Source organism: Rana temporaria, chromosome 4, assembly GCF_905171775.1.
Source record: "Rana temporaria chromosome 4, aRanTem1.1, whole genome shotgun sequence".
NCBI classification, from domain to species: Eukaryota; Metazoa; Chordata; class Amphibia; order Anura; family Ranidae; genus Rana; species Rana temporaria.
This window is the reverse complement of record NC_053492.1, coordinates 437,072,739-437,216,917: the sequence shown is the minus strand read 5'-3', so window position 1 is coordinate 437,216,917 and position 144,179 is coordinate 437,072,739. Positions and strand designations below refer to the sequence as shown.

The 144,179-nt window shown below is 44.8% G+C and overlaps 3 protein-coding genes across 6 annotated transcripts in view; 2 read left to right on the top strand and 1 right to left on the bottom strand.

Moving 5' to 3' along the window:
* Positions 1 to 4,059, top strand: part of PPP2R5A (protein phosphatase 2 regulatory subunit B'alpha) — a 141,148-nt gene extending 137,089 nt beyond the window's left edge. For 2 of the 3 annotated variants that reach the window (XM_040351476.1, XM_040351477.1), the window contains exon 13: positions 3,360 to 4,059. In XM_040351476.1, the coding sequence (XP_040207410.1) occupies positions 3,360 to 3,486 (127 nt within the window). In that variant the 3' untranslated portion in view covers positions 3,487 to 4,059. Of the gene's footprint in view, positions 1 to 1,884; positions 1,936 to 3,359 lie in introns of all 3 variants that reach the window. The other variant, XM_040351478.1, reaches the window with a different exon arrangement.
* A 39,315-nt stretch (positions 4,060 to 43,374) lies between these two features.
* On the bottom strand, positions 43,375 to 102,992 carry PACC1 (proton activated chloride channel 1). 2 transcript variants are annotated; one of them, XM_040351475.1, is made up of 8 exons: positions 102,771 to 102,991; positions 89,042 to 89,138; positions 84,963 to 85,166; positions 74,070 to 74,224; positions 70,414 to 70,556; positions 63,866 to 64,010; positions 61,629 to 61,736; positions 43,375 to 43,551 (listed from the first exon to the last, which is right to left on the bottom strand). In XM_040351475.1, the coding sequence occupies exons 1-8, from the start codon at positions 102,804 to 102,806 to the stop codon at positions 43,522 to 43,524; spliced, it is 918 nt and encodes a 305-aa protein (XP_040207409.1). In that variant the 5' UTR covers positions 102,807 to 102,991; the 3' UTR covers positions 43,375 to 43,521. The 2 variants fall into 2 exon arrangements, with proteins under 2 accessions (XP_040207409.1, XP_040207408.1); XM_040351474.1 differs by lacking the exon at positions 43,375 to 43,551 and adding an exon at positions 57,165 to 57,505 and having other exon boundaries at positions 102,771 to 102,992.
* Positions 102,993 to 105,916: 2,924 nt separating this feature from the next.
* Positions 105,917 to 124,003, top strand: NENF (neudesin neurotrophic factor). The gene is made up of 4 exons (XM_040351473.1): positions 105,917 to 106,106; positions 112,952 to 113,012; positions 120,472 to 120,575; positions 123,719 to 124,003. The coding sequence occupies exons 1-4, from the start codon at positions 105,954 to 105,956 to the stop codon at positions 123,893 to 123,895; spliced, it is 495 nt and encodes a 164-aa protein (XP_040207407.1). The 5' UTR covers positions 105,917 to 105,953; the 3' UTR covers positions 123,896 to 124,003.
* The last annotated feature ends 20,176 nt before the right edge of the window (positions 124,004 to 144,179 follow it).

Genomic DNA, 144,179 nt, shown 5'->3' with positions numbered 1-144,179 from the left:
TGAGCCTCATACACACTATCGGACTTCCATCCTTTTTTTCCATGAATTTTGCTCCGAAGGGTGTTGTCCGTGAACTTGTTCTGCATACACTGGCAGGACTTTTTTAGCCAACTTTTATCAAATCGCGTGTTTTTTTTCGGATCTTTACCTCCACCCTGTGGGCAACTTCTGCTATTGTCTGACCCTTTAGCATTGGTTCTGAGCATGCGTGTTTGTACTTTGGACTTGTGTACACACGATCGGATTAGCCGACGTAGGACATTTGCTGCCGGAAAGTTTGTTTGCATCGGTCGGATTGTCCAATCAAACAGGTCCGTCGGACATTTGTTGTCAAAGTCCGTTCATGTGTATGGGCCTTTAGAGTATTTTTCCAGCTGAAAAACTTCCCTTTTAAAACCCACTAGTTCTGTTATTTTTTTTTGTTTTTTTTTTCAGCCAGGAAACGCCCCTAACAAAAACACTAATAAGTCTGTGTGCATGAACACACAGGATAACTTGCTGAGTTTACTGGCTGCAGAAAAAAGCCTGAAGCCAAAAAGAGCAGCTGTAAAAACTATCAGTGTGTATGAGGCCTAGTGTCACTGGTGATGTCGGTGGCAGTTACTCGGCCCCTCCCCCTCCCCTGCATTCGTTGGTTTTAGATTGCTTGCCACACTGTCATAGTCCCATTATAAGTCGCTGATCACCACCATTAGTATGATTAAAAATTGTAGGCACTATAACTTTCACACAAACCTATCAATATACAGTTTTTAAAAAATTATTTAATCAAAGATCGGGAGCAGAATACATTTTGAACAAAATTTATGAAGAAATTTTGATTATTTAAAATGTTTGCATTCATCATTGCATGACCACGCAATTACCAGTTAAAGTAGCGCAGTGCCTAATTGAAAAAATGACCCGGTCATGAAGGGGGTAAAATCTTCTGGAGCTGATGTGGTTAAATCCTAACATTTTTAATGCAGAACTCAGACTGATTGCATAGTTGCTGCACACTTTTTTAAAGGGTAACGTTTGCTAAGAAACCTTAAAATAGTCTCTTTCTCCTTCTTGGTTTTCTACATATAATCAGTCATTTGCTGGACACCCCAATATACAATAATACACCCCTTGGTGCAGAACTGAATACAGAGACAATCAATATGTAGTATCTGATAAGAAATTGGGGGAGCTTTACTAAAACTGGGACACTCAGAATCTGGTGCAGCTGTGCAAACCAAAATCCGCTGTAGAAACAAATCCGCTTCCAGGTTTTTTTGTTTTTTTTTTTGCCAAAGCTTAATTGAACAAGCTGACGTTAGAAGCCGATTGGTTTCCACGCAGAGCTGCACCAGATTTTGCGCACTCCAGTTTTAGTAAAGCCAGCCATAGATGGAGCTATTTTTCTTCGCTGCAACCACGGATTAGTGATGATGGGGAAATCCTCCCTCCAATGGACCTATTGTGTTCTCCCAGTGGGAGGGTAGCTGTCCCGGCCGGAAGAACGAACAACTTGGTAATGGCTAGCTGCTGCAATAATCGCACACAAAATCTGACATGCTGGTTGATCGATCAACTTGGGTACAATCGGCCTTACCCATACATGGTTTCGAATCTCGGCCGGTCAGTGCTGAACCGGCCCGGATTCAAGCCGTCTAGGGTACGCTTTTAATATTCCCTGCTGAGCTCAACACTGCTTGCACACTACTCCAGTCCAGGGCAGCCTGAATGCTGAGAAGGTTTTCATCTCAGATCTATCATTATGGGGGTATTTATAGAGAAGAGCAGATGTACCCTATGCTTGCTATGCACTGCATTATTGTTCCACAACACCACTTGCATATTACAGACCATTCATAAAATGCAAGCCATTGTGTAACATGGCGTTTTCTCTGCTTAAAGGTGCAGAGAAGATTTGATTGAATGAGACGTTGGTCATGTGACTTTTAACAGGTAACGTGACCAGGATCTCTTTTCTACATTCCGCCATTCAATTTTTTTGTTTTTTTAATGTAAAGCAGCATTTTGACCACAACAAGGCTACACACAGCTGCTTTATGTATTGCCCCCAATGTTGAGAAAATGTGAGCAGAGTTTCACCCAGAAATGGAACTTCTGCTGATCTGGTTCCTCCCCCTCTCCAGTGTCACATTTGGCATCTTTCAGGGGGACGAACTACGTCACGTCCCGCTCCTCCCCCCCTGCTGTCTTCTGGGAGACTCGCAGGTTCTAGAAGACGGCAGGGACCATTCAGAACGCACAGCACGACTCGCGCATGCGCAGAAGGCTTCGCTTCCTGATTCCCATGAAGATGCCGGCACCTGGAGCTGAGGGATGGGTCGGGTGAGGACATCGTGGGTATCCTGGACAGGTGAGTGTGCTTATTTTAAAGGCAGCAGCTGCAGTATTTGTAGCTGCTGACTTTTTGTAGGCAGAACTCTGCTTTCATCTGAAGGTGAATTATTTGCTTTTTTTGGAAAAGTACAGTTTTTTTTATCCCATCTGTTTTTTGTTTTGTTTAATCTTGGTTTTGACAGCCAAGTAATGAAAACTTGGGTAGATTTCAATCTACAAGATATGCCTGGCTGCTATCATGTACCATGGGATGGCAAATATTGTGACGCTTTTTTTGTTGTGCAATTTTAAGAAATGAAAAAAATTATATAATTTTCAAAATCAAACATTTTAATTTTTTCATTTAAAATAAAAAATCATATTGAGCATCAAACTGCTATTTAGTTGCAGGATTCCTGACAATGGAAAATTAAAACTAGAGCTACTAGAATCTTTCTGTAGAACCAAGTCAGATTACCGTACCCAATAGATTGTCGGCTTGCCTTTTTTTTTTTTTTTTTTTTTTTTTTTTTTTTTACATGCCTGAAAATTGTTTTTCTTGCCAGCAAGTTCTTCTCCTAGCAAAGATATGCACAGCAGACTTGTATATCTGCCCTAAAACTTTTGCTCAAACCAATTCAATATATGCTTTTTTTTTTTTTTTTGTATTACTATTCTTCTTATAACCAAAAATATATAGAGAAAATTACATTTCTTTTGGCCTAAGATTTTTTTTTTTTTTACTTTTATTGAATGTTTTATAACAAAGTAAAAAATAGTTGTTTTTTTTTCTTTTCTTTTTTTTTTTTTTTTTTTTTTCTTTTATAGCGCAACAAAATAAACCAGTGTGGTGATCAAATATGACCAAAAGAAAGTTCTATTTGAAAATAAATTGCGTAAATTTACAGTATGTACAGCGTTGCATGACCATGCAATTGTCAGTTAAAGTAACGCAGTACCATGTAGAAAAATGGCCTGGTCACGAATAGGGTAAATCTTCTTAAGGTCAAGTGGATAATGATGTTTCATTGTTTGTTTATCAGAGAGAAGAAGAAAGAGCTGGAGCGTGAGGAGCTGTGGAGAAAGCTTGATGACTTACAAATGAATAAGGCCTTGGCCGATCAACAGAAGAGTGCTTTCAGTGTACAGAACAATACAAGTGCCAAATAACCCACATGACAACAACCTCTGCTTCATAGGCAAACTTTTGTACATTGTTTTTTTTTTTTTTTCTTCTTTTTTTGATTTTTTTTTTTTTTTTCTGAAAAATGTAAAATAAAACTGACATTGTCCATATAAAACAAGAAAACAGTTTTTACAGGGAATAGCATCCCTTTCTGAATAACTTCTGGTCTGTGAGAGGGGGCATTAATAAATTGCGGTGCAACTTATTGATGATTTTCCTAACAGCCAATTATTAAAGTGCACTTGTCATTTACAACACAGGAGACAGTCAATAAAGAGGCAATGCTTTTAAAATATCCATCATTTTGGTGAAGGGTAGGAAATGTTCTAATGTACTTTATTTCCCATTCATATCCATTTTCAGAGCCACCTCTTCCCAGCCTGCCTGTCAGCTGAGAGTTTAACCTCCTAGCGTTCACCGTCTTTTATTTTGTTTTACAGTATAGCAGAGCCACCTCCTCCCTACTACTAATCTTTGATCTCATCACTCCTTTCCTCACTGACATCGCCTAACTTATAAAATTACAATTGTGAAGAGCAATAATCGCAGAAATTACACGTTTGTTTGTTTTTTGTTTTTTTTAAAAGCACACTGAGCTTAAACCTTAGCTCTCAACAATTGGAAACCAAACTAAAGGTAGATCAATATATATAGGTGTATATAAAACATAAAGCTCTCAACGTGTGCATGCAGTGTTTTTAAGATTGTAGTAAAATAAAGTTCAGCTCTATCATAACAATACAGATATATCTGAAAATAAACAAGTCCTTCAAAATAGTCCTTGAAAGGTATCCAGTAAAAGAGCTCTTTGAAAGGGACACCTTGGATGTGCTCAAGAGACACAATATGGTGCTAGAAAGGAAAGTAATCCTCCACCTTCACAGATCCTCTTACCGCAAACTATTGACCACCTTTGGTACAAGCGGTCAAGCAGCGCTCATGTATCCAATAGGCATAGCCAGGCTTCACAGGATATAGATCCTCTAATGGTTGTTAGTTGGCTGTATTCTTTTCACACAAAGGATTTCTCCACCAAAGTAAAAAGCAAAGCCTCCAGGCCATAAAAATCAAAAGGTAAAACAGAGCCACCTCATAGTGTAGAAAAAAAGGAATTAAAAGATTATTAAAAACTCCATGCTCTCATATAGCTCACAGTGGATTAAGCAGGTCACAAAGCATAATTTTCCAACCAACAAGATGGCTGCAGCCCTCGTACGCAATGGTGTTCGTGCTATAGCTCCACCCAACATGTTTCGTCATCATAAGACTGTAAGATTGTCTGGAGTGGTGTGGAGCTCAAATGTCCACACTAAGGCCCCTTTCACATTGAGGAGTTTTTCAGGCGGTATAGCGCTAAAAATAGCGCTGCTATCGCGCCTGAAAAACTCCTTCACTGCAGACTCAATGTGAGGGCTTTCACACTGAGGCGATGCGCTGGCGGGAGACAAAAACTCCTGTCAGCAGCATCTTTGGAGCGGTGAGAGGAGCGGCATGTATACCGCTCCTTCACCGCTCCTTCCCATTGAAAACAATGGGAAACCGCGGCAATACCGCCCACAATGCGCCTCTATAGAGGCGCATTGCGGGCGGTATTAACTCTTTATCGGCCGCTAGCGGGGGTTAATACCGCACCACTAGCGGCTGATACCCGCGGCAATTCCGGCGGTATAGCGCTGCTATTTTTAGCGGCGTTATACCGCCACCGCAGCTCCCGCCCCAGTCTGAAAGGGGCCTTACTGAGCTGGAAGCTAGCTGCTGTGTATGACCGCAGAGACCATTTAAAATCAGATAACCTGTTTGTATATGTTTACATGCTCTTGTCTCCTTCACACCCCTCCTCAGTCCAATCTTCCCTTTCATCATGAGCATCACCTGCACCACATGGATAGCAAATGCTACTCTGCCCTCTGTTTCTGCTAAATATCACTTTAGACATGGTTTTGGCTAAAGAACAGGTTTATCTTATGTAGTCAGGATGTCTAAGAACCCATTCACACTTTTTTTTGGAGCAATTTGCACATCCTTAGTGGGTTTGTCATCTGAAAAGAAGTTCCTGCTCCTTTTTCAAGCGACAAGCTTTATGAAATTTTCAAAGGCGTGATTTGCTGTGATTGCCGTGCAACAGTCGCGGCAGTATCTCCTCGTGTTTGGGCTCCCATTAAGGGATAATGGCACCCAACAGTGCGTTGTGTGTTGTGCAGCAATCGCCATGCGATTCTGCCCACAGTCCCAACTCACGAGATGGGAACAGGGGGGGGCAAGTTGTGTCGGTAATTTTTATGGAGTGAGGCTGCTTTGAAAATGACTGTTTATGGCAAATGAAGCATTTTGCAGAAGTAACAAGTCTATATTATCTAGTTCAGTCTGCTTGACCTGCCACAGTGTCCTCACAAGTTTCCAGGGATTGGATAGGCTTCTATTTAAAATATATAAATATATATATATTTTGTTCACGACTTTACAGTACTGTCTTCTCTGTATTTCTGTGACAGGTACTCTTTAATAACCACCATGCAAAAGCATAAATGTGGTGTTTTGTGCCCTGCTGATTATTTTTGTCGGGGTAGGGGACACAGTACAATTATTATTTTTTAACCTGCAATATGAGTGAGATAATTCTGGGAGTGGTAAGGATTATGACTTGAATAATATTATATATATTTTTTTTATTGTGTTGCACATAGTTGTATTAGTCTGCTATGTACATTTTGTAATTGGCATTTTACATTGCATTGATCTGTTTGCAAATTTTCCGTTTTGGCTCTGGAGTGTGTCTGATTTTTAGTGGCAGCAGCCCTCTTGTCGGCATGCAGCCGGTCAGTTTCTAGGCATTGTCTTAGATTGTCTTGGATGACGGTCTGCATTTAGATGGTTGCTTTCATTGTGTATAGAACGGATGCATTTTTGAGGAAGGTGTGGCTCTGTGCACTGCTGTTGCTGTTTTTCCATAAATAGGTACTTTTTGTTTGCCCAAAAAAAAAAGTCCTCTGTAAAGTGACCCTGTCTCATCAATAAATATTGGCAATGTTTGTTAACCTGTAAAGAAAGGACATTGAAGTTGATTTACTAAAACTGGAGAGTGCAAAATCTGGTGCAGCTCTTCATAGAAACCAATCGGCTTCCAGCTTTATTGTCGAAGCTGATTGGCTCCCATGCACAGCTGCACCAGATTTTGCACTCCCCTGTTTTTTCCTAAATCAACCCTGCAATACTTGCCTGTCCCAGTGCCCACGCTACTGATCTTCACTCGCTGTAGTGCCAGGAGAATCCTCTTCATCCGACACCCTTCTATTGTGTTGTATTTCTGGTCCAGCTTCAGTGGGTTCTTCTTGCAGTTCTCATTTTCTTCAGAAAAACAAGGAGAGGGCACCCCTGAATAAATAATAAACACTTTCATTCAAAAAAAAAAAAAAAAAACAGTATCAACTCACATGAGATAGCAATGCTGCACATGGATGAACTGGATACTGTCCAAAAACGGGGTCAGGATACAATGGGATCTGCTTATCAGTTGACTTGAGTGCAGATTGGCAGCAGGACAGGCGACCAAAATAATATAATTTGTTGTCTTTGTCGGGTAGCATTCTTTGCTTTTTTTAAAAAAAAAAAAATTGCCACGGGGTGACTTTTTAGTGTGAATTCCTAGTACTAAGACCCCTTTCACACTGGAGCGGTGCGCTAGCAGGACCGCCCCAAAAGTCCTGCTAGCAGCATCTTTGGAGTGGTGTGTTTACCGCTCTTCCACCGCTCCTTCCCATTGAAAGCGCACCTCCTGCCCCAGTGTGAAAGGGGCCTTAGTCTTAAGCTGTCCAGATATGAGAGTGTTGCCTGATCCAGTCTTTTTTTTTTTTTCTTTTTTCCTGGTCGAGCTACACTCTCACGTCTTTTTTGGCACCAGCAGATATCCCCCAGCGAACTGATATCAATCAATAGGACTGAAAACCCTTATTTTCCTGATTATAAACTGTCAGTGGCTGACTGTGTACTTACTGTTCCCCAATCTCTAAACCAGTTTATGCAGATAACTTCAACTTGTAATTTCTGTATTGACTAGAGAAGGCAGGTCTGCCTGATCAGTCTCAAAGAATGGTTGAAAGGAGTATCTTCATCCCTGCAGTGGAAGGGTCTTGCAAAGTATCTCACCAGGAATGAAGCTTCTATTGCAGGGAATGCCTGCTTTTAACATTGTAGACTTCTGAGAAAAGCATAGAGCTAATCCCAGGAGAATGAAAATAAGATTTCTGGAGGAGTTGAGTATAGATAACGTCTCCAGGCTGCCATATAGTAAAGAAGGGACATTTTCACTTTTTGATTATTTTAGGGCTAGTGTACACAGGAGTATTTTTTTTTATATTTTTTTGAAAGACCTCCAAATGCAGTTTTTGAATTTTGACTCCAATCACACGCAACATCGTACACTTGATGTCAAATGCCTTGATGCAGCAACCTTGGAAAATCATGGCTGTAAACTAAAATGGAAATGGTAAATTTTAAAGCCCTATGGAAGTTTCCACTAAAAGCAAGTACAAGAACACAGGGTGTAGCCATACAGTAACATGTAAAGATATTACTGTTTATTTCACTGGCCCTGGAGTGTCTTTTAGAAGAAATCCTCCTGTCCCCCCAGGCATTCAGCTGCAAAAAAAGTAATTTTCTTTATTGACTTCCAGCCCCAACAGATTCTTCTTTAGGTCAAGCCTAAGTGGTAACTTGGAATAGGACTTACAGTGCAATTATGAAAACTTGTGATGCAATGCAAAACCAGATATCCAGATGCTTTAATTTTTTTATGCTTCACATGCATGTGTTTTTTTGTTTTTTTTAAAGTATATGTAAAGGCAAAACTTTAGTAACTTTATCTTCGTGGGGAGATTTCCTCTTTTCCTGCCGTGTTTTCAGGACTGGAAGTTGAATCTCTCCAGTAGCACAAATGCAACAAAAAGTAACCTGGTGGGGGTATTAACCTTTTACCTAAAACATCAGTAAAGAACAAGTTTGGCTCTACATAAACTTTACTATCGTGCTGCAAATATCATTGATATGCTGTAACTAATCAGAATTTGCCTACACATGGTATCCAATTCAAGCTGCTGAACTCTTCAGTATAAGCCATTGTTCCTCTAGGCCACGGCAGCTTTTTACTCTATTTATATTTCAAGCGGTTTTCCATTCATTTCCTTTATTTTTCAAACCTAATGGACTATTTGAACACCAGCTGTTGACACTTGTGTAGTAGTTGGGTATGATTTGAGGATTTAGAGATACTTAGAAATAACCATTAAAAATGATAAGTTGTATAAACTCTATGAATGAAGAAAAATTATTGCTTTAAATCTGCCGGCATTTTTTTAAATCTTGGTGATACTGGGATATTGCAGGCAGTCTTCACTTCATCATGGTAACTACACTTGTTTGCCTGTCCCCTCACGTCCCAATCATAAACCGGGAGCTGTGTCTGTGTGCTCTCAGTACTGAAACCTCAGTCGGCGTTAACGCACACTCCTTGGCATACATATGCGTTATGTAACCGGCAAGAGGTTAAATAAAACTTTCCTGTAGGTTTCTAATGGTTTAACTGTTTAGACCAACAAATAGAGCCTATTTATTGTATTATCTCCTTTTCAGAAGCTGGCAGGGCCTCTGTTGATGCAAATGAGTTGATCTTTGTTAATCCATAGGCATAGAGTTTCTATGCCTGCCTCGTTATACCATCATGACTGACCTGTAAAGAATCAAATGGTTTGTATTTCTCCATGTGTAAAACTGTGTTAGCGGCTCCAAACATCTTCAGTGTTTAACACGGGCATGGGGCCCCAAAAATATTCAGTGTTTTTTTCTTACACAGACATTAGGACCCTAAATGTTTTCAGTGTTTTCAAGCTACATTGGGGGTTATGAGGTGTGTGCAGTTGAGATGCAAATACTGATCGAAGATTTATTTTATATCTTGGATGCAGATAGTACTTTTATGTAGTTCTTCTCTAATATCTTACAGCACCAAGTGCTCAGCTTGTGACATCATCATCAGACCAACTGTTTGATATACAGTCAAACCTTTTTTATTCACACCCAATATCAAACCTTTTTTATTCACACCCAATCGGATAAGCCTGTAGCCAAGGTAGGGGTTGATTTGTAATTGTTGCCCATAATAAAAAATATGAAGCTTGGATTGCTGTTGCTACAGTTAAAACTTCCCCAATGCTCCTGTTTTACTTAACTGCCTTTTAGCTCATATAATAGAGTGTTGAGCTAGAGCCAGTCGGCACCCTAGCATAGCTGAAGTGCACAGCTGTTCTGTGACTGACTGCTTGTGCAAGTAATGTTTAAAGCCCAACTATGGGCATATATTTTTTTCACATGCCGTGGGGCTTGTGCACGCACTGTACTAGCGTTCTGCATGTTTTGGTCTAGGGGCGAGCAGAAAGCTTACATGCACCCGATCCTTCAATCCTCTAGAAAATGGTGCTCCCCCTTGGTCTAGCAATGGACTGTTGCTGGTCTATGGAGCCTACTCTGGGCAAGATGACATCAGGAATGGTCAACTATTTAAGACCACTGGAGCTCGGGGGGGTGCCGAACTGTTCTGGTGCTGGGAGGATTAGGTAAGAGTATATCCACTTTCCTCTCCCCTTGAAAAAAACAAGCAGTTAACCTGTGCAGTGTGGGCACAACACCCCTGCATGGGGGGGAAAAAAGCTTTAAAATCTTGTATTGAGTCCTGAAAATTTCGGAACTCTTCTGGATTGAATGCAAGTGGTAACATTCCAAAATCTGGATTAAAATGTGACAGTATATAAGCAGATCTTGATGTATTTGTTTTTCTTCCTATTTTCAAAGCTCGGGGCCATCAAAACTTTACTACCTACACAGCAAAGACGAGTTGTGCTAATGCCAGCATTGCCATGGCTGGTAGTGTTTGAAACTCTATGCCAAAGTTGAGCAATATTGGGTTCTCTGGCATGTGGGAGCATGAAGTTCCTCAAACATGGAGAACAGGATATATATATGCTTGCTTTCTGTGAACAAATGTATGCAGTGTTAGTCATCACAGGTCTGTGTCTTTATGAACAACATAATTGAAAGTCTCTATGGTTCGGAACACTTCACTTGCAAGTTTTAGTTTGAGAATCATGTTTAGCAAGTATTTACGAAAGTGTCTTGCAGGCACCCTTTAACTTCTATTTGGCTGCATTAAATACAAATCTCAAAGCATGGCTCCAATCAAAACATTTTGTTTGGGGTAGGGTTAAAAAACACTGTCAGTTTTAGTCGGTGGGGCTCAGACTAAACTGTAGTATGTGATGTATATTGTAATTCCTGTTCGCTTCCATATGTGGAGATATAGAATTCTTTGTGCTTCTACATTTCACCCCAAAGTTTTTTTGTTTTTTTTTATTGGTGTCTTTTGTTCTAGTCAGGGAGATTTTCCCTCGCTTCCTTTGCTAATGACTTTTGTCACTTGGACAGGAATTGAGGGAAGTCTCCCCATCAAAGAATGCTGGAAGAAATACAAACCTGACAAAGGTTTCGACTTTTCCCCATTCTGCTTGTGGGGTGGGGGGGAACGTTCTTGTTTTGTGTCCACATTTGACAAGACTTTTACCAAGTTCTTGTCTCATCTTCAGCCAAGATGAAAAAAAAAAATGCTCATCAGTACTTGGCCTAAAAGAGCCATATGTTTCCCATCGCTACAATTCAACACCCTTTTAATTTTCAGAAACGGACTAGAATTTAACGGGGTTGGATGCAGTTGTTTGTGGTGGCCAACACCTAGTGTTTAGGGCTTGTTCATTATTTAGCTTGTATAAGAGCAGTGTGTACGCCAAGCTTTGACAAAATTGCTGGAACGCTTTGCAAATGTTTGGTAAAAGCTTGCTGTACATACAGCTATTATACAAGCTGAAGCTCGTATGTACAAGACCTAAGGCTGCATTCACATCTAGACGGACGAAATCGCGGCGTTTTGTCGCCGCAAATCGCGGTAAAAATAGCGGCGTTTTGTACCGCGATTTGCGGCGACAAAACGCGGGTATTGTCCGCCTAGATGTGCCCCAAGATGACCCCCTCTATGGAGATGATTGCCATCTCCTAGCCGAACGCTCGAAGACGCCTGAAAAAAAGGTCCGGGACCTTTTTTCACGCCGCAGGCGACAGGCGTCCGGCGTTCGGCGTGGAGATGTGAACCATCTCCATAGAGGGACATGTATTTCCAGCCCTCTGGCGGCAGAGGCGTAGCGCTACAGGCGTAAAAACGCCTAGGTGTGAATGGGGTCTTAGACTCTTTCAGTTGTGAGGTCTTTTATAGGTAAGCCACTCATATTTCCCCTTTACCCTATTACAGGGACCTGCAATAATCTTTCTATAAATCAGGGATTTTTTTTTTCAGGGTAATTTCAACTTTAAATCCATCCAGCATCCTAAGAAGGCTCACACGATTTGCAATATTGAACGTGGAGGTCTTTGTATTAAATTTTAACACTCAGTTTTTTGTGTTCCTTTTAGAAAAAAAATAAACTTTCATTTTAAAGAATTCTATAGTACCAGAAATGAAGGATTTCATCCATTTGCCCGGGGTTCGTGTCTCAATGACTATTTTCGTAACAGAGTGCTATATTCAGTGACAAATATATATATTTTTTAAATTTCATGTAACATTTCCTTAAAGGCAGAGTTTATATTAGATAAGCTTTAGGATACTGCAGAGTCTATATTATTGTATAGTGTGAATTATTATATGATGGTGACATGCCCTTGTCGAGTTTCCTGTTTGCTTTAAGGATGGCCTGAAGTGCAAAGTATTTCACTCCAGTCATAAAGCAAAGAGCTTGATATACTGATGCAAAATAACTGTACTATTGGGGAATTGGAATGTGAATATGATGATTTATTCTGCTGTAAATTCATTACTGTCTTTTTCCATCTTGTAGACTTTAGTTGAGAAATGCCTTGTTTTATGTAACAGAAAATGCAGTATTTCTTGAATATAAAACACGTTAAATGAGAGTCTTGCATCTACTTGATGATTTTTTTTTTTTAAGTTTTTCTCCAGGCACACCATTCCAATCACTTGCAGTCTTGTGATACCCTGTTTTGTAATTAAAGGCAGTCAATGGGGGAACAGCATTTAATAAACTCTTATTGTTTGTATATTGTCCCGGTGTGTTCATGTGTTGTGTGTTATATGCATTACCTATCAGATTAACCATTGCATGTTAAAGTAGAACTTTGTTTAACTAAAGGATAAGTTCACCTTTGGGAACATGTTGCACCCGATTTTAGGGTGGAACATGTAACATGTTCCCAATGCTTCCCCCCCTCTCTGTGCAGAAGTACAGGGAGAAGTTCCCCATACTAGCTGCCACTGTTTTAAAAAAGCGTGGCCGTGCGGAGCTCCGCCCACACAGTTGCATCATTCATGCACACCCAGCTCTGTGTGTGTGTATGAATTAACTACAAGCCCTAAAATCCTTAGCAGCTGTCAGCTTGTAGTTTATCAATGAACTACCACGGTGCTGTGTTGCTTCAACTGATTCTTTCTGTCGGCAAGTATCTGCTTAGCCATATGGGATGTACGGATAAGCTGATACACGAACAGTGTGCAGGAGACCTGCATGGCGTCAGCGATCTGCTGGTGCAATGCTTTCTAGGCTCCTACTACTACAAAAAAATGTGCATTTATTTTTTTAAAGTGAACGTATCTTTTAAGTCAATTGGGTTGTGTCCACATGGAATTTGTTTCAGTTGTAACAGAAATATCTATTTATGTCTAACTCCAGAACCAGGCCTTCTAGTTTTTGCCCATGGAGGTCTCCCATGTGTCTTCACGCCAGGCACATGACTTGGAGGGACCTCTTCCTCTTTGCCTCTACTCCAATGTGGTTGCAATGATGCATATGTAATAATTTATATCCATGCAGCATTGTAATGTGATGTGCCTCCAGGGGATGTATCCATAATGCCTTGCACTCACAGAAAGTAGGTTGAATGCCACTGGGTGCTAAACCTCAGAGCGGTGCATCTTGGGGGTGGCACCTGAGGTTGGGTGAGACAGAGCTCCTTATCTTTAAAGCCCAGTTCCAATATTTTCTTTTCATAAATAGCCTGGCTTTTTTTTTTAAAGCTCATCTGTGGTTTGGCCAAGAAGGGAGTAATAAGTTGTATTTAATGCAGACAGCCACCTTACCAGCAGCACATTCTTCTCATCCCTGCATTCCCTGGTTTTGCCAGGTATGGAGGAGCAGTGCGCCGTCGTATCTTCTCTGTGAATCTACCCCCAGTGTATAATACAAATAGAGACCAGCAAAGATGACTGGCATGGGTGTGACAATATATAAACCATGCACAAAGATAACTAAAGTGCATCAATAAAGTGAATAATGTCAATCGACCTAATAAATCACCAAATAATATATATAAATAATAAAGGGATAAAGTGTCCAGTGCAACGATGGTGTGGAACACCAAAGAGATAAAGTGATAACTGTATGATATGCAGTCCAAATTAGAATCCAGTAAATAGACACTAAACAGGTAATTTTTTCTAAGTAGCTCTAGGTGACAGAGGTGCTCTTAGTTGGCAAAAGGTGACTTCTGTGACCCCTCTTGTATCCCCGCTTACCAGATCCTAAAACCCCTACAGGGGTATCAGGCACGTCGGGTATAGTTCTGGCTTATCCATCTGGGGGGGTCCTTGCATTCAAACTAAAGCGGTCACGCCCCCGCTTATAAAGATATTCAAAAACCGGGGATACAAGAGGGGTCACATAAGTCACCTTTTGCCAACTAAGAGCACCTCTGTCACCTGGAGCTACTGTGAAGAAATTACCTGTTTAGTGTCTGTTTACTGGATTCTAATTTGGACTGACTATCATACAGTTATCACTTTATCTCTTTGGTGTTCCACACCATTGTTGCACTGGACACTATCTCTTTATTATTTATATATTATTTGGCGATTTATTATGTCGATGGACATTATTCACTTTATTGATGCACTTCAATTATCTTTGTGCATGGTTTATATATTGTGTCACACACATATGCCAGTCATCTTTGCTGGTCTATATTTGTATTATACACATAGACTTTATCAAGGATCACATCATAATTAGCCCCGTATGAGGCTTCACTGCTTTGTTGGTAACCTATGAGGAGTCACATTTTTGTATTTGTGTTTAGACAACTTTATTTGATGGGCATTTATAGTAGGTAGCGCCATTACCCCTCCTTTCATACTTACCTCAAAGTCGCTCTAATTGGAGCTTGCACAGGGCTCAAGATCCTTTCTGGTCCTGTGTGACGGCACTGTGATCAGCACATGGCCAATCGGCACTGTCCAGACAGAGCGTTGGGAGTCCTGCAGCCTCATAGGACAATCGGGAGAGAATGAAAACTCCAAGTTTTAATCAGTGCTCTGCTGGACACTGATAGAAGTCACAAGACTGCCATATCCTGCTGATGAAAAAGGGTATTTAGCAGTTTATATTTACTAAAATGATTGCCTTTCCATCATCTGTGTACTATGGGAGACCAGATATAGTGATTTAAAGGGCCCTGGGTTTAGTAACACATAAAGTGTATGTAACCCAAAGAAAAAATTGATCCCGTTCCTTTAAAGCATGTTGTACAGCACTGCAATGGGGTGAATACAAAACGCATGCACTGGGGCAAATCATTTACTATAACAAAGGGGATGGTAGCATGAACACCAAGTGGCTTAACAACCACTTTAAGTTCTGATTTTTATATATATTTTTCTTCCAGAGACTCTGAAGAATAGCGGCTCTATAGATTAGTTGTATGGGGTAGCAGATAACCACTGCCATAACTTAATTCTGATAAGTCCAACATCTTCATTGCGTTGCAGAAATCTGCATTTTTACCACATATATTAATGCTGGATGGTAACACACTTGGATTATAGTGCAGCGTGTCTTAGATGAGAAGCATTTATGCATAATGGTGCGCTGCATTGAAGAAAAAAAATGGTACGGGGGTGCATGGGTGGAGCTTGACAGAGCAGGCATGCCAGCTTCGAGCTCTGCTCCGGAAGGGATGTTTATCGTATTTATACCCTGGTCCGGCTCAGCTTCACCCGGTAAATATTGTTACCCCAGAAACCCCTGTCACTTAATGTAATGGTTCTTGGGAGTTCTCGCCTGAAAATTAAGCCAAAAACAACAAAGAAGTGCTTCCTCAGGCTTCAGTCAGAATGGCACTAGCTGCATCCCGTCCCCCTGGTACCTCACACTCTGCAAAATCCTCAGTGCTCTAAAGTTTCTTTGGCAACACGGGAATATGATTCAGATTTGGATATATAAACTTCTCAAATTACATATTTTACAGACCATGCTCAGTCTTCTGTTCTAAAAACAATGCTTCACAAAGCCCTTAAACAAACCTCAGATCATATAGTCTGACTAGGGAATGCCGAGAACTGGGCCAACGCACTGCTAATCTTGAACTGTGGGTTGATGAAATTGAAAATGACACCTAGGCTTATGAAGTTGAATTTGAAAACCTCAAAGAGGAAAACTTAATCCTTCAATCTCGTTTAGAAGATTACAAAAATAGGGCCTGGCATTCCAATAGCTTTATATGTGGAATACCTGAGACTGTCGCTGATTTGCAAGCCACTATGCTATCCCTAGTTCAAGAACTACAGCCTTCCATACCAGTTGAACGAATGGAGATGGACAGTGTTTCATGGAGCTCTCGCACCTCGCAAAGCTGATGAACCACCGCGCAATATTTTTGTAAAATCTCACTATTTCCGTACTAAGGAACAACAACTAGCTGCAGCTAGAGCAAAATATTCAGATTTTTCCAGGGACATACCTATCTACTTTTTGCTGATCTATCTAAACTCACTATCTCTAAGCGCCGGGCTTTGAAGCCACTTTAAGTTTTACAGCGACATGAAATCACCTATCAATGGGGCTTTCAATTTTCAATTCGCTTCACTTACCAAGGATCGAAATATGTCTGCCGTTCTGCTGAAGAACTCCAATCTTTACAAAACATCCAGCTTCTAGAATGCCCTCTCAACCAAAGCAACACAAAATCGAATGGTTACCCTTTCCCTGCAAAAATCAGCTGGTACTGAAGGAATTAAAAGTCGCATGGGGCAAAAAAACATAGTCGTTTTTCTTCTCCTACGCCAACTCCTGAGGACTCTATGGACTGACCTTCTTTTTTTTTTTTTTTTTGTATGACTCGATGTTAAAGGGTCACTAAAGGAAAAAAAATGTTTGCTGAAATGACTGTTTACAGGGTATAGAGACATAAAAGTTAACTGGTTCCTTTTAAAAATGATTAAAAATAGATTAAATTCAATCATATAATGTGCCTGTAGTTTCACTTTTGTTTTTAAACTGGTTTCATGTTTCTGTGAAGTAAAGAGACCCACAGAACAAAAACAAACAAATCCAGGGCAGTGTTTTGTTTTTAAAATGAATCTGATTGGTTCTGAGGAGGTTTAGACACACAGCTTGGACCACAGTGAGAAGCTCCCATGAGATTTTTCTTAAGGAGCCAGACAAGCAGGAAGTGTGGAGATCAGAGCAGAATTACAGCAACTTCAAAGCAAAAACGAACAATGAGGACATGAAACCAGTACTGCAGTAAGGTAAAGGAATTTTTTTTTTTTTAGCTAAATAGCTTCTATTTAGCTAAAAAAAAAATCCTTTAGTGATCCTTTAAGTATTTTTAGTCTTTTACTTTCAACTAACTAGATGTTTTGGTTGACCCACTTTTTTTTTTTTTGTGTCTTACCAGTTTAGAACTCACTTTATGCAAACTTTTTTCTATTGTTTTAATGCCTTAATTTTCTGCTGTGTGTGTTTTTTTTTTTTGTTTTACACTTACAGCAGCAAGTTGTTCGATATTTTGTTACTTGCATACACCTTACCCCATCCCTTCCATCCTTCTTCATATGCTTTCTCATGACACATTGATGGGTATGGAACTTTTTGGGACAATGGTATAATTTTTTGTATGTTTTATTGCTGACAGTGTTCCCTTTTGGTGGTTTTGCGCCTCCAGTTTGCTACCCTCGCATCTCCATTATTGTGTGGGCTTCTGACGGCAGGTCTTTGGCCTCTGGTGGATCACTTGTCGCTTTCCCAGTATGCCATTCTGTTGTGCTATTGGCTCTTTTGATTATTAAACTAATGGCACAGTATTAATGTGTATATATACACAAGCCTCCTGCATGTATCCCTACATTGCAAATGTCACCCTCTTCAGCAGTAGGAGCCTTGCAAAACTAGGTCGGTGGGCAGGTCTCTTTGCCGGAGCTCGGTACCTTGATGTCACAAGACTCCTCGCCCACCTTTATAATCTCTTACTCTGCTATTCCTGAATTTTGAGGAACATCTAGTCAAAACTCGAGAAAGGCACCACGTGAATTCAGCATGCCCAATAATGCTTGGGTGTGGAGCAGCCAATCCTGAGAGAGCTGGAGAAGAAAGGAGGTGGATGTAAAGCTGGATCTCTCCCTCTCTTCCCCCTCTCCCTCTCTCCTTTCATGAGATGAAGAAATCAGATGTCACACTAGTGGGGACACAAACTTATCTGTGAGTCTTTTTTTTTATCTTGCTAAAATAAAGACCAAAGGATTGCTCAGAGCTGGATTAACTCTTCCTGTCAAGACTGGGCACAGACGACTTGACACCCTCTACTGTACCAGGTAGAAGTCCTCATTAAAAAAAAGAAATTAAGGTTTACATCCACTTTAATGTTTTTATTACGCAACTCCTTAGATTACCAATATGCCCCCTTTAAATATTTTGACCCAAAATGTCCAAGGTTTGAATATACCACAAAAATGCACTAAAGCATTCCATTTGCCGCAACTAAAATCCACATTCTTTGTCTACAGACCCATTTTACTGATCAAACTTTGCCTATGTTTTTCACCTCCTCTTATCCAAATGTATATACAGCCTCGGCAACTATTACGCAACGAGGTGTTCTTTGAGCTAAAGTATTCACAGTACAGCCCCATTTTTACTTTCATCTGAAATTAAAGATCATGAAGGCCGCTACCGCTTATTGGGCACATTTCTGATGCTGTAACCATTGTATCATATAATGCTCCTAATAAACATCCATTATCTTTTTAATGTAATTGATTCACACAAGTTGGGTACAGTGATATGTATAAAAATTAAATTCCGCGCCAAAAATACTATAAAACAATAAACAAGCTTAAATATGAATATACCATATAAGAATAAATATAATTAAGATGAGTCCATATCCAAATAGATCAACAAAGTGAACTGTGAAAACACAAAGTCCCAATAGATAATGTATATTCCAATAGATCCAATGACAGATTTTCTTGGTAACTGTAGTGAATTCTTGCTTAAGTTGATATAAATCCTTCACCATATATTGATTGATGCCGTCACCCAAAGTGCACAGATAATGAATGCGCTTACCAGATAAAACTGACCTCTTTGTTAACAAAGAAAGTCAGATAGAGCATTTGCAGGATTGTGCCTGCCCACACACACACACCAATAAGACAGGAAAAATTTGAAACCCTCTTCCTCAGAGTTACAGATAGGATATGCAAAAAGAAATAAGAAAATCCATTGCATAATACTGTTTATTTAGAAATTATAAGTGATATAAAAAAGCCAAATGGCCTTTTACATTAAGATGTGCCTACCCGGCACCGGGGCTGCAAGCTTCTCTGTGTACCGCTTCACTTCCACCTGCGTGGTGGCGTGCGTTCCACCCGGCGTCAACAGCAACCACAGCACCGGAAGTGGTGTCTGACAAACACGTGACCAGGTACCCCCGCCAACGTACGTTTTGTTAACGTCTTCAGGGGGCGTCTACCTGGTCTCGTTAACAACGAAACGTACGTCAGCGGCGGTACCTGGTCACGTGTTTGTCTGACGCCACTTCCGGTGCTGTGGTTGACGCTGGGTGGAATGCAAAATTCTCTCTCCCCTTTTACTAAAGCTAAGCTTAATAGAGCCCACTTAGAATTCGGACAGTTTCTCACTGACTCAGATAAATTAATACGTAAATCACAACACCTTTTATTACCTCAAAGCAAACAATCCAGATACCCTATTTAGCTCGAACCTTAGGCTCACTGCAAAAACCTTGTGCGACTCAACCTAAACTGATTCATACACAAGTAACCCTGTCAAATTTTACACACGCTCAAATCTTGCTAAATTATATTCACCCAATCATCATTTTGACCATGCTGCTGCCGATTCCTTTTTTTCACAAATTACCCTTCCAACACTCTCATAAACCTGTGAACGACTCGAGTGTCCAATCTCTGCAACAGGTCATTGCGGCTATTAAAGCGGATCTGCAGTAATTTTTTCAACTTGTATCTGTTAAACCTTTTGCCCTTGTTGTTTTAAGTTTTTGAATAGTAAAAAAAAAAAAAAATTCTGCCAGTAAATACCTTGTCTGGTAAAAAGCCTAGGCTTATGACTTCATGCACAGCTCTCTCTCTCTCTCTCTGGAGAGTTTGCCAGGAAGGGAGAGGGCCAATAAAAGCTGCAAAGCTGGAGGTGCGCCCCTGTGTGTCTGTGTAAATCCAGGAAGTGAACCACAAATACATTTTGACAAGAAAAAAATGGTACATGCCCGGTTTTAAGTGCGTTAACTACATTTTAAATGTGCATGCATTTTCTTAATGCACCGGTGTGAATGGGCTCTTGGGCATCCTTCAATTTGGAAGTTTTGCTTTAGACTTGAGCCTGGTACACACGATCTGATTTTCTGCGGAAAAGCGTAGGACTTTTGTCCGAAGGACGTTGGTCAGGAACTTGTCTTGCATACAAACGGCAAAGAATTGACGGCCAACAAACACAAAACTACGTGTTTTTTCAGCTCTTTAGCGCCACTCTTTGGGCAACTTCTGCTAATGTGTTATGGTGAGCATTGCTTCCGAGCATGTACTTTGGAGTTTTGCCTGATGAACTTGTGTACACACGCTCGGAAAATCTGACACACAATTGTTGGCGGAAAATTTTAAAGCATGCTATCCAACATTTGTTGGCGGAAAATCCGACAACAATTGTCCGATGGAGCATACAAACGGTTGGATTTTCCAACAACAGCCTGCCATCACACAATTCCCATGAGAAAATCTGACTGTGTACGAGGCTTTAGACTACACAGTCTGGGATAGCTTGTGTTGTGCTGAATGTGACACCCTTGTTTTTCAAATAGACCTTTGTAGTTCTAGGAAGCAACTTCTAATGTGAATGATGAGTCAAAAAAATACAAACACAGGTAAGCAAAAATTCTCTTTGGTTTCATTAATTTTGTGTTTGTAATTTTCTTTTACTGACCATTCCCTTATCCACCTGTAGGCAAGAAATAGGCTTTGCTGTGCTCACATTGTCTGGTATTACACACAGAATTTACCCAGGCAAGTAAATGGGCCTGAAAATTGGCACTCGCTGCAGAACAAGCCCACATGCCTTGTCAGCTCTGGTTAACGCTGCTCTGCCCTGAGGCAATCAAGTATTAAACTGGTCTCTCATTAATAAGCCTAATGGCATTTTTCCATCTGCCACTAATGTTTACAGCCTATAGAATAGAGGTTTGTCACTGGATTAGTTTATGTATCATGTTACAACAAACACTGACCTTCTGGAGGTGGAATATTCCCTGTTGGATCAGTGCTTGGCCAAGAGCTGGAAACAGTGTTTCAGGAGACGACAGCCCTAGTTTTTATTTATAAAGCATCAGCATTTACAGCAGGACTTTCAATGCACTACTGAACCCTTTTGTATTAGCTCTCCTAAGCTTAAAGTGGATGTAAACCCCCCATACACCCAGTGAAGTGAACAGCCTCAGATGATACACAGAGATTAACCAAATCTCCCTACATAAGTTTTATATGTATATCTGCTGTCTTCACATTTATATACCGCTTAGAAAGTTGAGATGGTGTTTGGAGATTTTCTCTTCCTGGCTAACACAGAGTGTGATGTCTGGGCATACAGCCAAGATAGCTAACATTGCTGATTGGAGGAAAGGCACACACCCCCTCTCCTCATAGGCAGAGACTCTCAGAGCTGTTTTGTAATAGGAGCTGCTCTCTGCTAATCTATTTTAGCAACCTCCTTTGAAAAAAGATTCTGGCTGCTTATGTCTAAAAAGTAAAAAAATATGTCCGGAGTTCTCAGGCTGATAACAGAGGAACCGTTCAGAAGAGAGCTATAAGACTTGGCTCATTGAAAAGAGATAAAAAAAATACTGCCGATATATGTGCCCAGCTCAAATTTCATGAATTGGGTTTACATCCACTTTAAAGCTGAACTGTAGGCAGATATTAAAGAACATATGCGGCTCTGTAATACTTAAAGTGGCGGTCCGCCCACCGCTGAAAGTTTTTAAAACCAGCAACTACACATACTGCAGCTGCTGTCTTTTAATAATCGGACACGTGCCTGTCCTGGAGTCCAGCGATGTCGGCACCACAGCGGAGGTTTCCATCGGCTGCCGGGTGCTGCCGCCGCCTTTGCGGGTAAGGGAACTCAGCAGAGTAGCCTTACAGCTTCAGGCTGGGAACCCTACTGCACATGTGCGAGGCTCCGGTCCCCTCCCCCTACTGGCCCAGCGACAGGGGAGAAGAGGGAGACAAGCCGTGACGTCAATATCCATGGCTGCTGCTCCTGGAAGTGGGAACAGGATACCTGACAGGTATCCTGTTGTGTTCACCCCTCCCCCAAAAGGTGCGCTGGGGGGGCGAAGGAAACAAATGAGCGGAAGTTCCACTTTTGGGTGGAACTCTGCTTTAATCCAAAATAAATTGTTTATTAAAGTGGTTGTAAACCCACTAACAAAAAAAAAAAACCTGCAAGACAAAGGCATTATGAGCTAGTATGCATAGCATACTAGCTCATTATGAATTGCTTACCTTGGATCAAAGCCTCCGCAGCGGTACTCGTACACCGCTCTGGCCGGTGCTATTGCTCCCGGAGTTATTTGCGGGTATCGTGGGCTCCGGCGCTGTGATTGGCCCGAGCCGGGATGAGTTTACTTCCACGCATGGGAGCCGCTGGTGACAGCACACTAGCTGAAGCAATGGCATGAACGTACCATTGCTTCATGGGTGCATGTGCCTATAACGTCGGCACATGCTGACACAGGGGATATCTCCTAAACCGTTTAGGTTTAGGAGATATCTGGGGTAGCTGCGGATGACTTTCATGCAACTTGAGGGCCATAGACTTCTATGTTAACCCCAAACGTTGCATGAAAGTTGTACCAGAATGTTATACAATGCAACAATTGTCCATTGTTACTGATCAAAGCCAAAATCTTATCCAAGTTGCCCCCATCCAAAGTTGCACTCCAAAGTCGGCGCAACTTTGGAGTCGTACAAGTCTGAATATAACCTTAAAAACCCAAAAGCAAAAATGATATTGCAGCTTACCAATTCATAGATGTAATTGCTATATTAGTTTCCTTTTTTTAGTATTTTGATCTGGTGATCCAGCCTGCAAGTCTGTTGTTTTTCACAGGCTCTCCAGCAGTATGTATCACTTTACACAGATGACACAAACCAATTTACACCCGATGCCCATCCGCTCTGCTATGGTCGGGAAACGGATCCTCATGCATCTGTTTTTAGCGGATTGATTTGGATGTCTGCGGGTGTCAATGGACTTGCCACCACCCCATAGTGGGCATAAAATAACTGACAGGTGGACCCGATCAGTCCTCCAATGTGAAAGGGGCCTTACTGTGTTACCATGCTTTGTCTGTGTGAAGGCTGTCTGTATTGCAGGTACTCAGGTACAGTTTTCTCTTCAGCAAGGAGAACAAGAATCGCTAAGGGCCAGTTCACACCATAGAAACACAGTCTGGATGCTTTTCTGCATGCACGTTTTTGATGCCTCCAGTGCATTTCCCCCCTCTTTTTTCTTAAACCTTAAATAAATAGATGTGTGTTCCGATGAGTTTTTGATGCGTTTTACAGCGTTCCAGTACAGGAAAACTGTAGCATGTTCTACTTTTTTTTTTACACTGCAAGCACTGGTGTGAACTATGCCATTGAAAACCATATAGCTTACTTTCCATGCATTTTTGATGCAGAAATAAAATGCACTAGACTGCATGTGGTGCGACTCTACCAAGTTGATCAACTTGAACAACCAGCCTGCCGTATTCACTTGCGATTATCGCTAGTGGCTGCTATAGCTTCTAGCAATAATGACCGTCTCCCGGCGGGGACTGCTTTCCCCCACCCTCTCCCACCAGCAGCAGACAATTGCTTGACAGGACTGATTTCCCCTGTCAGCACTGTCTGTGTTGATTGGGGAATCGTGCGACTTTCTATCCTGCAACCCATGGTTGCAAGAAAGAAATCTGCACAGTTTATGCTCTCTATGGCCTGCCTCTGGCACAATTAACGGCCCGGATTCAGAAAGGACTTACAACGGCGTATCTCCAGCTACGCCGTCGTAAGTCCGAATGTGTGCCGTCCTATCTCTGCGCCTGATTCAAAGAATCAGATACGCCGGAATTTGGCCAAGATCCAACCGACGTAAGTCTCTTACGCCGTCGTATCTTGGGTGCATATTTACGCTGGCCGCTAGGGGCGCTTCCATAGATTTACGAGTAGAATATGCAAATGAGCTAGATACGCCGATTCACGAACGTACTTGCGCCCGCCGCCTTGATATACGTCATTTACGTAAGGTGTTTTGAAGGCGTAAAGTTACCCCTGCTATATGAGGCGCAGACAATGTTAAGTATGGACGTCGGAACAGCATCGAATTTTACCTGGTTTACGTCGTTTGCGTAAGTCGTACGTCAATGGGGCTGGGCGTAGGTTACGTTCACGTCGAAAGCATTGAGTATTTGCGACGTGATTCTGAGCATGCGCACTGGGATACATCCACGGGCGGCGCATGCGCCGTTCGTTCGGCCCCTCATTTGCATGGGGTCACGGCTCATTTCAATACAACACGCCCACTGCCTTGTTCATTTGAATTACGCGGGCTTACGCCGGCCCATTTACGATACGCTGCCGTAAATTATGGCGCAAGTTCTTTCTGAATACAGTACTCGCCACTCTAAGTTACGGCAGCGTAGCGTATATGCGATGCGCTACGCCCGCCTAAAGATACGCGATTCTTTCTGAATCTGGGCCCCTATCTCTAGATGTTTCCTATAATTTAGCAAATCTTTACATGCGAGTGCAGGACCACTTAAAGCACTTTATATTTTGTTTCCACGAAACTTTTGCATCGTTCAGATTAGTCGGCTCATTTATTATTTAGAGTGCGTAAAAAGTACCTTAAACGCACAGCTTTACAAGGCATTTCTCAATGAGGCCTGAAATGCCTACTGAATTATGTATTATAATCGTGTGAGCAGCCAGCTGTGCAAAAACAAGTCTGTGATCTCCAGTAAAGTACAACTAAACTTGCAAGAGGACAATTAGCTGTTAAGCGGAGCATTCAGTTTTTTCATAATCTTATTCCCCGTTTTTCGATGCACTTTGACAAGCCGAAAACCAGAACGTTTAAGTTGCAGAGAAATTTTTTTTTTTTTACTTGCCTGACTTCGCTCTCTCTACTTGTATAAAGTATCTAGGAAAGGAAAAGCCAGCAACCTTCCGGATTAAGACTATCATTTAATGTAGGTTTAACCACTTGATTCCCAAGGCTTTTTTTGCATTTGTTTTTTATATTTTTTTTATGCTAGAAAATGACTTGGCATCCCCAAACATACTGTCTTTTCCGGTGTATAAGATTACCTTTTAAAGTAAAAAAAAAAGTCCAAAAAGCGGAGGTTGTCTTGTATGCCCGGTATGGTTCGTTCTTTTACCACGTTCGGTAAATAAAGCAGAGAAAAAGGAACGCAACGTGTGAGCATTTACTTTGTTTCGGCTCTCATCCAGTACCCTAGACGGCGGAGAAATAGAGGTAACATGCCACCCAAAACAAACCAGCAGCTCCTTCAGGGGTAGTGCTACACGTGTCTGAGGGTTCAGGACTGCCTGAATGTACTGGAAGTGGGCTGATTATCATACAATTAAGAGATGAGTGCCACTGTTATTCATTCACATGGGCATACTGTTCCCTAAACCAATGTCAAGGGCCGTCTTTACTCGCACAGATGTCCAATGCATCTAGCCTGTTGAAATCTACGACTCCCTGACAGCTACAGCAACCTGTACAGATCTCAGAGTGTACATCAGGGCAGGACTAATGCACAGATCAGAACTAGACATGTGCTGTTCGTTTCGTTACGAATAAATATTCAGACAAATTTTTCGTTATTCAGATATATCCGAATACCCGAATTAAAGTATAAACGAAATTTACAGAACGCTCCGAGTTCTAAATTTACATTGAACTCTAATCAGATTCTAACTGTAAACACATTTCTGAAATCAAACACTGTGGCCCGGATTCTCAGAGGACTTACGACGGCGCAGCGCCATGTACGCCGTCGTAAGTCCTAATCCGAGCCGTCGTATCTATGTGACTGATTCTTAGAATCAGTTACGCATAGATAACCATTAGATCCAACAGGCGTAAGGCTCTTACGCTGTCGGATCTAAACTGCATTTTTTTTTGTCCGCTAGGTGTCGCCGCTGTCGTTTTCCCCGTCGAGTATGCAAATTAGCTAGATACGCGAATTCCCGAACGTACGCGCGGCCGATGCAGTGAAGTTACGACGTTTACGTTAGGCTTGTCCCGGCGTTAAGTTGCCACTGCTATATGATGCGCAATCAATGTTAAGTATGGCCGTCGCTCCCGCGTCGAAATTTAAAAATTTACGTTGTTTGCGTAAGTCGTCCGTGAATGAGGCTGGACGCCATTTACGTTCACGTCGAAACCAATGACGTCATTTAGCGCGATGCACGTCAGGAAATTTTAGGGACGGCGCATGCGCATTACGTTCGGTGCGGGAACGCGCTTAATTTAAATGCTATACGCCACCTACCCGCCTAATTTGAATTAGGCGGGCTTGCGCCGGGTGATTTACGCTACGCCGCCGCAACTTTACAGGCAAGTGCTTTGTGAATAAAGCACTTGCCTGTAAAACTTGCAGAGATACGCCGCATCTACCAGAATCTGGCCCTGTGTGTGTTATTAGAGTAACATTTAAAAAAAAAGCTTAAGTTAAGCCAAAGGTGATTTAAAGAGTCATTGGGGTTGGTTTACTAACGGCAAATCCACTCTGCAATACAAGTGCACTTGGAAGTGCAGTCGCTGTAGATCTGAGGGGAAGCTCTGAAATGAGGGTAAGCTCTGTTGATTTTATCATCCAATCATGTGCAAGCAAAAATGCTGTTTTTTTTTTTTTTTTTTTCCTTGCATGTCCCCCTCAGATCTACAGCGACTGCACTTGCAGTGCAAAGTGGCGTTACCTTTAGGAAATAAACCCCATAGTAATCATTTGATGAACATTTTTGTCATGCACATGTCTAATCAGAATGCAGTCTGTCTGGACCACGTTTTTCTGTACATTGCAGGTCTCTGCCCCCTTATGCATTTAAAGCAGAATACCAAGAGGGAGGTGTAGTTGACTCTTGAGCAGTGCAGCCAGCCAGGGCTGGACTGGGACAAAAATTTGGCCCTAGACTTCATCCAGACCGGCCCACTTTGACAGGTCTCTCCCATGGCGGCCAAACAACTCCCGCACCCCCCCCCCCCCACCGGCCACTAGCCGTTCTACTTTATTAGAGTAGAACGGCTGGTACTGGTACTCTTATAGGCAGTACCAGTGGGGAAGCTAGACATTTTTTCACCCGGGGCAAAGAATCAGTTTGGTGCCCCCCTTATGGGACAAGATTAGGCAGAAGTGAGAAACTCCCAGGCCAACTGTCTGTCCCCTCCCCCATGCTCCTCTGTCGTCCCCCCTGCTCCTCTGGTCCTCCCCCTGCTTCTTTGTCCCCCCAGGTGAGCGCTGCAGGGAGGGAGAGGAAGTGAGCACTGCGGGAAGGGAGAGACAGAGGGGCGGAGGTCCGTTGTCACTGAAGCCGGCCCACTGAGCCATCGGCCCACCGGGAAACTCCCTGTAGTCCCAATGGCCAGTCCATCCCTGCAGCCAGCTGCAATGAATTCCGGGTCCTGCTGCTATACCTGCACAACCTTTTGAAAAAAAAACACAAGACGCATCATTTTGCAACCATGCATGCCCCATTTTTAACTTCGAGGTTCAGAATATTTGCATTACAAAACAAAAAACAAAGAAAAAACTTTAGTTCTGTTTTAGAGGAAGCCTATTCTGGTGAGAGACTGCAGCTGTCTTTTCCAGAAATTCTGGGTGTCTGATTCTCTCTGGCTTCATTCGTAATGTGGCTGAAGAAAGAACTCCTCATTTATATACTTGCTATAGGCCATTGACTCGAAAAGTAGAAAAAACACATTGGGTTACCATGACCGCCAGGCAAAAAGATGTTCAATGACAGCCCCTATCTTTTTTTAGTCCAGATTTCCAGTATTGCAATAGCTCATTATGTCTGATTTGTTTTAATTGAAAGTGCAGCAGACACAGGAGGAAATTGGCACAAGACCGTATACAAACCGGGAAGACTGGAACAAGTTCTCCTTTGTTTCAGTCAGTGAAATGTATTGTGTTTGGTATTACATTGTTCACATCACGTGGGTAGATTTGTACACACAGTTCTAATATGAGCTGACTGGGACAAGAATGTCAGTAAACAAATACAATGTAGTTATTTTTCTAAGTACTGGTACAATATTCATAATTTATTTATATCTGTCACCTGTGCATACAGCAATAAAAGGAATTGGTTTATATGCAGTTCCAGCATGGGTGCTAAGGAAACAAAAAAGGGAAGCGCCACCTAAGTGCAATATGTCAGATACTATGTTTAAAGCGGGGGTTCACCCTTAGAGGGCACTTTTTAGCCTTAGATTCCTGCTCGTTTTGTCTAGGGGAATCGGCTATTTGTTTTAAAATATGAGCTGTACTTACCCGTTTACGAGATGCACCATCTCCGCCCTTTTCCTGGTATGGGCTGCGGGACTGGGCGTTCCTTCTTGATTGACAGTCTTCCGACGGTCGCATCCATCGCGTCGCGATTTTCCCAAAGAAGCCGAACGTCGGTGCGCAGGCGCAGTATAGAGCCGCACCGACGTTCGGCTTCTTTCGGCTACGAGTGACGCGATGGATGCGACCGTCTGAAGCCTCTCGGAAGACTGTCAATCAAGAAGGAACGCCCAGTCCCGAAGACCCATACCCGGAAGCGACGGAAGAAGATGCATCTCGAAAACGGGTAAGTACGGATCATATTTTAAAACAAATAGCCGATTCCCCTAGACAAAACGAGCAGGAAGCTAAGGGGAAAGAAAGAAAAAAAGGAATTGGTTGAACTCCCGCTTTAACTCCTTCCATACAGGGCATTTTCACCCCCTTCCTGCCCAGACCAATTTTTAGTTTTCAGCGCTGTTGCACTTTGAATGACAATTGCGTGGTCATGCAACACTGTACCCAAACTAAATCTTTGTTTTTTTCCCCCCACAAATAGAGATTTCTTTTGGTGGTATTTGATCATCTCTGCGGTTTTTATTTTTTGCGCTATAAACAAAAGAAGAGCGACAATTTAAAAAAAAACCACTATTTTTTACTTTTTTATTTAATAAATATCACAATTTTTTAAAAAAATACATTTTTTTCCTCAGTTTAGGCCGTTAAGGATTCTTCTACATATTTTTGGTAAAAAAAATCGCAATAATCCTATATTGATTGGTTTGCGCAAAAGTTATAGCGTCTACAAAATAGGTGATAGATTTATGGCATTTTTATTTTATAAATTTTTTTACTAGTATTGGCGGCGATTTGCGTTTTTTTTTTATGTGACCGTGAAATTGCGGTGAACACATTGGACACTTTTCACACGTTTTTGGGACCATTCACATTTATACAGAGATTAATGCTATAAATATGCACTGATTACTGTGTAAATGGGACCGGCAGGGAAGGGGTTAACCACTAGGGGGCGCTGGAGGGGTTAATATGTTCCCTAAGGTGTGTTCTAACTGTAGAAGGGAGGGGACTCTCAAGGGGAGGAGACCGATGTGTGTTCCTCTGTACTGGGAACACACATTGGTCTCCTCCACCGCTGACAGGAGGTGGATCTGTGTGTTTACACACACAGATCCACACTCCTGCCGTGATTACCGACAATCGCGGGCACCCGGCGGCAATCGCGGCCGCCCGCGCCGGGTTACGGGCGCGGGCGCGCGACCGCCCTAGATCGCCGGGAATACAGGACGTCATATGACGTCCACCCTGGTCACAATGACGCGTTATGGAAGTGGTTAATCTCAAAAGAAATGCACTTACAATACACAATTACAAAACAGGCTCATCAGGGTCTCATTGCGCGGTGCGGTCCGGGCTCAGGTCCATCTTGATCCATGGATTTGCAGGCAGGGAGAGAGAAATCCATCCTGTGGGCACCAAGAAACAGCCAGGTGCAGCGTGGAGATACAGATGATGACGTTACCAGAGGGCGGGGCCAGGGAGAGCACCGGAAAGGAAGGTGAGACTAGAAAGAACAGGCTACGAAATCGGAGACAAGCTCCTTCTACAGGCCTGTAGAAGGAGCTTGTCTCCGAGCGCATGGCCTGTTGTTTCTAGTCTCACCTTCCTTCCGGTGCTCTCCCTGGCCCCGCCCTCTGGTAACGTCATCATCTGTATCTCCACGCTGAACCTGGCTGTTTCTTGGTGTCCACAGGATGGATTTCTCTCTCCCTGCCTGCAAATCCATGGATCAAGATGGACCTGAGCCCGGACCGCACCGCGCAATGAGACCCTGATGAGCCTGTTTTGTAATTGTGTATTGTAAGTGCATTTCTTTTGAGATTAAACATAGTATCTAACATATTGCACTTGGCGCTACCTTTTTTTGTTTCCTTGTCTTCCCCTAACAGAGTTGGCTTTTCTCTGAGGACAGCTGCCGCCCATCATCTTCCCATCTCCTTCATTTTTAGGACTGGTCATTTTGTACCACTATATGGACTATAAAACTGTGACTGTTTCCTAGACATATACATTGCCCGCTTTTTAAGTGTTCGGTAGTACCAGTGTTTGCGCTAACGGTTTATTCCAAATTTCTGTTCCAGCATGGGTGCTGTTCACTGGAAATTTTCTATATTCTCCTCTTATAGATTTATTTCCAATTTAATAAAATTAAAAGATGCTCAGTGACTCGGATGCCGAGTTGTTTGTTTGGCTGCCAGGCCCTGTCTTGGTTTCTGCTTTATCATTGATGTTCCAGATAAATATGATTGGTATGTCACCCAATTTATCTGCTAACATTTCATCTTTTTACTTTGTGTCGCCGTCATAATATTTTTCCAGTCCCCGACAGAACCTACAAAGACAAATATTTTGTGATTTCTGTAGGGATTTGGGAGTACAGGCTTCTTAAATGCATTACGAAAACAACTCTAGTCTTTTTTTAGTTATCTAATGTTGGTTATACAAGTTCTAAAAAATGGTATAACAAGGACTTTTTTGTTTAACTACAAACTTATTCTAGGGGCTCTTTCACATGGACGGACAGTTTGACAGGCGGATCCAGTTTCCTCTATGGAGTTGTCCATTGACACCCCCCGGATGGGGATCTGTCTGGTGGATCAGATGGCAGTTGGGTGTAAACGAGCAGGCAGTCCATTTACATCTGACCGCCCATAGAGGAGAGTGGGCTGAGTCTGCCCACTCTACATAAGTAGAGCAGACACGGACCAGCCATCCGCCTGCTCAGCGGGGACCATTGGACAGATTATCCTTTGAGCAGGTAGACTCAAACAAAGCCTGCCCCATGTGTAAGGGGCCTTATGTGTACCCTACAAAGAAACTGAACTGAAATGGTTTCAGAATGATGGAAAATATCAGTCTGGCGTCTCGCCTCTCAGTTTGGCGTGCAGATACTACCAACTCATTTGTATCCCTGAGATTTCTTCTTTAGGATCATACCAGCCCTGATATCTGTATAAATAAGGACTTTTAATAACTGAGTTACCGCTGTGCTCACAAGTGTACACATTACAGTACTGGCACCAGTGCCACAAAATACCCCACCTACAATATGCTAAACAGTACCTCTGGGATAAAATCATTGCGAGAGTGATGACCAAAATTAAACACACAATACATGCCATGCTATGTTTGGAGAGGAGTCAAATACCCACAATGGCATGCCATCTCTGTTGTAAAGCATGGAGGTGGATCTTTACTGTTTTTGAGGTGAGTGAGCTAGAACGGTACAGAGAACTTAAAACATCAAAATTGAGGGCAAGTGTATTAAGACTCGGAAGACAGAAGGTGAAAATGCCACACACCAAAACCCGGTCACTATATATAGAAAGATAAAATACAGCTTTAACCTAAACTCCTGACTATGTTCGCAGAGAAGCATAGCCAGCAGGAGTTTATGCAAAAACCATATCTTTACAGTGAGGGAAAAAAGTCTTTGATGCGCTGCTGATTTTGTGGGTTTGCCCACTGATAAAGAAATAATCAGTCTATTATTTAATGGTAGTTTTATTTTAACAGTGAGAGACAAAATAACAACACAAATATCCAGAAAAACGCATTTCAAAAAAGTTATAAATTGATTTGCATTTTTATGAGGGAAATAAGTATTTGATCCCCTATCAATCAGCGAGATTTTTGGCTCCCAGGTGGCTTCTATACAGGAAACGAGCTGAGATTAGGAGCACTCTAGAGAGTGCTCCTAATCTCATTTTATTACCTGTATAAAAGATACCTGTTCACAGAAGCAATCAATCAGATTCCAATCTCGCCACCATGGCCAAGACCAAGGAGCTGTCCAAGGATCTCAGAGACAAGATTGTAGACCTACACAAGGCTGGAATGGGCTACAAGACCATCACCAAGCAGCTTGGTAAGAGGGTGACAACAGTTGGTGCGATTATTCACAAATGGACAAAAAAACAAAACTATCAAAATCCCTCCCTGAGATGTGTGCAAACCTGGTGGCCAACTACAAGAAACGTCTGATCTGTGATTGCCAACAAGGGTTTTGCCACCAAGTACTAAGTCATGTTTTAAGAAGGGGTCAAATACTTATTTCACTCATTAAAATGCAAATCAATTTATAACTTTTTTTAAATACGTTTTCTGGATTTTTTTTGGTTGTTATTCTGTCTCTGACTGTTAAAATACACCTACCATTATAATTATACACCGATCATTTCTTTGTCAGTGGGCAAATGTACAAAATCTGCAGAAGATCAAATACTTGTTTCCACTCACTGTACCTTATATGGTGGCAGAGTTCCAGTGTGATGCGTTTCTACCTTCTGTCTTCTGATCTTTTTTTGGCTAGCCTTGATGAGCTTGTTGAGCAGACACTGTTCTCATTGCCTCTCTTACATGGTTGGACACATACCTTCCCACCCTTTTATAACAATTCCTAGATCTTTGCGGTTTTCCTTCATTACTTCTTTCACTGTTTATCTTCTTCTTTCTGTCTCTCACCTTGTAGCCTTCCTGGCTTGTTTTTTGCACAGTGATGGAGCCTAACCCAGGGTTTTTTTTTTTAACATAGGGTTCATGGACCCCTAAATGTTACATGGATGGGTTTCAGCAGGGTTCAAGTCCTGCAGGAACGTGTGGGAATGGAGTCCCAGCACTTTTTTCACAGCAGGAACTCCGTTCCCTTTGCAGGACTAGAGCATCCGAGCCGCCCGAGCCAATCCTTCACTAAGCGGCGATGCCCAGCTCAAGTCACTGTCAGGGGCAGGCGAACCTTAGTAATCCTTTATGTTACTGGCCGCTTCCTGTATATGAATTCACCAGGTAGTGTGCGGGTATTCTGTCACTTCCTCGATGCCACAATGTCTCCTGGGAGCTTTTGTCATTGTTCCCAGGAGACATTGCGGAGGTCTGCCGTAAGTTATCGTGGGATTTAGAAATAACTTGCTTAAAGTTCTTTCTAAATCCCGCGATAACTCGCGGCAGACCTCCGCAATGTCTCCTGGGAACAATGACAAAAGCTCCCAGGAGACATTGCGGCATCGAGGAAGTGACGGAATACCCACACACTACCTGGTGAATCCATATACAGGAAGCGGCCAGTAATCTTGGAAGCGGCCAGTGATCTTGGGTGGGAGTTCCCACACTTTTTTCCCCAGGACTTGGCCCCTGGGTTTCAGGGGATCCATGAGGGTCAGAAAAAAAAAATTCATTCACTACCCAGCCCTCCCTCTTGTCCCAAACATCTTCTCATTGACAGAAATTAAAGAAAGCGCATCCTGACACTGCTTATAGCGCAGACCGCTAGGTGTCTCTTGACTTGTCGTTGGCCCATGTTTGCCATTTAAATGTGTATCATCATTTCTGGGGAAGGGGCTCATAGCTATCAGATTTTTAAAGGGGCCCGTTAAGCAAAAAAGGTTAGGAACCACTGGCCTAACCCATGGCCATGCACATCTTGTTGCAAATTGATTTAACTCTTCACTCTTTATTCAAAATACAGAATTGGTTATAACTCCGAAGGGTGTTTCAGACTTGCCATTATGTTATTGAACTTCCTTAAAATCATCCCAAAAGATAATAAAAAAAAAGCTTACCTCTCCTGCACCTTCCCGGCATCTTCTCCTGGGTGCTGGTCGGCCATCTTCAATGGCCAGCGTGAGATTACGTCATCCTGGCACTCAAGAGCCATGCCAGTGAGCAAGTAGTTAGGTGTATTTTTATTGCAAAGGAGACATGTCTCTTCTGCATTAAAAGCCTTCCTGCTCACAGGTTGACATAGTGAAACTATGGCTCAGCGTTAAAGGAGTTGTAAAGGTAAATGTTTTTTCACCTTAATGCATCCTATGCATTAAGGTGAAAAAAAATCTGACGGTACCGCCCCCCCCCCGAACCCCCGTTTTACTTACCTCACCCCTCGAAAGTCCCACGCGCGTCCTCGTGATCCTCTTCGGTTCCCAGCCTGGCCGTTGATTGGCTAGGCTGGACGGATTGATAGCAGCAAAGCCATTGGCTGGCGCTGGTGTCAATCACATCCGATGACGCAGCGCGCCGGGAGCGGGGCCGAGTGATACAGTCGGCGGCTATGCCCGCCGCTGTATCACGGGAGCGCGCCTGCAAAAGCTTTCCACCATGCTCGCTCGCTCGCATTAAGGTGGAAAGCTTTTGCGAGGAGGAGCCGAAACAGCCGCCGAAGGACCCCAGAAGACAGGATTCGTGGACACTGTGCAAAACGAGCCGCACAGTGGAGGTAAGTATAACATGTTTGTTATTTTTAAAAAAGTCAGCCAGAACAGCTTACTGAAGCGGAACAGGAAGTGAGAAATTCAGACAAAGAAAAAGAAAAAAAAACATTTAGGGCCAGATTCTCGTAGTTTAGCATAACTTTGTGCGGGCGTAACGTAACCTATTTACGTTACGCCTCCGCAACTTAGACGGGCAAGTGCTGTATTCTCAAAGCACTTGCTCCGTAAGTTGCGGCGGCGTAGCATGCGCCGTCCGTGGAAATCTCCCAGTGTGCATTGCTATTAATACGCCGCAAGGACGTATTGGTTTTGACGTGAACGTAAATTACGTCCAGCCCCATTCACGGACGAGTTACGCAAACAACGTAAAATTTTCAAATTTCGACGCGGGAACTACGGCCATACTTAACATTGGTACGCCGCACTTACGCCACCATATAGCAGGGGTAACTTTACGCCGGGAAAAGCCTAACGTAAATGGCGTATCTGTACTGCGTCGGCCAGGCGTACGTTCGTGAAATTGCGTATCTACCTGATTTACATATTTCAACGCGTAAATCAGCGTACAGGCCCCTAGAGGCCAGCGTAAATATGCAGTTACGATCCGACGGCGTAAGAGACTTACGCCGGTCGGATCTAATAGAAATCTATGCGTAACTGATTCTAATGCCGCGTACACACCATCACTTTATGTGATGAAAAAAATGACACTTTCTGTGAAGTAAAAAATGACGTTTTTGAAACTTCAATTTTCAAAGACAAAGTTGCCTACACACCATTGTTTTTTCACAATGCTCTAGCAAAGCGCGGTTACGTTCCACCACGTTTTACCATTGAAGCTTGCTTCATAAGTAGCTTCTGGGCATGCGTGGATGAAAAAACGTCTTAGAAAACGACGTTTTTTGCTACACACGGTCAATTTCTGTGAAGTAAAAAGTGCACTTTTGAAAAACGACACATAAAATTGAAGCATGCTTCAATTTTTTTTGGTCGTTTTTTACAAGACATAAAACAACGTTTTCCCCCACACACAGTCAATTAAAGTGACGTTTTTAAAAACGTCATTTTTTTTCATCACATAAAGTGATGGTGTGTACGCGGCATAAGAATCAGGCGCATAGATACGACCGGCCAGACTCAGGGATACGACGGCGTATCTGGAGATACGCCGTCGTATCTCTTTTGAGAATCTGGCCCTTAGAAGGGAAATCGAAGGAAAACGTAAGTGAACCAACAATGCACTAGCTTAAAGGAACCTATTTAGAAAATAAAGGGGTTGTAAAGGTTCGTTTTTTAAGTGCCTTTGTGTGGTGCACAATTTCTAACAACAAGTAGATTGACTCAAGTCTCGTACACACACTCGGTTTACTCGGCAAGAACCAGCAAGAAAACTGCTGGCAGAGCTTTCTTGCCAAGTATACCGAGCGTGTGTACGAGGCTTTCAGGTTTCTCGACAAGAAAACAGCCCAGAATCTAGACGAGAAAAATAGAGAACATGTTCTCTATGTTCTCGTAGTGAGATTCTCTGCAGTTTTCCTGCCGAGAAACCTGAGTGTGTTTACTTACCTGGTCGCCGTGGAAACCCGCGCATGCTCAAAATGACTGACGCATGCGCGGTAGCTTCCTAGGCATAGGTAGGGTGCAGCAAGATGGCGGCGACGGCATCGAATGTGACGAGCGCATGCTCGTCGTACGCGATGACGTCACTGCGTTCTTGCCTTTCAAGAGAAGTTATTTTGAAAGGAGAGTCTGTACACTCGGGCGGCAAGAGATTCTTGCAAAGTGTTTTTTTCCTGACGAGATTCTGGCCCATGTGTACGAGGCTTCATTCTAGATTTGTCTTGTTCTTCTCCAGTTGAGGCTAATTTGTATATCTTGTTCACTTTTCATGTTCTGTGAAAGATCTGTGTTTTGATCTGCAGTTACTGTGTTTTTTTACTACAAGTACTAAGCAAAATTGTCATATGAACACTAGGGTTGTCCCGATACCACTTTTTTAGGACTGAGTACAAGTACCGATACTTTTTTTCAAGTACTCGCCGATACCGAATACCGATACTTTTTTTTAAATGTGTCCCCAAATGCAGCCATGTCCCCCCACTAATGCAGCCATGTGCCCCCACAAATGCAGCCATGTGCCCCCACAGATGCAGCCATGTCCCCCCCACAGATGCAGCCATGTCCCCCCATATGCAGCCATGTCCCCCCCCCATATCCAGCCATGTCCCCCCCATGCAGCCATGTCCCCCCATATGCAGCCATGTCCCCCCCCATATCCAGCCATGTCCCCCCCCATATCCAGCCATGTCCCCCCCCATATCCAGCCATGTCCCCCCCCATGCAGCCATGTCCCCCCATATGCAGCCATGTCCCCCCATATGCAGCCATGTCCCCCATATGCAGCCATGTCTCCCCCTCATATGCAGCCATGTCTCCCCCCATATCCAGCCATGTCCCCCCCCATGCAGCCATGTCCCCCCATATGCAGCCATGTCTCCCCCCATATCCAGCCATGTCCCCCATATGCAGCCATGTCTCTGTCCTTGATCTACTGATAGAGCCCGATCTACAGTTTGCTGACCCCCAATCTGTTTAGTGTCACTATAGTACACTATACAAAGGAACATTTTTCACTTTGCCTAGGTTCACATTGGGCAAATTTGACACGTCAAATCGGAGCCTATTGCCGGCAATGGCACTGTCCAAATCAGTACAACGCAAACTTTGCGGCACCGCACTGATTCCCAAAAGTAGTTCCTGCACTACTTTTGGCAACTTCTGGGGTGATTTCAATAGACCTTTTTGCATGAACTCGCACAGATGTCTGTCAAATCGCCCCCAAACTCGCAAAGAAATGCGGGTATAAAATTGTCCCGAGTTCAGATGAATTTGCATGATTTCACACCCCCTCCTCTCTTAGGCCTCGTACACACGAGAGGTTTCCACGGCAGAATCCATCAAGAAACTTGGTGGGAGAGCTTTTTTGCCGAGGAAACCGGTCGTGTGTACATTTTTCATCGAGGAAACTGTCGAGGAACTCGACGAGCAAAAAAGAGAGCAAGTTCTCTTTTTCCTCGACGGGAGTCTCAATTTGCTGGTCGAGTTCCTCGTCGGGCTGGTTTTCGACGAGAAACTCGAGCGTGTATATGCTAAGGAACCCGCGCTTGCTCAGAATAAAGTATGAGACGGGAGTAAAAGTTGCATTTGTAATGGAGATAGCACATTTTTCAAGCTGTAACTGACTGTAAAGTGCAAATCGTCTCTTACCAAACTTTTACTTAACACGCAAACTCATGAAATTAGCAAAAGCAGCCCCAAGAGTTGTGCCAGTGGAATCGAACTTCCCCTGCCGTTGTATGTGTTGTACTTCACCGCGTTTGAGAACGACGAGATTTGGTCTGTAAAGTGTGTACGCAAAGCAAGCTTGTCGAGTTCCTCCACAAGCCTAACAAGGAACTCGACGAGGAAAGCGATGTGTTTCGCCCGACGAGTTCCTCGGTCGTGTGTACGAGGCCTAATACTTGGCATTTTTTTGGGCTGGGGAGGGAGCGATTACCTGGTTTTGACAAGTACCGGCTCCCACTTCCGCTTGGATCGCCTCGGTGATCCAAGCGGAAGTTCTTCCCCCTCCCTCCCTGCAAACTTCTGGGACACATCAGAAAATTATTTAAAAAAAAACTTCAGAAATTAGATTCCCATCATGGGGCCAACTGCAGCATCTAATTACTATTTCTAATCACAGACCTAAATGGCTCAACATGCTTATTTTCCAAAACAGATCAGAAATCTTTTAAAACTTACATTAAAACATATGGGAACTGAATAAAGGATCTTTAGAAAAGACTGTTATTAAAAGCAGATTTGCATTATTTTGGAATCGCAGGAAGAAGTATGCAGATATTGAATTTCCGAAGAATGTCAGAATCTACATACTTGCTCTTATTGTGGATGGGTTTATAAGCCCAGCAACTAGCAAGGAGAGTTCTGCAACCACAGCTTGTGTATTTTCTCTGTGTAGGTTTCCTTTAAGGCTCCTTTCACACATAAGGTCCATTCATTTCATCAGTTTAGTCACGTCAAAACGGATGAAATATTTATCATTTTTTTTTACATCCACTACTAATGCAAAAACAGATGAAAAAGTGTAAATTTTTCAGTTTACATTCGTTTTTTTTGGCCAATCTGTTTTTTAACGGAAGAAAATAGAGCTTTGATCAGTTTAAAAAAACAGATGATAATGGATGTAGATGTAAATGGATGTTTACACAAGCATCTCCCCGCTCTATACCTCCGTGAGACGGCGGCGCGATCGCGAACCACATGGCAGGCATTTAAAGGGTCACGTACAGGTACGTTAAAATGCCTGTCCGTGCCATTCTGCCGACGTATATATACAGTGGGCGGTCCTTAACCACTTAAGGACCGCCTCCTGCACATATACGTCGGCAGAATGGCACGGCTGGGCACATGCACGTACAGGTACGTCCTGTACTAGTACCCAGCCGTGGGTCGCGGCGCGCACCCACGACCAGGTCCGAAGCTCCGTGAACGGGACCCGCTGGAGTGCGGCGATCGGTCCCCGGAGCTGAAGAACGGGGAGAGCCGTGTGTAAACACGGCTTCCCCGTTCTTCGCTGTGGCGGCTGCATCGATCGTGTGATCCCTTTTATAGGGAGACACGATCAATGATGTCAGATCTACAGCCACACCCCCCTACAGTTGTAAACACACACTAGGTGAAACGAAACTCCTTCAGCGCCCCCTGTGGTTAACTCCCAAACTGCAACTGTAATTTTCTCAATAAACAATGCAATTTAAATGCATTTTTTGCTGTGAAAATGGTCCCAAAAATGTGTCAAAATTGTCCGAAGTGTCCGCCATAATGTCGCAGTCGCGAAAAAAATCGCTGATCGCCGCCATAAGTAGTAAAAAAAAAAAATTATAAAAATGCAATAAAACTATCCCCCATTTTGTAAACGCTATAAATTTTGCGCAAACCAACCGATAAACGCTTATTGTGATTTTTTTTACCAAAAATAGGTAGAAGAATACGTATCGGCCTAAACTGAGGAAAATTTTTTTTTTTTATATATATTTTTGGGGGATATTTATTATAGCAAAAAGTAAAAAATATTGAATTTTTTTCAAAATTGTTGCTCTATTTTTGTTTATAGCGCAAAAAACAAAAAACGCAGAGGTGATCAAATACCACCAAAAGAAAGCTCTATTTGTGGGGAAAAAAGGACGTAAATTTTGTCTGGGAGCCACGTCGCACGACCGCGCAATTGTCTGTTAAAGCGACGCAGTGCCCAATTGTAAAAACCCCTTGGGTCATTTAGCAGCATATTGGTCCGGTCCTTAAGTGGTTAAGCGGATAACTAGATTCTGAGTGCTCCAGTTTTATTAAATCTCCCCCAGTGTAACCCGTCAAACCTTCCCATTTATTCTTCCCTGCTGTATTGAGAAAAAAAAAGGACAAATATGGTAAGAATAGGTTTTCTACCAATGACTTTCAATCATAAGGTCAAGGTGACTTCTTCATCTTCTTGGATTTCTGTGACCCGAGGCTCATGAACTTTCTCAGGAATATTAAGCTGGAAATAAATGCACTATGATGGTTCTGTTCCCTTTAGTAGTTAAAACATTGAACTGTTTACATACAGGCACAAAATCTATTTACTGGCAGATCCAGATCCAGTTTCCTCCCAGGGGTTTTCCATGCTGAATATGCAGTATTTGTTCACATTCTTCTCAGCGGTTCAAATCAACATCGGGCTTTAGTCTTGCAACAAAAGGAGAGAAGCTTCCTCCATACTCTATGCAGCAGCAGCACTTTGTGGTGGACCCTTAGAAAGTTTATGAATTCTTGTGCATGGTTACATTTATGCCTGGGTGGTTCTATATCACATATAGACTGATAAAAGCAGTTTTGGCATCAGGTTTTTACATTTACTAAGCCAGTGGTGGATGGGTTAATGTAGACAATCCGATCCAGGAACCAGGCATAATGGCTGGCACAATGGTGGCTAATTGATTGTCTTGCAGTGTGAAGGTCGTTTTCCCAATCACATTCATGTATATGAACCCATATCTCCATGCCAAGGTGTCCCTGCAATGTGCGATTAGTAGTAAATTCAAGCCAGCTACTCGGTGCCATCCATCAAATGCAAATCTTTATTAACTACTTATCAAAACACAACTGTTAACCCTAACGCGTTTCGGCTTTAACAGCCTTCCTCATAGCCCACACGTTAGGCTGTCACAGTTGTATTTTACTATGTAGCTAATAAAGATTTGCATTTTATGGATGACATCGTGCAGCTGGCTGAAATTTACTACTAATACTGCCATCAGAGTGTGGAGACACTATATCCAGAGCACTGGCTCAGCCACAGGAGGTTGTATTTGTGGATGAAGGTAGATACCATGGCCCAGATTCAAGTAGAATCGCGCAATATTTGCGTGGGCAGTTGCTCCGTAAATTGCGCGGGCAATATGCTAAGCAGCCGGGCGCAAGGCTGCCTAATGTAAATGATCCCGCCGGGGGCGGGAATCATTTAAATTAGGCGCGCTCCCGCGCCGAGCGAACAGCGCATGCTCCGTCGGGAAACTTTCCCGACGTGCATTGCGGCAAATGACGTCGCAAGGACGTCATTTGCTTGTAAGTGAACGTGAATGGCGTCCAGCGCCATTCACGGTTCACTTACGTAAACGACGTGAAATTTGAACGTCGCGAGCGGGAGGCGCAGCTATACTTTAGCATTGGCTGCGCCTGCTATTAGCAGGAGCAACCTTATGCTAAAGGCGCCGTACGGAAACTCCGTACCTTGCGTACGCAGGGCCCGCGCAACTTTTGTGAATCGGTGGTAGTATGCAATTTGCATACTACACGCCGATCACAAAGGCCGCGCCCCCTAGCGGCCAACGCAAGAATGCAGCCTGGGATGTGAAGGCATAAGGAGGCTTATGTTTGTCACATCCTAGGCTGCATTCGGTGTAACAAGGTTCCTGAATCAGGAGCACTCGTTACACCGGAGCAAGTAAGCACTTGCGCCGCGCAACTATGGTTGCGCGGGCGCAAGTGCTTCTTGAATCTGGGCCCATATGTCTTGCTCTATTCTGTGTGAGTGCACACAGTTGGCCATAGATCTATTGAATGTTTACCTTTGAGTTCCATCCTTCGTGTTTCACTCAAAATGGGCTTAAAGCCTAAGCTTAGCTAAAGTAAAATAATCAGCGCAAGGGACATAACTTACAGTTTGTGCTGATTCTTTTTTTTGTTGGGGGAGAAATCTTCCTCTTTCCAACCCCCCCCCCCCCCCCAATCTTCCAGTGCAGAGGAGGGTTAAAGTGGTTGTAAACCCTTACCAAAACCATCGTCTTTTACTAACACAAAATCAGCTAAAGCAGCCCCAAGGGTGGCGTCATCCGAATGGAACGTCCCCTTCATAGTGCCGTCGTACGTGTTGTACAGCACCGCGCTTTGCTAGAGCATTTTTTTTCACGATCGCGTGTAGGCAAGGCTGTTTTAATGATCGGGTTGAAAAAAAGTTAGGGGCAGATCCACAAAAGAATTACGCCGGCGTATCTCTTGATACGCCGCGTAATTTCAAATTTTGCGCGTCATATCTTTGTTTTGTATCTACAAAACAAGGTACGACGGCATCTCGGATCGATCCGACAGGCGTACGTCTTCGTACGCCGTCGGATCTTAGGTCCCTTTTTTTCGGTGGCCGCTAGGTGGCGTTTCCGTCGAATTCCGTGTCGAGTATGCAAATTAGCTTGTTACGGCGATCCACGAACGTACGTCCGGCCGGCGCATTTTTTACGTCGTTTGCGTTCGGCTTTTTCCGGCGTATAGTTTACCCCTGCTATTATGAGGCGTACTCAATGTTAAGTATGGCCGTCGTTCCCGCGACCAATTGTGAATTCTTTACGTTGTTTGCGTAAGTCGTTCACGAATAGGGATTTGCGTAGAATGACGTCACCATCATAAGCATTGGCTTGTTCCGGTTTCATTTCAAGCATGTGCACTGGGATACCCCCACGGACGGCGCATGCGCTGTTCAAAAAAAATTTGGTTTATATCGGGTCACAACGTATTTACATAAAACCCCCCCCCCCTTCACATCCATTTGAATTCCGCGCCCTTACGCCGCCAAAGATACACTACGCCGCTGTAACTTACGGCGGAAAATTCTTTGAGGATTCGAAAAAAATAAAATAAGTTACGGCGGCATAGTGTATCTTAGATAAGCTGCACCCGGCGGAGATATGCGCCGAGGTACGTGAATCTGCCCCCTATTTTTTTCTAGAGCCTGAAAAACGTTGTTTTTTACAACCCGAAAAATGATCGTGTGTACGCAGCATTGGGCATTAATCATTGAGATCTCTGAGATTAAACCCGTTTTGGGTGAACCACATTTGAGCGGGTGGAGTCTTGCGCCTGAATAATATATTTATCTGTGCTTTGGATACTTTCCTTTGCCTCTGGTGAATGGTGGGGAACCTGGGCCTGTTTTTTCACAATTAAAAAGATTGTAAGATTACGCTCATGTTGAGCGTGTTGGTTGTTGTACCAATATGTTTTTTCTATATCTGTCTAAAAAAGAAGAAGAAAAAAAAAGAGAAGAAGATTGTAGAATATTGTTTTTTTTTTATATTTTTTCTTTATTATATGCACAACTAAAAACGATATTTCTTACAAATATTCATTTCGTACTCGCTACCTGCCAGCAGGCGGCAAGCTCTAACACAGTATCAGCAGCTTTCTCGTGTCTCAGTTAACAGTTGGGGTTAGCAAACAGACCTGAAAAGCAGGGAGATCAGATTATATACACTGTATAATGAGTCACAGATTGAGGACATCCACCTTCTCTGTTTAAAATGTCATTTAAAACGGGCGCATCTAAATGACTTTAGCTGGGCATACATTATACAATTTATAATAATAATTTATACAACTATGTAGTGCAAGGGCCTGCCGGATTGCATACAAATTGGAAGTGTTTAGGTTTGACCTCATAATCTAATGGAAAATTACACAAGAATTTTTTAAAAAGTATGGCCAGAAATTGCAGCACATAGAAGGGAGGTTTACTAAAAATGGTGCACACAGAGGGCCAGATCAGTAGATACGCCGTCGAAAGTCCGAATCCCCGCCGTCGCAACTTTAAGCGTATTCTCAAACTGAGATACGCTTAAATGTTGCTAAGATACGGCCGGCGTAAGTCTCCTACGCCGTCGTATCTTAACTTCATATTTACGCTGGCCGCTAGGGGCGTGTACGCCGATTTACGCCTAGAATATGTAAATCAGCTAGATACGCCTATTCACGAACGTACGCTCGCCCGTCGCAGTAAAGATACGCTGTTTACATAAGGGTTTTTCAGGCGTAAAGATAAACCAACAAAAAATGGCGAAGCCAATGTTAAGTATGGACGTCGGAACCGCGTTGAAGTTTTAAAATTTTACGTTGTTTGCGTAACTCGTCCGTGAATGGGGCTGGCCGTAATTTACGTTCACGTCGAAAACATGACGATTTGCCGACGTCACTTGGAGCATGCGCACTGGGATACCCCCACGGACGGCGCATGCGCCGTTCGATCGAAACGTCATTTACGTGGGGTCACAGTTAATATACATAAAACACGCCCACATCTTTGTCATTTGAACTCCGCGCCCTTACGCCGACACATTTACGCTACGCCGCCGTAACTTTAGACGCAAGTGCTTTGTGAATACAGCACTTGCCTCTCAAAGTAGCGGCAGCGTAACTACAATACGCTACGCCTGCCTAAAAATACGCCGCGCTACGTGGATCTGGCCCAGAATCTGGTTCAGCATTACTAAATAGTCGACTTCTAACTTAAGCTTGTTCAGTTAAAGTGTTACTAAACCCAGGAGCCTGCAGTCACTATATCTGGTCTCCCACAGTACACAGAACATGGAAATGCAATTATTTTAGTAAATATAAACTGCTAAATACCTTTTCTCATCAGCAGTATATAACAGTCTTGTGACTTCTATCAGTGTCTGGTTAAAGCTTGTAGGAGGAGGTTTCATTCTACTCTGACTATCCAATAAGGCTGCAGGACCCTGACCTTCTGTCTGGACCGTGCTGATTGGCCCTGTGCTGATCACATGCTCCCAAAAAACACAACAACCTCTCTAGCAATACACACCAAACTGAGCGTGTGCAGCTTGCCCCCCATGGCTCTGTACTATCAGCAGATAGATTGGGGACAGCGGAAGACAGGATCAAACAGCCTTTTTACACAATGCAGAGGATTAACCGCTTAGGTTCCACAGTGGGTATAACAAGCATGCTTTCCTGCATATACAGACTGATTTTACTGTTGTGGGTTTAGTAACACTCTAAGCTTTGACAATAAAACCTAGAAGTTAATTGGTTACTATGCACAGCTATACTAGATTCTGTGTGCACCAGTTTTAGTAAATCTCCCTCATAGGATGCAGCAACTGCCCTTTTTTCCCATTGCAAACTCATCAGGCTTTGTAGATGAAGTCTCATGAATGCACTCTGTATTACATGAATTTGTATCACACAATTTTCTAGGAGCAATTGTAAAAAAATATATAACATATCAGCTTATAAACTGGTCAAAAAATTGCAATAAAATTGACCCAAAAATATGCTTTCCCTTTTAAAAAAACAAATATTTATCAGGAGTGCGGCATCTGATATATTTTCAGTAGCTTAATTCGCTATAGATTCATCTCTAAAGCTGGCCATATACATATAACTTTCAACTTTAGTCACTTTGAAAAAAATAAATCGCTAAAAAAGCAACCTCCGAGTTCAACTGACAACCAGAATTCAGTCAGTTGTGAAGTCAAAATTGGGCTAAAAACTGGCAGTTTCAATACAGCCTATTGAAACATCGATTAGAAAAATAATTGTTAACCACTTCCCTACCGGGCCAATTCTGGCACTTCGTTCCTTCGTGTAAAAATCATAATTTTTTTGCTAGAAAATTACTCAGAACCCCCAGACATTATGGCCCGGATTCACAAAGCACTTGCGCCGACGTATCTCGAGCTACGCCACGTAAGTGCAAATATGAGCCATCGTATCTGTGCGCCGTGACCACAAAACTAAGATACGCCTAAAAACAGGCTTCATTCCACCGACGCAACTTGCCTACGCCGGCGTAGAGTGGGCGCATATTTACGCTGGACGCATGTGGTGCTCCCATGGATTTTCTATTCAAATATGCAAATGAGGGAGATACGCCGATTCACAATGAAACTTGCGCCCGACGCAGGCTACGACTGGTGCGTGTAAGTTGTACGTACGGCGTAAAGTTATGCCCCATAAAGGAGGTGTAACTCAGCAGCATCCATGCAAAGGGCTGCACCAGGGAACACAAGCCCGCGTAATTTACGTAGGACATGAATATGACTAGGCGTAGGTTACGTTCACGCCGTAGGCAGTGATCCGGTGTATCTTAGGCAGTTGTTCTGATGTGATTGTGAGCATGCGCACTGGGATGCGTCCACGGGACGGCGCATGCGCCGTTCGTTATACGTATCTGTCTGGCGCTTGGCCCATCATTTGCATGGGGTCACGCCTCATTTGCATGGCTCACGCCCACTTCCACCTACGCTGGCTTACGCCTAGGAAACCCAGCGCAGTTTTGGGAGGAAGTGCTTTGTGAATTCCATGCTTGCCTCTCTGCGCTGCGTCGGCATAGCGTACAGGAGATACGCTACGACGGCATAAATGTGCGCCGCTGTCTATGAATCCGGGCCTATATATATATATATTTTTTTTTTCGCAGACGCCCTAGGTAATAAAGTGGCGGTCATTGCAACTTTTTATCTCGCACGGTATGTGCGCAATAATTTTTTAAACGCCATTTTTGGGGAAAAATAAAAAAAACAACAAAACAGTAAAGTTAGCCTAATTTTTTTGTATAATGTGAAAGATGATGTTACGCCAAGTAAATAGATACCTAACTTGTCACGCTTTAAAACTGCGCACACTCATGGAATGGTGCCAAACTTCGGTACTTAAAAATCTCCATATGCAACGCTTACATTTTTTTTACTGGTTACCAGTTTAGAGTTACAGAGGAGGTCTAATGCTAGAAGGCACGCGGCGATACCTCACATGTGTGGTTTGAATACGGTTTACATATGTGGGCGGGACTTACGTAAGTAAACAAATATTTTGTTTTTAAAGCAAAAGATTTTTGATCTTTTGCTTTTAAAGATAAAGGAGAGATTTGGGGTCTTTTTGACCCCAGATCTCTCCATAAAGAGGACCTGTCAACCTTATTTCTATTACAATGGATGTTTACATTCCTTGTAATAGGATTAAAAGTGATAAAAGAAAAGTAAAGGGACGTGTAAAAATTAAATAAATAAGAAGAAAATTCCCCCCCATCCCTCCGTTCTTGTGCACAGAAGCGAACGCATATGTAAACTGCGTTCGCACCACATATGTGAGGTATCACCATGAACGTTAGAGCAAGAACAATAATTCTAGTGCTGGAACTCCTCTGTAGCTCTAAACAGGTAACCTGGAAAAACTCAAAGGCCCCATACACACGATAGAATCCATCCGCTGAAAAATCCTAGCGAATGGGTTTCAGCGGATAGATCCTATGGTGTGTACACTCCAGCGGATCTGTTTCCGCGGATATTTATCCCCTGGGATGGATTTCCAGCGGATAAATATTCGATGACATGCTTTAAAATCTATCCGCTGGAATCCATCCCAACGGATGGATCCGCTGGTCTGTACAGACTCACCGGATCCATCCATCCGAAGGGATCCCAAGCATGCGTCGTAATGATTCGACGCATGCGTGGAATTCCTTATATGACAGCGTCGCGCATGTCGCCGCGTCATAATCGCGGCGACGGCGCGACACGTCATCGCCAGAGGATTTCGGCGCGGATTTCGTTTCGAATCGATTCGATTCGAATCCTCTCGTGTGTATGGGGCCAAAGCGTCGCCTTTGGAGATTAAGTACTGTAGTTTGTTGCTATTCCACAAGCATGACAAGTTGGGTATCTATTTACTCAGCGTAACTTCATCTTTTACATTTTACAAACAATTGGGGTATGCATATATATTTTTTTTCATTAAACTGTATTTTTTTCCAAAAAACTGCATCTGAAAAACCGCTGCGCAAATACTATGTGACATAAAAAAATGCAACAATCGCCATTTTTTTTCCGTAGGGTCTCTACTAAAAAACGATGTATTTTTCTAGCAAAAAATACTAAATTTAAACTTTTTTTTGAAACTCTTAAATTAAAAAAAGTGCCAGAAAAGGCCGAACCTACAAGTGGATATTACTGTATGTCTGATCGCTTTTGTAACTTAAATAAAAGAAAAAAATCGAAATGAAAAGTTGTCTGCTACATCAACTTGTCACGTGTATGGCCAGCTTAAGAGTAGCAATCCATTTCTACATAAATGGCTCCAAATAGTGTACACTACACAAGCAGAATGTATTCGAGATTAATCATACAGAAGTGAAGCGATGTGCAATCACGGGCGATCAGTCACTACTACATCATTGTGTACTTGTGTAGCTTACACCATTGGGAGCCAGTTGTTCCATCTGTGTAGCACTAAATTAGTTAGATATTAAACGTTAGTCATTTTAGTAACATTACTAAACTACAGAGGATTGCCTATGTCAGGGTCGGATTTACGATTAGGTACAGTAGGCACACATGCCTGTAGAAGGCAGAAGTACAGATGTGGCTTTTTGCTATATAGTAATGAGCCACACATTTTCCCCATTATTATTAATTCAGTCCTCCTACTTAGGCAGGCCATACTTGGTTTAAATCTTGGCTGGATCAGCAGGAACGGCTGAGATTCGAACCATGTATGGGCAGGCTAAATGTACCAAGTTGATTAATCGATCAACTTGGGTACAACCAGCATGCCGGGTTTTACCTGCAAGGGGCTGTCATAGCCGCTAGCAATAATCAATGTCTTCTCCTGGCGGAGACGGCTACCCGTGCCCTCACCCGTCAGGAAAAGACAATGGCCCTACAGGAGGGATTCTCCCATTAACACTATATGTAAAGTGTCCTTCGTGCTACTAGAATTAATAATATAATGTAACAGAATAACAAATAAGTGACACAAAAATTGATAAATGTGAATCAAAACCAGCTGCAAAACCTAATCGTGTTCCCAATACACAAGATAGATATAGATAGAAAAGTGATATCACGCAGTAATGTGTTATCACTTTGCCAATAAATGATTGAAAAATGTCATATATATATATATATATATATATATATATATAATATATACCGTACAGGCTTATAACACGCACCCTAACTTTAAGAGGGAAGTTTCAGGAAAAAAACTTTACACAGCCCCCTTGTATAACACGCAGGTACAGTTTACCCTCTATTTTCAGGGTAAAAAAGTGAGTGTTATACGCCAATAAATGCAGTATATATATATATATATATATATATATATATATAAATATAAGTGTCCAAGAAAATATATATATAGCTGTTCAAGAAAAATCATTAGTGTTCAAGAAAATATAAGACTATAATGTAATGGTAGAAGTCCATATAGTCCTCCACAGAACGTCTGCGATATATATTCCTTTACATCCAGTAGAAATAGGCTCACAGAACTCTCACCTCAAATACATGAAGAAAACCGCATCAATTTATAACGATGGCATTCAACCTTCATAGGGGATCATGCCACGGCCACAGCTTCATACTGGGTCCCCTGATGAAGTCACGTGCAGTGACGTAACGCGTAGGGAGTGTCCGGAAGTAGACGTGCACTGGAAGTGACGTGAGAAGGTGCCGAAAACGCAGTTTTTATCCGATTTGCTTGTTTGTACTGTTTTTAATGTAAGAGTCCACCTATATGTTCTTTAAATAAATCACCCTTTAGTTTTTTTTTAATGTACTGCACTATTAGAGGCATTCTTCCCCACCTTATATTCCAATACTACTGGAGTGTACCAGGTTGGCTCGGTGGATGGACCACGTTTTCTGAGGACCAGTCTAGGAGACCACAACGGCCATTTAGAGCCGGAGAAGCCCTAGTATGACGCTGTGGAATGATCCCCTATGAAGGTTGAATGCCATCCTTATAAATTGATGCGGTTTTCTTCATGTAATTGAGGTGAGAGTTCTGTGAGCCTATTTCTACTGGATGTAAAGGAATATATATCGTAGACGTTCTGTGGCGGATTATAATGACTTATACCATTACATTCTAGTTTTCTCTTATTTTTTCTTGAACACCAATATTTTTTTCTTGAACAGCTATATATATATATATATATATATATATATATATATATATTCTTGGACACTTTATATATATATATATATATATATATATATATATATATATATATTTATATATATATTGGACACTTTTTTTGAATTTGATCATTTATTGGCAAAGTGATAGCACATTACTGCGCGAGATCACCTTTATATTTACCCCAATTAACACTGTCTGTGTTGATGGGGGAAATCAAGCAAATTTCTGGTTGCAGGAATGAAATTCACTCCGTGTATGGCTGGCCTTACACATTATGGTTATTTTACTAAAGACAAATAGACTGTGCACTCTGCAAATGCAGTTGATCCAGAGCTTAGTAAATGAGGTTCAGTTTCACTTTGCAAATACATGCAAGGAAAATTTTAAAAAAGGGGGCATTTTTGCTTAAACATGATTGGAGTAAGGATGAGCTCCAGGGTGTTCGCACGGTCCACGTGCAGAGCCCGCCAGGAAGTCGGCACCGCGCTGCGCTAACCACAGGCAGGGAGACATTTCTCGATCTCTGCAGCTGAGCATCGGGACAATGTCTCCCTGCCTGTAATTAGCGCAGCGCGGTGCCGACTTCCTGGCGGGCTCTGCACGTGTACTATGCGAACACGTTGGAGCTCATCCTTAGATTGGAGGATGGAAGTCAGCAAAGCTTCCCCTCATTTACCAAGCTCTGGAGAAACTGTACTTGCAAAGTGCACATCCTTTAATAAATCAACCCCACTGTTGGTACGTCCTAGACCAGGATGAGATGAGTAAAACAAGAATATATTCTGGCCCGGATTCAGGTAGAATTGCCCATTATTTACGGAGGCGCAGGGCAACGTTTTTGCCCTGCGCCCCCGCAAATTTGCTCCGCTGCCCTTGATTCACGGAGCAGAAGCTCCGTGAATTGCGCGGGCGCGCCAGCAAAATGCCCGGCGCTAGAGCACGCAATTTAAATAATCCCGTAGGGGGCGGGAATCATTTAAATTAGGCACGTTCCCGCGCCGATCGTAGCGCGCATGCTCTGTCGGGAAACTTTCCCGACGTGCATTGCGGCAAATGACGTCGCAAGGACATCATTTGCTTCAAAGTGAACGTGAATGGTGTCCAGCGCCATTCACGATTCACTTACGCAAAGTACGTAAAATTCAAATTTCGCGACGCGGGAACGACGGGTATACGTAACATGGGCTGCCCCTGCTAATAGCAGGGGCAGCCTTGCGCGAAAACCGCCGTACGTAAATTGCGTACGCAGGGCACGCGCAACGTTGTGAATCGGTGTTAGTATGCAATTTGCATACTATACACTGAGCACAACGTCAACGCCACCTAGCGGCCACCGCAAGAATGCAGCCTAAGATATGCGGGCATAAGAGCCTTATGCCGCGCAGATCTTAGGCTGCAGTCGGCGTAACGAGGTTCCTGAATCAGGAGCACTCGTTACGCCGGGGCAAGTAAGCAATTGCGCTGTGTAACCTATGGTTACACAGGCGCAATTGCTTCTTGAATCTACCCCTCTGTGTAAAAGGGTATCACTTTGAGGGCCTACAGGCTCCAGTGGTGAAAATCTGACCCATTTGTGCATTAGCCTGTTAATACTGTTGTAATGGTTTTGTGGGAGTGGAGAGGGTGGCATGGCAGGGTGGAGCACAGTTGTGTTTGGGGCAGATAATCTTTTTCCCCTTAGTCCTTATTCTTGTACATAACGTTGTGCAAGTTATCCCAAAATAATAAGAGCCCTTTCAGACAAAGTGCACTTGCCCTATTAAGCTGACCTAATTGATCTCTTCCCCCTCACAAGAAATGCCTACTTACCTCCATCTGATGGACGTGGCCTCCAGGGGTTGTTTACATCTTGCAGTACAAGTCCTCTGTCACTTGGCCATGTCTGTGCAGTTAGAGCCCCATAGAAGTACATAGGGCTTGTCGCTCAGCCAAGAGACAGAGGTAGGTGGGCCCCATAGACTTCTATAAATCTCAATTGCACAGGCATGGCCAGGAGACAGAGGACTTACAGTGTGGGATGTAAACAACCGTCATTTAGAGGCAAGTGTGCTTCTCTGGAACAAGGGAGGAGGGCGACATTGGTTAGGTCAGCTGATAGGGGCAAACAGGACACATGCACTTTATCTGAATACACTTATCATTTATTTAAGCAGGACTTAAAAATGAAAGTAGAAGGAAAGGCCATGCAATTGCCCACCTTTTAAATGTCTCCTAATATTTCTTGCATACGGTTTCTAATAGATCTCAATGTAAATACCTTTATTTAAACTTTTTGTAAATGGTTACATGACTGCAAAGCTCCAGCAAATGTGTTTGTCTGAGCAGCTTGTAGGCAGGTGCAGTCTGTATTCTCCACTGCAGGTGGTGCACAACCACAGAGGCAATGCAGATAAGGGAGGAAGTTGAGAGCAACTTGGTTTCCTCGGTTACAGGGGGGCCACTATCTGATTGGATGCTGGTACCCTGTGTGAGTTTGGCGACCATCTTAGGTCAGGCAGAGTCTATTTAACACTCCAGCGCTCAGACTTGGCGCGCTTTATGCAAGTGGCTAGTGTAGGAACAGGTTCCCTGTTTGACAGGGGAAGTACTTAGAGATAGGGAAAGGTTCTGGAGGAGCAGAGACAGTGCAGGGACTACATCTACCTCCTCCAGGGAGCCTCCCCTTTGGGTGTGGACTGGCCATGCCGCATTATACTCCTCATGGCAGACGCTGTTGGCATGTTCCAGTCTTCCAACCGCTGTTCCACCGCCATCATCCCCAAATCTCGCTACAAAACGAAAGAACGAAGATTCGCTATCCAAGGACCTCGGTTATGGAACGCTCTACCCGGAGACATTCGGTTGGAGGAAAGTCATCGGCCTTCAGAAAAAAACGTAAGACTCATCTATTCTGAAGCATGGCTGGACGACCACATTGGTTACAGCGCCTTGAGGCGATTTAGTTCGCATTTGTAGCGCTATATAAGTTACTCACTCACTCATCACAGCTGTAAGCGGCTCCGCACGGGTGTGTCTCCCCGCTGGGCCTGTATGCACTTGCTTAACTTTTCTACAATTTATTGCTATTGCCAAACTTAGATTCTGTGTGTTCAATGTGAAGTGATAAGAGAAGCGCTATTCTGCACCGCAATATTTAATCGCCTCAATATACTGTGCAAATAATCCTATGAAATACATCCAAAGAATCCCATAGACAACTATATACAAAGTATAATAAAGTGCATCAAATTAGTGCAACCTAAGCAATCATGCAACAACATGTCATCAATGTGCTTGTATGATAAATTCATAAAGATCCCCCCACCCCCCCTCCCAAAAAAAAAAAATATATATATATATATTACAAATATATATATATATATATACACACCGTGGGGTAGATTCACGTAGAATGGCGTATGTTTGTGCGGGCGTAACGTATCCTATTTACGTTACACCTCCGCAACTTTTACAGGCAAGTGCCGTATTCTCAAAAGAAAGTTGCGGCGGCGTAGCGTAAATAGGCCGGCGTAAGCCCGCCTTATTCAAAATGTGAAGAGGTGGGCGTGTGTTATGCAAATTAACCCTGACCCGACGTGATTGACGTTTTGCATGCGCCGTCCGTGGAATTTCCCAGTGTGCATTGCTCCAAAGTACGCTGCAAGGACGTATTGGTTTCGACGTGAACGTAAATGACGTCCAGCCCCATTCACGGACGACTTACGCAAACGACGTAAATTTTTCAAATTTCGCCGCGGGAACGACGGCCATACTTAACATTGGTACGCCGCATATACGCCTCATATAGCAGGGGTAACTTTACGCTGGGAAAAGCCTAACGTAAACGGCGTATCTGTACTGCGTCGGCGCCGGGCGTACGTTCGTGAATTTGCGTATCTAGCCGATTTACATATTCTAGGCGTAAATCAGCGTACACGCCCCTAGCGGCCAGTGTAAATATGCAGTTAAGATCCGACGGCATAAGAGACTTACGCTGGTCGGATCTAATAGAAATCTATGCGTAACTGATTCTATGAATCAGGCGCATAGATACGACCGGCCAGACTCAGAGATACGCCGTCGTATCTCCTTTGTGAATCTACCCCCATATATATATATTTTAAACTATTCAAATATAAAATAAAATACAATTTTTTTATTATTTAAAAACTGTTCTGTAGTAAAAGTCCCCAAGTGCTTCACCACTGTCTACCTTCACCACTCGCACTAAAATGGACCAGATGAATGCTGGGAAGATTATAAACCGGCAAACAACTCCCCTTTCCTCTCGGATTTCTTAGTCAGACTCTCATCTCATAGATCACAGCATATAATGTAGGAAATAAAGAGAAGGAAGAAGGCTCCCATAGTGTAAAACCGTATCACAGGCTGATTAAAAAAATGTTTTTGTTCCACTCACATTCCAAAATTGCCTATCCGGCACTAGGGAAGAACACGCTCAGCTGCTAATAACTGTTCACCTTCGGATGTATCATAGACCGCAAGTGTGAACCAGCATGCGCATGTCATCAGCGTCCTCGCCCTAAATATTTTTGGGGGAAATCTTTATGAATTTATCATACAAGCACTTTGAAGACATGTTGCTGCACGATTGCTTAGGTTGCACTAGCACTTTATTATATTTTGTATATAGTTGTCTATGGGATTTTTTTAGATGTACAGTGGAACCTCGGATTGCGAGTAATGCTGTTAACAAGAGTTTCGCAATATGAGCACTGTATTTTTTAAAATCTTATTTCGGTTTGAGAGTGTTGTCTCGCGATACGAGAAGGATTCAAGCCAAAGCGGTGTGCAGTACCGCATTTGGCCTGAGGTGGGGAGGGAGCGCCGGAGCCGAGCAGAGCCTAACGGCGCCGTTCGGAAATTATAATAAAGATTTGGAAATACGCCATTCCCGAGCCCTGCCGAGGTCAGCCTAGCTGTCCCTGGGGCCTTTTCGTGTGTTCCCGAGGATCTCCGGCGCCCCCCCCCACCTCTGGCCGCATGAGATATTGCTTGCTATTGAAGTTAACTAGTTGCCGACCAGCCGCCGTCATTCTACGGCGGCAGGTCGGCTCTCCTGGGCGAGAGCCCGTAGCTCTACGTCGGCTCTTTTAGTGGCCGCGGGTGCCCGGCGGGCGCGATCGCTGCCGGGCACCCGCGATTGCTCGTTACAGAGCGGGGACCGGGAGCTGTGTGTGTAAACACACAGCTCCCAGTCCTGTCACGGGGGGAAACGCTGATCCTCTGTTCATACAATGTATGAACAGAAGATCAGTGTTTCCCCTAGTGAGGCCACCCCCCCCCCCCACAGTAAGAACACACCCAGGGAACATACTTAACCCCTTCCCCGCCCCCTAGTGTTAACCACTTCCCTGCCAGTGGCATTTTTATAGTAATCCAATGCATTTTTATAGCACTGATCGATATAAAAATGCCAATGGTCCCAAAAATGTGTCAAAAGTGTCCGAAGTGTCCGCCATAATGTTGCAGCACCGAAAAACAATCGCTGATCGCCGCCATTACTAGTAAAAAAAATATATTAATAAAAATGACATAAAAATACCCCCTATTTTGTAAACGCTATAAATGTTGCGCAAACCAATCAATAAACGCTTATTGCGATTTTTTTTTACGAAAAATATGTAGAATAATACGTATCGGCCTAAACTGAGGAAAAAAAATGTTTTTTTTTATATATTTTTGGGGGATATTTATTACAGCAAAAAGTAAAAAATATTCATTTTTTTCAAAATTGTCGCTCTATTTTTGTTTATAGCGCAAAAAATAAAAACCGCAGAGGTGATCAAATACCACCAAAAGAAATCTCTATTTGTGGGAAAAAATGGACGCCAATTTTGTTTGGGAGCCACGCCGCACGACCGCGCAATTGTCAGTTAAAGCGACGCAGTCCCGAATCGCAAAAAGTGCTCTGGTCTTTGGGCAGCAATATGGTCCGGGGGTTAAGTGGTTAATGCGTAAAAATTTTTTTTCGTTTCCATTGACTTCAATGGGGAAACTCGCTTTGATATGCGAGTGCTTTGGATTATAAACATTCTCCTGGAACGGATTATGCTCGTAATCCGAGGTTCCACTCTATTTCATAGGATTATTTGCGCAGTATATTGAGGTGATTGGATAATGTGGTGTGGACCAGCGCTTCTCTTATCACTTCACATTGTTTGTTTATTGTCACTCGCAATATTCAGAGCAGCTGCTGTCTAGTAGGACACACATATCTGTGGCGCTGTTACCTTTTAATACATTCTGTGTGTTCACTGCCCGCGGCACCAGGCTCACAGGCTGGTGGGCATTAACTCTCTCATGCTCAACAACACCTTAGAGCAGTGTTTCCCAACTCCAGTCCTCAAGGCGCACCAACAGGTCATGTTTTCAGGTTTTCCATTATTTTGCACAGGTGATTTGATCAGTTTTACTGCCTTAGTAATTACCACAGCCGTTTCATCTGAGGGAAATCCTGAAAACATGACCTGTTGGTGTGCCTTAAGGACTGGAGTTGGGAAACACTGCCTTAGAGCCATGGATACCAGTAGGATGACATCACTGCTCTATGGATTCAGCGGCGTCGTTAGCCCTCCACACAGGGGACACACTTTCTGGACCTTTGCGGTCACTTGACCACTTGGAAAAAGCTTAAAAAAGATATTTGATGTATTAGAAACCATATACAGGAAATAAGAGCAGTGAGGGGGCAAAGTTTAAAAGATGGGCTTTTGCATTTCTGGAGGTCTTCTTTAAATACCGGCTCCACCTTTTGAAGGTCACTTCCTGCCTGGCTCCTGGCCCCGTCCAACCCTGGATCCTCCTTAGGCCCCTTTCACACGGGGCGGATCAGTAATCGCTCCGTTGATCCCCGCTGAGCCGGCGGATGACAGGGCGGTCCCCGCACACTGTGCAGGGACCGCCCTGTCTTTTCTCCGCTCTTCCCTATGGGGGGATCGGATGAACACGGACCATCTGTCCGCGTTCATCCGATCCAAAGACGGAAGGAAAAATAGGGTTTACTTCCGTCTGCAGAATCGGATCATTGCGGAGGCGGACGAGATCGGGTGTCAGCGGATGTTCATCGCTGACATCCGCGATCTTATAGAAACCAATGTATGTCCCACACCTGCGTTCCGCAGGTGTGAAAGGGGCCTAAGACTATGCTGATCCTACATTACAGTTAACACCTAGAAAGTTTTTAGCAACGCCCTCCCGCCGATTCTCCTTTTTATGGGACAAATGACAGCGGTTCTTGACCTTCCTGCTCCCTCTGTAACACTATGAAGTGACGGCTGGTCCAATCGCCATCTCAGCTTATGTGGTTCAGCTCCCGCGCTCTCTTCTTCAGATGCCGCTTCCGGATTTTGATCATCCACTTCACGCTGAGCTTGGCAAAGTCGGCGGCCTTAAATAAAACCAGAAAGACGCCACAGAGGAGAGCGATCATGCTCCAGGGGTTGGCAGTGATGATCTGCAGACCGGGAATAAAATAAGGAAAGGAAATAACTAGAGAGAAGCAGATTAAGAGTGGATGAGAAGCAGATGTGGCTGAATTGGATTACTCGCTATCCAGCTGTTATGAGCTCCTCAGTACCAGAAGTGTGAACACAGCTCAGGTCTACAGAGGAAGCAGACAATGCTGGGAGACTAACATCTCTAGGCAGTACTAAAAGCAGTGGCGGCTGGTGCTCTATTTTTTTGGGGGGGCGCAAACAAAACCCCAGTCAACCCCCCCCCCCCCCCCCCCCGCCACTCGCAGACAATGGGACCTGCAGACAGACAGAGAGACAGATAGATAGATAGATAGACAGACAGATAATAAAACAAATAGATAGATAGATAGATAGATAGATAGATAGATAGATAGATAGATAGATAGATAGATAGAGGGAGGGGGAGGGAGCGAGAGATAGAGCTATATATAATTAGATAGATAATTAGATAGACAGACAGACAGATAGATAGATAGAGAGACATAGCTAGATAGAGAAATAGATAATTAAACAGATAGATAGATGGAGGGAGGGGGAGAGAGATAGAGCTATAGATAATTAGATAGATAGATAATTAGACATACAGATAGATAATTAGATAGATAGATAATTAGACAGACATATAGATATAGATAATTAGATAGATAGATAGATAGATAGATAGATAGATAGATAATCAGACAGACAGATATAGATAGATAATTAGATAGAGAGCGATAGATAGATAGATAGATAGATAGATAGATAGATAGATAGATAGATAGATAGACAATTAAACAGATAGAGAGAGACAGAGAAAGAGAGAGAGAGAGGGAGAGCGATAGATAGATAGATAGATAGATAGATAGATAGATAGATAGATAGATAGATAGATAGATAGATAGAGCTGTAGATAGATAATTAAACAGACAGATATATAGATATAGATAGATAATTAGATGGATATAGATAGATAGATAGATAATCAGACAGACAGCTAGCTATAGATAATTAGATAGACAGACAAATAGATAGATAGATAGATAGATAGATAGATAGAGACATAGAGATATAGAGCTATAGATAGATAGATAGATAGATAGATAGATAGATAGATAGAGACATAGAGCTATAGATAGATAGATAGATAGATAGATAGATAGATAGATAATTAAACAGACAGACAGATAGATATAGATAGATAATTAGATAGATAAATAGATAATTAGGCAGATAGCTATAGATAGATAGATAGATAGATAGATAGATAGATAGATAGATAATTAAACAGACAGATAGATATAGATAGACAGACAGATAATTAGATAGATAAATAGATAGATAATTAGACAGAGGTAGCTAATAGATAGATAGATAGATAGATAGATAGATAGATAGATAGATATGGCGATAGATAGATAGATAGATAGATAGATAGATAGATAGATAGATAGATAGATAGATAGATAGATAGATAGATAGATAGAGACATAGATAGATAGAGAGAGAGAGAGATAGATCTATAGAGAGAGAGAGAGAGAGAGAGAGAGAGATAGATCTATAGAGAGAGAGAGAGAGAGATAGATCTATAGAGAGAGAGAGAGAGAGAGAGATAGATCTATAGAGAGAGAGAGAGAGAGAGAGATAGATCTATAGAGAGAGAGAGAGAGATAGATAGAGCTATAGATAGATAGATAGAGACATAGATAGATAGAGACATAGAGCTATAGATAGAGAGATAGATAGATCTATAGATCGAGAGATAGATAGATAGAGCTATAGATAGATAGATAGATAGATAGATAGATAGATAGATAGATAGATAGATAGATAGATAGATAGATATGGCGATAGATAGATAGATAGATAGATAGATAGATAGATAGATAGATAGATAGATAGATAGATAGATATGGCGATAGATAGATAGATAGATAGATAGATAGAGAGAGAGAGAGATAGATCTATAGAGAGAGAGAGAGAGAGAGAGATAGATCTATAGAGAGAGAGAGAGAGAGAGAGAGATAGATCTATAGAGAGAGAGAGAGAGAGAGAGATAGATCTATAGAGAGAGAGAGAGATAGATAGAGCTATAGATAGATAGATAGAGACATAGATAGATAGAGACATAGAGCTATAGATAGAGAGATAGATAGATCTATAGATAGATAGATAGATAGATAGATAGATAGATAGATAGATAGATAGATAGATAGATAGATAGATAGATATGGCGATAGATAGATAGATAGATAGATAGATAGATAGATAGATAGATAGATAGATATGGCTATAGATAGATAGAGAGATAGATAGATAATTAAACAGATAGATAGACAGAGAGAGAGAGAGAGAGAGAGAGACAGAGAGAGAGAGAGAGAGAGAGAGCGGGGACAGTCAGATAGATTAGATAGGCAGACAGAGATAAGAGATCTGTACAGCTGCAGGACGCAGGCACTCTAAGCCCTCACACACAGACAGGAGATGTGAAGCACGGCACCCTCCCCCTCCCTCCTGTCCTCTCTCAGTCCGATCACAGTACAGGCTGAGCATACAGCATAAGGTGCTGGACATGATGGGGTGGACAGGGACACTGGACAGGACAGACAATGAGACAAATAAAGTATTTTAATAAAGTTTCTTACCTTGATTCCTCCTGGAGTCAAAAGCGAAAGTAACACTGCCCTGGGGAAAGCACCGCCCATTTCCTTCTGCAGTGAGGAAGCAGCAGGACCCAATTAGAGAGGAGAGTGGAGACACTGGAGAGTGATTGGCTCATGGCGCACAGCACATAGCCACAGAGCTTAAAAAAAAACTGCAAATGAAGCGTCTTGCCTGCTGCATTGGCATGACGCTTCAATGATGCTATAGCAGTGCTCTGAGTCTTTGACCGGCGCTCACCCTGAACATGCACCGTCTTAAAGGACCTTTTTTTTTTCTTAAAGGGCCCAAAAAAAAATTTTTTTTTTTCATTTTTTTTTTTTTTTTTTTTTTACTGGCTTTGGGGAGAGGGGGGGCGGCGCCCATGCGCCCCCTATGGACGGGCCGCCACTGACTAAAAGTGATACTAAACACACACACACGGTTTATTTTACATTGTCCCTTCTGTTTCTGTATGTGGATGATGGCACTGTAATTATTTTAATAAAAAAAAAAACGAATTGATATACAGCTGTCACATAAACCAGCTCTCTCCCAGCCTGTCTGCAGGGAAACATAAGCAGGAGGAGCTTCTAGTCCATTGCTGCTGGTCACATGTTCAAAAAGAGCAAAAATAATTACGATGTGCGGCTTAACGCATTTTTTGGGATGTTTTTTTTGTGTTTCCACCAACCTCTTCCTGACAACCTGCCATGTGCTCTGAAAGCAGATGTGTAGAGGAAGAGAGAACATGGCTGATAATCAGGTAGGTGGAACTCAGCTTTAATATCAGTTCATGTTTAGTTGTTCCCTGTATTTGGTCACCTGGAAAATAACAACCTCATGAACTCATGGGCTAATGAAGTGAACTTTGGGAATGGATTGCTCCACAGTGCCTACAGCTACACAGACATGTTTTAAAACGTATTTACTGCTTATTGGAAACATGGAAATACTTCTGGCTTATGCCGCGTACACACGACTGTTATTCATGTCATGCAAAAAAACGTTTTTCTCAACGTGATTTGTCGCGATTCCTCTATAGCCTGCCTTGCATACAGACGTTCGTGAAAAAAATTGAGCAAAGCACAGTGACGTACAACACGTACGACGGCACTATAAAGGGGAAGTTCCATTCAAATGGCGCCACCCTTTGGGCTGCTCTTGCTAATTTCCCCGTCTCATAACTTGCTTCTGAGCATGCACGTTTTTTTCCCCCTCGTAAAAGCGTACACACGATCGTGAAAAAGAATGACGTGAAAAACGACAAAAAAAAAAAGAGCAGGTTCTAAAAAATTTTAGCCCATTTTTTCTTGTTGAGAAAAATGCTCTGGAGCCTACACACGGCTGTTTTTCATGACCAATTTAAAAAATTGCATTTTTCTCGTCATCAAAAACGGTCGTGTGTACAGTTTCCTTGCATTGCTGTAAAACTGATTTGATTCCATTTCACACATTCTCAGTGTTGGGCTGTATACTCACATCCTGAATTTCTTGCATGTACGGGTCTTTCCATTCAAATACCACAAAGAACAACTGGTCCCCCTTTTCAGCAGCTGATCTCCGATCAATGAAATTCACCACACTTGTCTATAATCATCAAAAAAAAACAAAAATGATTTAATAAACAGTAGTAACTGGCCCATGTACAGTATTTTATTATTATAATTTGATCCCGTTTGATTTTGTAGTTTTCCTGCTTACAAAGAAATGAGGAGTCTATATTTTTTATCCTAGGTGAATTTTAAATGATAGAGACAAAATATCAACTAAACATTTTGAAATAAAACACGACACAAATGATATAAATTGAGTTTCAGTTCAGTGAGTAAAATAAGTATTTGATCCCCTACCAACCAACAATAATTCTGACTCCCACAGACTGGCTACAGTATGCGCTAGAGCTGCACGAATAATCATCAAGAATCGTTATCGCGATCTTTTTCCCATTGCGATTCTTGACACAGGGTTTCACGATCTTTGACATGAAAATAATTTTCTCTCTGCACTTTGGTATGCAAATAATTTCCTGTCTGCTCTCAGCCAAAAGTCAAAGTCTGGGCAATCTGCCAAGTTTTGAAAACATTCTTTATCAGTGGAAATTTAAGTCTAAACATTGTATCACATTGACTTGTACATCAAAGGAATAAACTTCTGTGTGTAAATTAGGAACGTTTAACCACTTAAACACCAAGGGGCAGATCCCCAAAGAAATTACGCCGGCGTATCTGTTGATACGCAGCGTAATTTCTAATTTTGCGCGTCGTATCTTTGTTTTGGTATCCACCAAACAAGATACGACGGCATCTGTGCCGTCGGACCTAAGATGCAATTTTCCGGCGGCCGCTGGGTGGCGTTCACGTCGTAATCCGCGTCGAGTATGCAAATTAGCTATTTCCGACGATCCACGAAAACGTACGAGCGGCCGTCGCATTCTTTTACGTCATTTCCGTTCGGCTTTTTCCGACGTATAGTTAAAGCTGCTATCTGGTGGCGTACTCAATGTTAAGTATGGCCGTCGTTCCCGCGTATAATTCCGAAAATTTTACGTCGTTTGCGGAAGTCGTCCGTGAATGGGGCTGGACGCCATTTACGTTCACGTCGAAAACAATGACGTCCTTGCGACGTCATTTGGAGCAATGCACCCTGGGAGTTTTGATGGACGGGGCATGCGCAGTTCGTTCGGCACGGGGACGCGCTTCATTTAAATGAAACACGCCCCCTACTCGCCGCATTTGAATTCCGCGCCCTTACGCCGCGAGAGATACACTACGCCGCCGTAACTTACCGCGTAAATTCTTTCTGGATTCAAAGATTTACAAAGTAAGTTACAGCGGCGTAGCATATCTCACATACGCTGCGCCCACGCAAATGTATGTGGTTCTACTCCCAAACCTTTTTCTGACAGCTCTTTTCAAGTTAAAATCATTATTTTTTTTGCTAGAAAATTACTTAGAACCCCCAAACATTATATATTTTTTTAGTAGAGACCCTAGAGAATAAAATGGCGGTTGCTGCAATATTTTATGTTGCACTGTATTTGCGCAGCAGTCTTTTTAAATGCAATTTTTTGGGAAAAAATTACTTTAATGAATTCTAAAAAAAACTAGCCAGTAAAGTTAGCCCATTTTTTTTTGTATAAATGTAAAAGATTTTACGCCGTGAGTTTCGTGAGAGAATCGTGATCTTCATTATAAGAAAAAAAATCGTGATTCTCATTTTGGCCAGAATCGTGCAGCTCTAGTATGCGCTCATGTGGTACACAGATTAGTCTTGTCAATTTAAAGCGGAGTTCCACCTAAAAATGGAACTTTCGCTTAACCCACTCCTCGCCCCCTTACATGCCACATTTGGCATGTAATTTTTTTGGGGGGGGGAGTGGGGGCTTCAGGAGAAGGGGACTTCCTGTCCCACTTCCCCCTTCCGCCGAGGGGCTGGAGCCGTGGAGCAGGTAAGTGTCTGTTTATTAAAAGCCAGCAGCTACATTTTTTGTAGCTGCTGACTTTTAATAAACTTAAAAAAAGGCTGGAACTCCGCTTTAAGAAGGTGATCCTAACAACAACTCGTTATGTGTATAAAAGACACTTGTCCGAGGGGGCGTGGCCTGGAGCAGCATGCTCACTCAATTACTATGACAGCCGGAGAACTGGCATTTTCTGAACAGACGTCAGTGGTGGCGTCCAACTTATTTATTTCTTTAGCTGAATCTGATCTCCCACCTCCTGTTTGAATTCCACCGATTGGCTTCCATCTTCCTCCGTTGTCTTCACAAGAGACATTTTCACCCATGTGCGAAATCCCCCGGAGAACTTCCAGCTGGAGAAGGAACTCTCACAGTCCTGCATGAATTTTGTTTGATTTGCACTGTAAATAATAATGGAAGGAATGAATGAATCAAGAAGTGTACCAATATTGCATGATTTCTTCTACTTCCTGTTGTGCATCTGGGATAGGAAGAGAAGGGGAATTTCCGCAATGGTACACAGAGATTAAACCAATTGTGGTTATTTTTAAAACCCAACTCCAAGAATTAAAATAAAATCTTCCCTTGTTGTGGGGTTAAATGCTAAGGGGCAGATCCACAGACAGAGTACGCCGGTGTATCTACTGATACGCCGGCGTACTTTCAAATTTACCGCTTCGTATCGTTGTTTTGAATCCTCAAAACAAGATACGACGGCTTCTGGGTTAGATCCGACAGGTGTAAGTCTTCGTACGCCTTCGGATCTAAGATGCAATTCTTCGGCGTCCGCTGGGTGGCGTTCACGTCATTTTCCGCGTCGGGTATGCAAATTAGCTATTTACGACGATCCACGAACGTACGACCGGCCGGCGCATTTTTTTTACGCCGTCTGTAGTCTGCTTTTTCCGGCGTATAGTTAAAGCTGCTATTTCGTCGCGTATAGTTAGATTTGCCATGTTAAGTATGGCCGTCGTTCCCACGTCGAAATTTGAATTTTTTCTTTTTTTTGCGCAAGTTGTCCGTGAATCGGAATGTACGTAAGTCACGTCTAAGTTTAAAAAATGACGTCATTTCGCGCAATGCGCGGCGGGAAATTTAGAAACGGAGCATGCGCAGTTCATTCGGCGCGGGGACGCGCTTCATTTAAATGAAACACGCCCCCTAATCGCCAATTTGAATTCCGCGCCGTTACACCGCTTGAGATACACTACGCCGTAACATACGGCGCAAATTCTTTGGGGATTCGAACCAAAAAAAGGAAGTTACGGCGGCGTAGGTATATCTTAGATACGCTGCGCCGGGGCAGATCTTTGTGGATCTGCCCCTAAATATTTAAAAATTGCAAAAAATAAAAAGTAAAACAAACTACTACTATTCCTAGCAGCGCTGTTACATACAAAGTAAAAAATCATATACAATAAAAGCGAAATACTGTTAACATATATGATTTTTTTTGTATGCAACACATTGCTGGTAGGATTTTTTTTAGGAATAGTTGTTTATTGCACTTCTTTATTTTCCACTATTTTTAAGTTTAATTTTAAGATAATTAGATCAGCAGCAGTGTAATTTTATCTGTTTAATTATTTTGTGTGTTCACTCCCTGAATGCATGGTGAGGTGGAAATAAATGTTATTTAAGTCTAGGAAGTATGGGAGTACGTTCAGGGGTCGCCAATGCGACCGAGCCCCATGCTCCAGGGGGCCCAAGTGCCCCCCGTACGTCTGAATAGAAGGGCATTGGGAATGGCGGCATGTAGAGGAACTGATACCTCCATGCAGCTGCTGAATGTCTGCTTCTCCTCCTCTCCCTCCCGCAGACATTCAGCGGTTGCAGGAGGGAAATGGAGGACATCGGATCCTCCACATTCTGCTCCCACCGCCTCCCTATCGATGTCCTGCTGCCCTGGGCTCCTGTGTGCTTCCCCCCCCCCTGCAGCGCTGCAGGGGTTTCCCCTATCACCTTCAGCCGCCTGCTGTGGGGGATCTGTCAGGACGGAGAGCAGGGTATGGGGCCAGTAATTTACCAGCCCCTTCCTTACCTTAATGAATAGAGTCAGCAATCTCAGTACCAATCATCACTGACTCAGTCATAGCTGGGGCATAGTAATCTGTGTTTACTATTCCTCCATTTATAAATGAACGGGAAGCTCTGTACAGAGCTATTCCTGTTCATCCATTCTGTGCAGCTGAGGCTGCAGAGAAAGGGACTGATGAATCTGTCCTCAGTCCCTTATTCTGTCTCAAAAGTGAGACATCAGGAGTCTGTTTAGACCCCTGATATTTCACCAAAGCCCCCCATGAGGGTCTTAAATATAAAAAATAAAATAAAAAAATTGTAAAAATTTATTTTAACAAAAATAAAAAACTACTAACACCAGTGGAGGAACTTCAAGGATCACAAAGGTTGCACTGGCAATTAGGCTCTGGTGTTGGGGGGGACCCCAAGATGACAGGAAAGTGGCCTGCTGTGGGACCGTAATAAAGGGTCCCACGATGGGAGTAAAGGGCCCTAGGATCAGTGGGAAGGGCCCCGGTCAGAGGCCAGGGGGGGCCTTCATGGTTTCTTGCACCAGGACCCTGAAGGTTCTAGTTGAGCCTCTGCCCTATTCCAAGCTCTGTACAGCATTCTGCCCTCTTCTTCCTAAAAACATAAAATGCAAGGCTATAGGTACGATAAAACATGGACTCGTTCCCGCACATCGTGTGTAGGGCAACCCATTCATTTAATTGAAAAAAAAAAAACACTCTTTTCCAAAAGTATGCTGCACCTGTTTGGTGTACGCATGTGCAAATGAGTGGAGGTGCCATTAACAATGAATGGTGCGTCCACTAAAGGGCAATGTGTGTCTGTGCAAAATTGCACGGTGAACCTAGCCTTATCCTCTATTATATGTGGTGGCAGTGAGTTATAAGCGACTTATAGATCTTCAAGTGGGGGACCGGTTGCCCTGCCATTGGGACCTTGCTGGAGCATAGAATAGGACATGTATTTCTCCTTACTCTAGTTTTCCTAAGTAGAAAGAGCATTTAGCCTTTGTAACCCTTTGCAGTGTGTGCGTCTGTGGGGGGCAATGCATGGGTGTTTTTGTTGTTGTTGCTGTGCTCGGAGTTGGGCTTTAACTCTTCCCTACACTATCCAAAAAAAATAACCTTTTGGCTATAGGCAACTTAAACACATGTCCTATTAGTGTGCATTTAGCGCTGATTCCAGACTTTGAGGTAAAGGAGTCATGTCACCCCTCAGTGCTGGATTAAACTCTGCGCTGTCAACACTGAGAGGGCTGACATCTTCCCCCCATCTTCCTTCCGGGTTTGCAGCCTCCAGGCTACATGAGTGGCCGGGGACGCGATGACGTCACTTCCACGCATGCATGTGGGAGTCGCCGTTTACGGCACAGTCTCTGAAGGTCCGGCACTGTAAGTGGACGTTTGTTTTTTGGATTTCACTTGCTAAATAAAGATATCGTTTTAAGGAGTGCGGCAGTTCAGGACCTCTTTTCATCCAATGCACCTGTGCATAGCCAGCACCCTTTTGGCTTGGTGGGACGGAAGCAAAGCCAAGGGATCAGCAGTTTTCTGAGCGGAATTATTTCTCACTGTAAGTGGACATTCAGAGCGCATATGCCGTGATGTCCGAGGCTGCATGCACTCTGAATATCTCCTAAACTGTGCAAGTTCAGTAGATATTCACAGTAGCTACAGGTAAGCCTTATTATATGCTTACCTGTAGGTACAAGTGGTGTAACTAGGTTTACTACCACTTTAAGAAAGCTTCATTGTAATTTCCTTTCAAGATCAAATCAATATTATTTTAATTCTGATCCATTATCGCAGGGCCCTTTAATGGCTTGGGACCCATAGGCCGAGCCGAGCCCTACTCTGCCTACTTGGTAATTGGGCACTGCATCCCTTAGTAAGCTGAACACTCAGGTGTTTATGACTCTTGCCAATAATAATAATTATAATAACAGATGGATTTATGGGCAGCACAAACACGGCCACCAGTCGCAGTCCATGCCAAGGATAATGGGTTCTCTTCCCAGCCTGGCACAGGTACGGGCACGTGGTCCAGTTTACACAGAGATTAATGTTATCAACTAAATAAAAATGCTCTTTTCATCCTGATCATCCTTCTAAATTTCAGCTACGTCAGAGTCCTAATACCAGAGATGAAGCGCCTGCCGAGCACAAAGAGCCCATTGAGGAGGCGATGGAGGTTTTATCAGAAGACAAGGGAAGATTGTATTCCGGGGAGATTATGAAGATACAGACACGGGCTTGGAAACCTGCACACTTCCTCCAATGTCATACCATCCGTATGGAAGGAACCATGACAAAAATACAACACAGGCAGGATTTAAAGGTAGAGATACGAGGACTGACCTTCTTCTAAGAATGCCAGCTGACTGGCTGTGTTTGGCGTCAGAACAGAGTCACTGACCTGGAACAAGCATGCAGATCAGAAAGTCAGAACACTGGATCTGTATACTTGCTCAAGGTCAGTGACTTAAAATGATTGGACCAGAATGACAGCCAAGATACTAGCATTGTACTTCCTACCAACACTGCCAGAACTACTGTATTGTACCACCTACCTGCACTGCCAGAACTACTGTATTGTACCACCTACCTGCACTGCCAGAACTACTGTATTGTACCACCTACCTGCACTGCCAGAACTACTGTATTGTATCGCCTACCTGCACTGCCAGGACTACTGTATTGTACCACCTACCTGCACTGCCAGGACTACTGTATTGTACCACCTACCTGCACTGCCAGAACTACTGTATTGTATCGCCTACCTGCACTGCCAGGACTACTGTATTGTACCACCTACCTGCACTGCCAGGACAGCTGCACTGTACCAACAACCTGCACTGCCAGGACAGCTGCACTGTACCACCTACCTGCACTGCCAGAAATACTATATTGTACGACCTACCTGCACTGCCAGTACTACTGTACTGTACCACCTACCTGCACTACCTGCATACTGTATTGTACCTCCTACCTGCCCTGTAAGAACAACTGCACTGTACCACCTACCTTCACTGCCAGAACTGCTACATTGTACCACCTACCTGCACTGCAAGAACTGTTACATTGTATTTCCTACCTACCCTGCCTGAACTACTGTATTTTACCACCTACCTGCACTGCCAGAACAACTGCATTGTACATCCTACCTGCAATGCCAGAACTAATGTATTGTACCACCTACCTGCAATGCCAGAACTAATATATTGTACCACCTACCTGCACTGCCAGAACTACTGCATTGTATACCTCCCAACTGTCCCTGATTTCGAGGGACTCTCCCTGATTTGGAGCAAAGTCCCTCTTTCTTCCTCATCTGTCCCTCATTTTGGTCTGATCTATATTTATATATTAGGGATGCACCGATATATTGGTGGCCGATACATATTGGCCGAAAACAGCTGTTTTGGAGACATGCCGAAACAGCTTAAAAATTGCCGATAATGACTGCTCGCACAATCACCGCTGACTGTCCTGTGTCCTCCTCCAGCCCCCTTCCGTTTTGCTGCAGTCTCTCTCCCTCCATGTCCCCCTCCATGTTTCCTTCTCCTCCGTGTCCCACTCGGTTTTTCCTTCTCCTCCGTGTATCCGTGTATCCCGCCGCGTATCGCTCCGTGTATCCCTCCATGTTTCCCTCCGTGTATCCCTCTGTGTATCCCGCCGTGTAGCCCTCCGTGTCCCCAGCTGTGTTTCTCTCTCCCTCCGTGTAGCCCTCCGTGTCCCCAGCCGTGTTTCTCTCTCCCTCTGTGTATCCCTCCGTGTCTCCCCCGTGTTTCTCTCTCCCTCTGTGCTCCTCCAACACCCCCTGGAACTGTCAGGATGGAGAGCGGGGTAGGAGCCGGTAAATCCGAATGGACAGAGTCAGTGATGACTGACTGTCCATTCACATAACTGAAACATCGTAAACTGTGTTTACAATGTTTCAGTTTATGAATAAAGAGAAGCCGCTGTTTTCTGTCCATTCATTTTCAGCGCAGCTGAAGCTGCAGAGAAAGGGATTGGGGAACCTGTGTCCCTAGTCCCTTTCCCTGTTTCAGAGGGGAGATGTCAGAGATCTGTTAAGACCCCTGATATCTCACCAAAGCCCCCCCAACAGGGCTGATTAAAAAAAAAAAAAAAAAATTGCAATAAATAATTAAAAAAATAAAATGTAAATAATAATAAAAACACACTGACAATCCACTACCCCCCCCCCCACCTCAAAAAAAATATCACTGTAAAAAAAAAAAAAAAAAAAGTAAAACAAATTGTAATTATAAAAAAAAAAAAAGAAAAGTAATTTTCAGTTTCGGTTTCGGCCTGACATTTTTTTTTATTCTGGTTTTGTTTCGGTTCTGAAATTTCCATTTCGAGGCACCACTAATATATATGTATATAAAATGTACTTTTTATCTATCAAAAGGGGGCGTGACAAGGGGGTGTGTCCTATGCCTGCATACTTTTGCTGATAGGTGTCCCTCATTCCCATCTCAAAAATATGGGAGGTATGGCATTGTACTACCTACCTGCATTGCCAGAACTACTGCTTTATAGGACCTACTTGCACTACCAGAATTGCTGCATTGTACCATCTACCTGCACTGCCAATACTGCTGCACAGTACCACCTACCGGCACTGCCACCTACCTGGAGTGCCAGTGAAGGTAAATATTCATTTCGATGACATCTGGTAATCAGTCTGTCTTATTTCTTGTTTGTTCCTTTTCGGAGCACATGTTATATTCAGTGTATTTTTATCTGTTGGCAAAAGGAGAATTCTTACCTAGTTAGGAAATTCTGAAAAGAAGAGAACAGTAAGTAGTCGATGGCGCTGAAGTCTTGTTCTGTCTCATTAAGGTGGAACTGCAGAAAGACCAGCTCTCTCTTCCGCACTTCACGCGGGCCTTTAACAATGAGCGCATGCTTCTACAAAACACAATATTAATATAGAACACCTAAATCAGTATCCAACAGAAAACACAATCATCCAAAAACATGGCTGCACCCCTCCAACTGCCTACACAGCAAGTATATAGTACTGTATATAGGACAGGTTTAGGGAGTGTACATTTTCAGTTAGTATTGGTCTCGGTTCATACCGGTGCAATGCGGGAACCAGCGCGATTCCTGTGCGGATTCCCACATCGCATCTTACTCGCAGGCAGGTCACACAGCTCTCTGTGAACCAATGCGGTGGTCAATGTAAAGTTAATGACGCCCCCAAATCGGTGCGCAGAACGCAGTGTGAACTGTGAAATCGGATCGCATAGGTCTGAACACCCATGCGATCCGATTCCAGTGCGAATCAAAAAAAGGGTCCTGCACCATATTGGTTCAAATGCGATGCAATTTCATCCATACAAACTGTACGGCTGAATTCGCATTATACAGACGTCGCATGTGAATGGACACAGCAATGAGGCGCTTACAATGTCTGACATTGCACTAGTGTGAACCCAGCCTTAAAGTGGGACTTTTGCTGTGACTTTACATATTTACAAGCTTGCACTTATATATTTATGTATTGTTTCCAAAGACTGGTCTGACTCATTGTGAGAATTGACTCACAAGTATTAGAATTTCCCTTTAAGAGTGGCAAAGTTTTTATGTTGCTGTGGTTCAATGCTGCCATCTGGTGGATATCCTGGCAAAATGCACCAATATTTTTTTAAACTTTTAGGCCTCATGTACAGTAAACTCACGTTAAGGAGCTTTTGGGCATTTTCTTTCAGCAGCCCCTGAACTCTCCTCAATGTTATCCTATGGGTACATGTATACTAAATCGGGTACCTTTGTTTGCCCATCAATGCATCCTTACCAGTGCCCATTCAATGCATCCTTACCAGTGCCCATTCAATGCATCCTTTCCAGTTCCCATCAATGCAACCTGACCAGAGCTCAGCAATACAGCCTCACCAGTGGCCATTAATGCAGCCTCACCAGTGCCCATCCAATGCAGCCTCACCTATGCCCATCCAATGCAGCCTCACCTATGCCCATCCAATGCAGCCTCATCAGTGCCCAGCAATTCAGCCTCACCAGTGCCCAGCAATTCAGCCTCACCAGTGACCATCCAATGCAGCCTCACCAGTGCCCATTCAGTGCAGCCTCACCTGTGCCCAGTAATGCAGCCTCACCTGTGCCCAGCCAATGCAGCCTCACTTGTGCCCATCCAATGCAGCCTCACTTGTGCCCATCCAATGCAGCCTCACCAGTGCCCATCCAATGCAGCCTCACCTGTGCCCATCCAATGCAGCCTCACCAGTGCCCAGCAATTCAGCCTCACCAGTGCCCAGCAATTCAGCCTCACCAGTGCCCATCCAATACAGCCTCACCAGTGCCCATCCAATACAGCCTCACCAGTGCCCATCCAATGCAGCCTCACCAGTGCCCATCCAATGCAGCCTCACCAGTGCCCAGCAATGCAGCCTCACCTGTGCCCAGCAATGCAGCCTCACCTGTGCCCATCCAATGCAGCCTCACCAGTGCCCATCCAATGCAGGCTCACCAGTGCCCATCCAATGCAGGCTCACATGTGCAAATCAATGCAGCCTTGTCAGTGCAGGGGATCAGAGGGGAAGAGAAGAGCCTGCTGGATCTTCACACAGGCCAGCATCGCCCGCTGTGACAGCTTTAATTTGAATCGCTGGGTGCCCGCTGTCACACAAAGCCCCACCTCCTGGATCAGCTCCAACCTATGATAGACAGAACATGTCCCACCATTGAACAAGTATGATGTCTTTTAAAGGAGCCAAACCAGGAGGCGGGACTTTGTGTGAAGGCGGGAATCCGGCGATTCAAATTAAAGCTGTCACAGCGGGTGACGCCGGACTTTTTTTTTTAATAAGCCAAGATTTCAACTTTAAAAAAGCAGATTCTGACCTTTTATGTATTTCGAGAAACGGACGTTGGCACGGGATTTCCTAAGACCTAACATCCATTTAGATGATAATGAAAAATGTGACTACATAATAACCGTGTTAAGTCAGGAAGTCTGTTCCAGGATCCGCTGACGCATTTTAGATAAGCTGAACAAATCTGAGGTCTGTAACTGTTCCACTACATCCGCCATTAAAGCAGCGCTCAAGGCAAATATTGAAAAAATGTAAAAGAGAAGTTGTACTGTATTTTCAGTGAAGGTATATTTTGGATCCTTATTGCAGTATACAGGGCGCTTCACGGGGCGCTTCATGGGCCGCTTCACCGGGCGCTTCACGGCTAAATCCACCTTTTACAAAAGTGCCCATATAATGGCAGCAAAAAAAGTGCATTTATTATTTTTTGCAAAAAAGCCTGTAGAGCTTTGCAATCGGGGTGGGGGAGACCCAAAGGGAAGTGATAGGAAATTGTACCCCTGTCTCCATCCCCCACCCTCTGCGGTAGAACCATCCCCCTCTGCGATGCTACCAACACCCCCTGCCTCCAATCACCCCCTGCCACTAACACCCCCTGCCTCCAATCACCCCCTGCCTCCAATCTCCCCCTGCCACAAACACCCCCTGCCACAAACACCCCCTGCCTCCAATTTCCCCCAGGCCCCCTGCCTCCATCGTCCCCTGTCTCCATCCCCCTCTGCGGTGGTGCCACCAACAAACCCCTGTCTCCATCCCCCACCCTCTGCGGTGCCACCATCCCCCTCTGTGATGCCACTAACACCCCCTGCCTCCAATCACCCCCTGCCACTAACACCCCCTGCCTCCAATCACCCCCTGCCTCCAATCTCCCCCTGCCACAAACACCCCCTGCCACAAACACCCCCTGCCACAAACACCCCCTGCCTCCAATTTCCCCCAGGCCCCCTGCCTCCATCGTCCCCTGTCTCCATCCCCCTCTGCGGTGCCACCAACAACCCCTGTCTCCAATCACCCCCTGCCACTAACACCCCCTGCCACTAACACCCCCTGCCACTAACACCCCCTGCCTCCAATCTTCCCCTGCCACTAACACCCCCTGCCACTAACACCCCCTGCCTCCATCCTTCTCTGCGGTGCCACCGCAGCCACCATCACCCCCTGCCTCCAATCTCCATGCGCAGTTCCAAGCCGAATCGATCTCGGCTATTTTTACTGGCACATTTCCGCAACCACGGACATTTACGAACGGGGGAAAAAAGTGCCCGTTTTTACGAACTGGCCGTAAAAATACGGACGGTTGGCAACACTGTGAAGCACCTAACAGAGTTTCTAATCCAACCCCACTATCCAAATCCTACACCCTTTAGGGCATGTGAAAACCCAAGAACAAATCCAGTCCTTAGATGTGGTAACTGCATTCATTTTATTTTTTCCTTATTTTTCACCTGGTGATCCTGCCAGTAACACACTTCCTGTCCTAGGATGACAACGCTCACTCACCATACTGTATATCTAAGGATCCAGAGTCAGGCAATAAAACAAAGCTCCCCTGGATACGTACAGAAGAGACTGAATACTACTTTACCATGGTCTGGTTGGTGAACGGATCAATGTAGTCGATCTTCTGGGTCACACAGCTGTTCTCTCCAGGCTGGCCGGGGTTTTTTAGTGGCGGGATGTGATCATACAGATGATGTTCACAGCTTAGGAGTTCAGCTTTTCCCGGATACAGAGCAATGCCTGTTACAAACAAAACATTCAAAAGGTCTTATTTTATGAAAACTTCATTAGGTTCCACATAATAATCAAGAACTAAAAAAACAATTCTGTGAGGAAAATTCGTTTTTTCAGTATCCCCGTGCCTAGGACGGTCAGATTCCTACGTAAAAAATGTTTATTTTTTTCTTGTGTGATGATTGGCTGTTCAGGCTCCCAGGAAGAGAGAGTTCAGCCCTGTCTAATGCTGGCCATACACTCCACGAAAAATCGTCCGAACGAACGTTCGGTCGTGAGCGCAAACGATATTGCCATCATGTAATGACCGATAAACCGTTCAGTGGACATAAATAAAAAAAATTGTTTTTTTACATATACCTAGTGCAGAAAGTTCGGACGGGAAACACATTAACCACTTCCATACTGGGCACTTAAACACTCTCCTGACCAGACCAATTTTCAGCTTTCAGGGCTCTCACACTTTGAATGACAATTACTCAGTCATGCAACACTGTACCCAAATGATTTTTTTGTCCTTTTTTTCCCACAAATAGAGCTTTCTTTTGGTGGTATTTGATCACCTCTGTGTTTTTTATTTTTTGCGCTATTAATGAAAAAAGACCGAAAATTTAGAAAAAAAATGTTTTTTTCTTAGTTTCTGTGATAAAATTTTGCAAAATATTAATTTTTCTTCATAAATTTTGGCCACAATTTATACTGCTACATGTCTTTGATAAAAATAACCCAAATTTTTTGGAAATTATTTGGTCTGTGTGAAAGTTTTAGAGTCTACAAGCTATAGTGCAAATCATAATAAATTATCACATCTGATCACACCTGATGTTTTGAAGGCCTATCTCATTTCTTGAGACCCTAACAAGCCAGGAAAGTACAAATGCCCCCCAAATAACCCCTTTTTGGAAAGTAGACATCCCAAGGTATTTAGTAAGAGGCATGGTGAGTTATTTGAAGTTGTAATTTTTTTCCCAAAACACTTTGCAAAATTAAGATTTTTATTTTTTATTTAAAAAATTTCTCAAAAGTGTCATTGTAATAGCTTATTTCTCTCACATGGCATGTGCATACCACAAATGACACCCCGAAATACATTCTGCTACTCCTCCTGAGTAAAACGATACCCCATGTGTGAGACTTTTTCACTGCCTGGCCACATACAGATGCCCAACATGCATGGAGCGCCATCAGGGGTTTTAGGAGCATAAATTGCACATCTAACTAGTTGACAACCTATTACAATTTAGAAGGCCCTGGAACACCAGGACAATGGAATTACCCACAAAATGACCCCATTTTGGAAAGCCAACACCCTAACGTATAATCTATGAGGCATAATGAGTCTTTTGAACGGTTCATTTTTTTCCAGAAGTTTTTGGAATATGTGGAAAAAAAATGAAAACGCATTTTTTTTACACAAAGTTGTCCATTGATAAGATATTTCCAACACATAGCATGTACATAGCAAAAATGACACCCCAAAATACATTCTGCTATTCCTCCTGAGTAAAACGATACCCCATGTGTGAGACTTTTTCACTGCCTGGCCACATACAGATGCCCAACATGCAGGGAGCGCCATCAGGGGTTTTAGGAGCATAAATTGCACATCAAACTAGTTGACAACCTATTACACGTTTGAAGGCCCTGGAACACCAGGACAATGGAATTACCCACAAAGTGACCCCATTTTGGAAAGCTAACACCCCAACGTATAATCTATGAGGCATAATGAGTCTTTTGAACGGTTCATTTTTTTCCAGAAGTTTTTGGAATATGTGGAAAAAAAAATGAAATCGCATATTTTTTACACAAAGTTGTCCATTGATAAGATATTTCCAACACATAGCATGTACATAGCAAAAATGACACCCCAAAATACATTCTGCTACTCCTCCTGAGTAAAACGATACCCCATGTGTGAGACTTCTACACAGCCTGACCACATATAGAGATCCAACATGCAAGGAACACCGTCAGGTGTTCCAGAGACACATAGCATGCACATACCAAGAATTACACCCCAAAATACATTATGCTGAGCAAAGCGTAAACAAAAGATTACCTTGGTAATAGTAGCGCAGTTCTACACAGCAGGATAGCACTGGTCCAGGCAGCAGGCAGGGACTGGTCAGCAACGTCCAGGCAGGGATACTGCAGGTGGTCAGTTCATGCAACAGGCAGAGGCATGATGGCATAGGTCCTACAGGCAGCAGGAGGGCCTCGTTCAGGACAGAATGGGGACAGGGGTAGAGGCTTCTCCCACCCAAATCTCTTTGAAGCCTCCGGGCAACCAGACCCTAATCTAGCATGAGAAAACAAAAAAGTTTTCTTCATCCAGAAAAACTTTTCTGGCGCCCCTCACATATGTGAGACCCCTGTGTTGAATCCCACTAGTCCAGTAGCAGGGTACAAGATCAGTCCAAGAGGCAGGCAAAAGGCATGGTCAAACAGTCCGAGGTCAGTTCCAGATCAGGCAGAGGCAGTACAGAATCGTTAGGCAGAAGAATGGTCGAAAAACAGTCCAGGGTCAATTCCAAATCGGGCAGCGGTATTACAAAATCATTAGGCAGAAGGGTGGTCCAATAACAAGCCGGGGTCAGTTACAAAGCAGGCAGTGGCATAAGGGGTGAGAAGGCAGGAACGGAGGATTACGTTTACCATACTAAACTAATACTTTAGTTTAGTATGGTAACGTTTGAAACAGTCAATTATACAGAGGCCTGGTTGTGAAGGACACTCTGCACAATAATAAACTGTGTCCCGTCTGACTCCTACACTGGCACACACTCTACATTTTTTTTGAGCTCGTCTGCCTGATGCTGTGGGAGGGACCTTATCTGGGAAGTGCCGTTCGGAGAGCCGACTTAGGACATCTGATCGGATGTGTTGGGGCAGGTCGTCCGGGAATATCAGGGTAGTGGTAATTTCCTCCAGGTAGCCAAGGAAGGGTAGGGGGTTTTGGGTGGATTTGCGGTAAATAATATGGGAGTTGTAGACGGCCAAATGAAAAAAATAAATTGCTACTTTCTTGTACCAATGGTACGTGCGTCTTGTGGGTAGATATGGTTCCATCATTTGATCATTTAGGTCGACTCCCCCCATGAACAAATTGTAGTCCTGAATGCAGGTGGGTTTTTGGATGGTGGTGCCACGCCTTCTGCGGGTTTCTACAAAGGAATCGTTGTGGATGGACGACAACATATACACGTCTCTTCTGTCCCTCCACTTCACTGCCAGAACCTCCTTGTTCCGCAGACTCGCCGATTCCCCTTTCTTCAGCTTTGTATTTACAAGGCTTTGCGGAAAGCCTTTCCGGTTCTTTCTGGCGGTGCCACATGCTGGCGTCTTCTTTCGGTGCAGGTTGTGGAACAGAGGAAGAGACGTGTAGAAGTTGTCCACGTACAGGTGGTATCCTTTATCCAGGAGGGGGGTGATAAGTTGCCAGACAACTTTTGCACTTGATCCCAAGTAGTCTGGGCAATCGGGGGGATTCAGCTGGGTGTCCTTCCCTTCGTACACCAAAAAGGAATACAAGTACCCTGTGGCTCGTTCACATAACTTGTACATCTTCACCCCATAGCGGGCTCTTTTGCTTGGCATGAACTGTTTGATCTTAAGTCGGCCACAAAATTTTACTAGGGACTCGTCGACACAAATGTGTTGTTCCGGGGTATATATTTGGGGGAATAATTCTGAAAAATAATCTAATAAGGGGCGAATTTTGAAAAGCCTATCAAAATTTGGGTCATTTCGGGGAAGGCACTGGGTGTTGTCGTTGAAGTGGAGGAACCTCAGGATCGTGAAATATCGGTTTCGGGGCATTGATGCAGAAAAGACGGGCATATGATAAATGGGGCGTTTGGACCAAAATGAATGTTTTTCGTTTTTTGGGTTGAGTCCCATACAAAAGGTGAGGCCTAAAAAAATTCTGAACTCCTCCACTGTTAGATCTCTCCAATTGTAGGGACGGGCATAGGACGATGTGGGGTTGTTGGTGATAAACTGTTGGGCATATAGGTTGCACTGGGCCACAACGCTAGAAAGCAGTTCCTCAGTAAAAAATAAATTGAAAAAATGTATTGGGGAAAAATTGTCCGTGTTTACCTGGACTCCTGGCTGGGCAGTAAAAGGGGGAATGTTGGCTTCTCCGGAATTTGGAGGAAGCCACAAGGGGTACTGAAGGGCATAGGGAAGGCTTGCATGGGTCCTTGGCCTTTGCTGCCGAGGTACTGCAGTGCTGGTGGATGGCACGACGGGGCTGGTGGATGGCATGACGGGGCTGGTGGATGGCATGACGGGGCTGGTGGATGGCATGACGGGGCTTGTGGATGGCATGACGGGGCTGGTGGATGGCATGACGGTGCTGGTGGATGGCACTGCCTCACCAGAGCGCCTTCTTTTGGCGGGCTGATTATCTTCCCCCTCTGAGCCTGTATCGGTTCCACTGCTGTAGACTGGCTCGTAGTCTACATCCACATCCGAATCCAGCTGTGAATCGGAAGACGAGAGCTCCCCGTTGCTCTCGTCACTTGCGGCAATAATTGCAAATGCCTGCTCGGTGGAATAGAGACGCTTAGACATTGTTGCTGGCGACTTCACACAGATGTGTGGCACAGATGTGCACTGAGGCGACACAGATGGGCAGAGATGGGTACTGAGGTGGCAGAGATGGGTACTGAGGTGGCAGAGATGGGTACTGAGGTGGCAGAGATGGGGTGGAATAGATGTGCACTGATGAGGCGGCACAGATGTGCACTGATTGATTGCACAGATGTGCACTGATGAGACGGCACAGATGTGCGATGATTGATTGCACAGATGTGCACTGATGAGGCGGCACAGATGGGCACTGATGAGGCGGCTCAGATGGCACTAATGTGGCGAAACAGGTGGGCACTGAGATGGGTACTGATGTGCACCGATGAGGCGGCACAGATGTGCACTGAGGTGGCACAGGTAGGCACTGATGAGGTGGCACAGGTAGGCACTGATGAGGTGGCACAGGTAGGCACTGATGAGGTGGCACAGGTAGGCACTGATGAGGTGGCACAGGTAGGCACTGATGAGGTGGCACAGGTAGGCACTGATGAGGTGGCACAGGTGGGCACTGAAAAGTACTGAGGTGGCAGGTGGGCACTTGGCAGAGGTGGGCACTTGGCAGAGGTGGGCACTTGGCAGAGGTGGGCACTTGGCACAGGTGGGCACTTGGCACAGGTGGGCACTTGGCACAGGTGGACACTGGTGGCACAGGTGGACACTGGTGGCACAGGTATCACTGGGCACTGATTGGGTACTGAGGTGGCAGGTGGGCACTTGGCAGAGGTGGGCACTTGGCAGAGGTGGGCACTTGGCAGAGGTGGGCACTGGGCACTGGTGGCACAGGTGGACACTGGTGGCACAGATGGACACTGGGCACTGATTGGGCACGTTTTTTTTTTTCACATTCGATTCTATTTTTTTACTTACAATCACAGTATCTCTCTCTCCTCACACGCGCTGTGTGTGTGAGGAGGGAGAGCCGGCAATGAGAGATGATCTCATATGTTTACATTTGAGATCATCTCTCATTGGCCACAGAATCGCGCTGTAAATAGCCGCTGTGATTGGCTATTTACCGCGATCTGTAATTGGCTGTGTCCAAGGGACACGGCCAGTACAGGAGTTCCCCGATGCGCGCTCGGGAGCGCGCGCGGGGAACGAGGAAAGGGGCGGCCGTAAAAACACGGCCTCCCAGGGATTCAGAGCCACCCGACGGCCGTACAAAGTCGTACAGCCGTCGGGAACTGGTTAACCTTCCGATTTATCCACTGAATGATTTATCGGTCATTACATGATGGCACTATCGTTTGCGCTCACGACCAAACATTTGTTTTTTCGAAAGTTCGTTCGGACGATTTTTCGTGGAGCGTATGGCCAGCATTAGTCGGGTTTAACCGCTTTAGCCCCGGAAGAATTGGCTGCTGAATCACCGGGCCGGTTTTTGCGATTCGGCACTGCAACGCTATAACTGACCATTTTGCGGTCGTGTGACGCTGTACCCAAACAACATTGACGTCCTTATTTCCCCACAAATAGAGATTTATTTTGGTGGTATTTGATCATCTCTGCGATTTTTATTCTTTGCGATATTAACAAAAAAAGAGCGAAAATTTGGTAAAAAAACACAATATTTTGTACTTTTTGCTATAATAAATATCCCCCAATAATTTTTTTTAAAAGCAATTTTTTCTCCGTTTAGGCCCATATGTATTCTTCTACATAATTTTGGTAATACAAATTATAATAAGCGTATATTGATTGGTTTGCGCAAAAGTTATAGCGTCTACAAAATAGGGGATAGATTTATGGCAATTTTTTTATTAGTAATTAGTAAATCTGACGCTATTTTGGGACAGCGATCAGTGCTATAAAAATGCACTGATGACTGTATAAATGACACTGGCAGGGAAGGGGTTTGTATTGGAACCCCCAAATGGGACAGGGGTTAAAGCCGTTTAAGATGTTCCATTCCGAACCCAAGACAGCTATCAACACTCCACAATCCGGCGAACACAACCCATACGGATTCCCCCAGAAACGAGACACGAGAAACGAGACACAGCTCGGTTTAAAATGGATAGATTCTTTAATGAGAAAACCAGGCTCTTATATACAGTCAGTAACCAAAAATTAACAATGACTCAACTCCACCCACAACATGACACAAGGAGCCCAATACACACCTTTTGGGTAGACTTTCTGACACCAGCTCTTGATCTAATTTACATGAGCTAATTAACTAATCATTTACCCAGACAAGGTGACTCCGAGATATGACCTTTCAAGATAGACACCTGCTATACAATACACATTCCTTTAGTAGACATAATTTACATGAGCTAATTAACTACAACTGATAAGTCAGACATCTGACCTTTAGACTGTCTTAACTTGCAATACACATTATGGGAATGTTTGACACTGATTTTGGATGAGAAGGCCTGGCTCGCAGTCACCGCTCAGGTGTTCTATCCAGTTGAGGTCAGGACTCTGTACAGGCCAGTCAAGTTCCTACACTCCAAACTCGCTCATTCATGTCTTCACTGGGATGAGCACTAAATCTAAACTTAAGAAGAAATCAAAGTCTTGTGTACAGCCTGGCCTAGGGCTTATGGATCCACCCCAGGCACAAAAGACATATCCCTACACTTTATAAAATGTAAAACTGCACTTTTACATGCTAGCCAGGAACATGTTTACCAACACTAACCATTTCACTATTGAGTATAATATATTCAAGTAAAGGCAGATTAAAGTAAAACTACAAGCAAAAGTTTTAAATAAGGGAGGGTAATAGCCCCTATTGGTTTATTTTTTGCCATTGGTGCACCATTGGGGAGTTTTCCCTTCACTTCCTGTCCCAAAGTCAGAAGAGGAAATTCCTGCTCATTAAAGCGGGAGTTCACCCATTTCTAAAAAAAAAAATTTTCTCCCCTTAGATTCCTGCTCGTTCGGTCTAGGGGAATCGGCTATTTGTATTAAAATATGAGCAGTACTTACCCGTTTTCGAGCTGCATCTTCTTCCGTCGCTTCCGGGTATGGGTCTTCGGGAGCGGGCGTTCCTTCTTGATTGACAGGCTTCCGACGGTCGCATCCATCGCGTCACTCGTAGCCGAAAGAAGCCGAACGTCGGTGCGGCTGTATACTGCGCCTGCGCACCGACGTTCGGCTTCTTTCGGAAAATCGTGACGCGATGGATGCGACCGTCGGAAGCCTCTCGGAAGACTGTCAATCAAGAAGGAACGCCCATTCCCGCAGCCCATACCCGGAAGCGACGGAGAGGATGCATCTCGTAAACGGGTAAGTACTGCACATATTTTAAAACAAATTGCCGATTCCCCTAGAGAAAACGAGCAGGAATCTAAGGGGAAAAAGTGCCCTCTAAGGGTGAACCCCCGCTTTAAGGGAATCACTTGGGGACCCCCAGGTCATCAGAACTAGTGTCCCCATTGGAAGATTTCCTCTCTACAGGCAGTCCCCGAGTTATGAACGGGCTAGGGACTGTAGGTTTGTTCTTAAAGCGGAGCTCCACCCTAAAGTTGAACTTTCTCTCATCGGAACCCTCCCCCCCTCCGGTGTCACATTTGACACCTTTCAGGGGGAGGGGGGTGCAGACAGGTATTTGCACCCTGGCACCCACTACCAGCCACACAGTCTGTGCAGATCCCGCACCCCCCCCGTTGTGCTCCCAGAACACAGCGGGTACCAGCGAGCGCGGCGCACACGACTCGCGCATGCGCCGTAGGGAACCGGGCCGCAATGCCTTACTTCCTGGTAACCTCACCGAGGATGGCGGTGGGGGGAAGCAGAGTGACGAGTGATCGCTCGCCCTCTGCTGCCGATGTGGCTGGACTCCAGGACAGGTAAGTGTCCAAATATTAAAAGTCAGCAGCTGCAGTATTTGTAGCTGCTGGCTTTTAATATTATTTTTTCCCGGCGGAAATCCGCTTTAGGTCAAATATGTTCGTAAGTCGGAACAGCATGCACAGAACGGCAGAGACGTAATTTTCCGATGTTCTGACGAAAGTGCACGCTGACGAAAAGTGGCCGCGCATGTGCAGAACGGCAGAGACGTCACGCCGCCTCCCGTGCGTAAGTAGGAGTCGTTCGCAAGTCCGATGTTCGTAACTTGGGGACTCCCTGTATTACTTTTCTGGGGATTTTCTTTTTACTTTCACTTTCAATGATAATGGTAAACAGGACAAATAGAAAGGGAGAATCTCTCTAACGGGGGCACAGACAGCAATAAACACTGACAGGCGTTCTAATCCTTCTCCATTCTATCAAAAACTAAAGAAAATTTTGCCTTTATACTTAAAAGCAGTAGTAAACCTGAAAAAAAAAATGGTCCACTGCATGATAATAGCATATTGTGCTAGTATGAATTGCATACTAGGACATTAAAAAGACTTACCTTAGAAATAAGTCCTCCAGTGGTGCGCTGTCACCATTGACATGGCTTTCATCTTCACCCGGTCTTCCTTCTAGGTTTGGAGCTTCATCTGTTTGAATGGCAGAGCCGCAATGACGTCACTCCTATGCATGCTTGTGGGCATCACGGCCGTGGCATTGATCTCTCAATGAATGGGACGTCATACACTGAGAGCGCAGTATGCATGCGCCAGTGACATCACCGGCTGCTACTATGGTTAACCACTTCCCGACGGCCGTACGAATATGTGCGGCCGCAGGGTGGCTCTAAATCTGACAGGACGCATATATGCGTCCTCCGCTCTTCCAGGCCACTAGAGGGCGCGCGAGCGGCGGCGCGTGCGTGCCTGCCGCATTCCTGAGATACCGATGCACGTGCCTGGCGGCCGCGATGTCTGCCAGGCACTCGCGATCGGCGGTTACAGGGACAAGGATGTGGATCTCTGTGTGTAAACACAGAGATCCATGTCCTGTCAGGGGAGAGAGGAGACCGATCTGTGTCTCTTGTACATAGGGACACAGCATCGGTCACCTCCCCCAGTCACCCCCCTCCCCCCACAGTTAGAACACACCCAGGGAATACATTTAACCCCTTCAATGCCCCCCTAGTGTTAACCCCTTCACTGCCAGTCACATTTATACAGTAATCGGTGCATTTTTATAGCACTGATCGCAGTATAAATGTGAATGGTGCCAAAAATGTGTCAAAAGTGTCCGATGTGTCCGCCATAACGTCGCAGTCCCAATAAAAATCGCAGATCGCCGCCATTACTAGTAAAAAAAAATAATAATAAAAATTAATAATAATTCTGTCCCCTATTTTGTAAGCGCTATAACTTTTGCGCAAACCAGTCGCTTATTGCGATTTTTTTTTACCAAAAATATGTAGAAGAATACGTATCGGCCTAAACTGAGAAAAAATTATTATTATTTTTTTTTAAAATGGGCTATTTATTATAGTAAAAAAAAAATATTGTCTTTTTTTTCAAAATTGTCGCTCTTTTTTTGTTTATAGCGCAAAAAATAAAAACCGCAGAGGTGATCAAATACCACCAAAAGAAAGCTCTATTTGTGGGGAAAAAAGGACGCCAATTTTGTTTGGGAGCATTGTCGCACGACCGCGCAATTGTCAGGTAAAGCGACGCAGTGCCAGAAGCTGAAATTTCACCTGGTCAGGAAGGGGTATACGTGCCCAGTAAGGAAGTGGTTAATATCTCTTAAACAGTGCACGTTTAGGCTTACCTGTAGGTACAAGTAAACAAGGTGGGCTTTACTACCACTTAAAATGGTTGTAAACTCACTTTGACAACTTGCACCTACAGGTAAGACTAGATTAAGGCTTACCTGTAGGTGCAAGAAATATCTCCTAAACCTTCACGGTTAAGGAGATATTTGCAGAGAACACTGCACCGATGTCTACAAGGCACGCGCCCCGTAGACAACGGTGCAGGCACACTGAGCATCCCGGGCGGCTTTATAAATGGGATCATGCCGGGATTATGCCGTCCTGCGTGCATGCGCGTGATCGTGCCGGTCCTGTGCGCATGCGTGGGAGTGACGTCATAGCCGCTCCGGCCAGTCACAGCGCCGGAGCGGTGATACCCGGAAGAAGCTCCGAGGGGACATGGCGGCGGCGGAGGGAAACGAGGATCACTTCGGGGGCTTCGATTTCAGGTCAGTGCCACATAATGAGCTAGTATGCTATGCATACTAGCTCATTATGCCTTTCCTGCAGGGTTTATTTTCTCTTTACATCCAAAAAAGTCCCACTTACCAGGAGCCTCATATACATCGACTTCCTTATATGAGACAGACATGACCGGGTGCTTGAGCTTCTCCCGAAAGTCCGTTATAGATTGGTAGACCAGAAACACGGCGACGCCCATCAGCAGCAAATAGACAAAGATTAGCAGAACCGAGAAGAAATTCTTCAGACAAGTCCTGCTGAAACGTACCGGAGGGCTATTCCTGTCCAACTCTGAATGGGAATGAGAAACAGAGAGATCAGTGACACCCAACTCATGTGCCTCTAAATAATGTTCCTACAGGAAGGGGAAAGGAAAGTAATGCCCCGTACATACAATCAGAATTTCCGATGGCCTAAAATCCGATGGAAATTTTCGTCGGAATTCCGTTCAAGCTGTCTTGCATACACACTGGCAGACCAAATTCCGACCGTCCAAAACGCGGTGACGTAAAACACTACGACGAGCCGAGAAAAGTTAAGTTCAATGCTTCCGAGCATGCGTCGACTTGATTCTGAGCATGCATGGTTTTTCTCCGTCGGAGAATTTCTGATAGGATTTTTTTCCATCGGGAAAAAATAAAACATGTTCTATTTCTAAACACAGACAGACTTTTTTCATCGGAAATTCCGATCGTGTGTACGCGGCATAAGAGTGCAACGCCAAAGATTAGGAGTTCAAGAGTACAGAAACAAAGATAAAAGCCAAAGCATTTCGGGGGCTAAATCGTTCCACCTTCATGTGCTGGTTTAAAGCGGTGGTTCACCCTCACTGACATGGTTTTACCATCGAGACAGGCATTGTAGCGCGAGCTACAGTATGCCTGTCCCGATTTTTTTACCCCCGTACTCACTGTGTACTCGTACATTAAAGATTTCGGCTCCCGCGGGGAATGGGCGTGCCTATGGAGAGGGAGGATGATTGACGGCCGGCCCTGGCACGTCACTCTCCCCGAAGACAGCCGGAGTAGGTCTCGGCTCTTCACGGCGCCTGCGCATAGCCTGTGCGCAGGCGCCGTGAAGAGCCAAGCCTATTTCGGCTATTTCCGGAGAAGCGTGACGCGCCAGAGCCGGCCGTCAATCATCCTCCGTCTCCATAGGCACGCCCATTCCCCGGTATCTTCGATGGACGACTACAAGGTGAGTACGGGGGTAAAAAAATCGGGACAGGCATACTGTAGCTCGCGCTACAATGCCTGATTTTATGGTAGAAAAAAAAAAAAAAAAATTTTTTCGTTTATAGGGTGAACCCCCGCTTTAAATAGATTGATGTATTCTTGTGTGAGACTATTTTAGATGATGAAGCACACTTTTGGAGGAGAGGAGCAAAGCAGCTAATTATTCCCGAGTTAAATAACCATCATTTTTTAAACCGCCAAACGTCTCCAGACATGTGTATGAGGCTTTACACTGTGATATTAACGGCTTTACAACCGCCCGCCGTCAAATGACGGCGGGCAGAATACTCTATTGTTCTGACAGGATGTCATATGACGTCCTGTCATTTAAAGCCGCTAGGGGCGTGCGCACACCCGTCACGTTACTGGGAACACAATACGCGTGCCCGGCGGCCACGATGGCCACCGGGCACCCGCGATTGCCCAGTAACTGAGCAGGACCTTGGATCTCTGTGTGGTTAACCCCTTCCCTGCCAGTCACATTTATACAGTAATCAATGCATATTTATAGCACTGTTCACTGTATAAATGTGAATGGTCCCAAAAATGTGTCAGATGTGTCCGCTATAATGTCGCAGTCCCGAAAAAAATCGCCGCCATTCATAGTAAAAAAATCAATAAAAAAAAATCATAATTATGCCCCCTATTTTGTAGGCAATATAACTTTTGCGCAAACCAGTCACTATACGGTTTTATTTTATTTTATTTTTACCAAAAATATGTAGAAGAATACGTATCGTCCTAAACTGAGATAAAAACATTTTTTTTTTTTTAAAAAATTGGATATTTATTATAGCAAAAAGTAAAAAATATTGTGTTTTTTTTTCAAAATTTATGTTCTTTTTTTGTTTATAGCCCAAAAAATTAAAACCGCACAGGCAATCAAATGCCACCAAAAGAAAGCTCTATTTGTAGGAAAAAAAGGACGTCAATTTTGTTTGGGAGCCACGTCGCACGACCGCGCAATTGTCAGTTAAAGCGACGCAGTGCCGGAAGCTAAAATTTGGTCTGGGCAGGAAGGGGGTGTATGTGCACAGTAGGCAAGTGGTTAAAGAGGAAGTAAATCCTCGGTAAAAAAAATAAAAAAATACTCCCTGCAAGACAAAGTAAAAATGAGCTAGTATGCTAGTACGTGGCTCCGGGCCACTGTGACAGGCCTGGAGCCACGATGACGTCACTGCCGCCACTAACGGCATGATCGCCGTTAGAAACGTAACGCTCAGTGCGCCTGCGCGCCGCAGACATTGGTGCATGTCTTTTGAAAATATCTCCTAAACCGTGAAGGTTTAGGAGATATTTCTTGCATCTACAGGTAAGCCTTAATCTAGCCTTACCTGTAGGTAAAAGTGTTATGTAAGGGTTTACAACCACTTTAAAATCTTATCTTCAAACAGACACTAATACAGGGGTGCCCAACCAGTGCCCCACGGAGCCCTCTGATGTGGCCCACGACCTCCTGCTCTAGGATGGCTGGTTGGCAAGCCCAGATTGCACGTTGCTGACCTGCCATCTCAGAGCATCAATGTTGTGAATGAAGCCGGCGGTAGAGGATTCAAGTGGCTTTTCAGAAAGTCCACCACACCTGCAGGATATAATAGACGTCTATGTCAAAGTGCAGCTAACTGGCGGGAAAACCACAGGTACGCTGCGCCGCACCCACAGAGAATACATGAATGAATGAGTGACTTGTATAGCGCTACACATGCAAACTGAATCGCCACTAGGCGCGTTTTGCAGCCAGTATCTTCCTGGCTGGTGCGGTCATTTACCCCGTAGGATCTCGACATGCTTGTGACACACAGTCCTACACACACATATATACTGGGCCAATTTGGACAGGATCCAATTAACCTACCAGCATGTCTTTGGAGTGTGGGAGGAAACCGGAATTCCCGGAGGAAACCCATGCAGACACAGGGAGAACATGCAAACTCCAGGCAGATGGTGTCGTGGTTGGGATTTGACCCAGCAACCCTTTTGCTGCTAGGTGAAAGTGCTAACCACTACACCACTGTGCTGCCCCCACGGTGTGGGTAGACCGCAGACAATTAGTGTAAAAGCAGCCTTTGGCCCCTTTCACACGAACAGTCCGACCCAATCGGACCCTCCATTCACCTTTATGGAGAGGCAGCTGTAAACAGACTTTTATCCGTTTACACCCGCCTACCTCCAATCCTATCTGCTAAAAAAACAGAAGTGGATCCGTCTCCTTCCATCTGATTGGATCAGAGGGCCCATAGAGTCGATTGGTCTGTGTCTGTGTCTGCTTTGCATATGCAGACTGGACACAGACCTGTCATCTGCCCACTCCGCTCATTGTGGCCCGCGACTGGTTACCAATCCACTTAAAGTGGAGGTTCACCCGGAAATGTTAATTTTTAACCTTAGATTCATGCTCATTTTGTCTAGGGGAATCGGGTAGTTTTTTTAAATCGAAGCTGTACTTACCGTTGTAGAGAGCGATCTTCTCCGCCGCTTCCGGGTATGGGCTGCGGGACTGGGCGTTCCTATTTTGATTGACAGTCTTCCGACAGGCTTCCGACGGTCGCATCCATCGCGTCACGATTTTTCGAAAGTAGCCGTACGTCGGTGCGCAGGCGCCGTATAGAGCCGCACCGGCGTTCGGCTTCTTTCGGCTACTCGTGACGCGATGGATGCGACCGTCGGAAGCCTGTCAATCAAAATAGGAACGCCCAGTCCCGAAGACCATACCCGGAAGCGGCGAGGGAAGATCGCTCTCTAAAACGGTAAGTACTGCTTCGATTTAAAAAAAAACACCCGATTCCCATTGACAAAATGAGCCTCAATCTAATGTTAAAATTTTTTTTTTAGGGTGAACTCCCGCTTTAAGTGGCCCTCGGCCTTCAAAAGGTTGGGCACCCCTGATCTAATACATCTTGGTTGTAATGTTTCTATGTAGATCATATTCACCTGGTACAGCAGTAGAGGTCGGGTCATCCTGGTCATCCTCCTCCTCATCGTCCAGTATCTCTATATCCTCATGGGGCTGCTCCGTCTCTTCATTCAACTGCAGAGGAGAAATTAGGTAAAGTTACTTTCACTTCTCAGCATCTAGAAGCATTTAAATTACTGCTTCATTTTTTTTTAACCAGGGAGCCTTCTGGGTTCCTCAGGGGTGCCTTGCCCAAACTGCCTCAAAATGGTGTACAAGCCAATGGGTCGATCACGTCTGCCTTTTTGTTACACAAAGGCATAGGTTTTCATTGTGCGGCATTACATCCTTGGGCACCATGCAGGCAAGCCGCTGGCATCCCAACAACCAATGATGTCATTGGTTGATAAGGAGGACTTTGGGCGCCTGCACAGTATCCTTCAGTGGGAGATGGCCTTGAGACGAGGGCTAGATTCAGCAAGAATTTACGCCGGCGTATCTATTGATACGCCGCGTAAATTCAAAGCTGCGCCGGCGTATCTTCTTTCTGTATTCAGAAAGCAAGATACGCCAAAATTAGGCTAAGATCCGACTGGCGTAAGTCTCTTACGCCATCGTATCTTAGTTGCATATTTACGCTGGCCGCTAGGTGGCGCTGCCGTCAATTTCAGCGTAGAATATGCAAATGAGCTGGATACGCCGATTCAGAAATGTACGTGCGCCCGGTGGATTTTTTTATTGTTTGCGTAAGGCTTTTTCCGGCGTAACGTTACTCCTGCTATATGAGGCATAGCCAATATTAAGTATGGATGTCGTTCCCGCATCGAATTTTGAAAATTTTACGTCGTTTGCGTAAATCGTTTGCGAATAGGGCTTTGCGTAAATTACGTCCACGTCAAAAGCATTGACTATTTGCGACGTGATTAGGAGCATGCGCACTGGGATATGTTCACGGACGGCAATACTTAATTTACGCGGGGTCATGTTTTATTTACATAAAACACGCCCACCTCTTCAGAATTTGAATTTGGCGCGCTTACGCCGGCAGATGTACGCTACGCCGCCGTAACTTAGGGCGCAGGTTCTTTGTGAATCCAGCCCTAGCCTCACTAAGTTACGGCGGCGTATCGTATCTCAGATACGCTACGCCTGCACAAACTTACGGCGGGCTTTATGAATCTAGCCCAAGGTTTGCAAGCTGTGGACTAACCTTGGCTTTCCTTTTGACCCTGATGGGGAAGGGTACCCAGAAACAAAACCTCTTAAAGAAGAAGTAAACCCTCTACAGTACTTACCATTTTCCACAGGTGACGCTTTAAATGCCTTTACAGGTTACCAGTTTAAAGATACACAGGAGGTCTGGTGGTAAAATGATTGCTCTTGCTATGACAATTGCGACAATACCTCACAAGTGTGGTCAGATTACTGTTTACATATGCGTGCGGGATTTATGTATGCGTTCCCATGTGTGCGGAAGCACAAGGGGGGGAGTGGGGCGCTTTCTTCTTTTTTTTTACTTTTTGCTTACACGGTCTCTTTATTTTTTATTGTATTAACTTTATTGCTATCACAAGGAATGAACGTCATCCCTTGTGACAGCATGGGCCGTGACAGGTCCTCTTTATGGAGAGATCTCCAAAATTCTCCTCTGGCCTTCAATGCAGCCGATCAGGCACAGAATGGTACGATCGGCTAGCAGCCAGGTAAACAAAGAGCCAACACTGGAAGTGAGGAAATCTTTGTGGCTGTTCAGGGAGCGATCGGACAGGAGAGCCAGGGAAAAGTGTCTGGGGGAGGGGGAAAAGTGGCTGGGGGAGGGGGAAAAGTGGCTGGGGGGAGGGGGAAAAGTGGCTGGGGGGAGGGGGAAAAGTAGCTGGGGGGAGGGGGAAAAGTGGCTGGGGGGAGGGGGAAAAGTGGCTGGGGGAGGGGGAAAAGTGGCTGGGGGAGGGGGAAAAGTGGCTGGGGGAGGGGGAAAAGTGGCTGGGGGAGGGGGAAAAGTGGCTGGGGGAAAAGTAGCTGGGGGGGAGGGGGAAAAGTGGCTGGGGGGGAGGGGGAAAAGTGGCTGGGGGAGGGGGAAAAGTGGCTGGGGGAGGGGGAAAAGTGGCTGGGGGAGGGGGAAAAGTGGCTGGGGGAAAAGTAGCTGGGGGGAGGGGGAAAAGTGGCTGGGGGGAGGGGGAAAAGTGGCTGGAGGGAGGGGGAAAAGTAGCTGGGGGGAGGGGGAATGGGTGGCTGTTCAGTCACTAGAATCACTTCTGCTTTACAAGGAATCGCCAGCTGCAAATTTTGATACAATTTTGGTTTGTATAACTACTTCAACCCAAGGACGTCCATGGATCTCCTGCAGTCAGGAAGTGATTAAAGCGGAGTTCCACCTAAAAAAAAGTTAAAAGCCAGCAGCTACAAATACTGCAGCTGCTTACTTTTAATAAATGGACACTTACCTGTCCAGGGTGCCCGCGATGTCGGCAGCTGAATCCGATCAATCGATCGGCTGCCCCCCGCCGCCATCCTCGGCGAGGGAATCAGGAAGTGAAGCGTTGCAGCTTCACTTCCCTGTTCCCTACTGTGCATGTGTGAGCCGCGCATCCTCACTGGTCCCTGCTGTCTTCTGGGACCTTCGTAGGAGGACAGTGTAGGCGCCAGACATGATGTAGGTCACCGCGATCACCGCAGTGATCTATGCCAGGAAGTGAGAGCAAATACCTGTATTACACAGGTATCTTCTCCCCCTCCCCCCTGAAAGGTGCCAAATGTGACACCGGAGGGGAGGATTCCGAAAAGTGGAAGTTCCATTTTTGGGTGGAACTCCACTTTAATAAGGAGGCTTTCCTATGACATGCTAAGGTGTCCTTGAAGTGTCTGATCAGAGTTGGCAATGCTGTAGTCAAACCTTACAGATTGGTGGATAAGGAAGTCAGCCAGGGAATTTTTCACCCTTGGAATGCAAATCACTGATATAGTTCAGTCCAACAATATAGCACATACTTATGAAAGCCTTGAGAGTGCCGATTCCAGAAGAACAGGAGGGCCTTCAGTTCCACAAATGATAATATGTCTCCCCGACCTTGCCAGACATGCCCTCACTGATCCTTCCCAGGACAAGAATGGACCACCTACACTATATTGCTAAAATATTGGGACGCCTGCCTTTACACGCACATGAACTTTAATGGCATCCCAGTCTTATGCCCTGTACACACGATTGGTTCATCCGATGGAAACGGACTGATGGATTTTTTCATCAGATATCCGATGAAGCTGACTTTCATCAGTCTTGTCTACACACCATCAGTTAAAAAAAAGTTTGTGTCAGAACGCGGTGACGTAAAACACGACGTGCTGAGAAAAATGAAGTTCAATGCTTCCGAGCATGCGTCGACTTGATTCTGAGCATGCGTGGATTTTTAACCGATGGACTTGCCCACAGACAATCGTTTTTTTTCTATCGTTTTTTTGTTGGGTTGTCCCGATACCGATACTGGTATCGGTGCCGATACTAAGCATTTGCAAGAGTATCGGTACTCGTGCAAATGCCCCGATACCAAAAACCGATACCTTCAGGCTCTGTACTTTCAGCTCTCAGCAGGAATTCCCTGCTAACAGCTGAAAAGTAAAGAAAAAAATGCTGGCAATCATTGGTTGTTAAGGAACGGGGCCGCGGCTTCCTTGACAACCAATCACGTGTCCTTTCCTCCCCACCTCCTCCTCCCCTCTCGTCAGCTATCACCAGGTGCGGCCATGGGCGGCAAGTTGCTCTGTGGGAGAATTGTGTGGGGAGCACAAGCGTAACATGGGCAGCTGATGGACCCGTGCTGTCCCTGGATCCGATGCCTTAGCAAGCTGCGGGAGTCGGGGACACTACTGACAGCGCCGACTCAGGAGGACCTGCGGGCGGAGGTAGCGGGACTCGGAAGCCCTGAAAGAAGTACACGCACGGTGAGTAGATGGCTGTGTGTGATAGAGGCGGAGGCTGGGCGGGACTATAGGACTACAATCTCCAACATGTCTATGGAGGAGGAGCACTTATTGTGCGGCTGGAGGTGAAACCATGGTGAGACCACATGTGTCTGGATGGCAGGGGGAGGAGCTCAGAACACCCTGCTATTTTGTGAGGGGGCAAACTGCTGGCAATTGATAGGCACAGTGGTGACAATTAATGGCATGGCACATAGGCGACAATTAATGGCACAGTGGCTGTGTTTTATGACATGGCACAGTGGCGACAATTGATGGCATGGCACAGTGGCGACAATTGATGGCATGGCACAGTGAGGCTGCAATTGATGATTTTTTTTCCGTTTGTTTGCGCCCCCCCCCAAAAATTGAGCACCAGACGCCACTGCCTCAAACCCTCCTATCCCCCCTTCCCCACCATTATTTCCATCACCTGTCCCTTTCTCATCTCTCCTCCCACCCCCTCCTCTCTCTCTATCATCCCCCCCCCATGTTCTCTCTCCCTCCCTCTTTCTATCCTCTCCCCCTCCTTCCTCTCTCTCTCTCTTCTCTCCCCCTCTCACTTTCTATCTATCCCCTTGCTCTTCTATATCCTCTCTCCCTTCCCTCCCTCTGTTGCCCCCATTCTCTCTCTACTCCCCTCTCTATGTCCTTTCCCTTTGTCATTTGTCCCCCACTTCCTCTGTCCATTTTTGTTTTGCTTTATTTGAATAGAGAGCAGTAGCCAGGATTGTGATTCCCCTCCCCACTTTATCAGCCCTCATTTTTTTCTTCCTAGGTGATAGGTATCGGTATTCGGTATCGGCGAGTACTTAAAAAAAGTATCGGTACTTGTACTCGGTGTCAAAAAAGTGGTATCGGGACAACCCTAGTTTTTTTAACCATCAGATCATTTTAAAACAGGTTCTAAGTTTTTTCACCGATGGGAAAAAAACGATGGGGCCCACACATGATCGGTTTGTCCGATGAAAACGGTCCATCGGACATTACGCGGCATTAGTCCGTTAGTCCGTAAGTCTGTAGGGTTCAATATTGAGTTGGCCCACCCTTTGCAGCTATTAGACTCTTCTGGGAAGGCTGTCCACAAGGTTTAGGAGAGTGTCTATGGGAATGTTTGACCGTTCTTCCAGAATCGCGTTTGTGAGGTCGGGCACTGATGTTGGACAAGAAGGCCTGGCTTCCAGTCTCCGCTCTAATTCCTACCAAAGATAATTCACCCCAAACTCGCTCATCCATGTCTTTATGGACCTTGCTTTGTGCACTGGTGCGCAGTCATGTTGGAACAGGAAGGGGTTATCTCCAAACTGTTCCCACAAAATTGGATGCATGAAATTGTCCAAAATGTCTTGGTATGCTGACACCTTAAGAGTTCCCTTCGCTGCAACTAAGGGGCCAAGCCCAACCCCTGAAAAAAAGTTCCTCCACCCCAAATTCGCTCAACCACACTTTATTGCCAAAAGTATTGGGCCACCCCTCCCAATCATTTGGTGGAGGGGGGATTATGCTGTGGGGTTGTTTAGTTCCATTGATGCACAAACAAGGTCCATAAAGACAGAGATGAGCGAGTTTGGGGTGGAGGAATTTGACTGGCCTGCACAGAGTCCTGACCCCAACCCAATAGAACACCTTTGGGATGAATTAGAGCAGAGACTGCGAGCCAGGCCTTTCCCATAGACACACACCTAACCTAAACATTCCCATAGACACACACCTAACCCTTGTGGACGGCCTTCCCAGAAGAGTTGAAGCTGTTATAGATGCAAGGGGGAGCCAACTCAATATTGAACCCTACAGACTAAGACTGGGATGCCATTAAAGTTCATGTAAAGGCGGGTGTCCCAATACTTTTGTCAATATAGTGTAGGTTGGCCTTTCCAGCCAATCACTATCGTTTTGTCCAATGTAACAGGTGGCTGGTACCGCTATCAGCTCTCTGTGGGCCTATTTTTTATTTATGTTTAAAGTCCAGCCTGGGTGACAACCATGTCCCCGTACACAGATACAGTGGGGTGAGTTAGCGTAGCCGTCCAAGTGTGTTCTTCGCAGGATTATCATGGAAAAAAAAGGAAAGAAAAGACCAAGGGCCAGATCCACATAGGGAGTACGCCGGCGTATCTACTGATACGCCGGCGTACTTTCAAATTACCCGCGTCGTATCTTTAGTTTGAATCCTCAAACCAAGATACGACGGCTTCTGGGTTCGATGCGACAGGCGTACGCCTTCGGATCGTAGGTGCAATACTTCGGCGCCCGCTGGGTGGAGTTCGCGTAGTTTTCCGCGTCGGGTATGCAAATTAGCAATTTAAGAAAATCCATGAACGTACGCGCGGCCTTCGCATTTTCTAACGTCGTCTGTAGTCGGCTTTTTCCGGTGTATAGTTAAAGCTGGTATTATCCGGCGTATAGTTAGACTTGCCATGTTAAAGTATGGCCGTCGTTCCCGCGTCGAAATTAGATTTTTTTTTTTTTGCACAAGTCGTTCGTGAATAGGGATGGACGTAACTCACGTCTAAGTTAAAAAAAATGACGTCCTAGCGACGTCATTTAGCGTAATGCACGGCGGGAAATTCCGGAACGACGCATGCGCAGTTCATTCGACGCGGGGACGCGCTTCATATAAATGAATCACGCCCCCTACCCGCCGATTTGAATTCCGCCGCCAGAAATACACTACGCCGCCGTAACTTAAGGCGCAAATTCTTTGAGGATTCGAAGATCCGCCAGGTAAGGTACGGCGGCGTAGCGTATCTCTGATACGCTGCGCCGATCCAATTCTCTCTGGATCTGGCCCCAAAAATAGAAAACAAACGCAGCCAACTCATCTAAGGACTGCTAGGCTGCGATATTGTAAATTTTTGCTTTTGAGGTTGGATACAGTGTAACAAGCAGCTGAGAACAATTCAGTCACGTCCTGTTTTATCTAACTGGAGCAGAATTTTTTCTTTGATAATACCAATCCAGGTTAGGTGGCAAACTTTTTATCACAACGGGTAAAGGAAGGAAAGTCCTGCTGGCATAAATAGATAAAAAGGACTCACTTGGCTCAGTTCACAAAGGGCTCATGTTGACGGATGTTGTTTTCCTGCGTTTCACAAGTGTTTGGAACATACGCCAAACACAGATCAGCAAGATCCAAAGAGTGCCAAGAAAATACCCGCCACGCCATTACACCACCAGCCTGACCCACTCATACAATCAGGATGGATCCATGCTTTCTACACCAAATTCTGACCCTAGATCTCTCAATAAAGAGTACCTGTCATGTTTATTTCTATTACAAGCACCCCATTCCTCCGAGCTTGCGCACAGAAGCGAACACATACGTAAGTTGTGCCCACATATGTAAACGGTGTTCAAACCACAAACCACACACCGTTATTGTAAAGCCTCATACACACGATCGGAGTTCCAACTGACTTTTCTGTGGATTTCTGTGTGAAGGGCATTGTTCGTGAACTTGGTATGCATACAGACGGCAGAACATTTTCAGCCAACAAACACAAACGTAGTGACTTAAAGGAGTTGTAAATAAAATGTTTTTTTTTTTTGCTGAAATGACTGTTTACAGGATATAGAGACATAGGGCCATATTCTCATACATTTCAGGCGGCGGAACGTATGTACTTTACGTTACGCCGCCGCAAGTTTAAGTGGCAAGTGCCGGATTCCCAAACCACTTACCTGTGAACTTGCGGCGGCATCGCGTAAAGTCCACCCGTGTAAGCCATCCTAATTCAAATGATCCAGGCAGGGGGCGTGGATCATTTAAATTAGGCGCGCTCCCGCGCCGATCGTAATGCGCATGCTCCGTCGGGTAAATTACCCGACTTGCATTGCGCTAAATGACGTCTCACGGACGTCATTTGTTTTGACTGTAACGTAAATGGCGTCCAGCGCCATTCACGGACGACTTACGTAAACGACGTTCAATTTTGAAATTTCGACGCGGGATCGACGGCCATACTTAACATTGAGTACGCCACCTAGGGGGCATCTTTATCTTTACGCCGCGTATCGCTTACGGAAACGACGTTAAAACACTACGGCGGGCAAGCGTACGTTCGAGAATCGGCGTGAGTAGTCATTTGCATATTCTACGCTGACCGCCACCTAGCGGTCAGCGTAAATATTGCAGCCTAAGATACAACGGCGCAGGCTGGTGTATCTTAGGCATGTTTAAGTGTATCTCAGTTTGAGAATACACTTAAACATAGGAAAGGGACTTACGTAGGCGTATCTGTTGATACGCCTACGTAACTTGTTTAAGAATATGGCCCATAATAGTTAACTGATTCCTTTTAAAAACACATAAAAATAGATAAAAATCAATCATATAATGTACCTACATTTTCAGTTTCATTTTTGCATGTTGTTTCCTGCCTCTGCTGTACAGAGCCACAGAGCCAATACAGGGCAGTGATGATTTGGAAAACTAAACTGATTGGTGCTGAGGGGTTTTAGACACACAGGCCTAGATTCACGTTCGGCCGATCTACGTTGCGCGGGCATGGCGTATCGTATTTACGCTGCCGCAACTTAGGGAGGCAAGTGCTGTATTCACAAAGCACTTGCCCCCTAAGTTACGGCGGCGTAGCGTAAATGGGCATATTAGGTATCTATTTACTCGGCGTAACATCATCTTTCACATTATAGAAAAACAATTTTGCTAAATTTACTGTTTTTCTTTTTTATACATTCATTAAAGTGTATTTTTTCCAAAATAAAAATTGCGTTTGAAATACTGCTGCGCAAATACTGTGTGACATTAAATATTGCAAGGATCGCCATTTTATGCTCTAGGGTCTCTGCTAAAAAATATATATATATATTAGAGGTCGACCGATATATCGGCCGATATTTGGCCGTTTTGGAGAAATCGACATCGGCCGATTTTTATCCAAAATTAGGCCGATATTTAACATGGCCGTTAGTGGTGCCACGGCTCCGTAGCTAGGCCGAGCTAGGCCGAAGCCCCGGCCTTTCCTGATGCTGTGACCGCGGCGGCAATCCGCGGATTGCCGCCGCGGTCACAGCATCAGGAAAGGTCGCGGCTTCGGCCTAGCTCTGGAGCCGCGGCCATCTTAGCACACCCAGCGCGGCAGCCAACCAGCAGGCCCGTAACAGCCAATCGGCGGCCGCCGCTGCCGACATCCTCCACTGTAAAAAAAATGTCCCCTGACGTGCTGTGCGCCCTGCCTTTGCCTACAAAGCCCAGAATGCAGCGCGGGCCGGTAACTGCCGGCCCGCGCTGCATTCTGGACTTTGTAGACAGAGGCAGGGCGCGCAGCACGTCAGGGGACCTTTTTTTTCAGAGTGGAGGATGTCGGCAGCGGCCGCCTCCGATTGGCTGTTACAGGCCCGCTCTGCATTCTGGGGATTGTAGGCAGAGGCGGGGCAGCACTCAGGGCCAGGGACAATGGAGCTTTTTGTGCTAGGAGATGCCTGGAGCGCTCCGCTGGTGGGCATTGATGAGGTGGCACTGTGGCAATAAATGACATTATGCTGTACTGGTGGGCACTGATGTGAGGCACTGATGAGGTGATGCACTGGTTGGGACTGATGTGGTGATGCACTGGTTGGCACTGATGTGGTGATGCACTGGTTGGCACTGATGTGGTGATGCGCTGGTTGGCACTGATGAGGTGATGCGCTGGTTGGCACTGATGAGGTGATGCGTTGGTTGGCACTGATGAGGTGATGCGCTGGTTGGCACTGATGTGGTGATGCACTGGTTGGCACTGATGTGGTGATGCGCTGGTTGGCACTGATGTGGTGAAGCGCTGGTTGGCACTGATGTGGTGATGCGCTGGTTGGCACTGATGTGGTGATGCGCTGGTTGGCACTGATGTGGTGATGCGCTGGTGAGATGCACTGGTGGGCAATGATGGGATGCACTGGTGCATTGGTGGGCATTGATGAGGTGGCACTGATGGGCTGCACTGTTGGGCACTGAGGTGACACTGATAGGCTGCACTGGTGGGCACTAATGAGGTGGCACTGATGGGCTGCACTGGTGGGCACTGATGTGACACTGACAGGCTGCACCCCACCTCTCCACCCTAAACAATTATCTCCTCCCCACCTCTCCACCCTAGATTTTTTGAGATGAGGGAAAAAAAAAAAAAAAAATCGGCCTAAAATACCGGCCGCAAAAATCGGCCATCGGCCGCCCCGATTTACAAATATTGGCATCGGCATCGGCCAGAGAAAAACCCATATCGGTCTACCTCTAATATATATATATATATATATATATATATATATATATATAATATATATATATATATATAGAATGTTTGGGGAATCTAAGTAATTTTCTAGCAAAAAATACTCTTTAAAACTTGTAAACACCGAGGTCCAGAGAAGGCCCGGTCAGCAATTAATTGGAAAACAAGCCTGACTTTTGTGGTCATCTGTATAATGAATACATGAGGATATTTTACCATTTACGTCCTAACTTGAACTCGAGAAAAGAAAAAACTTGGCCTGACAAAAACCGGGCTGAGTGTAAATCAATGACATATTAATGGTCTAGCAGAGGTGTCACTGTACAGCCTGCAGGTCACATGATCCAAGATCAACACAAAGTAAAGAAATAATCTAATCATTTGTCATTGTACAGTCACATAAACACAAGTCACATGACACAGACATCGCCAATTACAATTTACATAACACCTTATCTATAGTCTCTAATGTCAGACTCTAAATCTATTAACCACTTAGGACCTGGACCATTATGCAGGTTAAAGGGGTGGTTCACCCTAAAAACTACTTTTTCTTATTACACTGGCCCCCCACATTACAATACGATTAAGGCTATTATTATTTTTTTGATGCTGTACATACCTTTGTACAGCATATTCACCCGTGGCATCCGGGTTGCGAGTCCCGCGGGAGTGGGCGTTCCTAACATGTCTGTGATTGACGTTTTGCCCAAAAACGAGCTCCCCCCCGTCGCGTAAGCCGCGTCACGATTGGCGAAAGGAGCCGAACGGCGATGCGCATGCGCAGTATAGCGCCGACTCGCCATTCGGCTCCTTTTGCCAACCGTGACGCGGCTTACGCGACGGGGGGGAGCTCGTTTTTGGGCAAAACGTCAATCACAGACATGTTAGGAACGCCCACTCCCGCGGGACTCGCAACCCGGATGCCACGGGTGAATATGCTGTACAAAGGTATGTACAGCATCAAAAAAAAATAATAAGAGCCTTAATCGTATTGTAATGTGGGGGGCCAGTGTAATAAAAAAAAGTAGTTTTTAGGGTGAACCACCCCTTTAAGGACCTTGCCCCTTTTTTACGATTCGGCACTGCGCCACTTTAACTGACAATTGCGCGGTCGTGCGACGTGGCTCTCAAACAAAATTGGCGTCCTTTTTTCCCCACAAATAAAGCTTTCTTTTTGGTGGTATTTGATCACCTCTGCGGTTTTTATTTTTTTCGCTATAAACAAAAATAGAGCGACAATTTTGAAAAAAAATCAATATTTTTTCAATTTTGCTATAATAAATATCCCCAAAAAAGATATAAAAAAAACATTTTATTTTCTCAGTTTAGGCCGATACGTATTCTTTTACTTATTTTTTATTAAAAATAGGGGATAGTTTTATGGCATTTTTATAAAAAAATAATTTTTGTACCACTAATGGCTGCAATCAACGATTTTTTTTATGACTGCGACATTATGGCGGACACATCGGACAATTTTGACACATTTTTGGGACCATTGTCATTTTCACAGCGAAAAGTGCTATAAAAATGCACTGCTTACTGTGAAAATGACAATTGCAGTTTAGGAGTTAACCACTAGGGGGCGCTGAAGGGGTTAAGTGTGACCTCATATGCGTTTCTAACTGTAGGGGGGCGGGGCTGGACGTGTGACATCAGTGATCGTCTTTCCCTATATCAGGGAACAGACGATCACTGACATTGCCACAACGAAGAACAGGGAAGGTGTGTTTACACACACCTCTCCCTGTTCTTCAGCTCCGGTGACCAATCGCGGGGCTCCGGCAGCGATCGGGTCCGCGGGCGCGTTCACGGAGCTTCGGACCGTGTCGCGACCGGGGCGCTCGCAACCCCACGGCTGGGCCTTAAAAAGACACATACAGGTACGTGATTGTGCCCAGCCGTGCCATTCTGACGACGTATATCGGCGTGAAGGGGTCCTTAAGTGGTTAAAATACTTTCACAGCTTCTGAAGCCATCGGGACACCTTTCACAGACCAGGCACCTGGAATCATTTGTTGTCTATCCCCGCCCCCTGTGAGATCAGAGTCAGAGAGTTGACAGCTGCTGGTTCCATTCCATTGGCTCCCGCTGCTGTCAATCAAATCAAATGATGTTGGAGTCGGGGGGCGGAGCCGAGTCTTGCTGTCTGTGTCAATGGACGCAGCAGCAGGACACGGGAGCGCGCCCGCACGCACGAGGGCCCCCGAGGGAAAGCGGCTCTCCAACGGGGCACTCGAGAAGAGGAGGAGCCATGAGCGCCGCTGAGGGACCCCAGAAGAGGAGAATTGGGGCCACTCTGTGCAATACCAACTGCACAGAAGAGGTAGGTATAACATGTTTGTTTGTTTTTTAAACGACCCTTTACATATCCTTTAATGTACTTTGTACTGAAATTTTGCATTTCCTAAACACTTAACTACTTCCTGCCCTATAGCAGAATGAAGGGCAGGAAGTGGTTCAGTTATCCTGACTAGGCGTCATATTCCGTCCAGTAGGATAACAAGCTAGCGCGCAGCCCGGCGATCAGTGGTGTGGTGTGTCAGTCTGACACACCGCTTCTCTTTCTGATTGATTATTAGAGCAGCTCCCCTAGAGAATGCCCACCCAGGACCACCAGGGATGCCCCCCCCCCCCATGGCCACCAGGGATGCCCACCCATGGCCATAAACTAAGCCCACTAGAGCCCACCAGGGATGGCAATCGTTGCTCATTGGGGATGACACTCTGTGCCCATCAGTGATGCCTGCCAGTGACTCTGATCGGTGCTGCCTAACAGCCCAGCAGTGCCCATCAGTGCCACCGATACGTGCCCTCCAGTGCGACCTATCAATGCCACCTATGAGTGCCCATCAGTGCCACCTATCAGTTCCCATCAGTGCTGTATATCAGTGCCCATCAGTGCTGCATATAAGTGCCACCTCATCAGTGCCAATCAGTACTGCCTCATCACTGCCCATCAGTGAAGGAGAAAATTTACTGATTTACAAAATAAAAGTTTTTTTGTTTTTCAAAATGTTCATTCTTTTTTTATTTATAGCACAACAAATAAAAACCGCAGAGTTGATCAAATACCACCAAAAGAAAGCGCTATTAGTGGGGAAAAAAAATAATAAAAATACAATATTTCTATAATAAAGATACAATATTTCTATAATAAAGATACAATATTTCTATATTAGGGATACAATATTTCTATATTAGGGATACAATATTTCTATAATAAAGATACAATATTTCTATAATAAAAATACAATATTTCTATAATAAAAATACAATATTTCTATAATAAAGATACAATATTTCTATATCAGGGATACAAAGTTTCTATAATAAAGATACAATATTTCTATATTAGGGATACAATATTTCTATAATAAAGATACAATATTTCTATATTAGGGATACAATATTTCTATAATAAAGATACAATATTTCGGCTGAACTTTCTGAACTCAGAGATCTGACAATGTCATGTGACTCCTCTCATCCCATGCTCTGAATAATTGATTTAGAGACACACAGAGTATTATTGGATGTCTCCCCTCCCCCATGTGTCATCCCCATCCCCCTCTTCTATTACCTCTTGGTAGGATCTGGAGAGTTCCGCCCTGATCATGGCACCGGGCGGCGGGCGGATCCGGGCTCTATAGAGGATGCTGCTCCGCTCCGGGCTCTGTCTGCACTGGGGATGCGTGCGCAGCTGACCCAACACAGCGGACCGGCGCACAGCATGCTGGGAAATGAAGTCCCTGAAGTTTGCTGGAGATGGAAGGAGGAGAGGAGATGGAGGGAGGATGAGGAGGATGGAGTCACAGTAGAGGATGGTGACAGGAACACACAACTTTGTATTTTTGGATAGAGCCGTTTTTTTTTTTTTTACAAATGTTTAAAGTAATCATTTTAGTCCTGAAGATTACAAATACCCCTCCCCCCCCCTCTCAAGCATTATAATTTAATGAAGCAGACACCCCTGAGAATAAAATTGCGGCAGGTTCCATTTATTTATGTCACACTATCACACACTAACGCAATGTTTTAAAAAAACACAACATTAACCACTTCAGCTGTGGAAAATGTACCAGGCCATTTTTTGTGATACGGTACTGCGTTGCTTTAGCTGACAATTGCGCGGTTGTGCAACATTGTACCCAAATAAAATGTATGCCCCTCCCCCTTCCCAAATACAGATTTCTTTTGGTGGTATTTGATCAGCTCTGCGGTTTTTATGTTTTACACTATTTACAATTTTGAACATTTTGAAAAAAATAATTTTTTTTTACTTTTTGCTATAATATATATCCAAGAAAAAAAGGGGAAAAAATCTAATTTCTTCATCAATTTAGGCCAATATGTATTCTGCTACATATAAAAAAAAAAAAAAAATTGCGGTGGACAAATCGGACACTAAGTAACACTTTATGGGGACCAGTGACAACAATACAGTGATCAGTGCTAAAACATATGCACTGTCACTGTACTAACGACACTGGCTGCAAATTCACAGAAATGTGCACAAATGCATGTAAATGAAAAAAAATGCACCACACGCAGTGCAGTGCACGTAGACACGGAAGTGGCCTCAGTATCTGGTGTAAATGGGCCCTAAGGGTTTGTCCACACCATGGGTTTTGGGCTGCACTGGACAGCGCAGTCCCAATACACAGAAGTGGCGTCGCTATGGGGGTGTGGACTGCACCCAGGTGACACCCAAGCCACGGCGCAGCTGTTACTCTGTCCAGCAGGAGCCATCTGCGGGAGCCAGGACAGCTCAAGATAGACTGAGGGGGCAAAGCTGTCTGAGTTAACAGCTGGTGATTGGTTGTTTGGATGCATGGTGGTCCTATCAACCAATCACTAGCTTGCAGCTTCCGCCCTCTGTCCAGACCTAATGCGTCTACAGCCCTCCCAACTGTCTATGTTAGGTAAGACAGGAGGGGAAGCAATGAGGGGGTGATGTGGGGGGGGGGGGACTGAGGACATTAATGGGGCCCTGTGATTGGGGGCAGAGGAATGTAAAGGGGTGCTGGGGGGGAACCTGAGGACAGTAATGGGGTGCTGTGAGGGGGCGTGCTGAGGACAGTAATGGAATGCTGTGAGGGGGCGCTGAGGACAGTAATGGGGTGCTGTGAGGGGGGGGGGGCGCTGAGGACAGTAATGGAATGCTGTGAGGGGGCGCTGAGGGCAGTAAAGGGGTGCTGGGGGGGACCTAAAGACAGTAATGGTGTGATGTGGGGGGCACTGAGGACAGTAATGGGGTTCTGGGGGGAACCTGAGGACAGTAATGGGGTGCTGTGAGGGGGGGCGCTGAGGACAGTAATGGGGTGCTGTGAGGGGGGCGCTGAGGACAGTAATGGGGTCACTGAGGACATTAATTGGGGGGAGAACTGAGTACAGTAAGGGGAGGACTAAGGAAAGTAATAAGGTCACTGAGGACATTATTGGGGGGAACTGAAAAAAGTAATAGGGGCCTGAGGACAGTAATAGGGGTCACTGACGACATTAATGGGGTCAGTAAGGACATTATTGGAGGGACAGAGGACGTTTTTGGGGGGACTAAGGACAGTAATGGGGGGAATGAGGACAGTAATGGGGGGAATGAGGACAATAATGGGGTCACTGAGGACATTATTGGGGGGAATGAGGACAGTAATAGGGGCCTGATTAAAGTAATTCGGGCAGGGGCCTGAGGATAGTAATTGGGCCATTAAGGACATAATGGGGGGGGGGGGGCCTGAGGATAGTAATTGGGCCATTAAGGACATTATTGGGGGGAGAGGGGGGGCTGAGGACAGTAATTGGGCCATTAAGGACATAATTGGGAGGGGGGGTTAGGGCAGTAATTGGTAGTAATGGGGGCCTGAGGACAGTGAATGGGTCAGTGGGGATATTAATTGGGGGGACTGAGGACACTATTGGGGGGGCACTAAGGACAGTAATAGGTCAGGAATTTGGTCACTGAGGACAATAATGGGGGGGGGGGGGGAAATCTCGGCACTGAGCTAACCTGCTCGGTGCTGTACCGGGGGGGGGGGGGGGGTGTGACACCATGTTTTACCACACCGGGTGACACCAACCCTAGTGACACCACTGCATAGAAATAGAAAAATTGCGATGTGGTGCATTTTTATGCAGTGTGTTGTGACGCAATACATCGCATCGCAGCGCCCTACAAGCTACCGGCACCCCAATTTACTAATACACAAGTGGGCAATGTCGCCCATGCCTTACATTTTAGGGCGCAGGGCTTAAAAAAGCGGGTCGTGTCCATGAATGAGAGGTTAACGCAATACGTGCATAAAGACATCGCCGCGGCCATGACAAATGTGAACATGTCCTTATGTTTCCATTATGTGATTTAACAAGCCTGAATTCTGATTGGCTGCTTCGCTCTGTGGGTCATAGACCTTACAATCTGATTGTACAATCTGCTTTAGATCTACCACCAAATGTGTAATAGAAGAGCCAACCTGACCTGATACAAATAGAATGGATATTTTACAGTAGGGTGGATCTTGTGCAATTTACAGATTTACAATAATAAAGTTTGAATAACCTTGTCCTCATTTTCCTGTTATTTCAGGGAAGAGCTGAGAAGACACGCGTTCTGAGCGATGTAGTTATATCATTAGATAGATTTGTACAGTCCAGAGAGCATTCTCCTTCTGTAGATCACTGGAAGGTAAAGGGTTACTGCACCTCCTGTGGGCGGGGCTTGTAGTCCGGTGCAGCGTTGTGACCCCGCCCCTCCAGGAAGTGTGTGAAGATGTCGCCGTGCCGGGCGCTGTGCTCCGCGCTGGTGCTCAGTGGTTTGCTGTGCGCTCCGGTAATGGGGGAGCCGGAGATCCGGCGATCAGCTGACCACAAACCTGTCCGCCTCTTCACCGAGGATGACCTGGCCAAATACAACGGGGAGCAGGTAACTGCTGGGACAATGCACGACCTTCCATGGATTATCACTATTATGGACTATGCAGCCTATGCCACAATCCATGCCGTGCATTATGCATACATGTCTATTAGAACTTTTCTTTTTTTGCCGCTTTACCAAAATGATCCACTTAAGCCCGGACCATTTGGCTGGCCAAAGACCAGAGCACTTTTTGCAATTCGCCACTGCGTCGCTTTAACTGACAATTGCGCGGTCGTGCGACGTGGCTCCCAAACAAAATTGGCGTCCTTTTTTCCCCACAAATAGAACTTTCTTTTGGTGGTATTTGATCACCTCTGCGGTTTTTATTTTTTATGCTCTAAACAAAAATAGAGCGACAATTTTTGGGGGAAAAAAAAGCAATATTTTTGACTTTTTGCTATAATAAATATCCCCCCAAAAAACATTTTTTTTTTCCTCAGTTTAGGCCGATATGTATTCTTCTACATATTTTTGGTAAAAAAAATCGCAATAAGTGTTTTTTGATAGGTTTGCGCAAAAGTTATAGCGTCTACAAAATAGGGGATAGTTTTATGGCATTACTATTAATAATTTTATTTTTACTAGTAATGGCGGCGATCAGCGATTGAATTATTTTTGATCGTGACTGCGACATTATGGAGGACATATTTTGAAGCTATTTTGGGGCCATTCACATTTATACAGCGATCAGTGCTATAAAAATGCACTGATTACTGTATAAATGTGACTGACAGTGAAGGTGTTAACCACTAGGGGGTGGGAAGGGGTTAAGTGTGTCCTAGGGAGTGATTCTGACTGTTAGGGGGCGTGGCTTACTGTGACACGTCATTGATCGCTGCTCACGATGACAGGGAGCAGGCGATCAGTGTCCTGTCACTAGGCAGAACAGGGAGATGCCTTGTTTACATTGGCCTCTCCCCGTTCTGCAGCTCTGTGACCCGATTGCGGGACACCAGCGGACATCGAGTCCGCAGGTCCCGTGGGCATGGTCACGGAGCTCGCGGCAGGAGCGCGCGTCCGCATGGAGGGAAATTCAAAGTGACGTAAATATCCGTCACCTTGCCCAGCCGTGCCATTCTGCCGACGTATATCCTTGTGACACACTCGTCTAAACGATCCAATCAATCAGTATCCTATCAGGCACTCCTTTTAATTACGTAGTTGATGGTAATGTACAGATACTATGCAATCAGATTGTATAGAGCAGGGGTCTCCATACTTTTCAAGCACTGTCTTTGAGGCTTCAGGGGGGCCGGATTCTGACCAATGGGGGTAGAAAATGCCCCAGGGCCGAGCATCAGTGAGAATTAACATGGCCCCAGTGTTAGGGGCAGTAGGAGGAGGAATAGTGCTCCATCATTGCTATTAGTTGAAGAATGAGAGCCCCATTGTTGGTGTCATTGGGAGGAATAGTGCCTCATATTGGGAGTAATACTGCCCCAAGGGCTGGATAAAGGCTAGCAAAGGGCCACATCCGGCCCTTGGGCCGCAGTTTGGAGACCCCTGGTATAGAGCATTTCCCTCCAAACAGTGGTCTGGGGACCCGATGTGTCTTTGCCAGGGATGGGGCGCCGCTCTTCCGCCAGGGATGGGGCGCCGCTCTTCCGCCAGGGATGGGGCGCCGCTCTTCCGCCAGGGATGGCGCGCCATCCCTTTAAGGGGGGGAAAAAAAACATAAGGAAATGGCATGTATTGAAGTGATGTACTAAGCTTGTATATTTTCCCCCTTTTTTTTTTTGCCCTGACTTATACTTAAAGTTAACCACTTCAGCCCTGAAGGATTTGCCCCCTTAATGACCAGGCCAAAAAATCGCAATAAGCGTATATTGATTGCTTTGCACAAAAGTTATTGCGTCTACAAACTACGGGATAGATTTAGCGACTTTTATTGTTTTTACTAGTAATGGCGGCGATCTGTCAGACAATTCTGACCCCAAATGACACTTTTTGGGGACAAGTGATATTGCTATAAAAAAAATGCAATGATCAATGTAAAAATTACACCGGCGGTGCAAAACAATAAGGATATGGACAGCCGCACTCCAGTAACTTGAAAAAAGACGTGCCCTTTATTGGGTACAGGAAAAAATGCACTACAGATATCAGCACACAGTGGGATAAACAGCTGACGCGTTTCGCATTGAGTGTCAATGCTTAATCATAGCTATGATAGCTATGATTAAGCATTGACACTCAATGCGAAACGCGTCAGCTGTTTATCCCACTGTGTGCTGATATCTGTAGTGCATTTTTTCCTGTACCCAATAAAGGGCACGTCTTTTTTCAAGTTACTGAAGTGCGGCTGTCCATATCCTTATTGTTTTTGCACATCCTGTGCATTGCCAGCACCCATCTGCTTCTGAGTGGACATCAATTACCCTAGTGAGCTCACCTGGAGCGGCAGCTCTCTTACCTGTAAAAATTACACCGGCATGGAAGGAGGTTAACACTAGGGGGCGATCAAGGGGTTAAGTGTGTTCCCTGTGTGTGTTCTAACTGTATGAAGGATGGGCTCACTGGGACATGACAGAGATTGCTGTTCCCGATCACTGGGAACAGAAGATCTGACATGTTGTCATTAGGCAGAATGGGGAATCGCCTTGTTTACATAGGCAGTTCCCCGTTCTGCCTCTGTACACAACAATCACCGGTTGCTGACGGACACCAAGCCTGCGGGCTCGCCCCGCTATCCTCCTTGCACGGACTGAAGTACAGGTACGTTGGTTCGCACAGGAGAGCCAACATGCCGCAATAAATGTACGTGATCTGGTTGGCAAGTGGTTAATAACCAATAGTGCAGGGTAGGCGGGGGCGTTGTTGGAACAGGAATGTCGCACTACTGCAAACCATTTTGCTGTGACAACTGATCCGTCATGCAGTCTTTCAGGTTGGGTGGGGACCTTCCTTTAGTTGGTAAATCGGCATTCCAGCTTTTATGTAGACTTCAGTTTTGTTGAAAGTTCTATATTAGGGTTGTGGAAATTAACTATTAATTCCTCGATTAATCGTTAATTTTTTGGATCGGTACTCGCCACTCCGCCAGCTTCAGGGCGTTCTGTCAGAGATCCGGTGAAGTCACGGACACCGGCGGGGCTTGCCGTGTCCATCTGAAGGGCTCCTTTGCTGTGCCTTCATATCTGCATGTCGGCAGGACCTTACTATCTGTCACACGCAAGGGCTGTTACACTTCCCTCTATCACTTCCCTCTATCACCCTGGGATTCTACAGCCATCCACTGGGAGTTGTGATAGTTCCCTTCACGGGACATCTACATGCCGACGGACTGATGTTAACCTCTCCTCATCTGGATTCAGCAGTGGTATCGTTGTACACATTTTTATACCAGTATCATACTTGGCTACATGTTTTTATGACTGCTTTTGCTACCGTTTGGTATTACTCGCACCATTTTTACAGGTTATGTAGCTACATCGATTTTATCTCCAGTGCAATGTTTATTTTGTTACCTATTTGAAGTAGGGCTGTGACTGATTAAAATTTTTGTGTTCGATTAATCGTTTTTTTTTTTAATCGATTAATCGACTAATTTCGATTAATTAACGCACATACAGATACAACTACTTTTAGCTGATCTCCTTGCATTGCAACTCTGCATTAGCCACTGGTAAATGTGGTGGGGGCAGTATGGGGGCAGATGTGTATATTCTTGCAGTATGGGGGCAGATGTGTATATTACAGCATCTGCCCCCATGCTGTAATATACACATCTGCCCCCATGCTGTAATGTACACATCTGACCCCATGCTGTAATATACACATCTGCCCCCATACTGCAAGAATATACACATCTGCCCCCATGTGTACATTACAGCATGGGGGCAGATGTGTATATTCTTGCAGTATGGGGGCATATGTGTATATTCTTGCAGCATGGGGTCAGATGTGTACATTACAGCATGGGGGCAGATGTGTACATTACAGCATGGGGGCAGATGTGTACATTACAGCATGGGGGCAGATGTGTATATTCTTGCAGTATGGGGGCAGATGTGTATATTCTTGCAGTATGGGGGCAGATGTGTATATTACAGCATGGGGGCAGATGTGTACATTACAGCATGGGGCAGATGTGTACATTACAGCATGGGGGCAGATGTGTACATTACAGCATCTGCCTCCATGCTGTAATATACACATCTGCCCCCATGCTTTAATATACACATCTGCCTCCATGCTGTAATGTACACATCTGCCCCCATGCTTTAATATACACATCTGCCTCCCATACTGCAAGAATATACACATCTGCCCCCATGTGTACATTACAGCATGGGGGCAGATGTGTATATTCTTGCAGTATGGGGGCAGATGTGTACATTACAGCATGGGGGCAGATGTGTACATTACAGCATGGGGGCAGATGTGTACATTACAGCATGGGGGCAGATGTGTACATTACAGCATGGGGGCAGATGTTTACATTACAGCATGGGGGCAGATGTGTACATTACAGCATGGGGGCAGATGTGTACATTACAGCATGGGGGCAGATGTTTACATTACAGCATGGGGGCAGATGTGTACATTACAGCATGGGGGCAGATGTGTACAGCATCTGCCCCCATGCTTTAATATACACATCTGTCCCCATACTCCAGGAATATATACATCTGCCCCATAATGTTACCACACACAGATGGTTGTCCTTTCTTACCTGACTATCAGGCAGGCAGACCCAACTGCAGAGTAGCTGATGGACACACGTGCGCAAGGGAAGAAGATACAAGCAGGCGGGCAGGTGATGATGACGTCAGCGCGCCGCGGCTCCGGAGCTAGGCCGAAGCCGCGGCCTTTCCTATGGGCGAGACCGCGGAGCTCACTCCGCGGATCGTCAATCGATCAAAATAATTTTAATCGACCAAAGAAATTAACGATTAATCGACCAATTAATCGTTAATTTCCGCAGCCCTAATTTGAAGACTATAAAAGTTTTGATGCTATTCCCATTGAGCGCTGCCTTTGTGTGTTTTTTGTATCCTGCTATCCATTTTCCAATGGTTGGTAGCTGCACTGGGAATCGGCCTGCAAGGAGATCAGCTAAAAGCAGTTGGATATGTATGTAAAACCGCAGAGGTGAGCAAATACCACCAAAAGAAAGCTCTATTTGTGGGGGGAAAAAAGGACATTTTTTTTGTATTTATTTTTTCTGGGTACAGCGTCCCATGTACATGCAATTGTCAGTTTTGCAGTGCAGTATTGCAAAAAAAAATGGCCTAGTCAGAAAGGGGGTAAAACATTCCAGAGCTTAGTCACAGGCTGATGGCTGCAGTAGCCTGTTTGGGTTTTGTTCAGCTGACTCTCGGCTTCAAAGTGAATCACCGATCACCGCCATTACTAGTAAAAAAAAAAAAATGCTAATAATCTTTCACCTATTTTGTAGCAGCTATAACTTTTGTGCAAACCAATCAATATACGCTTATTGCGATTTTTTTTTTTTTTTTTTTTTTTTTTTTTTTTTTAACCAAAAATAAGTAGAAGAATACGTATCAGCCAAAACTGAGGAAAAAATGTATTTTTTATATATTTTTGGGGATATTTATTATAGCAAAAAGTAAAAAATATTGCTTTTTTTTTTTTCAAAATTGTCACTCTTCTTTTCTTTTGTTTTATAGTGAAAAAAATTAAAACCACAGAGGTGATCAAATACCACCAAAAGAAAGCTTTATTTGTGGGGAAAAAATTATTAAAATTTCATTTGGGTACAGTGTTGTATGACCGCGCAATTGTGACAGCGCTGAAAGCTGAAAAATAGCCTGAGCAGGAAGGGGGTGAAAGTGCCCAGTATTGAGGTGGTTAAAGACACAGGGGCATATCCACAGAGAGAGTACGCCGGCGTATCTAGTGATACACCGGCGTACTTTCAAATTTCCTGCGTCGTATCTTTGTTTTAAATCCTCAAAACAAGATACAACGGCATCTGGGCTAGATCCGACATGCGTACGTCTTCGAACGCCTTCGGATCTAAGATGCAATACTTTGGCGTCTGCTGGATGGCGTTCCTGTCGTATTCTGCGTCGAGTATGCAAATTAGCTATTTCCGACGATCCACGAATGTACGAGCGGCCGTCGCATTCCTTTACGTCGTTTCTAGTCCTTTTTTCGGCGTATGGTTAAAGCTGCTATTTGGTGGCGTACGCAATGTTGAGTATGGCCGTTGTTGCCGCTCCGAATTTTTAAATTTTTATTTTGTTTGCGCAAGTCGTTGGTGAATGGGGCTGGACGTAATTTACGTCCACGTCAAAACCAATGACGTCCTTGCGACATCATTAAGCGCAATGCATGGCGGGAAATTTAGGGACGGTGCATGCGCAGTTCGTTCGGCGCAGGGACGCGCTTCATTTAAATGAAACACGCCCCCTACTCACGATTTGAATTACGTGCCGTTACGTCGCGAGAGAAATGCTACGCTGCTGTAACTTACGGCGCAAATTCTTTGTGGATTCAAACCAAAGCGGGTAAGTTACGGCGGCGTAGCGTATCTTAGATACGCTGCGCCGGTGCAGATCTTTGTGGATCTGCCCCACAATTGTTATCTGTTCATTACATTAACATGCACAGCGGTGCAGTATGAGCATGCACGTTTATACCCCAGTCTGCCAAAATGGAATGTTAATGCTTTTCTGACTTCCGTCTAAAACAAGCTTTATCCCGATGCACAGAAACGTTTTTTTTTTTTAGCCAAAGCATATTGTCTATTTATTCATATTGCTGTTTAATCTTTTTCTTAAAGGTGTTATTCATAATTTTATATTGCCCCTATTACAGGAGAACATACCCGAGACCAAATTTTTCAATGACAATCTAATAAAATATTCAAATTCTCTCTGCAGGAGGATCAGCCGATTTATATGGCAGTGAAGGGCACGGTGTTCGATGTTTCAGCTGGAAAAGGTGACTTTCTATAGATTTTTCTCGGTTATATATTTCATAATATGATCTCTGTAACAAAACCCAAAACAAAAATGCGTTTTAAGGCTCTGTTTCCACTTGTGCAACTTGTCCTGCAACTTGGGACTGCAAAGTCGAATGACAAGTCGTACCCCATGACTTCCAATGAGTACTGTTTTTATCTGTACTTTGATGCCACTTGCGGTCCATAGACCTCAAGAATACACAGGCATTGCTTCAAGTCGTGGGAAAATCATGCGACTTTCAGGTTGCAATAGTGGAAATCTAGGCTTAATTGCATCTTATCAATCATTAGATTTGGTGGCTGCACCAGTTTAATTTTTCTTTTTTGTTTCCCCCTTGTTTTCACCTGGTGATCTGGTCAGTAACTCTCCTCCTGTATTAGTGAGGGCACTACACTACTGGATTAATGAGAACAGGAGGCACAGCAGGTGTGTGTGTGTGTGTGTGTGTGTGTGTGTGTGTGTGTGTGTGTAGGGCAGTGTTGAATGTATTGGCAGATTTAGATACACTAACAAATTGAGGCCAAACTCCAGCTCACATTTTATAGTCGGTTGCAGCACAAACAGTTTTTTCCCTTTTGGAATTAATAAAGGTTTATATAAAAATGCTGATCATTGTAATTACACTGTAGGGGCCAAAGCTATTTTGGCCCTAATTCTCCTGTGGGTCACATGAGTGCATTTAGTTCTGCACTCATGTGATATGTTTTCAGCCGACAGTAGGCTAAAGTCCGCTGTCGGCTGACATCACTCAGCCAGTCCAGGCTCTAGAGAGAAGTCTGACTTTATTGTAGGGAGCCGCTAAGAGCCTGAGCCAGCCACTCCCTCCCCCTCCACAGCCCAGCGCTCCAGTGAGTGCTGCAGGGCCCCTTTTTTTACTGAATACCAAAAGAACTGATCAATCGGCTGTGTTTGATCGGTCAGTTCTCGGTCTTGGGGGCAGTGTGGGACAGATGCTGCATCCACCTAGGTGATTATGTGTTGTTTTTTTGTTTGTTTTTTTTACAATTCCCATACTTCTCTTTTAAGTGGTTTGTCTCCTCCATTTAACCACATGACCACCGGGCCTATTTTGGCACTTCTCTCCATGTAAAAATCAATTTGTTTGCTAGAAAATTAATTGGAACCCCTCAAACATTATATTTATTTATATCTCAAACGCCTTTTTTTTGGGGAAAAAAAACGGTTTCATGAATTAAAAAGTAACAAAACCAGTAAAGTTAGCCCAATTTTTTTGTACAATGTGAAAGATGATGTTACGCCGAGTAAATAGATATCTAACATGTCGCGCCTTTAAAATTGCGCACACTCATGGAATGGCGCCTGTGACGAGATCCTTCCTCGCCCAGGTCCTGCTCTCCCGACACTCCTCTGCTACCAGTGAGTCAGCTTGCAGATTGCAACGTCTGATGGTCCAGTCATCCAAGGTTCCGGGATCCGAATTACAGCTATGTGCCATTCGGACCCATTAAGAACAAACACCAGGCAGGCTGTATGTAAGTTCCAACAGGACTCTTTATTTCAAGTACACAGCACACTTTTATACAGAATTTTGGAACATCCCACTCCCAACAACCGCTTTCCTATTGGTCAATTGTAAAGTATATCCAGTCTTCACTCAGGTCCCCCTTGACCATGCAAATGAGGACTTGAAATTGTCAACAGGGATTGGTCCAATAGCTTGGATAGAAAGACTTGTGTATTGAGACAGAAGCCCCAGGGGGTAATCAATGTACACAATAACCTGGTTCCAGCTAGACGGCCTGACTCCGACACCCGCTCTTAACCTGCAGAACACAATAAAAGGTATTTCGCAAGCTGGTTCCACTTAGCATTTCAAAAGCCTTGCATTGAATGTCCCTCTCCTGTGTAACATATGTCAAGTAGAAACACTTTAATATCTCAAGGTCCATGACATTACTTCCCCTGGGAACCAGTCCAACAGCCGCAGTGGGACCCAAACGGGTCAACTCGAGGATGTTGGAAAAGTAGTCTTAAAGTTCCAGGACTGTGCTGGGATGACCCATCTGCCTTCCTGTTTTGAGGTCCTGGCCCATAATCGGACGGCAAGAGGCTCACATTCAGTCCTCTCCAAAAGCCCCTGTCCCGGCTAGGTCTGTCACACATCTCCCCCTTTGGCAGGAGACTAACACTGGGAGAGACCCCAATTTCGGTACCCACCCAGTACCCCAGATACCTTGTCCCAAAGAGAGCATTACTCACCCAGCCAATCTCTGCCTCTCTCAGAGAACACGCCTGCCGCTGGGGAGAGGCCTGGACTGGCCCTTCTCCCTGGAGTCCTTTCAGCCGCTGGAGAGAAGACAGGGTGGCTGGGCTCAGTTCATCATGCCATTGGGAATCTGGGCCAACTGGCCACCATTCCTGGGGTATACCAGTGGAGACTGCAGTCCCATCCACTGATGCTAGGTAAAAATCCCCCGGTGCTTGCAAAGCAAAGCCGACATCCTCCTGTCTCAGTGCCGCACCATTTTCTGGGGTTGTGTCTGTGGAGATCGGAGTCCCATCCACTACCACAGGAACCCCCTCTTCTGTTAGTTGAGAGCAGAGGCCCGGGGCACTCTGCTCTGTTGCCAGCTCTTCCGCTGGGTTGCTGTGAGTGGGGACCACAGTCCCATCCACCGATATCCGCTCAAGCTGTAGTTGTGTGCAGCAGCCAGTAGCATCCTGCCCTGCTGCCAGTGATTCAGCTGGGAGTAACAGCTTTACTACCTCAGCTTGTTGCTGGGGAGGGGGGCCAACCGCCCCGGCTCCCTGGAACTCCACAGTTGGTCCCAGTGCTGGGCAGAGATGGCTAGCATTCTGCCCTGTTGCCAGCACTTCTGCTGGGGGTGCATAATCCATAACATCCTCTGAACAGTCCATACATTCTGTAATCTGTGGCTGGGGAGTGATTGCCATCTTCTCACCCTGAGCCTCCGGAACTGCCACGGGGGTGGGGCAGAGGTCTTGATCCCTCTGTCCTGTGACCAGCGCTTCAGCTGGGGAAGTTCCTTGTAACTCCACAAATACTGCCCTTGGTGCTGGGCAGAGCACAGTGAAGTTTGGCCCTGATACCAGCTCTTCTGCTGGAGGCTCCCCAGGTTGTTCTTCCTCAGCAGAAAAGTCTATCAAATCCCCTGTCTCTACAACTGGTGTCTGGGGATAGAGGTTCACCATCTCCTGTCCATGGAACCCAGAAGATGCTATGGGTACTGAGCAGAGGTTAGCAGAGCTCGGCCGTGCGGTCAGCACTTCAGCTTTGGGAATGGCAAGCTCCCGATTTTCCACTGCTGATTCATCAGCCAGGATTTCATCACTGTCAGCTGATATTTCCTCATAGTCCCAGGTAAAGGGAACCTCACCCTGCTGCTGAGCGGAGTCTAGCAGCTGTTTGTAGGTGATTTCCAGTTCCCATTCTTGAGCGGCCAGGAATTCCAAATCTTCCTGTAACCAGTGCACTTCCGGGACATTCAGTCTTCGCTCTCTGTGCTCCATTATTTCCTCCCAACGCCACTCCCGATCGCTCCCAAAGTTGGGATCCCTGGACATCCTCCAATACAACAATCCCAGGCCATCATAGTCAAAGCCTTCCGTGGGGCTGTCATCCGCTGACCACGGGCACTCTTGGACTACATACCACCGGAGGGCTCTGTAGCTCTCGTCCAACCGCATCTCTTCCCGGATCAGCCTGCTTAACTCTGCTGTCCACTCCTGCTTTGGTTGTTCCCCCAATAACAGCATCCGTACTTCATACTGTGACCAGTACCTTACATGGATGGAGGGGAGAGCTTTTCCCTGGTGTCGCTGCTCGCGGGCTAGCGCTTCTTTCCAGAGTTCGCAGCGGATCGAATCAGACCATCCAAGCAGGACCTCCTCTGATACTGGTCCTCTGCGCTGTATCTGCTTCTCTCGCAACCTCCTTCTGAATTCCTCTTCCATGGTTACTGATATCTGTACCTCTCCTCTTTTTTCATTTGGTGCTGCTTCTTTAGGCGTTGTCACCGATCGCCGTATTTCTGCAATTCTCAGCTCCTGTTGCCGCTCTCGTTCTCTCTGTTGTCGCTCTCGTTCTCTCTCATCCTGCCGCTGGAGGTCTCTAATGGTATTCTGTATGGCGGTCTCTGATGGGTTCGCACCATATAATGCCAACCGCTGTTGAACTCGCTGCTGGAACAAGTCTTCAACTGACCGGGGTCCTGCATCACCATCCCTCTGATCCATCTCGGCTAGCGCAATGATCAGGGTGGCCTTGTTCTTCCCACCGGTCCCTCCACGGCTCTCAAGCAAGTCTTTTAGCATGGTTCTCCTCCAGGCTGCATAGCTGGTCATTCATGGTGGTGGTTTGGAGTTGTCCCAGTAACTGGAGAGCAAATCCCACCGCTGCCAACCAATGTGACGAGATCCTTCCTCGCCCAGGTCCTGCTCTCCCGACACTCCTCTGCTACCAGTGAGTCAGCTTGCAGATTGCAACGTCTGATGGTCCAGTCATCCAAGGTTCCGGGATCCGAATTACAGCTATGTGCCATTCGGACCCATTAAGAACAAACACCAGGCAGGCTGTATGTAAGTTCCAACAGGACTCTTTATTTCAAGTACACAGCACACTTTTATACAGAATTTTGGAACATCCCACTCCCAACAACCGCTTTCCTATTGGTCAATTGTAAAGTATATCCAGTCTTCACTCAGGTCCCCCTTGACCATGCAAATGAGGACTTGAAATTGTCAACAGGGATTGGTCCAATAGCTTGGATAGAAAGACTTGTGTATTGAGACAGAAGCCCCAGGGGGTAATCAATGTACACAATAACCTGGTTCCAGCTAGACGGCCTGACTCCGACACCCGCTCTTAACCTGCAGAACACAATAAAAGGTATTTCGCAAGCTGGTTCCACTTAGCATTTCAAAAGCCTTGCATTGAATGTCCCTCTCCTGTGTAACATATGTCAAGTAGAAACACTTTAATATCTCAAGGTCCATGACAGCGCCAAACTTCGGTACTTAAAAATCTCTATAGGCGACGCTTTAATTTTTTTTACAGGTTACTATTTTCGAGTTGCAGAAGAGGTCTAGTGCTAGAATTGTTGCACAAGCTCCAACGCACGCGACGATACCTCCCATGTGGGGTTTGAACGGCGTTTACATGCGTGTTCGCTTCTGAGCGTGCGCTACCGGGGACAGGGGCGTTTAAAAAAAAAAATGTAATTTATTTTTTTTACTTTTTTTTTTTACACTTGTAATAGGAATCACTGTGACAGGTCCTCTTTATGGAGAGATGTGGGGTCAATAAGACCCCACATCTCTCCTCCAGGCTTACAAGCATGAGATTGTGAAAAAAAATTCACCGATTTCATGCCGACAGTGGCGATTATGGCTTTGTTTACTTCCGGGTGTGACGTTATAACGTCGCGCCCGGACCTCCGGTGGTCATAGAGATGACTGGTGACCATCTGGTCACCAGTCATCTCTATGCTTCCCAGCCAGCGCCGGCCGATTCGCTCTCCGGGCCCCCGATGGCACGGGAGAGCCCGGAGAAGCACCGGATGTCCCCTCCCGCTGCCTAGAAGAACAATCAAGCGGCGGAACTGCCGCTTTGATCGTTCTTATCGTGCAGAGAATCGGCGGCTGAAGACGGTGATATCTGAATGATGCCTGTAGCTGCACCCATCATTCAGATATCACTGCACAAAGTACAGGACGTCCTGGGTTGTCAAGTGGTTAAACTGATGCATTGAACCAGAGAGTTTGTGTTGTGAAAAACAGACTTGCTGGCTAGATTACCAGATGAGTATAAAAGACATGGAAACGCATACAGTCGTCACATCTAAAAATTGGTAAGCTGCAAAAAATAAAAAACGTTTTCTTTTGGGTTTAATACTGCTTTAATTAGCTGCAAGATTTCCAAAAGGGTCTTCCCTTCGCCCAATTTCAACATTTATTTATAAAAAGCCATCATTTTAATTGCCTTCTAAATTGTTTTTTAAAAAAATCTATTTTTGCTCGAGGTGATCTGAATGGAAATTTCTGTACTGATGTATTTGGCCGAAGAATGAAAATGAGAGAAGTCGTCTCCACCACGTCTAGATGCATAAATGCATTGAGTTGCTGCCATGTGTTTGGCTGATTAGCAATTTGTGTTATCAAACAATTAAACAGGTGTAATGTTAAAAAAAAAAAAAAACTCACCAAGCTCCATTGAAGAGGTGTGTGTGTGTATAATATATAAACGTACCCCAAAATGTCTTGTTCAGAAATTACACCAATTTCACAAAGGTGTCGCATAGCCGTGTCCCTTTTTTATGATTGTGGAAGAACTGTGGTATTAACCACTAGAGTACCGGGCCATCGTCAAATGACGGCTCCACGGTGACTCTGAAAACTCAACAGGACGTCTATTGACGTCCTGTATTCCCCCGGCCACTGGGGGGCGCGCCCGGCGCCTCCCCGAGATGCCGATGCGTGTGCCTGGCGGTCGCGATGTCCGCCAGGTACCAGCGATCGGTAATGAAAGAGCAGTGACGTGGAGCTCTGTGTGTAAACACACAGAGATCCACATCCTGTCAGGGGAGAGAGGAGACCGATCTGTGTCCCTTGTACATAGGGACATAGATCGGTCACCTCCCCCAGTCACCCCCCCCCTCCACCCACAGTTAGAGCACAATACAGGTATACATATTAACCCCTTCCTCACCCCCTAGTGTTAACCCCTTGAATGCCAGTCAATACAGTAATTAGTGCATATTTATCGCATTAATCGCTGTATAAATGTGAATGGCGTCAAAAACGTGTCAAAAGTGTCCGATGTGTTCGCCGCAATGTCACGGTGACAGTAAAAAAATCGCAAATCGCCGCCAATACTAGTAAAAAAATTAATAAAATAAAAATGCCATAAATCTATCACCTATTTTGTAAACGCTCTAACTTTTGTGCAAACCAATCAATATATGATCATTGCGATTTTTTTTTTTTTTACCAAAAATATGTAGAAGAATACGTATCGGCCTAAACTGAGGGAAAAAAAAGTTTTTATTTATTAAATAAAAAAGTAAAAAATAGTCTTTTTTTTTTTTAAATTGTCACTCTTCTTTTGTTTATAGCGCAAAAAATAAAAACCGCAGAGGTGATCAAATACCACCAAAAGAAAGCTCTATTTGTGGGAACAAAATGATAAAAAAATTGTTTGGGTACAGTGTAGCACGACCGCGCAATTATCATTCAAAGTGCGACAGTGCTGAAAGCTGAAAATTGGCTTGGGCAGGAAGGTGCGTAAGTGCCCAGTATGGAAGTGGTTAAAAAAAGAAAAACTTCTTTCTTCATTTACTAAGATTTAACCTCCATTTCCAACAGTCTGTCTTGCGACACTAAAGTATGCAATGAGTATGTATGAGAGCAGCGCGGTGCCAAGTTGGTGTTTTATTTGTGGCCTCTTTGTTTCACAGACTTCTATGGGAAGGGAGCTTCATACAACGCACTGGCAGGAAAAGACGCCAGTCGGGGTGTTGCCAAAATGTCTCTTGATCCAGAAGACCTCACCTATGACACGGTACGTGATGTCATACTGCAGTGATCTCTTGGTCTGTGTTTTTGTATTGGAGCAGAATACTGGCCTGGACCTCAGATCTTTCTTAGAACCAGAGTTGACGGGTATTGAGCTGCTGTAGTATTCCCATTTGGCCCTCTAGGTGCTACAATAAAATGTATGTAGTAGGTGAGGGGCGAAGCGGGGGAGTTGGGCCAGCATGGAAAGTAATTGGACACCCCCAGAAGATAGAAGACTATGGCATGTAAAGAGGGAGGGACTGTGTTGGGGTATTGACATTTCCTGGAGTTGTAAAATTTGCCAGCAAGTTCAAAGACACCATGCAAGTGCAAATGCAAAAAAATCTGGAAAGGAAAACGCAGCACTTAGACCCCTTTCACGGTTGGGGTGCTGTTCAGGCATTTTAGCGCTGAAAATAGCACCTGAAAAGCGCCTCTCAAGCCACCCCAGTGTGAAAGTCGGATTGTTTTCACACTGGGGCATCTTTGGGGAGGTGCAAAAGTGGTGTATATGCAGCTTCCAAAATGCCCTGCCTATTGAAATAAATGGGCAGTGCTACCAAAGCGCCACAACACAGGCGCTCTTGACCCTTTCTTCGACTGCTAGCGGGGGTTAAACGTGCCCCACTAGCGGTCAAAAAGCGGCATAACAGCGGTAAAGCACCACTAAAACTACCGCCGCAGTGTGAGAGGGGTCTGCGTGATTGTAGACCCCTTGCATGCACCCTGTGGCTGTAGACCCCTTGCATGCACCCCTGTGGTTGTAGACCCCCTTGCATGCACCCCTGTGGTTGTAGACCCCCTTGCATGCACCCCTGTGGTTGTAGACCCCCTTGCATGCACCCCTGTGGTTGTAGACCCCCTTGCATGCACCCCTGTGGTTGTAGACCCCCTTGCATGCACCCCTGTGGTTGTAGACTCCCTTGCATGCACCCCAGTGGTTGTAGACTCCCTTGCATGCACCCCAGTGGTTGTAGACTCCCTTGCATGCACCCCAGTGGTTGTAGACTCCCTTGCATGCACCCCTGTGGTTGTAGACCCCCTTGCATGCACCCCTGTGGTTGTAGACTCCCTTGCATGCACCCCAGTGGTTGTAGACTCCCTTGCATGCACCCCAGTGGTTGTAGACTCCCTTGCATGCACCCCAGTGGTTGTAGACTCCCTTGCATGCACCCCAGTGGTTGTAGACTCCCTTGCATGCACCCCAGTGGTTGTAGACTCCCTTGCATGCACCCCGTGAATTGATTGGCCTCAGGTGATACTCGGAGATAAAACCGATCTTGCAAATGTTTTATTTGCATTTATCTGCATTCTTTTCTTCTCTACATCTGTTCAAAGTTCTGAATTCATAAGCTTGTCTGAGAGTTCAGAAAAAGAGCGGAGAGCTGAAGTTACACTCTGCAGAGTTCAGTGAGGAGCTCTGAGAGCTGATTGGAGGAAAGAGACACCCTCGCCCCCCCCCCTTACACCGGAACAGAGCTGAGGCTAACAATCTGCTAGAGGTCCCCCATCCCCCCCCCTCAACATTTTTCTCTTGCTGTCAGGCAGGGCTGTCTTAATGCCTGGGCACACGTGGGCACTGCCCAGGGGCCCCAGGTGCATGGGGGCCCCACGATAATCTTGCATTACATCATACTTGCCAACTGTCCCATATTTGCTAGGATAGTCATGGATTTTACAACGTTTTACCAGGGTGTCCCAAGCAGTGTCCCAGAACTTGCTCTCCTGATGTCCTTCTGCCTCCCCCTGTTCAATTCTTGAGCGTAGGTGCGTAAATTTGGGGCAGGCTGGTAGGGGCCCCAGTGCTTTACTTTGCCCAGGGGCCCATGATGCTATTAAGACGACACTGGTGTCAGGAAAACCTGTCAAAAGCGAATCATGCTGATAGCAGAGGAATAAAGCAGCAGACAGAAATTACACTTGGGGGTTGATTTACTAAAACCGGAGCATTCAGAATCTGGTGCAACTATGTATGGTAGCCAATCGGCTTCCAACTTCATCTTGTTCAATTAAGATTTGACTATAAAACCTGAAAGCTGATTTTGCTACCATGCACAGCTTCACCAGATTTTGCACTCTCCAGTTTTAGTAAATCATCCCCTTAGTGCTCTTAAAATGATTGTACAGAAAAAAAATTGTTATTTAAAAAAAAAAAAGAAAGACAAATATTTAATACTTGCCTGCTCTGTGCAGTGGTTTTTCACAGAGCAGCCCCAATCCTCCTCTTCTCGGGTCCCCCACCGGCGCTCTGTGCCCCTCACCCTTGCTGAGTGCCTCCATAGCAAGCTGCTTGCTATGGGGGCACTCGTGCTTGCTCCCGAACTGGGTCTCTGCATCCATAAGACACAGAGAGCGCGACTCAGCCCCGTCCCCAAGTCACGTGGATATCGCTGGATCAGGATGGGGCTCGGTTAAGTATTAGGGGGGCTGAGGGGCAATTTGCACACTGAGCCTTCAGCCTTTACAACCACTTTAACTGAAACAAGTACATAATAGAAGGATATGCTTTGTTCACATTTCAGGCCAACGACCACTTTAAAATACTTGTAGGTAGATTCAGTAAGAGTTAGGCCGGCTTATCAGTAGATAAGCCGACCTAACTCAGAATCTACGCCGCTCAAACAGATACGCTTAAACATATCTTGCGCCGTCCTATCTTAGATTGCAATATTTCGGCCGCCGTTCCCGCCGCGAGATTCAAAATGTTTACGTTGTTTGCGTAAGTCGTCCGCGAATAGCGATTTACGTTGTTTACGTACACGGCGAAATCAATAGGCCCGTGCGGCGTACTTAGCCGCAATGCACACTGGGAAATGTAGGCGCCCGGCGCATGCGCAGTAACAAAAGCCGTAAAAACCGTGAGGTCAAGCTCAATTAACATAAAACACGCCCCCCTCAAACACATTTGAATTGGGCGCTCTTACGCCCGCCGCATTTACGCTACGCCGCCCTAAGTAAGGAGGCAAGTACTTTGACAATACAGTACTTGCCTCTCTTACTTAAGGTGGCGTAGTGTAAACACGCTAGGCTACGCCGCCTTATAGTTGCGCGCCCGTACCTGAATCTACCTATTGGTTTTTCTGTGCTTTTATCTGCAGTTTAAGTTGGTGACGGGGTCTGTTTAATAAGCTTTTTTTCTCTTCCTAGACCGGCCTCACTGAGGAGCAGCTAAAGTCTTTGGATGATATATTTGAGAGCGTGTACAAGAAAAAGTACCCCATTGTTGGCTACACCGCCAGACGGATCCTGAACGATGATGGGAGCCCCAATTCAAACTTTAAGCCTGAGGCTCAGCCACATTTTGCGATCAAAGATGAATTTTGATGTAACGTTTTCATTGGGCAATCAGATAACCTTAGAAAGAAAACTTATGGGGAACTTTTGTTTCTCTTGTGAAGGTTTTTACAGCAAACCATCTTTTCTAACCTTAAACTGAGATGTGTTTTTTACTTCCTGATGGCTTTTTCTCTGCAAATACCATAGAAAGAGTTTATCGTGTTTACCAAAAAGCACCTAAACCATAGGAACTGTTATGTTGCTCCTCATTTCTACAGACCAAATAGATAAACATTCAATTTTTTTTTTTTTTAATAACATGCCTATACCTACCAGAGCAGCCCCGATCCTCTTCTCCTGGTGTGCCCCGCCAGCACTCCTGGCCCCTCCTTTTCATCAGGTGCCCCCCCATGGAAAGCTACTTTCCCTGGGAGCACCGGTGCAGGCTTACTCCCGAGGCTCGCTGCTGCATCCATTGACACAGACAGCGGGACTCTGCTTTGATTGAAAGCCAATGGCTTCTGCTGCTATAAATTTGTCCAATGAGGAGAGACAGCAGATGGAGCCGCTGTGCTCGTGCACATTCCTGGATTGAATCGGGCTCGGGTAATAAAAAAGAGGCATCTGGTGGGGGCAGCTGCAGCACAGGTTTTTTTATCTTGGTGCATAGAATGCATTAAAGCAGGAGTTCACCCAAAAATCAACTTTCTGCAGTTAGATCCAGCATACTGCTGACATCTGCAGTATGCTGGTCTTTTTTTTGGTACTTATCGTTTTAGCAGTATTTCTTCTATGGCTCCGAGCGGGGAATCCTGCGGGGACTGGGCGTTCCAGTTGATTGACGGCCTTCGATAGGTGACACTTGGTTGTTTACAGCGCCTGCGCCTGCCGTGTGCTGCTGACTGCGCAGGCGCCGTAAATTGCCGGGTGTCACTCATGTGTATTTTCGGACGCCGTGACAAACTATCGAAGGCTGTCAATCAACTTGCTTGTCTTCGGGAACGCCTATACCAGGAAGTAATCCCCGCTCGGAGCCATAGAAGAAATACTGCTAAAACGATAAGTACCAAAAAAAAAACCAGCATACTGCAGATGTCAGCAGTATGCTGGATCTAACTGCAGAAAGTTGATTTTTGGGTGAACTCCCGCTTTAAGTTGAAAAACCTTAATGGTTTACAACCACTTATAAAAATGAGTTGTTCAAAAATAAGGGGAGGTTGCAGAGTTTTTTCAGTAGCGTTTCAGAATCCCTTTAGTTGTGCCTGCACCCTGCCATCCTTTATACAACTCCTGTTTAGGAAGTTCTGTTTCTGCAGACAATGTCACCTGGAAATGGGACACTTTAACTGAGAGGCCCAATGATGATCCCCATTCTGATTTGGCAAAGGTGAAAGATAACATTTTAAATGTGCCTATTTAATGTAAATGTGCGTTAAACCCTCTTATGAAAGTACTAAAATAACCTTGGTGTAAGAATGAGATCAGTTGTCAAGTGCGTCAACCTTTTTAATGTAATGCATTGCAGGCCATGGTGATTATCATTTTCAATACAAACATTCACTTTTCATAAACTGCTGGGAAAACCTGCTAATGATTCCTATGAAAAAAAAAAAAAAAGGAATTCCAACTAACACTAAGCATCTTTCACAGAAGGGGGGGGGGGGGGGGGGAGCAGAGATCAGCATAGCTATAAAGAGTATTTTGGACAAAAAAGATAAAAAAATGGTTATACTAGTGAACGCTGTGCTTTTCCCATCTCAGCTGTGACAGGAGTTCTAGCACAGTGCTAGGACTCCTGTTTTGGAGGTGACAGGGTCAATAAAGAGAACATGTCACCTCCAATTGCTATCACACAGGAAATTGTTTTCTCCTGTGTGATAGCAAAAAAGTTAAGTGAAAAGAAATGATAAAACATAAATAAATAAGAAATAATAATTTAAATTAATAAAATAAAAAAGTAAAGAATAAGAAAATGATACAAAAATTTAAGAAAGTAAGCGACAAGCTACAAATAAATAAAAAAAGTGATAAAGTAAAAAAACAAACAAAAAATATTTGATCTAACCGTGCCGCACATTCTCCCTTGATTTGGGGGGGGTTCGGTTGGCGGGGAGGGGGTGCATTGTGGAACCTGGCCTTGGGGCGGCAGGGAGAGAAAATCCGGCCCTGCTTACAAGCTACATTTCCCAAATCTTTTTTTTTTTTTTTCTGCCATAGGGGATACATCATGGGATATAACACCACTATTTGGTTTTGTTATGACCACAGCAGTTGTCAGGAGATGGAGATTCCAGGGATATAGTGACACTGGAGTCTCCTAGAGATGTAAGAAATCATTACATGGTTCAACCGACCAGCAAACAAATAACATTAATTTTGGAAATGGTACTGTTATTTGTGTTGCCAAAGAACATATACCTCAATTGTTAGACCTTTTAAACATTGTATTTTGTATGGTGTTGGTAAAAAATAAATACTGTTTACAATACAATACGGTTGTCTTCACGTGGTCTTAACAGTCGCACCAGTTGTTACACAAGTGATGAAATCTCTGATTTAGTTAGAAACCTTGGTGGGATTCTTGTAATCTAATAGAAAAAGGTTAAACTTCCCATCTTATTTTACAATAAGATCTTTCATCTTAAAGGAAAACTCTTGTTTTGCTCGCAACAATCATTTTTGCCACGGTGCTCTTTTTGGCTCAAACACCTCTAAGAGCCGGTTCACATTGGGGCGGCACGACTTCGGGGGCGACTCGGCCAGGCGACCTGAAGACGACTTCTAAGGCGACTTACAAAATGACTTCTGTATAGAAGTCAATGCAAATCGCCCCGAGTCACCCCCGAAGTCGTACAAGAAGCTTTTTCTAAGTCGGAGCGACTTGCATTGCTCCTATTAGAACGGTTCTATTGACTACAATGGGACGCGACTTGTCAGGCGGCTGTGTCGCCTGACGAGTCGCCCCAGTGTGAACCGGGTCTAAGGGATTCAGAATTTAGCTTTCTATCTGTTGAAGTAAGATTTCTCCCATTACAAATCCTATTAAAGGATGTGGTGAAGCAATTGCCAATATCTGAGAACGGGGAAGGATGTGGATATTCACCATTGGCTTGTTACATTTTTTAAAATGTATATTATTCACCTAGAGCAGTGGTCTGCAAACTGCAGCCATTTGCTTGCCTTTTCTAAGCCCTTGGGGCCGTATTTTGCTTACTGATATGAGGCACCATTGCTTCTACTGACACAAACACTGGGGCATTATTCCTCTCATTGACAACAACGGGGCATAATTCCTTCCACTAATATACTGTAAATGACAGACAGAACATTGTTCCTCCCCGTGGCATGAATGGGAAAAAAAGAACCTAACAGATTCCTCCATTCACAAAGTGAATACAAATATATGCTGAAGCATAGGGGCGATACGCCTTCATGTCCACCCCTGTCCCTATGCTTTTGGCATATATGCGTTTTTTTTTTTGGTGGTGGCGAAATCGCCTCCTACAGTGCTGGAGTCATTGATTTATGTATCGCAAGAGCAAACCTGCTGTTTTCACCTGAATTCCGGGTTGGCCAGTGAATGGGGGGAAGTATAGGCACTGCAGAAGTGGTGGGCTTCCAGTCAGGATTTGCAAGCGCGTTAGAAGGGCTCTACGGGCCTGTGTTTGAATTCTTGGTGGCTGCGGGACACTACTTGTACTAGCAGCCACACCAGCTTAAACTGCACTTATGGGACTCTCCTCGTCACCAAGTGTTACTGCAGTGCTGTTTGTCTACAACCAGGATGTACTAGGCCGCTGGTGCTTGCCAGTTCACCAGAAGGTTGAGTGGCACTAGTAATGGCTCTCTTCTGCATACGAGAACCATGCTGTTGTTGCATCTTACGCCTAACCTTAGCTGGGACCTCTATTCCATTGTCCAAGCTTTCGGGGTGCCGTTGCTCTCTACTGGTTCATATAGTGAGCCTAAATTAGATTCTGATTCTGACAGTGAGGCTTCGGATATTACCGGAGAGGACGGTAACCCACAGAATTGGTCTCCAGAGTCTATTAATGGCTTTGAAAATCTCAAGGCTGCCATTGCTTCTGCTCCTGTGTTGGTACATCCTAATCCTACGGTACCGTTCATCCTTGAGGTTGATGCATCTGAGACTGGAGTTGGTGCCCTGCTGTCTCAACGTCCCACCTCCTGAGAGAGCTATGCATCCTTGTGGCTACTTTTCCAAGAAATGATCTCCTGCAGAGTGTAATTAGACAATCGGGGACAGAGAGTTGTTGGCGATCATTTTAGCCCTTAAAGAATGGAGGCATCTCCTTGAAGGTACCACTGTGCCGGTTCTCATTCTTACTGACCATAAGAATCTCACATTCTTGTCTGAGGCTAAACGCCTCTCTCCCAGAAGGGCGCAATGGGCTTGTTTAATGTCAAGTTTCAACTACATGGTCTTATTCTTGTCCGGTACTAAGAAAAAATAAATTTCCGTATTTTCCGGCGTATAAGACGACCCCCTAATTTTCCAGGAAAAATGTTGGTTTTGGGATATACTCACTGTATAAGACTACCCCCTTTTTTTCCAAGCCCCACTGTGCCATTACATGCCCCTACTGTGCCATTACATGCCCCCACTGTGCCATTACATGCCCCCACTGTGCCATTACATGCCCCCACTGTGCCATTACATGCCCCCACTGTGCCATTACATGCCCCCACTGTGCCATTACATGCCCCCACTGTGCCATTTCATGCCCCCACTTTGCCATTACATGCCCCCACAGTGCCATCACATTACATGCCATCACATTAAATGCCACCACAGTGCCATCACATTACTTTCCCCCACAGTGCCATCACATTACTTTCCCCCACAGTGCCATCACATTACTTTCCCCCACAGTGCCATCACATTGCATGCCCCCACAGTGCCATCACATTGCATGCCCCCACAGTGCCATCACATTGCATGCCCCCACAGTGCCATCACATTACATGCCCCCACTTTCCCCCCCACTGTGCCATCACTCACGTTTTGCAGGCCGGTGACAGTCTCCGTCTGCTGCGAGCGTCCATGATTTCAAAGCCGCGCGCCGTCTTCTCAGCGTGTCCTGTGATTGGCAGAACACAAATTTTTCCAGTAGCGCCTCTGTTCTATGTTCCGCCAATCACGGATGCCTTCTCATCTCGTCCGAGGATGAGAAGGCATCCGTGATAGGCGGAAAACAGAACAGAGGCGCTGCTGGGAAGATTTCTGTTCCGCCTATCACAGGACAGCGAGGACGCGCTGAGAAGACGGCGCGCAGCTTTGAAATTATGACGATCGCAGCTGCACGGAGACCGTACCCGGCGTATAAGACGACCCCCGACTTTGGATGCATTTTTTTGCATCCAAAAAGTCGTCTTATACGCCGGAAAATACGGTAAGATAGAGAGATAAAAGGGAAAGAAAGGAGAACATAAAGAGAGTGATGCATCCTAAAATTTACCAAAAGGGGTTTTAATATGGTACAAGTGGAAGGGACTCAGGGAGCCCTAAATGTCCAAGGGTTAGGGGCGCAAATTACTTGTCTTGCCATGGGTGCTGACAACCTACGCTATGAAAATTCTACCATTAGGGGTCCCAACAGCTTGAGAAATTTTATCAAGGGGTCACAGCACTAGAAAGATTGAGAACCACTGGTCTAAACCAATGAAGACATTTTTGTATATCAAAAAATATATATTTTTTTAAATTGTCGCTCTTTTTTTGTTTATAGCGCAAAAAATAAAAACCGCAGAGGTGATCAATTACCACCAAAAGAAAGCTCTGTTTGTGGGAAAAAAAGGACATCAATTTTATTTGGGAACAGCATCGCACGACTGCGCAATTGTCAATCAGTTAAAGTAACGCAGTGCCGTATCACAAATAATGGCCTGGTAATAAGGGGGGTAAACCTTTCCGGAGCTGAAGGGGTTAAGATTGAAAGTCAAGACTAAAAGGGCTTTTTTTTTTTTTTTCATACATAATGGCACACAAGTATTTTGCGATTTGACACATGACAATCCTCATTCATTCTTTTACTCACGTTGTAGTCAAATATTTTGGTGCTCTGGTGGGGGGAGGGGCTCTCATGCAGGAGAGCAATGGAGCGGAGATGGATCCAGTAATTGCATTGTCCACAGGAGCGGAGGCCTGTAGTGTGGACAAGATGGAGGGAGGAGGTGCCGGTGGGTGGGGCCAACACACTCAGGGGCGGAGAAGAAAGAATGCTGGCGCTTTACCCCTGACTGTGCTGTGAATGCTGGACATTTGCAGTTAGTGTTAAGGTTTTAAAGTTCTGATCTGTTGCTATTAGGTGTCACTGTCACAGACCCTTTCAAAGCCAAACACATGCAGTGTTCCCCTGTTTGAGCGGGTGACTTGTCGTTGAGGTTCCCCTATCGAGATGGTTCTGTAAGGACTGCGCAGGCGCAATCCTTGCCGACGGAAATCTCCTAACCTCGGCCGGCATCCAGGCTCATCCCTTAACATCCCCGTGGATTGGAGGATGTTAAAAAAAGAGCCAGGAGGCCGAGCGAGCACGTGAGGCCGACTGGCCACTTTCCTCAAATTCCACGTCGCCCTGGATGCCGGCCGAGGTTCGGAGATTTCCGTCGGCAAAGATTGCGCCAGCGCAGTCCTTACAGGAACCATCTCGTTAGCCGGAACCATATTGGCAGATCACCGGCGCCAGTGTCACTGTGTCAGTGTCTAGCCAGCTCTGAGACTCCAAGTCCGACGTCATGTGACTCACTAACGTGACGTCACTCGTTGCTAGATGCCAAGCGGCTCTGGAACTAGCAACGAGTGCAGGGAAGAGGCTCCACCCACCACCACCTCCTGGTCACTATGGCGTAATTACACATATTAGACGAGTCTCTCTCTGCGCCGCTAATCGGCTGATGTTAGACAGAGAGAGAGGATCGGTCAGAGCGAGGCAGAGCAAGTGACATTGTCAGTGTGATATTTGCGGGGGGGGGCAATTTCCCTGTTGCCCCCCCCCCCTGAATCCGCCCCTGCTTCCACTATACTTATAGCAGTCTCTAATGGGGGAGTAGCAGAACAGCAGCCTGTTAGACACTGAACAGTCCTAAATAATCAACCCCTGCTTCACAGTTTGCCTTCCTTGCCCACATCCTTCAGCATATTACTTATGTATTTCTCTAATAATAAGACTATTTGCCAAAATCTTGCATGCTAGTAGCCCCAGGGGGGCCACAGTGGCAAATGCACAACAAGTTTCTTGGGTTTAAAAGCGCTCCACTTTCTCTTCTTGAGAAACTGTGCCAATGAACCATGCATAAATGTACATTAAAGTGGAGTTCCACCCATAAATATAACATTACATCAGTAGTTTTAAAAAAATGTCATTAGTCCTTTACGAAATTCTTTTTTTTTTTTAGATGCCTTCAAAGTGTTGTTGCTAGGCAGAATAGTTAATCTTCCCTCTTCCTGCACCTAGGTGCTTAATGCTTCCTAACCTACACCGCACAGACTCCTGGGAATGTAGTGGGTGTAACTTTCTAGGTCTGTGCACTCCCCAGTCTCAAAGAATCATGTGACTTGGACAGCACAGGTGCTGAAACCTGATCTGACACTGCTTGTGCAGCACTGAGCATGTGCGAGATTTGCAAGGCTGAAATCCAGGAAGTCATACAGTCTGGCTTCATGATGCCCACACTTAAGGTGGCCCCAGTCAATTTCTATTTTATAAAGTGTCTAAATGCTGTAACAACCTAACAAAACAGACCTTAGTTTACAGACTAACTTTACTAGAATACATTAAGCTTGTGTATTACAGGGGTATTTATATTTAAAAAGTGAAATTGTGGCCTGAACTCCGCTTTAAAACTTGTTTTTTATTGTTCTATCTATCTAAAACTATTGTTTTCTAGCTTATTACAAAGTACTAAATATATAGACAATGGTACCATATTTTCTTAAAGCAGTCCTTCAGTCATTTTTTCATCTTTCCATCTAATAAATCGTATAACTTTTGATAATAAAACATTTTCTTCCTGCCAGTAAATACCATATACAGCTCACATCCTGTTTCTTGTCTGGTCATTAGCCCTAGGCTTATGACATCATGCACAGCTCTCTAAGGCTCCATTCACACCTAGGCCTTTTTACGCCCGACGCTATTGCAGCCTGCAATACGCTGGAGGGGTGATCTAACATTGTCGGCTATCGAGATGGTTCACATCTCCACGCCAAACGCCGTACGCCTGAAGCTCAAAACAAGTCCCGGACCCCTTTTTTTCAGGCGGCGTTCGGCATAGCCGTCAATGTTTCAATCACCCCTCCGGCGTATTGTAGGCTAAAAAATAACGCGTTTTGTCGCGGCAAATCGCGGGCCAAAACGCCGCAATTTGTCGCGGCAAATCGTGGTACAATACGCCGCGTTCAGGTGTGAATGCAGCCTTACGCTCATGAGAGTTTGCCAGGAAGAGAGGGGGGATGAGTCATAAGAGGGCCAATGAGAGCTGCAGAGCTGAAGGTGCGCCTCTGTGTACATCCAGGAAGTGAACAGGCAGCGGCTTCAGCTGCCTATAGTTATGGATGCAGCCAGACTCAGTGGAGGGAGATTTCTGCAGCATATTTGGCAAGTACAGAATTACAGTATATATAAAAATAATATGCAGTATTATAAAAAAAATAAGTGTGTGGAAGGAAGCTTCAGAATGGCAAAGATGTTTTTATTACAAATTATGTGAGCAGACTGCAGTTCCTCTTTAATGATAGGACCAGGATATTGGGGGACCACCACCACCCCTAGGAGGAGAACCCAGAGGAAAGAAAAAAACATATTGTTATTATTTTTTATATGTTACTATTTTAACATATCAATAAGGAAAGTCCCAACAAAATATAATATGAATAAAAGAAACTGTGCCAATTGTGCCAGACCAAGCCAGGTAAGGTTCCCCAATAGATTGAACCAATGCATCAGAAAGAAAAAAAGCCTGAGATTTAATAAAGGGACCTGCAACATTATTTAGGCAATGAAGAAAGTGGTTTTAGGTTGTTATATAAACCATCCACTCAGAAACAAGATAAAATAATGTAACTTTCAACCCACAAAAGACACCAATAATATTGCAACGCCCCACCAGGGGGCACCAAAAGATAAGAATATAGTCAACTGTCTCTATTATAAAACCACTAAAGGTAATCTGAACCAATTACGCAAAATGCAAAACAAGCCAAAAAATGCCATTTCAAATATTGCTTACAAAATACAGTATCTCACAAAAGTGAGTACACCCCTCACATTTTTGTAAATATTTTATTCTATCGTTTCATGTGACAACACTGAAGAAATGACACTTTGCTACAATGTAAAGTAGTGAGTGTACAGCTTGTATAACAGTGTACATTTTCTGTCCCCTCAAAATAACTCAACACACAGCCTAATGTCTAAACCGCTGGCAACAAAAGTGAGAAAATTTCCAAATTTCACCCAATTAGCCATTTTCCCTCCCCAGTGTCATGTGACCCGTTAGTGTTACAAGGTCTCAGGTGTGAATGTGGAGCAGGTGTGTTAAATTTGGTGTTATCACTCTCACTCTCTCATACTGGTCACTGGAAGTTCATCATGGCCCCTAATGGAAAGATCTCTGAGGATCTGAAAAAAAAAAGTTCTCTACATAAAGGTGGCCCAGGCTATAAGAAGATTGCCAAGACCCTGAAACTGAGCTGCAGCATGGTGGCCAAGACCATACAGCGGTTTAACAGGACAGGTTACACTCAGAACAGGCCTCGCCATGGTCGACCAAAGAAGTTGAGCGCACGTGGGGTGCGCTGATCCGATGTCTGTATTGGGACTAATATAATAGATGGGGAGGGCGAGAGGGGTCCTTTTAACTTTAAAGCGATGGTTCACCCTAAGAAACCAGTTTCTACCATTAAATCCAGCATACTAGCGTGAGCTACAGTATGCCTTTATTTATTTTTTTTGCGCCGTACTCACAGTTTAATCCCGTAGTGAAGTTTCAGACTCCCCACGGGGAATGGGCGTTCCTATGCAGAGGGAAGATGATTGACGGCTGGCTATGGCGCGTCACGCTTCCCGAAAATAGCCGGAGTAGGTCTCGGCTCTTCACGGCGCTTGCGCACAGACTAGGAGCTGACTGCGCAGGCGCCGTGAAGAGCCAAGTCCTATTTCGGCTATTTTCGGGAAGCGTGACGCGCCATAGCCGGCCGTCAATCATCTTCCCTCTGCATAGGAATGCCCATTCCCCGCGGAGAGTCTGAAACTTCACTATGGGATTAAACTGTGCATATGGCGCCAAAAAATAAAGGCATACTGTAGCTCGCGCTAGTATGTTTGATGGCATGCTAGAATTTTTTTTTTTTTTTTAGGGTTAACCCCCGCTTTAAGTTCATATTGAAATCTTGTAGAATTAAGCTGGTGTGTTGTCATGCTGCACCGAGAATTTTCTTTGTGCAATGGCATACATTTTAATGAGAGTTAATGCAGATAGAATTTGGAGTGGATAGGGTTAACAGCCATTGACCAAGCCCTGGTAATAACTGTTGGCAGAGCATTATAAATATGTGCATTTAAAAATGGATCAGTCCTGATGTACTGACAGCCTATATCATTTCTTGAGGCTCTAAAATGCCAGGACAGTACAAATAACCCCCAAAATATTATTTTTTTGTGGAAAATAGACAGTCCAAGCTAATTAGTAATAGGCATGGTGAGTTTTTTAAAGCTGTCATTTTTTTGGTGAAGATTTTTGGAGGAAATTAAGAAATTAAATAATTTTTTTTTTTTACATACAGTTACCAGAGTAGTACAGCGTCACCATATGACCGGGGTGGTGGTGATAATGGACAATCACTGGTGGCAGTACGTAAAAAAAAAAACGATCTTCCTTTTTACTTTTTTTTACAGTTGTATTTTTACATACTGTCACCAGAGTAGGGAGGTGATTTTTATTTTTACACTATCATTTCTCATTACAGTGGTAATTACTGTACAAGTAATTATTTTTACGCTGAGAAACTGTAAATGGCATGCATTCATGTGCCATTGTGTACAATTGTGATAGCTGTGATTTCCACAGCTATCACATGGTACAGATCCGCCGTGATTGGCCCTGTACCAAGTGATCACTGTGACCCATCATAGAGATCATCACAATAGTGCACAATGTCTATGAATGAATGATATTGTTTACCACTGACATGTGATCACAGTGATTGGTTACAGTGATCACATGTTACTAGGGCCATGTACAGCTGCCCAGTACAATGATCTGTGTTCCTCTGTACGGTGGCTACAATGGTTCACAGATCGTGCTGCTGTGTGGTCCATAGTGTACGTCATCTGATGTCCACCCAGGATAGCAGTGATCCTACACTGCCTTGTTATTACAATAGGCCAGGCAGGAGGTAGTTAAACATCACAACTGCATGTAGAAGCAGCTTCTTTTAATCCTCTGCAGACAGCAATGGCTCCATCCCAAGTTAATGTAGGGACAGAGCAGCCATTGGGACCAGTGCCCCCTAGTGTCATGGGTGGTAGCTGCACATGGATGGCCTAAAAGAGCAAGACACTAGGGGGCAATGGTCTCAACTCGGGATGGGGTCATCGCTGGCCTTCAGAGGATTTGACAGAGCTTATTCTAAACGCAGTGTTGGATTTTAATGCATAGTATGCTTTTTAAAGCTAAACTTTAAAGTGTTTGTAAAGGAATTTTTTTTATCTTAATGCAGGCCCGGACTGGCCATAGGGCATACCGGGCATATGCCCGGTGGGCCGCGGCGGCCCGCGGGCCAATAGCGGCCCGCGAATGGCCCTCGGCGGCCCGCGGGCCGTTTGCGGCCCGCGAACGGCCCTCGGCGGCCCGCATGTCACTTCTACCCAGAGGTGTACCAAGGCCCTTGGGGCGGACTGGGCTGGGTTGTCAGAATGCATTTGCCCCCTGGGCTGCTCTAATGTCCTGCAAAAAGGCCACTGAGCTGGCCGAGTGCGCCAAGTTGTGGATTGTCCACTGGCCACGTCACCTGCCACAAGTGGATTATGCACTTGCCAAATCACCTGGCCACGTCACCTGCCACAAGTTGTGGATTGTCCACTGGCCACGTCACCTGGCCACGTCACCTGCCATGTCACCTGGCCACGTTACCTGCCACAAGTTGTGGATTGTCCACTTGCCATGTCACCTGGCCATATTACCTGCCACGTCACCTGGCCACATCACCTGGCATGTCACCTGGCCACGTCACCTGCCACAAGTTGTGGATTGTCCACTGGCCACGTCACCTGCCACGTCAACTGGCCACGTCAATTGCCACAAGTTGTGGATTGTCCACTGGTCACGTGACCTGGCCACGTCACCTGCCACATCACCTGGCCACGTCACCTACCACAAGTTGTGGATTGTCCACTTGCCACGTCACCTGCTTCAAGTTGTGTATTGTCCTCTTGCCATGTCACCTGGCCACGCCACCTGCCACAAGTTGTGGATTGTCCACTGGCCACATCACCTGGCCACGTCACCTGCCACAAGTTGTGGATTGTCCACTCGCCATGTCACCTGGCCACGTCACCTGCCACGTCACCTGGCCACGTCACCTGCCACAAGTTGTGGATTGTCCACTTGCCATGTCACCTGGCCACGTCACCTGCCACATCACCTGGCCACGTCACCTGCCACAAGTTGTGGATTGTCCACTGGCCACGTCACCTGCCACGTCAACTGGCCATGTCACCTGCCACAAGTTGTGGCTTGTCCACTTGCCAAATCACCTGGCCACGTCACCTGCCACAAGTTGTGGATTGTCCACTTGCCACATCACCTGGCCATGTCACCTGCCACGTCACCTGGCCACATCACCGGCCACAAGTTGTGGATTGTCCACTGGCCACGTCAACTGGCCACGTCACCTGCCACGTCAACTGGCCACGTCACCTGCCACAAGTTGTGAATTGTCCACTTGCCACACCACCTGACCATGACACCTGCCACAAGTTGTGGATTGTCCACTTGCCACGTTACCTGCCACAAGATTCGGATTGTCCAATTGCCACGTCACCTGCCACATCACCTGTTCACATTACCTGGCACGTCACCTGCCACAAGTTGTGGATTGTTCACTTGCCACATCACCTGGCACATCACTTGCCACGTCACCTGCCACAAGTTTTGGATTGTCCACTTGCCACATCACCAGGCCATTTCACCTGGCCACATCACCTGCCACGTCACCTGGCCATGTCACCTGCCACAAGTTGTGGATTGTCCACTTGCCATGTCACCTGGCCACATCACCTGCCACATTACCTGGCCATGTTACCTGCCACAAGTTGTGGATTGTCCACTGGCCACGTGACCTGGCCACGTCACCTGCCACATCACCTGGCCACGTCACCTACCACAAGTTGTGGATTGTCCACTTGCCACGTTACCTGCCACAAGATTCGGATTGTCCAATTGCCACGTCACCTGCCACATCACCTGTTCACATTACCTGGCACGTCACCTGCCACAAGTTGTGGATTGTTCACTTGCCACATCACCTGGCACATCACTTGCCACGTCACCTGCCACAAGTTTTGGATTGTCCACTTGCCACATCACCAGGCCATTTCACCTGGCCACATCACCTGCCACGTCACCTGGCCATGTCACCTGCCACAAGTTGTGGATTGTCCACTTGCCACATGACCTGGCCACATCACCTGCCACATTACCTGGCCATGTTACCTGCCACAAGTTGTGGATTGTCCACTGGCCACGTGACCTGGCCACGTCACCTGCCACATCACCTGGCCACGTCACCTACCACAAGTTGTGGATTGTCCACTTGCCACGTCACCTGGCCGTGTCACCTGCCACAAGTTGTGGATTGTCCACTGGCCATGTCACCTGGCCACGTCACCTGCCACAAGTTGTGGATTGTCCACAATGCAATGCAAGCAATTACATTTTTTTATGTTTTTTTATGGTTTTTCATAATTTGCCATCATTTTTGAGATTTCTAATGTAAAAAAATAGGTCACCTTTAAAAACGCCTATACTGCATTTGATGGGGCACAGTGGCTGCATTTGATGTGACACAATAGCTGCATTTGATGGGTACAGTGGCTGCATTTAATGGGGCACAGTGGCTGCATATAATGGGGCACAGTGGCTGCATTTGATGGGGCACAATGGCTGCATTTGATGGGGCACAGTGGCTGCATATAATGGGGCATAGTGGCTGCATTTGATGTTTTTGTTCAGTTTGATTGCTTCCCCCCCAAAAAATGTTGAGCACCAGTGTGAGCCAAAAGGCTTGCACTCACAGATACTCCACTGAAAAGTTATCAATTCTCATGTCACTTTTCAGAGGCATTTGACAGACAGTAAGGAGGTGATGCCTAATTTCCTCCCTGCCTGTTTTAACCTCAGCCAGTCCCTCCAGATATTTCACTTTGTACTCCACCTTATTTTCATTACTCTCTATAGGTATTAGATGTTCTCTCACCTTATTCTTTGCACATCTAATACATAATGAGAGTTCTGGAAATAAGGTGGAGTTCAAAGTGAATTTCTAAACCTAAGTTGAGAACCCCTTTCAGAAGATTTGAGGATATTATTAAACTCAGAGACTGGTGGACTTAGGCCATCATAAATAGATTGAAAATCTGCCAGTTCAGCAGAAATTTCAATCTATCAATGTGCAGACTGGTTATACAGACTCCGATCTATCAACTGACTTCAGTACAACAATGGGAAATGTCCAACGATTTCTCTCTGTTCCAGCAATGTGGAGTGATTTCTCTCTCTGTGCCACAAATGTGGAGCAGTCTCTCTCTCTGTGCGGGCATTCCATCATTAACCCCCGCAGCGTGCCCCCCCCTCCCCCCGGGCTGCTCAGTCTAAAATGCCCGGGCCTATTTTTTGTCCCAGTCCGGGCCTGTCTTAATGGCTTCCTTTACCTTAATGCAGTGCTGTTTTCATGTCCTCATTGTTCGTTTTTGCTCTCAAGTTGCTGTAATTCTTCTCTGATCTCCACACCTCCTGGTTGTCTGTTTCCTGATGACCACAGTACTGGGAGCTTTCTCTCTGTGGTCACTAATTTAAGGAGGTGTGATTACTGTGTGTCTAAAATACCCTTAAGCACCTATCAGTTTCGTTTTCCAAACCATCACTGCCCTGTATTGGCTCTGTGGCTCTGTACATCACAGAAGCAGAAAAACAACATGCAAAAACGAAACTAGAAACTGCAGGTACATTATATGATTGATTTTTATCTATTTTTAATCATTTTTAACCACTTCCATACCGGGCACTTACGCACCTTTCTGCCCAAGCCAATTTTCAGCTTTCAGCACTGTCGCACTTTGAATGACAATTGCACGGTCGTGCTACACTGTACCCAAATAATTTTTTTATAATTTTGTTCCCACAAATAGAGCTTTCTTTTGGTGGTATTTGATCATCTCTGCGGTTTTTATTTTTTGCGCTATAAACAAAAGAAGAGCGACAATTAAAAAAAAAACACAATATTTTTTACTTTTTTATTTAATAAATATCACAATTTAAAAAAAATATATATATATTTTTCCCTCAGTTTAGACCGATACGTATTCTTTTACATATTTTTGGTTAAAAAAATCGCAATAATCATATATTGATTGGTTTGCGCAAAAATTATAGCGTCTACAAAATAGGTGATAGATTTATGGCATTTTTATTTTGTTAATTTTTTTACTAGTATTGGCGGCGATTTGTGTTTTTTTTACTGTCACCGTGACATTGCGGCGAACACATCGGTTTCCTGATAACCACAGTGCTGGGAGCTTTCTCTCTGTGGTCACTAACTTCAAGGAGGTGTGATTACTGTGTGTCTAAAACCCCTCAGCACCAATCAGTTTTGTTTTCCAAACCATCACTGCCCTGTATTGGCTCTGTGGCTCTGTACAGCAGAGAGGCAGGAAACAACATGCAAAAACGAAACTAGAAACTACAGGTACATTATATGATTGATTTTTATCTATTTTTAATAGTTTTTAAAAGGAATCAGTTAACTATTGTGTCTCTATACCCTGTAAACAGCATCATGTTTTAACTACTTGCCAACCAGCTGCTGCAGATGTACTGTGGCAGGTAGGCACAGCTGAGCGAAACGCCGTCATTGTACATCGGCTGCTTTAAGAGGCTATAGGGGTAGCACCCATGCCACCGGAGGCGGAGGCCGCGATGCCGGCCGGCCACCCGTGATCACTCTTCAGAGAGACAGACAGATCCCTATTCTGACAGGGCAGTAGAAATAGATCTGCTGTTCCTAGTGATCAGGAACAGCGATCTCGCCCCTCCTCTAGTCAGCCTACTCCCCCCACAGTTATAAACACCTCCCAGGGAACACTTAACCCCTTGATCGACCCCAAGTGTTAACCCCTTCCCTGCCGGTGACATTTATACGGTAATAAGTGGCTATTTTTATCTCTGATCGCTGTATAAATGTCACTGGTCCCAAAAAAAGTGTCAAAGGTATCCGATCTGTCCGCCGCAATGTCACACTCTCGCTAAAAATCGCAGATCGCTGCCATTACTAGTTAAAAAATAATAAAAACACCATAAATCTATCCCCTATTTTGCAGACGCTGTAACTTTTGCGCAAACCAATCAATATACGCTTATTGCGATATTTTTTTTTACCAAAAATATGTAGAAAATTACATATTGGCCTAAACTGAGGAAGACATTTTTTTTAATGTAGGATATTTCTTATAGCAAAAAGTAAAAAATATTGTTTTGTTTTGTTTTCAAAACTGTCACTCTTTTTTTGTTTATAGCGCAAAAAATAAAAATCGCAGATGATCAAAAACCACCAAAAGAAAAAATACCTCAATTTTGTTTGGGTATAGCGTTGCACGACATTTGTGCATTCGTCAGTTAAAGCGATTCAGTGCCCTATAGCAATAAATGGCCTGTTCATTAAAGTGGAGGTTCACCCGAAAACGTAATTTTTAACATTAGATTGAGGCTCGTTTTGTCAAGGGGAATCGGGTAGTTTTTTTAAATCGAAGCCGTACTTATCGTTTTAGAGAGCGATCTTCTCCGCCGCTTCCGGGTATGGGCTGCGGTACTGGGCGTTCCTACTTGATTGACAGGCTTCCGACAGGCTTCCGACGGTCGCATACATCGCGTCACGATTTTCCGAAAGTAGCCGAACGATGGTGCGCAGGCGCCGTATAGAGCCGCACCGACGTTCGGCTTCTTTCGGCTACTCGTGACGCGATGTATGCGACCGTCGGAAGCCTGTCAATCAAATAGGAACGCCCAGTCCCATACCCGGAAGCGGCGGAGAAGATCGCTCTCTAAAACGGTAAGTACTGCTTCTATTTAAAAAAAACTACCCGATTCCCCTTGACAAAATGAGCATCAATCTAAGGTTAAAAAAAAAATTTCGGGTGAACTCCCGCTTTAAGGGGGTATATCCTTCCGGGGCAAAGTGGTTAACGTACACTCCATCGCCCCATAACAACCATTCAGAGCCAAGTCATCATTTTCCAGGACAAAGTGTTAATTAATCGCTTGCCTTGGGTTTACCAAGTTTCTATTCTCCTTACTTTGATGAATGAGGCTGACAAGTGACTGTACATCACCATTGATGTTAAAGGAAATGAACATATTACTGTAAGATGTATTCAAATTGTAGCATCGAGCTGTATAACCTTTACATGGGACACCCCCAGCTGAGTCGGAGTCATTGTATTTCACAACAATATCATTCTGTAAGTGATATGAAGACATTTATTGTAAGGTGCAGAGAAGTAAAGTATAAGTAAAATGCTTACAGCAAATAGGATATTTAGTTACAGTAAATATAATCTGAATCATAATTATGCCTTTAATAATTATATGTCTCATTGTATGAGAGGGCACCAGAGGATTTGTGAAACACCGGGATTTTATATCTGATGAGGAAAGGAAAGCGAATATGATTGCAAGATCTTGTGAAATCAAACTGCAGAGCTGAAACTTTGGATTAGATCCAAATTCAGGGGTCAGGGAACCGAAAAAGTGACCAAATGTCACCTACTAATTACACCAACAACTGGGGAAGAGCGCAGCGATTCCGGCAGAACTACAGTTATCACCGTTGGTAAAATTTTACCACAACAAAAACTTAAATAAAGGGTTTGTAAAGGATTTTTTTTAAATCTTAATAGCTTCCTTTACATTAATGCAGTGCTGTTTTCATGTCCTCATTGTTCGTTTTTGCTCTCAAGTTGCTGTAATTCTTCTCTGATCTCCACACTTCCTGGTTGTCTGTTTCCTGATGACCACAGTACTGGGAGCTTTCTCTCTGCGGTCACTAATCAAGGAGGTGTGATTACTGTGGGGCAGATTCACAAACAATCGCATGGGCGCAGCGTATGTGAGATACGTAGTGTATCTCTCGAGGCGTAACGGCGCGTCATTCAAATCGGCGAGTAGGGGGCGTGTTTAATTTAAATGAAGCGCGTCCCCGCACCGAACGAACTGCACATGCGCCGTCCCTAAATTTTCCCGCCGTGCATTGCGCTAAATGACGTCGCAAGGACGTCATTGTTTTGATGTGGACGTAAATTACATCCAGCCGCATTCACGGACGACTTACGCAAACAAAATAAAATATTTTCAAATTTGACGCGGGAACGACGGCCATACTTAACATTGAGTACGCCACCAAATAGCAGCTTTAACTATACGCCGAAAAAAGACAAACGAAAAAGGACGTAAAAGAATGCGACGGCCGCTCGTTTGTTTGTGGATCGTCGGAAATAGCTAATTTGCATACTTGACGCGGAATACGACGGGAACGCCACCCAGCAGACGCCGACGAATTGCATCTAAGATCCGAAGGCGTACAAAGACGTACGCCTGTCGGATCTAACCCAGATGCCGTCGTATCTTGTTTTGAGGATTCAAAACAAAGATACGACGCGGGAAATTTGAAAGTACGCCGGCGTATCACTAGATACGCCGGCGTACTCTCTTTGTGGATCTGCCCCTGTGTGTCTAAAACCCCTCAGCACCAATCAGTTTCGTTTTCCAAACCATCACTGCCCTGTATTGGCTCTGTGGCTCTGTACAGCAGAAGGAATCAGTTAACTATTATGTCTCTATACCCTGTAAACAGTCATTTCAGCAAAAAAAATGTTTTCCTTTACAACTCCTTTAAGAAAAAATGTCCTTCATATACAGGTTTTTATTTTTCTCTTTTTATTTAGATGGCATGGAGGTTTTTGTAATGCCACGCACACACGATTCGAAAATCGGACGACAGATCGTCAGACTTTTTCCGTTTACTAGTCGCAAGTAGAAATTGAGTAGGTTACTAAAGTCACGAAAAATCTCGTACGACAGAAAAAAAAAATCGTAAGTGATGTCATGTGTTGTAATGTATTTGTGTTGTATTTTTGGACGACAAATGTACTGACTAAACGAAAATTAGGTATCGTACGAGGAAAATTTTCGTGCACGTCCGATAAAATAATATCGGATGAACTGTCATGATCGGCTCACGGAAGCCCTGTACTAACGATCCGATTATCGGACGATTCTTCCTCGTACGAAATTTTTCCTATGATATTCGGATCGTGTGTACGGGCCATTAGGGGAGTTGTTTAGAGTAGTTTCATTTATTTTTGTTAGGAGCCTATATATAAAATATTTGATTAGCAATTTATCCAACCTTCATGTACCTTTGTTCTGTGTGAGTTGGGCAAAAACAAATGTTCTTTAGGCTATTTTCTCTTCTGAACGGACATTTTATTTTATTGGGCAGTAGCAAAATAATAAATTATGGCCACTAGATGGAGCCGAGGAGCTTAGGAAATACAAAATACAAGAGATATAATTCTAAAGAAGGCTAGAAGGAATTGGCAAATAAGAGTGGCCATACACTACACATTTTTCTTAAAAGCAAAAAATATCTGCGCTTATAGAAAAGACGTATACGCAAATGTGAATGAACAATGAAATAAGCAGCCAGTACAAAAAGTTATTGGGAAACCAAAACATAAATAACCATAAAGATGCAGCGCTTATGAAATAGTAACCACCAAGTGAGATACAATGTTACATAAATGTAAAGTCTATTAGCCAGATTCAGGTAGACGTGCCTAACTTTAGGCAGGCGTAGCGTATCTCATATACGCTACGCCACCGTAAGTTAGAGAGGCAAGTACAGTATTCACAAACAACTTGCGTCCTAAATTACGGCGGCGTAGTGTAAATGTGCTGGCGTAAGCGCGCCTAATTCAAATGTGGAAGAGGTGGGCGTCTTTTATGCAAATTAAGCATGACCACACGTAAATGAAGTTTT

Coding starts and splice junctions, on each gene's coding strand:
- PACC1 (XM_040351474.1), bottom strand. CDS start 102,806: ATGATCAGGGCGGAACTCTCCAGATCCTACCAAGAG. Junction 89,139..102,770: donor TCTCCAGATCCTACCAAGAG/GTAATAGAAGAG, acceptor TCTCCTCTGCAG/TTGAATGAAGAGACGGAGCA. Junction 64,011..70,413: donor TTTCAGAATTTCCTAACTAG/GTAAGAATTCTC, acceptor TATTATTTACAG/TGCAAATCAAACAAAATTCA.
- NENF (XM_040351473.1), top strand. CDS start 105,954: ATGTCGCCGTGCCGGGCGCTGTGCTCCGCGCTGGTGCTCAGTGGTTTG. Junction 106,107..112,951: donor CCAAATACAACGGGGAGCAG/GTAACTGCTGGG, acceptor TTCTCTCTGCAG/GAGGATCAGCCGATTTATAT. Junction 113,013..120,471: donor CGATGTTTCAGCTGGAAAAG/GTGACTTTCTAT, acceptor TTTGTTTCACAG/ACTTCTATGGGAAGGGAGCT.